The sequence below is a fragment of the Lampetra fluviatilis genome, chromosome 40 (genome assembly GCF_964198595.1).
Source record: "Lampetra fluviatilis chromosome 40, kcLamFluv1.1, whole genome shotgun sequence".
Classification (NCBI taxonomy): Eukaryota; Metazoa; Chordata; class Hyperoartia; order Petromyzontiformes; family Petromyzontidae; genus Lampetra; species Lampetra fluviatilis.
In genome coordinates, this window is record NC_136314.1 from 3,650,054 (window position 1) to 3,771,949 (window position 121,896).

At 49.0% G+C, this 121,896-nt stretch overlaps 1 protein-coding gene across 1 annotated transcript; it reads left to right on the plus strand.

The window, feature by feature from the left end:
* Positions 1-41,082: 41,082 nt before the first annotated feature.
* Positions 41,083-121,647, plus strand: LOC144946124 (uncharacterized). Its single transcript, XM_078874885.1, has 15 exons — positions 41,083-42,741; positions 66,399-66,479; positions 74,888-74,950; positions 87,699-88,176; positions 91,722-93,361; positions 101,880-102,041; positions 103,672-103,794; positions 105,970-106,136; positions 107,462-107,601; positions 110,526-110,651; positions 111,633-111,732; positions 113,045-113,206; positions 117,991-118,188; positions 119,763-119,803; positions 121,400-121,647. Exons 1-15 carry the CDS (start codon positions 42,359-42,361, stop codon positions 121,577-121,579), a joined length of 4,044 nt encoding a protein of 1,347 aa, XP_078731011.1. The 5' UTR covers positions 41,083-42,358; the 3' UTR covers positions 121,580-121,647.
* Positions 121,648-121,896: the final 249 nt, after the last annotated feature.

Below are 121,896 nucleotides of genomic sequence, written 5' to 3' on the forward strand. Positions count from 1 at the left end.
CGCACGTAATTGTGGCAAAACATACAAACAAACATGCTCTGATAATATTGGGTCTTTCGGTAAAGTCACGTAGATAGGTTCAAAGAAAATAACAAAAATTCAGAAAAACATCGACTTTTTTATTTCCTGAAGACGACCGCTTGTGTTGCGATCGAAACGTCGTAGTTATGTTTTTGTTATTTTCTTTGAACCTATCTATGCGACTTTACCGAAAGACCCAAGATTATGCATTTCTGCAGTCACGAAAGCTTTAAGTCAAGATGCTCTGAAAGACATACGCATTCTCTTCGAACTGATGGCCTACAGATATAACTGCTCAACTGGAATTTTTCATACCTTGATGCTTGCATTGCCTTTGTACTGTCCGCCTTTCGGCGTTCTCTGATTTGTCATTGGTGCCATAAGGAGGGTTTTCTCTGGTGTAGGCCAATCAGTTTCAAAGGCGATGCGCACATTAATTATTGCACTGGTCAACACACTTTTTCTGGCATAAGGTATTCCAACGGTTTTAAGGTAATTTTGGGGTGCTGATTCCAAATATGGCATCAGTTTTTGTCTATCACATCAGGTTTTTGAGATATCAAATATTGCATTTTCAATAAAAACTGCAGAAGAAAAATATTAAATAAATGTGGATATCTACATAAAATGATATTATAAACACACTATCCTAAAAATACAGCACCATATTTTAACACTAAAGCAGTCACTGGCTCGCAACAACTTGCAAACATAAGTGACAGAGTTAATTTCGGGTAAAATCAATGAAAATGGGGTATGCCGATAGCATAAAAATGAGATGTGATAGAGCAAATCTGAGATCAGATTTGGAATCAGCACCCTGAAATTAGTCTAAAACAGCTGCAAAAGTCCAGGCCAGAAAAGAAAGTTTTTTTTTGTTGACCAGTGAATTATCAGAGCCCGTTTGTCTGCATGTTTCGCGACAGCTTTGTGTGGTTAATTCAGAATTGATGCCTTGCAATAGATGCGTCGTCTATTAGGATGTTTGAACATCGTAACGCTTCCTGTTTTGTTTTCAGAATGGGTAAAGCCTCCTCCATTCTTACTTTGTCATCACTCAGCGTGGGGTGATTAAACAGGTCGTACGCCCATCGTAGACGGGAGTAAATTGGGAGGACTTGAAGCACGGTCCTGCGAGCACAGCATGCTGCAACCACTCACTTGCGAAAGTCTCCAAACGCATGTTTCCTCGTCTCATTAACGCAACACCTGCAGCACCATTGGAACTTAATTTAAATGTAGCAAGCCAATACAGTAAGAATCCGAGGCGTGCGTTAAGTTTTTGTTTGATTTTCAGAAATGTTTGACTCGTGAGGCAAGCTAGCTCAAAAATGGGAAGAGTTAGAATCTAGTTTTCTTAAAAAAATAATGTTTCGTTATTCGGATATGTTGAATGTATGTACTAGGTTCACGTGTTCGCCTGCAGCCACTCGAGGTGCCACCCTCGACTTAAGTTCTGGAGCAGCGAACCGCCCCGTACTTCATCAGGCGAGTGAATCGTTTTGTGTTTTTACACTGCTGCCCAACACTGGAGCCATATTCTCCAAGCTACCATGAACGTCTTGGCTCGAGATCGATTATCCCAGCAGTGGAACCACTGCTCGCAGTCGGGGAGAGGGGAGGAAATGGTGGTGGTGGTGGTGGTGGCGGTGGTGGTGGCGAAATAAATAAATACATATTCGAGTGTGACAAAACAGTTTGACGACGCGTGGGTATGCGTGCCCACGTCTGCGACCGATTCCGCCGACTCTGCTCTCAACGCATTGATCCGCTGCTCATTAGCATATAGACAACTTGCTCAGTGCATTTGCAGACTGTCACACGCAAATGATCGCGCGCAAATCCCGGCTACCTTGAAGCCCAAAGAGCGTCCCTGAATGTCCACGTGCGCCATTCCTCGTTGGCATCTTCCTGAGGACATTCCAATTGGCGTCTTAATTGGACTTTTTTGGACATCTTGTTAGGGGATTTTCCTCCATTTCACGGGATTATTGTGTTGCACTAATATCGCTCTCGTCCCATCATTTTTTTTCCTGTCTTAAAAAAAAATGTTCAACTGTCTGTCCATTATCTTCTCCCGGACAATTGACCAGTGACGTGAAGTATGCATGAATATCCATCGTGACTGACATTTCGTGGAGAGGCCTTCATCCGATAGTGGACAGACGGAGGGTTGGTTATTACCATTATTATCATTACTACTGTCAATATTGCACGGTGGTTTTTCTACAGGGAGGTGAAAGGCAGTTCTACGGCTATTCAATATACATGTTTGTTTGTTTGTTTTCCAATTATATTTTAATTATGCAATCGGTGTCATGTCAATTGGTATTCTGTAACTCGCAGTGCATCTCACTTGCGTCAAAGAAGTGCTCCAGAAGAGGACGTCACAGAACTAATTCTGAAGTAATTATGAAGAAGAAGAAAAACACCTCTTTAGCTACACTGTGTGCAAGACAGCTCTCTCCCGCACGCCCTTGCACAAGGCACTCATTGAACGTCAATCAAATTGAAGCGTTTAATTTTCAGGGCTCAAATGTTACCAGTTTAAGACGAGATTTATTCCATCCAGTCGTCAACTCAGCACACGAGGTGAATATGGCTTCATCACATGAGGGTGAAACACAGACTCTTGCCCCAGGATCTCACCTACCTACGCTGGCTGGTTCAGTACTCTGACTTCTGAGCCATTTGGCCACCCCCCATCTCAAAAGTCCAAATAGTGAGGTGACGTTGATTGCTTACCGCACCGAAATTTCACCCGAAGTCAAATGGATTTTAGTGCTCATATCACGGTGCTCATCTCCTGATTTGCAGCCTTAAGCCAACAGTGGAAATTCCAAATTCCTATGATGAGGCGCATGGCATTACATACTGCATTCTTCACCAATGTGTGTAGATTCTCGCGATTGAGCCGCATAGCTCTCCGATGTGCTTCCGGCGTGGCACAGCGTGCCATTCGGGCACGGTCTCCGACGCTTCCCTGACGAAGCTCCCGGCGCGTGGGGCGAAACGTCGGACATCACGCCGAATGACGCGCGGTACGACCGCGGGGGGGAAAAAAAAACCCCCGCATCGGAGAGCTGCTGTTGATGATCGATTGTTTTTTTTTTACGAGCCGCGAGCATTGACATTTTTTTTGACGACTTCAGATTCGAGAGATACAAGAGGTGGCAGGGGTGGCCCCGGGGGAGGCTTATATTCTGTCAGAGCGCTGAGGCAGCACCGCTGAGATCCTTGGCTCTAATCTTGGCAGACATCCATGATTAACCAGGTTTTCAAGTGCAGTGAGTTGGCGTTCTCGCCCCGGTTGTCAAATGACTCCGCGCGCATTTTTTTGTTTTGTTATATATATAAATGGGAGGTTTTCATGTCATGCAGCCTATTCCATCTCTGAGAACTAAACAAATAAAATTGGATTGCAATGCGAGAAGTATGTTGAGAGTAGAGCACATCAAAAGGTGCACTGCATAGGCTGAATAAGAGGCTATTGAAGGGCCCTTATAAGTAGTTTTGCGAGGCCCCTTGCACCAAATAAACCTACATGTGTTCGATATCAGATATCGAATGCCGATGCAGAAATGAGCCTGGTTAGTGCTTGGACGGAGGACTGCCGTGGAAGACCAGCTGTTGTAGGTTCGTACTGTGAGCTGCCAGGGAGGTGAACACACAGCAATGGATTCTTTAATCCATCTGTGCAGATCTTCGATCATTATTCTCTCCTACGAGTGGACTTTCTCCTGGATGATGCCAAACACTCATTTTCCGGTCATCCTCGCAGCAGCGGCGGCATTTGGCTGGCCATCGAACCAAGATGATCACCGCAATCGTGCACTTTCAGATGCGCGCTTCTGCGGCCGTCTGGAACGCTCTTCCTTCCGATACTAGGAAGGCAATGGAGCTATGCACCTTTAAATCATCTAGATTGCAAGCACATTGCTTTAGAACTGCTTTTTGTGTTGAGTTTGTTGTCCTTCCCACGCACCTCCGATTAGCGCAGTCGGCTACGTCCGATGCGAAAGAATGTCAACACAGGAATTGAACAACAATCCCAATGCAATATCCTCATTAAAAACGTGTAGAGACTCAGTGAGGCTTTTTCAGGATTCGATCTCTCATTGCCACCATCATGAGCGACTGTCCTCGAACACGGACTGATATACAACACCTTTTTTTCTTCTTCTTAAAAAATTACTAAATGAAATGTCCTTTCACCTCGTGAGACACTCGGAAAGCTGCCACTGGGTGTTGCGACGGCCATCGCGTTGGACTCGCAATCCAGAGGTGCGCCAGTTCAATCTCACGGCGTGCCACTTGAAGCGACGGTGAAAGTTTGTCTTGAATTTCCCCCAGCGCTGCCCACCAGCGCCCGCCTCTGCCCACCGAGCGGCGTGTCGATCTTCAAACCTGCGCACGATGGCGTAAAAGTGTGGGTGTTTCGTCCCACCTCTTCCGTAAAAAATAATAATCTGCCCAGCGTGTAAAGAGTAGGCCAAAGCACCCTCCAGCGAGGCTCTCCAAAGCTCGCTCTAGTCGGAGGCCCTTCCGGCAGCAGGGGCGAGCAATTCGCAGGGGCTGCGCGCCATGAAGTGACACCGATTAGCAACGTTCGCAATTTAAATCGACCGGGGGTTGAGTACCTGGCGAGACACTGACATGTTCTTTGCGTTGATGGGAAGAGGGCAGCATTCTTAACATCGCCGGGACAGGACGAGGCCAGTTGCCGCTCACTTCAATCAGCATCCATCATCCTTCAGCAGCAGCAGCAGCAGAGCCACGCTAGCGGTGCCCATACAGGCCCGACGCATGAATTCGTAAATGAGAATGGGGAAAGGAGCGGGGGAGGGGGGGGCGTCTGAGGTTATAAATATATAAATGAGACCCATGTAAAGCACAAGAGTAATTTGAAAGATTAATTACTGCTCCAGTGCTGTATTTTTTTTCGCATTCAGAGTATGCGATTATATCCACGGTGGACCATCAAAAGTGTTAATAGATACGCGTGTATGTTTGATAGTCCACCTGTTCACCGAGCATGGTAAGATCACTGCAACACATGCTTCAAAATGCCCCCCCCCCCAATATGTGTTCAGTGTTCAGTCATTGTTTAAATATTTTATACCGAAGAGACAAAATACTATACAAATCTTATGGCCCATGTTTAAAGCACAGAATGCTCCCGATCTCATCACATATCGAAGGCTATGCAGGTGTTATAACACGGTGCATATAACAGGTGTTTATAGGTTGCTAAGGCGCTAAGGACCGTTCAGCAAAATCCACTGTTGTACTGCACTATGCGCTCGCGTATTGCCCCGCGTAAACGAGCGTCCTTACTCGTCGCCTTCACCAATCCGAATTGACCAGCGTGGTGAAGTATGGTCGAATCACCCCCATGGCCAACAATGGGGTGGCTGACACAAGAGGCTACTCTATCCAACATTGACAATTAAGATTCGTTCATGAAGCCATCCATTTATATAGACACAGACACAATTTCAACCGAGAAGATGGGTACAAACTGAGCAATCCTTGGAAGGACGTTATCAACCAGTTTAAGTCATAATTGGCTGTGATGATCCCATCCTACCACCTTCCGATGTTAGTTGTGCTTTACGCCCATTTCAAACTTGCGCTTTCACATTCACTTCGCGCGCAGACTCTTTGGATGCGGCTCTTCGATCTTCCATTAACTTGCTAATCTCTCTTTAACACGCTAATTTTTACCTGGCAGACCTTTGATTGGTGGAAAACGAACCACCGCCGAGCTCGCTGACGAACACTTACATTATCATTGGCTGCTGACATTTGGGCTTCGCCCATTTCAAACCCCTTTATAAACAGTTTCCCTTGGAAGCTCACCCCCCCCCTCTTCCTGAAGACGACCGCTTGCGTTGCGATCGAAACGTCGTAGTTTTCTGTTATTTTTTTTATTTTCTTTGAACCTATCTACGTGACTTTACCGAGAGACCCAAGAATATGAATTCCTGCAGTCACGAAAGCTTTACGTCAAGAATTACATATTTCTCGATACAATACCGATGCAACGTTTAAGATTTTGCATTCATTTCTCAAAATTCCAGGGGCAATTTATTGTTTGGTTCATCAAAGTCCGGAATTTAATTTCACGCTTGCAGTTTATTTTATATAAAAAAAAATATCTACAGTTCGTAAATGTTATAGAGCACGTACGAGTGATTATATATACATCGTTCAAAATAACCTATCCCACTCACACGCAGGATGAAAATACGCAAGATCTTCGTATGATGATGAATAAATTCATTCATCATGTAGGGAAATGCTTAGTCCGTAAAAGCCATTGTAAAATTAGCTCGTAAATCACGTTGCACGATGCCAGTAGTGTCCGATCGAGAAACAATTTTGTTTCGGAAAACCTTAATACAAATAACTTTGACTTGAATAAGCTGGGCTATTTCTTATACTTGCCAATGCAAATTGTTGTGATGTCGTCTTCATTATGCACGCATTTCTACGCGGATGCAGGCCAAGCCTTCCATCACGATTTGAGGATGCCTCTGCCATCATGCATTACTTTCTCCGAATAATGACGGACGTTTCCTTGTGCCCTGCGCTTTAAAGTTAAAAGTATCATCCCGGAGAGCACGTGGTCCCCAACAGTTTCACGCACAGTTGGCTGTCATCGCCGACGTGTTATCCAAGTAGACCATCCGTCAAAGGGCTCGGCAGATAAAACTGAGGGTGCCAGGTCTGGGCTGTATGAGTGAATGGGGGCAGCTGAATCCACGCAAACCGTGCAATAGACCCTGAGGTTCTCCGATTCGTGAGCGGTCTGCATGCATGTATGTTGAACTTCTATCGCGCCGTACGTAGCCAATGTTTGCGAATCGCAGGCATCGTCAGATGAAAAATGCGAGGGTGCCAGGCCTGTGCTGTACAGTGGACGGGACGGAACAATCCATAATGTAATTCAGTAATTTTAGAATAAAAGAGCGTACACGAATGCAACGTGCATCTGTCAAGCACAGCATTGCCGTCTCGTCAAGGCGTTTTCAGAGTGTCGAGGTCTCGCTTGCAATGGATGCACTCGAGCTATTTTGTTGTTCCTTGAGTTTGTCCGACTCGGTGTAGCAACAAGATCACTTCCACCACAATCACAGCCATCACCACCATCACCATGATCAGTACCATCACAACCACCACGATCACTACCAGCACCATCACAACTATCACGATCACTACCACCACGATTTACAGGCATCACCACCACCAACACAACCACGACGATCACAACCACCACGATCACTACCACCACGTTCACGATATTATCACCATGATCACTACCACCACGATCACCACCACTACGATCACTACCATCGCCACCAAAATCACAACCACCGCGATTACTACCATCACGATCATATCACCACGATCACTACCACCATCATTACCACCAGGATCACCACCAACCATGATCACTACCACCACCTATTCTTAGGTTTTTTCGGTAAAGTCACGTAGGTAAAAAAAACCCTAAGAATATGATTCCTTGCAGTCACGAAAGCTTCAAATCTAGAACTACCACCACCATTACGATCACTTCCACCACCATGATCAGTATCACGATCATTGCCGGGACAACTACCACCACGGTCACTACCACCGACCATCACGATCACCACTACCATCACGATCACCACGATCACCACCACCATGATCACTACCGCCACGAGTAGCAGTCGATGGCAGATGTTGTTGATTTGGGTCACTAGCAGCGGGCGTGCCCAGAAAACATCGCGCCGTGCCTCGCTGCGCAAAGAACTTTGCATCAGATGCTCCTCCCAGTTGGATGCATGTTTTTTTTAACAATTGTTTATGTAACCTACTTTTCTGTCTTCTCTGGCTTATTGGAGCGCTAATTGTCCCGGTAAAACATATTTGTATTCAGTCTCTTCTATTCTCATCACGTGTCCAAAAAAATCCAACATGCCTTTCGCTAATTACGATTTTTAATTGTGATATTTGTACCTGCCGCTAATACATGCATGTCACTCGTCTTGTCCGCCCATGACATTTGAACATCCATTCCCTTTCTTACAAACTTGCGTGTACAGTCCAGCCAGGCTGCGCGATGGCTTTCCGCCTTCTCAGACTCCGTGTGTTTGCGTGTGGTCAGGCCACGGTGGGTTCCGGGGGGGACTTCTGCTGCCATCAGAATTTCTGGACGCGTTCGCCGCACGCGGAATCGCAATTTCATTAGAGTCTCAATTTTTTTTTTATCAGTGTAACATTTCAGGGGAAGGGATAAAAAGTGATTGTACACATATACAGTATAATGATGATAACGTTCTTTTACACAAGGCATCTTCACAAAACCCTCATTTCAAATTGTGGTCAGTCTTTAAAGCAAGATGATCAGTGATGATGTATCACAGAATGAGACAAGTGAAGGATGAGAGTGGTTATATACACAGGCAAAGACAAAGATCCCCCATGAAGCCTTAAAAGACTGTAGGGGCAAGTTATGTTAGCGAGCACCTATAAAGGCCGGAAAGGTACACGAGGGGATGGGTGGCCAGCACCTCGCCCGACCACCTTTGTCTCCCCAGTGGCGATGTTTACACACTGCACCAGGTACCCATTTGCGGCTGAGTCGACCTAGGCTAGGCCCAGGACCAGTTCAGATAATCGTCACTGGTGTTGGTGGCCGTGAACGGGAATCGAACCCGGATCGCCGGGTTCATAGCGCAGCGCGCTAACCGCTACACTACCGCTACACAGGCACACACACGGTAATGAGTGCATCTGCTTCAACATCACATCAACATTTCGTCTGACGCCTGTCCCCACAAACAAAATGTGAGGTTGGCACAGCGTGCCTCGCGATCTGGAGGTTGTGAGTTCGAATCCTGCTTGGGGGGGGTTAACTCAGCCCATCATCCCTTCGATTGTCGATAAGAACATCTGTATCACTTGATAGAGAAGTAAATAGTGTCTTCTTGTTTTTTTCGGTAAAGTCACGTAGAAGGGAAGTAATAAAATAATAAAAATAAAACATAATAAAACAATTCTCACGACGTTTCGGCCACAACGCAAGCAGCCAGGTAAGACGGCTGCTTGCGTTGTGGCCGAAACGTCGTGAGAATTGTTTTATTATGTTTTATTTTTATTATTTTATTACTTCCCTTCTACGTGACTTTACCGAAAAAACCAAGAAGATGAATTACTGCAGTCACGAAAGCTTTAAATCGAAAAGTAAGTAGTGGTTCGTTCAATGGATCATTTTGACCCCACCGTAGGAATGTTGATTTTGTTGTCACTGCCTCGGGAAATCCAACAGGGGATGCGCAGCTCTTCAGTACTCGTTGGGCCAAACATAATCACTTTGACTTTGTGGTAGAGAATACGGTGATACGTTTTTAGTAAATAAATCATACGTACAGTACAAGTGCATTGGTAAAACAAATATAATCCATTCATTAATATATATGATTCAATTATCATCACCTGCGATTTTCCGAGACTGCATGATTTTATTTTATTACCAAATCACCACTCGACGACAAAACGATCATCACAATTTATCAGCACCATCGTAAATGAATGATGTCCGTTTGCTGAAAGTTTTACAATGCGAGGATCGTGCTGGAGCTGCCCAAGGGACATGCCAACATGAGTTCAATTTTCGGCAATGGCTAAAATCTAAAATGATCATGGGCCCTCCCTTCGCTTCGCCAACGTGCACAGACTGGCGTGGTGAGGCATGGTCAAACTATAACCACAAGGCGCAGCGAAGCTTTCATCCAGTCGTAGTTTTGACAGTGGTCTATATATAATCTTTCTTCCGATGTTAGGAAGCCACTGGAGCGATAAACTCTGAAATCGAGATTGAAAACTCTTTTTATTAGAACTGCTTTTTGTGTTTAGTTTGTTGTCCTTCACCCCGCATCTACGATTCGCACGGTTGGCTACGTACGGTGCGAAATAAATTTAACATACATAATATTGGGATTATAGATTGCAGCAGGCACACGTATTTGCATGCATACATTTATTCAAATAAATCACCCCGGCAATCATTAAACTCTGACGTTCAGGCTATGGCCATTCCTTAGGACTTCAGTACAAAGGCAGCAGAGGTGATACGTTACATATGTTCGTATGTTGAATTTATTCCTCACCGTACGTAGCAAACCGTGGTAGTCGGAGGTGCCGCGAACGACAAATTAAACATTTTAAGGACGTTGATTTTAATTTTGGTTTGTGCACGTGCACCACTGCATAAAGGCTCCCATGTATCATTTTTTGTTTATTCCAATGCAGACACACGTCAAAGAATAAAGATACTCTTTGGTTCTTTCGGTAAAGTCACGTAGGTATAAAAAATAAAATAATTTTAATCACGACGTTTCGGGCACAACACAAGCGTCCGTCATCAGGTGGGACAACCACAGCAAGAAACATAATACAGGTACTCATTTAATGCTGAGGCGACCCAGGGGAGGCCACGATCAGCTTCAGATACCAATTACCGCAGGTGTTTTGTCACCGCGACCGGGATTCAATCTCATCTCAGGTCACGGAGTTCGTGGCGTGGTGCGTGAACCGCTGTGTCACTGCTTCCCACACACGGTCACACACACGGACACACACACGGACACACACGTGGATATATAGCCTTGAACGGACTGTTCGGGTAAGTGCTGTTTTTAACGAGCACCTTTGATGATCGGAATAATACACGAGGGGGTAGGTGGCCAGCACACTCTCGACCGCCTTTGTCTCCCCAGAGGAGATGATTTTACACACCGCACCAGGTACTCATGTGAGGCTGAGTCGACCTAGGGGAGGCCCAGGACGGATTTAGATAATCGTCACCGGGGTTGGCCGTGAGCAGGAATCTAAATCGGGTCGCCGAGTTCGTAGCGCAGCGCGTTCACCACCGCTCTCCACACACGTACCCAGCATGCGTGGACACACACGTGGACACACAGGGACACACGGACACACACACGTGGACACTCAAGGACACACGGACACACACACGTGGACACACGCAGTGGCATTTCTGTGACGCTTTGTAAATTGTGTCTCGAATGTGGCTTTCAGACCTCTAATAAAATTCGTATTATGAAGATAATTGCCAAGATAAGACCGTTAACAAGGGCGATATTATAAATGTGTATCTGCGATGGATGGAAATTGATAACAAATAATAAATAAATAATCTGGAAGGCCCGCTAAATGCATTTCCATGACTATGACGATAATTCCGCGGGCATTCAGTGAATTTGCTAAAGATGTGGGATACTGCTACACATTGTCCCGGCAATATTTGTGCGTGTGTGTGCAATTAATGTGTGTGCATGTACATTTGGAATGGTGGCGCAGTACTCTGCGCCGTGAGTCTAAGTTCTACACAGCTCTTTGGATCCAGTGTAAATGTACAGTTTCAATGTCCGTATTTGGGTTGTATGTAAGTCGATATATCTGAGGTTAGTCTTTGAGTGAGTTGTATGTAAGTCTATAGATCCGATGAAAGTCTGTCGGTTCTATGAAAGTCACGCGTATTTGTCCTATGCAAGTCAGGAGAGCCTATCTGTATTTACCCTATTTAAGACTACGGGTCTATGAAAGCATGCATATGCCTTGTTAATTTACGGTTCTACGTAAGCAGGTGTGTACGTGTGTGTACGGGACCTGTGAGGTTCTGTATAGGTACGTCTATGGGTCCACTGTAAATATTTGATTCAATGCGATAACGGAGTTCGTGTGAAAATCTACGTTCCCAGTGTCAACCTTTGGGCCCACCGTGAGTCACTGGACCCGGCCGAGTGGGGCCAGGGATGGGGGGGGGGCGATGCTGTTGGGCGGTTTTGGGTACACATTTGCATTTAATGAGTCAGTGAGGTGCAATTGCATGCATCCTGGCTTGTGCCATGCGCCTTAATGCGTGGCAGCCTTCTGTTGGCGTGACAGCAATGAAATTGCCTGTGACACACACACACACACAATGCCTGAGACGTCACAGCCCTGTAGGTCTATGCATCTAATGCAAGTCTTATTGGTGAGAGTGTAAGTCGATTGTTGACAATGGAAGTCTTTGGCTCAAACGTAAGTCTTTGGATCCGGTGTAATACGTCTCCGTGTCGATTGTGAGTCTATGGGCCCCGATGTAAGCCCATGTATCCAATGTCACTCTCATAGATCCAGTGTAAGGATATAGGATAAAATGTGCGCGTGCAATTTAAGTCGATGGGTCCAGTGTGAGTGTATTTGTTGAATGGTAAATGTATGAGTCAGTTGTGAGTCTGCTGAATGTGGGTGTGAGGGAGGTGGGGAAGGAAGGCCTTGAATTATTTAATAGTTTCATGCGGAACTAGAATGACATCAGAAGGTTAAAGGATAGTGGCATTGGGTTGAATAACATCAGGCAAATAAAAATGATTGAGAACGTATTGAGTTAACCTCTCAACGGTCGCTACAAAGCCATTCGCAACATCCTTGTCAATTAATTATAGCTGGCTTTTACAGTCCCTGGGTGAACGCCTTGGCAGTGGTAAATAACTTCAAATAACTTCATTATTTATGATGAAATGATGACCAAAATACAGTCACCTTGTGTCTGTAATTTTTAATTCACAGTCATGTATCTTTTACATTGTATTGCAAATTACTTGTTCAGTTCATTTGCCGAGAGGTGATGGATACAGAGAAAAGGTCAATATGAATAGAACCTCATTTTCCCATCTATTCAAATGTTTTAAAACATGTTCGGCTGCATTGTATTCGTAGAACAAGCATTTTCAACCGTATTGAATTACACAAAAATCCAAGGAAATGAGATGTGTGCGCATTAAAATTTCTTTGGCTGACTGACATGGGTATGAACACAAAGACAACGATCCCCCGTACAGCCTTTAACAGACTCATGGGCCAAGTGCTGGTAGCGAGCGCTTGTGAAAGGCCTGTACGGCACAGAAGGGGGTTTGCTGGTTGGCCAGCACTACGCCCGACAGCCTTTGTCTCCCCAGTGGCGATGTTTACACACCGCTGAGACGACCTAGGGGAGGGCACAGGACCGGTTCAGATAATCGTCACTGGTGTTGGCCGTGAGTGGGAATCGAACACCGGATCGGCGGGTTCATAGCGCAGCGCGCCAGCCGCTAAACCACCGCTCCCCACATGAACACACACTGACACGTGCACGATTGCACAGATGCTATACACATACAAGGCTAGTGATCAGCTTCCCGTCATACACTACATATGTATGAAAAGGAAATTCCACTTGTACAGCCATTGAAGGCGTTTCCATTTACATGGTCGAAATTAATGTTAAATAGTGTAGGAGTCGAGGACATCCCTATCTCACACCAAGGTGAACAGTGAATGGCTCTGATTTTTTGGCCACGCAGCTTTATCTGGACCTGCCCACCATCGTGAAGGTCCTTAATGACTGTGAGCAGAGGGTCAGGGACCTCGAAAGCATGAAGAACAACCCAATGCCCTGGCACTTGATGGTATCATGGGCTTTAACAGGTCCATAAATTCAAAAGATACATATAAATAAGCACTCGATCATACACAGCGCACACGCAAGCGTGCACGCAGACACCATACACACAAAGATACCCAGTGCAGCAGCTATGAAGACCGGCACGGCCCACGACGGGGTGGGTGGACAACCCCACACCCGGCTGCCTTTGTCTCCCCAGGACTGATGTTTAAACACCGAAGCAGGTACTCATTTAATGCTGAGTTGATCCAGGCGAGGCTCGGGACCAGTTCAGATATTCGCCACTGTTGTTGGTCGTGTGCGGAAATCAACTCGGGTTGCATGGTTTGTTTCGCAGCGCGCTAACCACTGCACCACCGCTCCCCGCACATACGAAAAATAAAGATCACCCATACAGCCTGTTACAGACTGTTGGGGCAAGTGATGTTAGCGAGCCCCTATGAAGGGCGGCACAGCACACGAGATGGTGGGTGGCCGTCACCACGCCCGGCCGCCTTTGTCTCTCTAACGACGATGTTTGCACACGGTACCAGGATACTCATCTGAGGCTCAGTCGACCTAGGGGAGGCCCAGGACCGGTTCAAAAAATTGTCATTGGTGTTGGCCATGAGCGAGATTCGATCTCGGATCGCCGGGTTCGTAGCGCAGATCGTGAAACCGCTGCACCGCCGCTTCCCCACACAATACGAACACACACACACACGAACACGCCAGGCTTAATGCCCTATCAGATTGCGATAAGTTACACACATTTCACGCACACTACCACACATTTAGCCTTGGAACATTAACTCTTGCTTGATATTTTCCCCTACCCCCACCCTTTGCAATTTAAAGCGGATTCCTCTGCACGCCTATCATGCACACGTGGGTGCACTCGATGCAGTGGCAGTGGGAAGGAGAGTTGGGAGGGGGTGGTGGTGGTGGCTTATGATAAATGAGTCATATTTTTTGCGTAAGTGTGTCATTAATGCCCTACGTTTGTCGGGCAAATGGAAAAAGGAGTTCCTTAAATTGTCGATGGGAAAACGTTTTTACGCATTCGCTATATTACTTTACATCGGTGCATAGGCCGAGGTCCCGCGCGATTTATGGCTCTTCTGTACAAGGTGTTCGCTCTTATTTTGCTGTTTGGAAGGAATGGACTTAAAGAGGTCGTAAGGATAGACAATCTGTGCGCGGGTGCGTGGGTGTGTGTGTGTGGGAGCGTGCGTGGGTAGGTGCGTGGGTGCGTGGGTGGGTGCGTGTGTGGGTTGGTGCGTGGATGGTTGCGTGTGTGGGTGGGTGCATGGGTGTGTGGGAGCGTGCGTGGGTGGGTGCTTGGGTGCGTGTGTGGGGCATGTGTGGGTGCGTCTGTGGGTTGGTGCGTGTGGATGCGAGTGAGAGTGCGTGGGTGGGTGGGTGCGTGTGTGGATGCGTGTGTGGGTTGGTGCCTGGGTGGGTGCGTGTGTGGGTGGGTGGCTGCGTGGTGGGTGGGTGCGTGGTGGGTTCGTGGGTGCGTGTGTGCGTGTGTGGGTTGGTGCGTGTGGGTGGGTGCGTGTGTGGGTTGGTCCGTGGGTGGGTGCGTGGGTGGATGCGTGTGTGTGTGGGCGCGTGGGTGGGTGCATTCGAGGAAAGGCCGGCCATGGCATCATAGCGGTTGGTTTCGTCACGGCAGCCTGCGTACGGAACCAGTGAGTTTGACTCCCGAAGATGGCAAACGTCAGCTAAACGTGAGCTCAACGTCAGTGGGCGCGTGACAACGGAAGCCACTCGGTGCGACTCCCATCGTGGCCTCATTCGGGAAGCCCGGTGCAGCGTGAAAGAAGCCCCGGGCGTGGTGCTGACAACAGCATCCCGGCACCTCCGATTATCACGGTTGGCTACGTACGGTGCGAAAGAAGTTCAACGTACATGCACGAAGACCTCCACCCAGCCCGTATAGCCTGTAGCACACTGTTGGGGCAAGTACTGTTAGCAAGGGCCGGATAGGCACTAGAGGAGGTGGGTGGCGAACACCACGCCCGGTCGCCTTTGTCTCCCTCATGGCGATGTTTACACACCCTGCACCAGGTGCTTATTTGAGGGCTGAGTCGACCTATGGGAGGCCCAGAACCGGTTTAGATAATCGTCACTGGTGTCGCCTGTGAGCGGGAGTCGAACCCTGGTTGCCGGCTTTTGTAGCGCAGTGCGCTAACCGCCACGCCACCGCTCCCCGCTACATACATACAACGTCACCAACCTCACAACCAAGCCAGCACCATCGTATCGCCATGGTCGGCTACACGAGTACCACTTCGTAGAAAGTCACCACTTGGTTGTGCTATGCGCACACTTCGATCCTGCCATGGTAATGTGGAATTTCCAGCACCGGCTTAAGGCCACCAAAAGGCACTTTTTTGGTTTTCTTCGTGAGGGTTTTCAATTGCATAAAAAAAAATTCTTTACACCAGACACCAGCAGGCAGACGCGAAATTGTGCAAACGGCATACAGTGAGGGAAAAAAAGTATTTGATCCCCTGCTGATTTTGTACGTTTGCCCACTGACAAAAAAATGATCAGTCTATAATTTGAACGGTAGGTTTATTTGAACAGTGAGAGACAGAATAACAACAACAAAAATCCAGAAAAACGCATGTCAAAAATGTTATAAATTGATTTGCATTTTAATGAGGGAAATAAGTATGTGACCCCGTCTCAATCAGAAATATTTATGGCTCCCAGGTGTCTTTTATACAGGTGTAATGCGGGCGTAAATGGCCTCGCGGATATGACGTCACGGGGGGAGGGGTTAGGTCACGTGAGAGAGAGGGGTGAGGTCTTCAGGGAGAGATACCGGAAGAGACGGGAGAGAGTTGGGAATAGAGACAGAGAGAGGCCACGCAGGGCGGAGGTTGGAGAGTGGCGAGATCGCCACACACAGTAAGACTCGGCACCGTCGGCCAGCGGTGACCGAGCACGGAGGAACGGGGAGCAGCGGTGGAGCTGCAGTGAGAGCAGCCGGAGGACTGCACAAGGGGAACCTGCAGCGGAGCTGCATCGGAGCGAGAAAGGCTACGGGAGCGAAGGCAGCTGTCGAGCTGCCAAGCGGGGAGGCTCTGAGCGAGGGCCGTGTGGGACAAGTGTAAAGAACCCAAATAAAGGACAACGGAGCTCAGAAGAAAGAATATTCCTGCGCCATCATCTGCTACATCATCCGACGACGACGACCTTCCTCAGGCGGTGGACCTGCCTGCGATGGAGGAGGAGATCCGTGCAGGAACGAGTACGGGTCCGGGAGTCCAAGATGTCGCCGCGTCGGTGGACCCGTCTGCGCCGGAGGACGCGGACTTACGATGGAGACAGATGGCGGCGCAGCTCGAGGACGGCGTTGGGGAGAGCCGATGGTGGTCTGCAGGCCGCCGCCTTGCCTGCGCTGTTGGCGCCATCTGCCACGCGGCACGAAGATGCCATCTTGGGCGTGGCAGGAGAAGAACAGCGGGAAGTCGCCATCTTCAGCTCTCCGCGGCGGGAGGCCGCCATCTTGAACACGTTGCGATGCGACGCCATTTTGAATATGCCGCGTGATGAGTCATCGGCTGAGGACGGTGCAACAAGGAGTCGCAGTCGTCATCTCACAACCGTTAAAGAATTCTCCATCGGTGGCGATTGGAGTGCTTTCGCCTGCAGATTTTTGGCGGCGGTACGCTCTGCAAGGTGGACTGACGCTGAGGCATTGGAGGTTCAACCGACTCTTCTCGACGACGAGTCGGTGAGATTCGTCCGGTCTATAAAGGCCGAGAAGAATAAAACATTGAGAGGAGTTTTCGACGAGATGGCAGATGCATACGAGCCACCGGATGATGCTCATCGCCGGTTTGTTCAACGTCAGCAAGCACCCGAGGAGTCGCCGGTGGCATACAGGGGTGCTGTATTGGAGTTGGCCATGGCCGCATACCCGGAGACGAAGCCTGACCTACTCGAACCTCTCATTTTGGGAAAGATGCTCGAGCTGTCCCGGGATTTGGGGATCCCTATGCCGGTGTGTGGCCACGAAAAGCTGACATCCCGGGCGGCCGCTAAATGTCTGGATGCCCAGTTCAACCTGCGCCGTTGGAAGCAAGTCACGGCGTGGAAGGGGGGGCCCATCGTCGAAGGAGGTGCCGTGGGTTGGGATCCCAAGAAGGCGGTGTACGTTCCTGATGGGGGGGGCTCGCAGGAGCTGACAGCCGCCTCTGCTCAGTGGTCGGCCCGCAGTAGGCCGGGGCCGCGATCTGCGCCGCCGACACGGGAGCGTCGGGACGGGGGGCCTGCGGCGCGCCGCAACGACATCGACTGCTTCTGCTGCGGTCATAAGGGCCATTACGCCAGAGACTGCTGGGCCCGTGTCCCAGGTCCGCCCCAGCAGGAGGCCTCGACAGCGGACGCGCCGCGGAAGGATCCTCCGGGACAGGCAAGTCGGTGCGCATCAGACACCCGGCAAGGCTTGACACCTCACTCATCACCGTTGTCGTGCGATTCGGGTGTTGTTAATAACGGGAGGACATCGACTGGACCATGTCGCTCGGTAATGCAGTGGCGTAAATTGGCACGGCGGGTTGTCGCGGCCGCTACTGGTTCGTCCACTGTACCTGGTTCTATACAAGGGGTGGACGTGCGTATTTTAGTGGATTCCGGAGCGTCCGCGACCATAATATCGGATGTAATTTTCCATCTGTTGGGCATCCCACCAGAGGCCGTGCGTCCGGTTTACGATTCCTGCGTCGCTGCGAACGGGGGTAGCATTGGCATTGTGGGCCAGGTGGACGCTAATATATCTATCGGGGGAGTGTCGGCCTCGGGAATTGTGTTAATTTCGAGGTCCCTTGCAGTTCCTTGTTTGTTGGGAACTGATTTTCTGGCCAAGATGCCCATTCTAATTAGAATTAATGAAAACTGCATTGAATTACCGGGTGGTCGTAAAATTACATTTCTGCCGTCGCCCTGGGGGAGACCTGCTCCGGTCGCCCAGGTGCAGGCGCTGTCCGAGGTATCTGTTGACATTCCACCTGGCTCACAGATGCTTATCCCCTTGCGATATCGGAAGCCTGTGCCTGGTCGTCAAGGTGCAATTGGGGTTTTGTTGTCGCCGTGCGCCACCATAACGGGGGGATCGGCGCTCGTCGGGGCGCAAACTATTGTCCAGCCGGACCAGCAGCCATTTCTGCAGGTGCTTAATGCAAGTACCAAAAATGTGTGTGTGCCGGCTGGTACGGTTGTGGCAAATGCCACTACGGCGTTCATGGCACAGGATTATCTGGGCAGCCAGGTCATGGTTGGTGGTGTTTCGGGCCCTGGGGCCACAGATAATCGCTGGATTGCCGAATTGTGTGGGAAAATCCTTCCCTTTCCAGGGAACAACGTTGCGCGCTTGGTAAATTATTATTGAGTTATTCTGACGTGTTTAGCTCCGACGATTTGGACTTGGGACGCACCTCGTTGCTTTGCCATCATATTGACACAGGGGACGCTGCCCCTATTCGGTTAAACTCGCATCGGATGAGTCCGGCGGAGCGAGATCAGGTTCGAGGGGCAGTGGATGACATGTTGGCTGCGGACATAATATCTCCATCTAACAGCCCATGGGGCGCGCCTGTTCTTTTGGTTAAAAAAAAAGACGGCAAATTGCGATTTTGTGTAGATTTTCGGAAATTAAATAAAGTATCTGTGGCAGATGCGTACCCCCTGCCGCGTATGGACGACTCCCTCGATGCCTTGTCGGGGGCGAAGTTCTTTTCAATGCTAGATCTCTCTGCGGGATTCTGGCAGCTTCCCCTTGACGAGCCCTCGCGGGAGAAGACTGCTTTCCGTACGCCGCAGGGGTTATTTCAATTTAATTGTCTTCCGATGGGGTTGAATGCTGCCCCTGCCACATTTCAAAGGTTGATGGAGCTGGTATTAATGGGGTTGTAGTGGGAGACATGTCTGATATATTTAGACGATATTATCGTCTTCAGCCGCACATTTGACGAGCATTTACTGAGGTTGGAGGCTGTGTTCGCCAGGATGCGTTCCGCTAATTTGAAATTTAATCCTAACAAATGTGACCTACTGCAACAGTCAGTGCGCTATTTGGGGCATATCGTTAGTGCGGACGGGGTGGCCACGGATCCGGACAAGACAGCGTGCATCCGTGACTGGCCAACCTCGGCCACGGTGGGGGATGTGCATCGGTTTTTGGGATTTGCCTCATATTATCGGAGATTTGTTCCGAATTTTGCGACGATCGCGAGGCCCTTGCACCTCCTTACGGGTAAAGGACAGAAAATTTGCTTGGGGACCGCCAGAAGAGGTGGTGTTTCAAGGCCTGCGCGATCGGTTGGCTACGGCGCCGACGTTGGATTATCCAGATTTTGATCACCCCTTCATTCTGGATACGGACGCGAGTGACACGGGCATTGGGGCCGTGTTGTCTCAGTCCAAAGGTGGTGTGGAGCGCGTGGTGGCGTACGGTAGCCGGGTTTTGTCTCCCGCAGAAACCCGCTACTGCATCACTCGCAGGGAACTTTTGGCTATTGTTTTCTTTCTCCGCCAATTTCGACCGTATCTCTACGGTCGTTCGTTTATTGTACGCACGGATCATGCGGCCTTGCAGTATGCTCTCAAGATGGACCAACCATCCGGCCAGTTGGCGCGGTGGTTGGACACGCTGCAAGAATTTTCCTTTCAAATTCACCATCGGAAGGGGGTGCGTCACGCGAATGCGGACCCGCTTTCTAGGTTGCCGCAGTGATCCCCTTGCGCGTGCGCGTCTGGGACGCATAGATGTGCGCCGATCCAGCATCCCCCTCAGCCTGTTGCGTTGGCGGTCGAGGTGCCTGAAGCTCCAATGAAGCCGGGACCGGCTGATGGGATTTTGAATCTTCCAAGGGCTGTGTGGATTCGGGAACAAATATTGGACGATTCATTGGTGACCTTACGGAATCGGCCTGCGAAGGAGAGTGGGGGACCGGGTACGGGGGGTATGCCGGAAACCGCTCTCCATGATGGTCTGCTGATGTGGAGGGAAGGGTTACAGGAACGCTGGCGTCTGGTTGTACCGGCATCCTTGCGGTACGAATTGATTAGGACTCTGCATTGCGACACGCTCTTACATCTGGGGGTGCAGAAGACCCTATTGACGTTGCAGCGTCATTACTTTTGGCACGGCATGACAACAGATGTCGTCGGTCACGTTCGCACGTGTCCTGATTGTGCCCAGCGAAAGCCGCCTAAACACCCATATCTGCCGCCGATACAGTCTATTCAGGTGTCTCGCGTTAATGAATTGGTGGCGTTAGATATTTTGGGACCCTTCCCGCCGTCCGCTAAAGGTAATAAATACTTGCTGGTTGGGGTGGAGTACCTCTCCCGCTGGCCGATGGCCTGGCCGTTGCCCGACCAGTCGGCGGCATCTATTACAGACGCCTTCCTATTTGGGTATGTTATGGACAAGGGGGCGCCGGAGAGGCTCCTCACAGACCAAGGCCGGAATTTTTCTTCTAAATTGTTGGGGGAAGTGTGTGCGGCTCTTGGAACTAAAAAGATACAGACATCTCCCTACCACCCACAAACGGATGGTATGGTCGAACGGCTAAATCGGACTTTGTCGCCATGTTGTGTCACACGGTGAGTGAAAAACAATCAGATTTGGATTTGCATATCCCTGGGGTACTTTCGGCATACCGGATGACGCCGCATGCGGCTACAGGATATTCGCCGTTTTTCCTTATGTACGGTCGCGAAAACGTGCCGCCGATGGATGTGCAGTTGGGAACTGGAGTGAGGGGACCTGCTAAGCCTCTTCCTGATTACATTCAGGACACCGTTCGCCGTGTTACTGAGGCGCGGGAAGGGGCCCGCATGGCTACGGCCAAAGCCCAGGCCCGGAACGAGCGGTGTGCTCGACGCTCTAAGGGGGAGTGCCCCTGGAAGGTGGGGGACATGGCCTGGCTCCATTGCCCACAGGTGCGGCCAGGTACCTCTCCTAAATTACATAAACCATGGCAAGGGCCGGTTCGCCTCATCGAGGTTCCCAACCCACAGTCTGCGCGTGTTCGGTTTGGATCTCGGCGTTGGTTTGCTCACACGTCTCGCTTGAAACCATATGTGGCCCCTCGAATTGATGCGTCATCTCCTGATGTTGCCTTGCCGGGGTCTGTTGCTGCCGACTCACCCTTGCCTGTGCCTGTAGACCTTGCAAGAGCGCCTGTCGTGCCTTTTACAGACAAGCCGGCCGTGACACTGCAGGAGACAGGGGACTCTGCTCGGGGTGTGCCTACCACGGCTGCGGGGACTCCGAGCCCCGCCGCCCTTCCGACCCCGCCGCAGACACGATTGCGGGACACCCCCGACGCTGGGCCTTCAGGGATATGGGACCGGGACGTTGGCGGGCCTCCAATAACGACAGGAGGACTTCATCCTGTCGCTCCTAAAACCCCGTCACGTTCCCGGTCTGCAGGAGGGCCGCCGCCCGTCCGGGACGGACCGGCGACCCGCACGCGGTCGAATTCCCTTACATTTCGTTGAATTTTACTTTTGTGTTCTTGTTGTTATTGTTATATTTATTGTATGCTTCGTTGTCCTTGCATGTGTGATGGTTGTGTTCGCTCGCATTACTTGTTGTTGTTATTGTTCAGCCGAGGTCGGCTGGAATTTTCTCTACGGGGGAGGGTGGTGTAATGCGGGCGTAAACGGCCTCGCGGATATGACGTCACGGGGGGAGGGGTTAGGTCACGTGAGAGAGAGGGGTGAGGTCTTAAGGGAGAGATACCGGAAGAGAAGGGAGAGAGTTGGGAATAGAGACAGAGAGAGGCCACGCAGGGCGGAGGTTGGAGAGTGGCGAGATCGCCACACACAGTAAGACTCGGCACCGTCGGCCAGCGGTGACCGAGCACGGAGGAACGGGGAGCAGCGGTGGAGCTGCGGTGAGGGCAGCCGGAGGACTGCACAAGGGGAACCTGCAGCGGAGCTGCATCGGAGCGAGAAAGGCTACGGGAGCGAAGGCAGCTGTGGAGCTGCCAAGCGTGGAGGCTCTGAGCGAGGGCCGTGTGGGACAAGTGTAAAGAACCCAAATAAAGGACAACGGAGACAGACCCAGTGAACGAGTCCTTTATTACACAGGTAACGAGCTGAGATTAGGAGCACACTCTTAAAGGGAGTGCTCCTAATCTCAGCTTGTTACCTGCATAAAAGACACATGTTCACAAAAAGCATTTTTGGTAAAAAAAAAATCCATCCGTAACAGCAACAAAGAGTAATAATTCAAGGCAATAATGTGCTTCTCAGTTAGACACGTGGCTCTTACGAGCTGGGAAAGGAGATGGTTTTAATAATCGGCTCGTGCAGTATTAAAACCCTCCTTTAAAAGGGTATATAAAAAGTGCATTTCGTTGTTACCATGAGTGTCAGTGATGACCACTTCTGTCGGAACCCCAATTCTGAATCCGACGGTGTTAAATGTCCTCCCACGCCACAAACCGTTTTTTGCAAATCAAATCAAATTGTGCAAATCGTGCGCAGAGTTTTCCATCGGATTACCAATGTCAATGTCAACAGGTCATTTTGCCACCAATGCCGCTGATGCTGCCACGCGTTGCTACCGCTCCGTTCCTTTCGCTGAATGCTGCGGCAGGCTGCTCTGTTAGGTCAGCGGCTCACCCCCGAAGATCTGCTCTTCGAGTCGCGTAATTATAACCAGCCAGATTGAGGCCTATCCCCCCCGTGGTTGCGCAGTTGACGCCTCTCGCAAGCACCGTCGTCAAAACGGGCTCGTGATCACCACCTTCTGCCCTGGTTACGTGTCGCTCCTTCCAAATCCTGCACACGCGAGCCACCTGTCACACCCTCCTTCTCTTTCCGATCACCACTGTAATGACTCTTTGCCGCGTTGTACTGTTAAAATAAGAATGGGCTTTAACCTTTCCGACGATAAAACAGGTGTGAAGATGCTCAAACACCAAATAGATACCTATTACAAGCCATCAAATCATCATTAATCAGACATACTTGTGGCAAAACATGCCAACATTAGGATTGTCTTCGAAACGGTTTGACCTACACCATTGACAGCCTTTTTCGTGGTCATGTCTCTCCAGCAGTGTCAGACCAGGGAACGCCCAAAGGCGAACAGGACAAAGGGAATGCAAGTAGCAACGTATTAACAGCTCTGCCGAGCAGTTATATATGTGTGTCCCTTTTGCCAGGTTCAAAACGATGAAGAAGAATAGGCTTGACCATTTCTGGCAATAAACAGGTGTTAAGATACTCTGTGGTTCTTTCGGTAAAGTCACGTAGGTATAAAATAAATTAAATCACGACGTTTCGGGCGCAACACAAGCGTCCGTCATCAGGTGGGACAACCACAGCAAGAAACAATAATTGTTACCGAAAGAACCAAAGAGTATGGATCCCTGCAGTCACGAAAACTTCAAATCTAGATTCGGTGCTAAGATGTTAAGATTTTCCTTATAACCTACCAAATGTTGTCATCACATCTATGCCTCTACTTAAGGAACAAAACGGGAGGATTTCTCCACAAATCTGGCTGCCGCCTGATGAAGCTAGTTGTAATTAATGGTGAAACGTCGTACTCAGATTGTAAATGTTCTTGCTTGGCTCTCCAACACACCGGTGTGCTGCACTAGTGACGAATTGGCCACGTGTTCTGTTCACGTGACAATCCTTACTAGTTGGCTGCGTCAGGTGGTGGCGGTGTTTAACGTCACATTTATATATTTACGCGATCTAACCCCCCCAAAAAGAAACTCTATTATGAACCTACCAAGTTGCTTACCATATTCTACCATTAAAATCCGAAGCAAGGACACTGCAAATGATAACAATCGTGCACATCGTTTTGGAGCAGCACAGTGTCTCACCCGTGGGTTCGTTGTAAATGTATGTTTTGTATTGTACGTTGATCTTATTTTCGCACCGTTACGTAGGCCAACCGTGCTAATCGGAGGTGCGAATGTGTGTCGTTCTCCGTCTGTCTCTGGCCTCCGTTTAGAAAGAGATAATGTTGTGCGTGTGTGTGCGCATGTGTGCGCGTGTGTGTGTGTGCGTGTGTGCGCGCGTGTGTGCGCGTGCGTGTGTGTGCGTGTGTGTGCGCGTGTGTGTGCGCATGTGTGCGCGTGTGTGTGTGTGCGTGCGTGTGTGTGCGTGTGTGTGCGTGTGTGTGCGCGTGTTGTGCATCGTTGCAGCTCAGCAGCGGGATGAACTATTTGCATTGCGTGCATGCAAAGGAGAGAATGCATTTAAGAAAAAATAGGAACCATTAGTGCTCAATTTGGTTATTACAGTGCTCTGAATTCAGGTTTTTTTCGGGAAAGTCACGTATGTCGAAATAAAATACATCACGACGTTTTGAATGCAACACAAGCACTCATCATGAGGTGGAAATGGGGTAAACACATAGCGAGGGAACACACAGAGGGACACCACGTACATAGCACATAGAGAACGGTAAACTGCATGGATGCAAATACAACGTTCGAAACGTCGTGATTTATTTTATTTTTATTTTATTTATTTAAATTTTATTTTATTTCTACATAAAGTGACTTTACCGAAAAAACCAATGAGTATAATTTATGGAGTCACGAAAGCTTCAATTCTAGATGAATTCAGGTTGTCATATGTTTAGAAGACAAGCGTGTAACATTAACAGTATTTCTTAAAATTTGTCAAAGTTTATAGATTTCTCATGACTTGTACTGGATTGTTAATGTTGTTCGCATGTAATGTGCAAATAGCATATACTGTATGCGTCTAATGTACTGAAGTTGGTCGTTAGTGAGTTGAGCGGATCATGTGAAGTCTAATTATTTTTTGGAAGAGCTCAAAAGCTGACATTTGGCACTACTATAGATGACCCTGTACTTAAAACTAGACATGAAAACCAAAATGTGACTGCAGGATTTACTATTTGGTTCTTTCTGTAAAGTCACGTAGAAAGAAAATAAATTAAATAATAATAGAATACGACGTTTCGATTGCAACACAAGCAGTCGTCATCAGGTCGAACTAAATTTGAGAGAGAGACGAAACACAGACACGGAGACACACAGACAGACACACAAGCAGAGAGAGACAACACAGAGACACACAAAATGTTATACTTTTGGCTCTCCCAAAATTGTGGTGGGAGGAGGGGAGACAATAATATTGATCTCTTTTTAGTTCTTGAAACAAGGCTTTTACGAACTTTAGTATCTGCAGATAATGATGTGGATTCAAATATGATATCACATTTGAGATTCAACACCATTTTTTTCATTCTGGGTCCCTTCCTAAAACTGTGGTGGCCAAGGTGTCGATTTAATTTTTGTTTGTATTTTAACACGGCGGGCGTGTAATGTACAGCCCCCCTTGGCTGTACACCCCACCGGTAGTCTGGATCACCGGCTATTATCCCTCCTAGCGATGTGTCCTGCCGGCAGAGCCTGTCGCTCGGGTTAACAGCGAATCGGGCGACCGTCCCGGGCCCCGCGATTCGTGGGCACACTTCGACATCACGGTGTCAGATGTGACGCTTCCGATTTAGTGTGAAGGTGTCGCGGGGGGGGAGGGGGGGCACGTGGTGTGTGGTTTGCCCTGGGCCCCGCCTATCGGGGGGCCCACTCATGTTTCTCAAGAGACCGATATGATGTTGACAATTTTCATCTGTTCTCCGATTCCATGTGTTCTGCCATCTGTCTCTCGGTATAATTCCAAAGCACGCATCACTCCACGCTTCTTTGCACAATGTTCATCTTTGTGCATACATACGCATATATAAAAGGGAAATTTGTGAATATGTGTGTCTGTTCTAAATGTTTAGCATACTTCCCGACATGCAACAAAATTGAAATTTGGCATGTGGGTAGCTTCCAGACTGTACACAATGCAAAAAGTACAAAAATAGACTTTTGTATTTTTTTTTTGGGGGGGGGGGGCGCAATAATGGATTTATTTTTCACGGCAAGTGAGCGGTGACGTCCATCTGTGATGTCACCCGCATGCGGCAGCGTCACGCAGTGTAACTGCTGACGTCACGCACCCCACAAACCCTCCACGTAGGCCGTGTATTCATCCAAGACAACAATTCAAGTCCCGGGCGAAGCCGGGTAGTTAAGCTGGTACACATATATAACGTAGACAACGAGTTTAAAGGAGAGTGAACACGTAGGCAACCATGCATGCACTATTGGCATGCATTTTATGCAAACTTTCACCTTATTAAAACAGGACGTGCTTGGGATGGCACCGAGACAAAGAAGAACAGGTGGATTAATTACATAATGTAAACGAATTAGTCAATCTTGATTGGAAGCTTTCGTGACTGCAGGAATCCATACTCTTTGGTTCTTTCGGTAAAGTCACGTGACTTTACCGAAATGACCAAAGAGCAGAGGTGTGGACTCGAGTCATGTGACTTGGACTCGAGTCAGACTCGAGTCATGAATTTGATGACTTGCGACTCGACTTGGACTTGCATAACAATGACTTTGTCCCACCTATGAGATGTGGACTCGAGTCATGTGACTTGGACTCGAGTCAGACTCGAGTCATGAATTTGATGACTTGCGACTCGACTTGGACTTGCATAACAATGACTTTGTCCCACCTCTGCCAAAGAGTAACTAATTAGTGGTTAAGAATAATTACGGAGCGGTAGCCAAGGAATGGAACACGTCTGAAATGTCTTCCCCCTTGGAGATGGAACGATGAAATCAGCTCGTGTGAAGGTTCTAGGCCTTCACCCAGCAGTGGATAGACCATGGCTGCTGAATGATGACGATGATGACGATGGTGGTGACTAAAACAGGATGAAACTTTAACAGCCCGCGGAATTAAAGTTTCATTGAAATCTTTGAACATTGATTTCATGTTCGTCGCCGTGAACGTAACAACGCGTTGATTAAAAAAGAATTCCTAGCCTCTGAGTGCAGTGCAATGCCTTGTAGTAGGAATATTTGTAGTATTATTATTGTTCGTTGTTATACGAGGCCACTAAATTTCCAGCCGTGAGGGTGCAAATTGCCTCCGCCGCTTTCTCCGGCATGTCTCCCCCCCCCCCCCAAACTCGCACGCTCTGTCATTCATTCACGTGCCATTAATTCGTTCGCATCACGCAGGCCTTCTTAGGGGCCAGCCACTGAGTGCGTTCGCATGGAGGGGGGAGGGTGGGTAACCTAAACGCGTACGCTTGCGTATGGGGGGGGTCTACCGACAATGTAGGCATAGAAAACAGGAGGGGGGGGGGGAGGAGGGTAAAGCCTCGATAATAATTACACTGTGTAACAAAAACATTGTTCCTGGGTAGTGTTATTTTATAATTGCTTATGCCTCAAAAGTAAATAAAATGGCTGTTATTCCCCACAAACTTTGCTTGTGTGACCACGACAGTGATATTTATAAATTTACCTGTTTTCAATGAGAAAACGTGTGCATTTGTGTCTTTCGTTCACATAAAGTCCTGGCCACAAAAGTAAAGTTTGTGGGCAATAATATAAATGTTTTATACTTTTTAGGCACAAGCCATTAAAAAATAACACTTAGTACCCAGGAACAATAACTGTGTTACATAGTGTATAATTTGTCTACATTGGCCTTCAAATGAGTTAAATAGTCCGGCGGTGGACTATCTGTTTGCTTAAACACGTTAATATTATTAATCCTTGGTCGTTTCTGCGTGGATTAAATATCGACCGTTCTATAGGATTCGGGGGAGGGGGGGGGGGTGCGTCAAGCGTACATACGCAAGGTGGGGGGGGGGTGTAAAAAGTCCGCGTGCGTGACAGATTGTTGCGTGCCGACTCAATGGATGGCCCCTTACGCCGATGAGCTCCGCAGCAGTCGCCGCACACGGGCGTGCTCGACGCGTTCGCGCTGCACCCAGAACGCAGCACGTGACCTCGTGCTGCTGCTTGACCACGTGATTAGTGACCACGTGGTGCTGCTGCTTGACCACGTGCTGCTTGCTTGACCACGTGGTGCTGAGTGACCTCGTGCTGCTGATGTCGTCGAGGAACAGAAAGCACCAAAGCGCGCTCCGGTCATCATCATCGCAGCAGCAGCAGCAGTGGCGGATTTTGGGCTCGACGTCGGAACAAAGACGGTTACCGGCAACGCCGCGCGGCGCTTTCAGATGCTGCTTCTGCGGCCGTCTGGAACGCTCGCTCTTCCTTCAAATAGTTTACGAAGCCACTGGAGCTGTGCACTTTTACATCCAGATCGAAAACGAATGCATTTAGAACTGCTTTTTCGTGCGAAAGGAGACAGAGAGCTTTGTCGCGGGAATCGTCGATGCCACGGCCCAACTTTCTCACGAGCACCTGCAAACAATATCTCACCACTCCCGTGCTCAAATTAAATCATGAGTACATTTCGCATTCGCGTCGATTTTTAAAACGCGAGGCTTAACCGCATTACGCCCGGCCGCCTCTGTCTCCCGAGTGGCGGTGTCCTGGACGCCACACCGGATACGCATTTCGAGGCTGAGTCGACCTAGGGCAGGCCCGGAAACGTTTCCGATCATTATCGCACCGAACATATCCGACCGTGCTAATCGGATGTGCGGGGAAGGACAACACATCCTCGACTGAGCGAATGTCGAGGATTCTAGATTTGAAGTTTTGGTGACTGCAAGGATCCATACTCTTTGGTAAAGTCACGTAGGTGAAAAACAAAGTAAAATAAAAAATAAAACAACTAAATTAAATCACGACGTTGCTTCTGAAACGTCGTGATTTAATTTAGTTGTTTTATTTTTATTTTATTTCGTTTTTCACCTACGTGACTTTACCGAAAAAAACAAAGAGTTGGAGTGTCGAGAATTTGCGTCTCTGCCAAGTTGGTAGCGTGGCATCGCGCGCTAACCGCTGCTCCACCGCTCCCCCCAAACGACGTGGACGCACAGTGTCACGTCTCACAGGGACGCGCTTTTAAAGACGTACAAAAAAACACAGCATCGGCCACGTACCCTGTATAATTTATATCCTCATTCAATCTCCCAACAACAACAAAACCACGCATGTTATTTCAATGGTCTCTTACACGCTTGTAAGTACAGGTAATGGCGGTGATTGCGACGACGATGATGATGCCCATTACAGCGAGCATCACGCAACGCGTAATGAAGAGCTACACACATGCCCACACTAAACACCAACATCGGCAATTACACACCTCCCCCTTAATTGCCAAGCGTGCGTTTGAATGCTTGTAATTGCTCATTAAAGAACCAAGGAGCCCTATTTTGTGTTCTGTGAAGAGTAAGCGTTTTAAGGCATTTATTTTCGAGAGTAGCGTAATTTTTCCTTGTTGTTTTGAATGTTTTGTTGTTGTTGATGCTGCTGCCCGATCATATTCCATCTGTGGTTATGGGTCTCACGTCATGCCACAGAGATGGTGTCAGTGTGGAACTCTTGCATTGATTACACTAGCGGCACATTTTATTTTATTATTCAGAGAACAGCTCCAATAGATGGTTGTCACGTACCTGCAGTCGGAGTCCATTCACGCTTAAAGGTCTCTGATCCATATTGAGCTGCACGCCTTCATATCGTCCGACTGGTTTAATTGAACCAAACGAGGATCCATCATCAGCCCTCCTTTAGGCTATATAAAAAAAAACACGTAACGTTTACTAAGAACGCAATACTGAAGAGATGGCAAATGAACGGGTTCCTATGATGGAACGGATAAAGGTGCAGTCCTGCAATTGCTTATTCACACCACTGATGGCACAAAAGCTCTCGGCGGCCCCTCTAGAAAGTCTCTTGGTCTACTCTTCCACGCTGGCCGGACTTCTTGGAAGAGGTTGGGAGTACGAATACTTTACCCCTTGGCACGCGATCCGCAGATCTCATTAACTCCTGTCATAGGAGCGTGGAATTTCCACCACGGAGTCCGTCGCCAGTGGAGATGAAAACTGTCCTGTGCGTAATAGTAGGTTTTTACCCTTTTAACTGGTACAAAACTGACACCTTTATTCAAGGCATCATGTTTGCAATGACCACAACACAAGTAGTCAAAAAAGCAAACAAAAAGAAGCAACTCTGATAAAGATGATAATATGCACTGTCCTTGAAGTTGATTGGCCCACACCCGAGACGGCTTTTTGTTTGCTTTTTTGACTACTTGTGTTGTGGTCATTGCAAACATGATGCCTTGAATAAAGGTGTCAGTTTTGTACCAGTTAAAAGGGTAAAAACCTACTATTATATTTTGCCACTGGTAAAAGAGATCTCATAGTGTCCTGTGCGTATTTGAGCGGCGGAGCCACTTTGATGTTTGTTTAGTTTAATGTTGGTAAACATTTGCCCTGCGTGTGCCATGAAAGCGCACGTGCCGGCTGGAATTTAGAAGGGACGAGTGTTTTGGATTTGCGTACGGATGATGGACTTCATTTCCCCAGGTGAGAACCCTTTGAGGGGTAACAAGTGACTTTGTAAGTGTGCCCTGCAACAGAATCACAGACAGCCAAGAGGCCGGCAAGAGAGGTGGCGGTACCAGCCCATTGATGGCCCGAAGCAGAAGGAAAACAAAACGATGCTACAACTAAATTATTCTTGTATAAAGGTGTCAGTTTTTGTACCAGTTTAAAGGGTAAAAACCTACTACTATATTTTGCCACTGGTAAAGGAGGTCTCATAGTGTAAATGCTTCCCCCGAGCTCTCAATACTCTGATAGTGCGCTGTTTTTGAGTTATACGCCTTTTGACGTCATCTGATCCAACACCAATGGAGACTAGGCTCTAAGAAAAGCTGTCTCGGGTGTGGACCAATCAACTTCAAGGACAGTGCATATCATTATCAGAGTTGTTTCTTTTTGTTTGCATTTTGACTGCTTGTGTTGTGGTTATTGAAAACATGATGCCTTGTATAAAGGTGTCAGTTTTTGTACCAGTTGAAAGGGTAAAAACCTAATACTATAACAAAAGCATTATTTATTTATTTATTCCCAGGTAAGGCCCACTGCGCTATGTGAATATTTTTCAGAAGCGACCGGGCCACAAATGATAGCTCAACGAAGTGGCTTATCACGTGGACATTTCTAGCGGCAAACATACTCTAGATGCACGTTGCTTCTAAATGTGGAGAGAAAAACAGGAGGACCCGGAGAATAATCCACACGACCACGGGGAGAAGATGCAAACTCCAAATATACAGCAGCAGGCGTCAGGGTCGAGATCGAACCCACGACCTACTGTATACCGGGCCAGGTAGTTAACATCTGGCAATCGCATCACGTCACCACAGATGTTATACGTTAGACAAGCTACACATTTTTGTAAAATAATTCAGATGTTTACTGTTTTAATTCACCCTTGTTTACCCAGAAAAGCCTCACTGAGTCTCAAGACTTTTTTCAGGAGGGTCCTGCCATGTTTGTCGATGTTGCTGTCGCGTGTAACCCCCATTTAGTAAATCGTCGGTAAATGTCAATCATTGGGACGTTTTGCCCAATAACCTGTCACTTTGTGGTGGTATATTTGCTGTGGGAGGAAACCAATGAACCCAGAGGAAACCTGTGCAGAACAGGGGAGAGCTTGCAGACTCCACACAGAGAAGTGCCCGAGTTGGGAATCGAAACGAGCAGGGCCGGATTAAGACGTGGGGGCTTTAGGGGCTGCAACCCAGGGGCCTCCACCAGCTGGAGGGCCTCCAGAGATTAAGTGAAAAGGAATTTCAATTGTGAATGCTGAATTTTATATTCTATGGTTTTTTCAGTAAAGTCACGTAGGTAAAAAATAAAAATAAAAATTTATAAAAGTAAAATTAAAATAAAATAAAAATCACGACGTTTCGGAGGATTTTAATTTTATTTTAATTTTACTTTTATTAATTTTAATTTTTTACCTACGTGACTTTACCGAAAACATCTAAGAGTATGGATCCTTGAAGTCACGAAAGCTTCAAATCTAGAATTGCTGATTTTTATTTGTTGTTAGCCTTGTAAAAAAAATGTTTTATTTAACTTTGTTTTCCTTTTGACAATATCACCGGGGGCCTCACAGTGCCTGCATCCCAGGGGGCTACAAAATCGTAATCCGACCCTGTGGACGAGCTTGCTCTCAGGCGCAAGTGTTACCACTGCAGGCACCTGCGGAGTTTGACTTCTATATTGGGGGGAGGGAGGGGGGGGGGATCCCTCACATTAGGAATCGCTGGTGCATATAATTATTTTTTATTTCGAAATGTTTTTATTTTAATTGTATACTACTGAGAATACATTAATGAAGGTGTCCAGTTGGACTTCCAATATAGCGGCCAGGAAAACCACATTGAGTGCTTGGATGAATCACGAACCCCCCATCCCATACTCAATGGCTGTATTAATAAGGGCCCAATCTCAGCACTGGAGCATCTGATCTATGAGCTCAAAGACAAGGAAGAAGAACACAGCACGTGCATGGGGTCCATTCCTAAACCTTAGAACAATCTTAAACACCCGAGCCCAGATCAGCGATAACTTGGCCAATCCCCCACCCAAAGAAAATCCCTTCCTCCCCCTGCTCTGATAAGAGTCCGCTGTGCCTGATACTGTCGATGCCCCTGGCAAATGCCGTCCAGAATGTCAGGACGTTGCAACGTATGAGGATGTGGAATAAAAAAATATATATTTCAAAAAGGTGTTCTGTCTGGGAGGGGCATTGCCCTCCACCCCGTGCCCCCCTCATGCCACTGCACCATCCTGCAGCCAGAGTGAAGAGACCGCATTTCAATAATTGTAACGGAACTAGATATTGTGAGCTGATATGGAGGTGATAGAGTGTATGGCGCACACCCCCTTATTCTTTATTTTGTTGTAGCTCATGAATCCTGATCTGCTTAGGAGGGGGGAGGGGTGGCTACGGGTTTTGTTTTGGCTTCGTTCGCTCGTGCCCAGCAGCGCGCGCTGCACCTCAACAATAAAGGCCGTCAATCAAACCCGAGCGAGACAATCACTGAAGTAGCGCTCTCGAATAGAGGGTGCAACAATTGTATCGAATGAGAGAGAGATAGATTTGTGTATCAATGTACAGTAGATCGTCGATTATCCGGCGGCTTCGGGGACGCCGGTTTTCAAAAACGCCTGATAATCAATCACTACATTTATCCCCTTATTTAAGACCGAAACAGGAGGGTGTTTTCGCAACTCAGGCTGTCGCCTGATGATGCTGGTTGTAATTACTGGCGAAACGCCGTACATGAATTGTAAATGTTGTGAGTTTACTCTCCAACACACCGGTGTGTTGTACTAGTGACGAATTGGCCACGTTCTGTTTACGTGACAGCCCTTACTAATTGGCTGTGTTGGGTGGTGGCGGGTTAAACGAGTGTTTTAAATGTGTTTACTATTGCAAATTGGCATCAATAATCATACAAATAGACACAACATAAATATCTTACTTTAAAAAGTTGCTTTATTTCCTGTACCCTACTTACCGCTCAAATCTCGAATACGCTGCGTGGGGAGATGTATATCCGTGCAGTATATATTTGTTTAAGTTGTATGTAGTGTACGATGTAGTGTATATATAAAATTTAACACTGAAATCAAGCGTAGCTACTTTTGTTTTGTCACGCACGTGGTGTCGATCGCCTTTGAAGCAGTTTTGCCGGTTTCACCGGATCGGGCCCGGGACGGCCGGAAAATGTTGGATCCGGACAACGAATGATCAACTGGGCATGTATTCCGATCAGAGTGTGGATCACACAGAAAACAATCTAAAATGTTTAGTTGTCAACCCTAAAATATGAAACAAATTAAGTGACAACCCCGAATTTAATACGATGTGGGCTTCATTGCAGAGTCAGAGGTGACTGTGCTGAGACCATCATGAAGCTCGCTACATTTGAGAACCCAGACCTGGGACCCAAGATCTCAGCTGTGCCGGCTCAAGTCTCCGACACAGAATAAACTCCCCTGAGCCTGCCAAGTTGCCTTTATTTAAGAGCCTTGCAAATACATTAATATATAAGAGCACTAATGTGGAAATACGTGATTCACGTCTTATGGTTAGAGCATGCAGAGTCAAAAGTATTAAACTACAAAAAAAAGATGAGATTTGTTGTTATTTAATAGGAAATTTATTACATATTTACTGTCGTGCGAATATAAAAAATATTTTAAAACTTGGAGCATATGCATTTGTTTTGCCTCGAATTTTTCAAAAGCGTTTTTTTACAAATGTAAACCATGATTAGTTAACGTTAAATATATGCTCTTGTTGAATGGACAGTTATTATTTGACAACAGGTACAGATTCGCTGATCAAGATGACCATGCATTACAGTAAGTAGGTTGGTGACCTGAATAATATTCTTGTCACCATCACATTAACCTTAGCAACAGCAGCAGCATCAATTGCGGCATCACTAGCAACAACATAATCATCCTCATTACGCATAGTAGCAATGGTATCATCAGCAGTACCAGTAGCAGCAGTGGCATCATCATCAGTAGCATGATCATAATCATCAGTAGCATGATCATAATCATCAACAGCATCAGTATCTTCATCAGTATCACCATAATAATGTTTGGGGTGAATATGTACTCTTAGTTCTTTCGGTAAAGTCACGTAGGTAAAAAATGAAATTAAAATTAATAAAAAAAATAATTTTAATTTCATTTTTTACCTACGTGACTTTACCGAAAGAACTAACAGTATGAATCATTGCAGTCACGAAAGCTTCAAATCTAGAATGGGGTGAATATAATAACAACAAAAAACACGTGGCAAGACAATACCACTTGGTGATTGTTTGTTGGACGGACTGCTCCCTGCCGCAGGAATGTAGAATTCCCACCACCGGCTCAACACTGGCACTGGACATAAGCATGGCGAATCTGCGAGCGTCACAACACTTTGAACGCAGCGCATCAAGGACTCTTCGAGATGGTTGATGAGAGGAGAAAACCGAGACCATAGTAGAACCGAGCATCACAGACGTTTCTGCTCAGAGCTCCGACACTGTCTTCAGTCACCCACAGCCACCGAAGCGAACATCATCTTAATTACAAATGAAGTCTCGGAGGGGGGGGGGAGGATGCCAACAGGCGTCGCTATGATTCGGCGTGCTGTTTTAACTGCGCGCGTGTAATTTTCACAAGCCAGAACAAAAGGCAAGGACACAACCAACCGGTTATATTGAAGTGGGGATATGCAGGTGCTGCATTTCTTTTTGTTCCTTTATTACAATGAGGCAGTGAACAGTTACTGGCACCGCCGCGTCTAATATTAGATTGGGCAACGCCTATAGTGATGTGATACCCGTATTACAACCAGCATCTGTGTGTGCGTGCGACCCCATGCGATATATGTATATGGAGAGAGAGACCGGATTTAATATTTCAGTTGTTTGAGCAACAGCGCTCTTGTGAGGTCTGAGTTCAAATCCTGGCCGGAGTTGACTCATCATCATCATCTCTTTGCAGGTAAGCTAACAAATGCCTGGTAAGGCTTGTGCCACGTGGTACAAGGAAGTCAAAAGTTGCTGTCTCACGGAGTGACCGCTATTGGCCATAGGAAACCCTTCAGCAAATGTACCATTGCTCAAGAGAAAGGAGGCACTTTGGACTTTAGTGACGGTGAATTCATGCAGGTTATACAGGGTGGTCCAGATATCGTGTGGCCACCATTTAATTCTCTAAAACTTAATAATGTTTAAGTAAGGTTTATTTAAGACAGAAATTAATGTGAAAAGGAGCAAAACATGCTCGGGGTCAATTAATTTGGGGTCACGAGACATCTGAACCACCCTGCGCAGTGCGGCAGGGAATCCCAAACTCCAGTCCTCCAGACGCACCGATTCACACCCCGTTCAAATACAAATTAACTCGTTCCACGCTGCACGCGCCGGATGATTGTCAATCACGTCCCACGCGACGCACTAAGCAATCGACGCTGTCCGTGTCACGTGTACACAGAGACACTGAGATGTCAGTCTTAATTAAACTCGGCTCCGTCTTAATGCAGACAGCTCTAATTGCTTAACACGTCACGTGGTACGTGTTTAATGGTAATCGGGTGGATCGAGTTAAGTTGAACATGAGGTAAATTGGTGAACGTGGAAAGTGGTGAGCCTGACGGGTCTTGAGGGCCGGAGTTTGGGAAACCCTATACTGTAGAATGCCATTGACATGCTGGGAATACACAGACAGTACTCGTGTAATGACGACTTGGACGCACTTGTCTTGAGATGGTTTATTTTATTAAGGAGCCACGTGCTCACACCGACCCCCACTGCAACAGCCCCGAGTCTCCCGCGCATCTCCCTTTTATACGGTCCTAGGCCACGCCCCAATTCCCGAACCTTCTCGCTGGTTCTAGACCGCTCGCTCTACCAGCAGACTCCACTGTCCTCTTCCGTCACCTGGCCACGCTTCTATTATCAATCATTCCCGTAGCCACTAGTCCGTTCGTACTGCAAGCTGACTCCCCTCTCATTACCTCCCGTAGCCAATAGTCCATTCTGACTGCAAGCTGACTCCCCTCTCATTACCTGCCGTAGCCACCAGTCCATTCGCACTGCAAGCTGACTCCCCTCTCATTACCTCCCATAGCCAATAGTCCATTCGCACTGCAAGCTGACTCCCCTATCATTACCTCCCGTAGCCACCAGTCCATTCGCACTGAAAGCCGACTCCCCTGTCATTAAATCCCGTGACCACTAGTCCATTCACACTGCAGGCTGACTCCCCTATCATTACCTCCCGTAGCCACTAGTCCATTCGCACTGCAGGCTGACTTGTCATTACACTAATATAGGAGAACGCATATAAATGAACATGTGGAAGATTAATATTTTGGATGCTGTTGTCTGTGGGATTATCGGTGGATGTACTCCACTTATCCACATTAAAGAAATACAGATATTAGGAAGACTAGGGCTGCGTATAGAGAAGAGTTTTCCCCTCCTGCAGATATTGGGAGTTTAGGGCTAGACGATCTTATAGGCTCATGGATAGAGATTTGATAACTTGTAGCGAGCTATGCCCACGACTTCAGCTTCAAGCCTTTAAAAAAAGGGTGGAAATTAATGATACAATTGGAATGTTCTAGTTGTAAGCGTTCTATTCATTCCACAGTATCATGAGAATGTGCATCGGTCAGCTAACTCATGACAACATTAATAAGTACGTATTAGTTGCTTTGTATGCAAATGCATGGTGCTTAAAATTAATATACCAATTGATTGGAATTGTTTGGATGAAATCATGTGTGTCCTGCACACTGTTGGCATTCCATTAATGAGATTAGGGTTAATATATAGTTTACATGATTTACCTATCAGATAGTGCTGTATTCAAGAGCCCTTGTCTCATTGAAGTATTGTGCATGAATAATTTCCTGTTGTGGAGGGCTAACAAAGGGGTTAAATGGTGTTGCTCCTGAGTATGAAATCAGGTCGAGCTAAAAATCCGCATTGCACGCAGTGTCAACACACAATCACGTCTACACTCACGCACGCTGAAGTATGACTGAGATAATCCATATCGCCTGCATAGGCTCTCGGGGAAATGCTATTAGCTAGCACCTATTAAAGCCGGCACAACGCACACAGAGGGTGGTATGGCCGGCACGGCATCCCTCTGCTCTCGTCTGCCCACCGCAGATATATTCTTACACGCCATAGCAGGTGCTCGTTTAAGGCTGAGCCGACCTAGGCGAGGCTCAGGACCAGTTCTGCTAACGCTCGCCACTGATGTCAGCGCAAGGTGTGAAACACAGTTTCCCACAAATGCACCGATGCACATAGATACGTGAATTCATTAACCGACACATATCGCCGGAAATAGACACGCATTTACACACAGGGATATAAAAAAAACTGGGACAGACACATTCACATCGGGACATGCCCATTACACGGACACACGTAATTAGGTATTGACACACAAATAATCTCCATGCAGTATTTGTAACCGTATTGGCTGTTGGGGCAAATGCCGTGATAGTGGGCATCTATTTCGGCCGACACAGCCAATGAAGGGGTTTGCGTGGCGAGAATGCTTTGGCTCCTCGGTGCTGGTGTTCATGTATAATGCAGCTCTCAGAGACACCGTCTTGTCCAGTTATATATATTGTGAATAAAGTCTGCCGACTCACTGCTAATTAAATGAGTAACCGCGAGTTGACTATATACACAGCTGGGTAACTTCTGTGACTCTACGCTACGCTCCCCACGTCGTTGGCTGGCTACACAGGAGCGGATGCGTAGTAGTCACGGAGACAATATTAACTCTCGCCTTGCAAGACTACAAGGTGGCCGATCCAAGACGATGAAGACGACCCGCTCCAAGATGACGACGACGGCGACGACAGTTTCCTGGTTCCTCCACAGCAGCCCAGAGCCCCGTTCCACGCCAGCTTTTATCCACTCCTCGACCCGGCAACTCCCATTTTCCCCGAACACTGTCTCACCTCATCTGGGTCTGTCTGTCCCTGTCTCAGTTGTTATTTACAACCACTTAGGTCCCGTGCTATCCTTACGCGACCCTGTCAGTGCCCACGTTTGCATCCTTATTTACTTAATCTCTTGTAATTAATCTCCATTGGTTCGTCTCCGGCAAAATCTGGGTTAATTAATCTTTGCACCATTGCTGTTCATGCTTATTTCCGATCCAACTTCCCAAAAAAATAAAAAAATTGGGTCGATCCATTACACATTTTCTGACTCCTCGTCATATCTATCTTGTTACTTTCTCAGTGCAATCTTGGTGCAGCTGTTTCAACACTTGTAAATTGTGTTTTAATCATGCCTAAATGTTTAATTTAGGCTGAATGTAATTACTAATAGCCAAACCATGAATGAAATTAACATTCCTGTTAAAAAATGATGAATAACTGTAATAATGAGTCGAGTGAGCCGGGACACATCGCTCGAAGGCATGACGACTCAATGACCATGAAGCGCCTCCGGTTTGCACGGTTGGCTACGTAGGGTGCGAAAGAAGTTCACCTTACGTGCGTGCGTACGTACATAGCGGAGAGGCATCCAAGGAATTGAATGCTTTTTTGAGAGGACACCTCCCCAGTCTCGGATGAAGCTAGAGCGGGGCCTGTACCATGATTTTATAAAGGGGTCCTAAATAAAATAAAAACACACAAATATTAAAACACTACATTTTTTACTTGCACAGTAAAGTAAATGTATGTTTTCCATTTTCTATACAGTCAGATATTACGACAAATCGCTAACCTTAAACACCCAGTCGTTCATAAAAGTTGAAGGCAGTATAGTACTATGGTAATAGAGCAAGTGCAGAATCACTGAACCGGAATTGACAGCTTGAAAGCATTCCGGCACTGCACTTCCCTGATGAGGTGGAGCGATTAACATCGTGTTGTGTGCAGGTGCTACGTAGATTATTACATCACAGAATCGTAAGAGATTGGCAGTGGCATGCAGAAGCCTTCATTTGGCAATGGAATGCCCATGCCATTGATGATGATGATGATTATTAGTATGATGGTAATGAATCCACGTTTTTCTCCCTTTAATTCACATTATCCGCAGTATCAATGTGAGCACTGAATGCGTTTTGCGAGTGTCATTGCAGCATTATTGATGGGCACTTGCGGTGTGTTGAATCTAAGGAGTATGTGTTCATTCATTTTCCGTCACTATTTTTTTTATATCGTCGATGGGGATAATCCATAGCGGTGGAGTGCATATTGCTCGCCAGGCACATTAGCAAACGAACCCCAGACATTATTCACACGTACTGTACGCATTGCATACACACACAAACACACTCAAATACTGACGCGCATGCACACACGCATTCATAAAGCTCACGTACAAAGACAACGATCCCCCGTATCGCCATAACGGACTGTTGGGGCAAGTGCTGTTAGCGAGCACCTATTAAGGCCAACACGGCAAACGAACGGATGGGTGCAACCAACACCACGCCCGACCGCCTTTGTCTCTCTGAGCTCGGATGTTTACACACTGCACCGGGTATACTCATTTAAGGCTGAGTCGACCTAGGTGCGGCCAAGGTATTCGTTCGTGAGCGATGTTGGTTGCGAGCAGGAATCGAACTCGGGTTGTCGTGGTTCGTAGCGCAGTGCGCCAACCACTTCACTACACCTCCCAAGAGGCACACACATAGCCAAAGACGCCCCGTATAGCCTTAACATCGTGCTGGGGCAAGTGCTGTTGGAGCGCACCTAAACCAGACCACACAAACACACAGGCGGCTGCTGCCTGCTGTGATAATTCGTGTGTCTCGCACACACACACACAGACACATACACACACAGCCACATACACACACAGACACATACACACACACAGACACATACACACACACAGACACATACACACACAGACACATACACACACACACAGACACATACACAGACAAACACACACATACACATACATACACAGACATACACACACACAGACACACACAGACACACACACAGACACACACACACGCAGCCACACACACAGACACATACACACACACAGACACATACACACACAGACACACACACACATACACACACACAGACACATACACACATACACACACAAACACATACACACACAGACACAAACACACACACACACATACACACACACAGACACGCAGCCACAGGCAGCCACACACGGAGAGCCACCGCGCAGGGCAGAGCAAGAAAGAAGCACCTGAAGGAAGGAATCCCCCCCACCCCTACCAACCTCATCATCATCCATGCATCTCTCCTCCTCCTCCTCTCGGGGCACAAGCGGACAACACGATCAGCTGAGCGACCATTCTGTCTAAAGCCAAGCGACGTCGCGTAGCAATTATTCGAGATACTTTACGATTGCATTGCGTGCGATATAGCAAAACCCCCCCTCCTCCCGCCCCATCAGCAATCCCCTGCTACCGCCTGGTATTTGTGGAGCGATGCGATACAAATCGTCTTCTGCAGCAGCGTGTGCCGTACGACGATGATGATTATGAGAGCATCCGTCCGCGAGACGGGGAGAAGAGAGACGTGATTCCTGTTGTTAATCGCCGCGGTCGTTAGCCATCGTTTCGGGGGGTGGGGGGGGGTGCGCGCGCTGCTGAGGCTCTTACCGGTCGTGTTCGGTGCCTGTGTCTCGTGTAAGCGATGCTGTGATTAATATTACTGCTACTACTGCCGCTACTGTTGGGATCGCAGCGTTCCGGCGCGTTGGTCATACGCTGACGTCGGGTGGTCTTAATAGGCGTTCGCTAACATCGCTTGCCACCGCCTCGATACGGTGTGGAACGGCTGGCGTGGCCGGTCTAGGATCATGTCTTTATAGCTGGATCTAGGCGTGCGCTGATGCATGTGCGTTCGTGTGGTCACGGAGGAGTGAGGTTTAATAGACGCTCGCTGATATTGACTCACCGCCGGCATAGCGAGGGGCTTTTTACGCGGGGCATCGCCGTGGGTGTTTCCTTTTTGCTTCGCTGTCGCTCGGACTGGATGGGTCGCCAGGGCCGTCTGACATAGGCGCTCGCGAACACCGCCTTGCGCATGGACAGCCCCCCGTAGGCGCGCGCGAGAGAGAGAGGGAGAGAGGCCACCGTGCGCTTTTGTGTGACGGTGCAGGGGTGGACGTGGTGTGCGGTTTGTTGGGTGGGCGAGAGTTTTTTTTTCTTGTTGTTGATAAGAGGTGCTCGCCAACAGCACTTTTGCCAACAGTCAACACTGTGTTAGGCTGTACGGGTGGGGTGGGGGGACAATCGTCTTTGTATATAGCTGTACATATATGTTACACGTGTGTGTGTGCGCGCGCGCGCGTGTGTTCTGCACGCCGTTGTAGATAGACAGATATAAGACATCTATAGAGAGAGAGACATCTGTAATGCAGGCACCGCGTGGATCGTTGGAAGAGATCAGCAGGATGGTGGAAGCCCAGGCGAACGTTATTGAGCAACAGCAGCATCGCCTGCAACATCTGGAACGAATCGTTTCTGAATTTCGCATCGCTTGTTCGGCTGGAGACAACAACAGCAGCCCTGCTGATGACGATGATAATGATGGTGACGGTGGTGATGATTGTGCCGCCGCCGCTGCTGCTGCTGATCATGATGAGACTCATGGTGGTGGTGGTGCTGCTGCTACTGATGGAGGAGGTGGTGGTGGTGATAATAACAATGATGATGGCAATGATGATGATGGCGGTGAAAATTCAAGCTGTGCCTTGGTTCACGACGGAGTCGCCCGGAACAGTGCAACCACAGAAAACGCCGCGTTGCCCTCCTTCCAGCGACTTAAACCCGAAAGGTAGGCACGCACAAGTTGGATTACAGCACCGGGTTCATCGTTGCCATTTATTGTGTCGTTATTGTCGGTGCGAAAAGTGCAAATTGAAGGGATCCCATTGTTACCACTCGCTGCATCAGTCTTGAGTGGTCGATACAATCAAGTGCCGCTGTGGGAAGTCGGTCGTAGAAGTATGGATGGTCTGACTCCGGCCACTGTAATGTGTAATGTCCACCACTGCCATGGTATACGGGGGGCGTTTGAAACGGCGAGGTTGTTGCGATATCACTTTAATATCAACACATCGGCAGCGGCTTTGTGAGCGTCTAACCATGGACAATTCAGTCCCCAGGAGCAGCGGAAAAGTACAATCGTAGGAATCTTAAACGTCCCTTATAGTGGTGACCTTCTCAAGCAAAGCGGTGTTGTATGACACCTGTTTGCGGTGCTGTGTAAACACGACATCTTGTGTTTATATAGAGCACAGTCGTGAGCATTTCTCCAGGATAAATAAGGATTCTGATTCTGCTTTGTATGTGTGCGTGTCTTTGTGCCTGTGTGTGTGCATAAGCGGGGAGCGGTAGTGTAGCGGTTAGCGCGCTGTAGCGGTTCGCGCAGCCGTCACAGGGGATCTTTGTATCTATCTATCTTTGCTTTGTATTAGCAATTGATGTCTATAAAGCGAGTCCCACTTGAGTAATCGAGCAGTAGGCTCCGCACCTGCCCATAGGAATGTGGAATTTCCACCGCTGGCTCAGATCTGTAAATGGACACGTTCTCGTTTCGGGAGGGCGGTTTTTCTGAGTGCTGCAGTTTCCTCTCAAACGTTGGCGAATGGAATTGGCTAAACTTGCAAATTACAGAAACCCTCCTTGGAGAGTGTCTTGAACACCGTCAGAGGGCTTCGCTGGATAGATAATTAATATGAATAATATAAGTCAAAGTAACTGCAGTTATTATAAAATGATAGAAAACTTTTTTTTTTAATACCATAAGATAATTTCTCTGTAAATAAAAATGAAGCAATAAAACTGAAAACTGATTAAATTAAACTTTTAAAGCAATGATGGCCTTAATTCTCGTAAAGTGACTTTAGTCAGGGCTCAAATTCAGCTGTAGCTGCTCAGCCATTAGCTCTGCAAAATATTATAATTTGAAAATAAGCTGAGCGTTTATTTTAGCGTGCATGGCTATTAGGCCTCACTTTTTCACACCCCAAACTCTTACAAAAAAACAGAGATGATGCTCATTCAGCAATAATGCTTTTTTTTGTTCTTTATCCAAGACGGCCTCACCGGGAAGTTGTTTCATGAAGGTCTTGGCATTGTAATGTCTGACCAATTTATCCTTGAGCATTTACTCTGCATGCTTCGCGGGAAATTACCTGAACAATTTGGGTCATACCAAGGAACCTGTGATGCACTTTTGCTATCCGCGGCTTTGTCTGCAGTTGTCCTTCGATTACTGCAGTTTACGGATTGTGAATGGCATCGCAATCCCCACACTTTCTCTCTCTGTTCGCCTTGTCCACAAGTGTGTTTTTGTGCACTCGCAAGGAATTTTCTAAAACGGCTTGCTTTGTGACTCGCAGATGGCAGTGAGGTGGTGTTTGTTGCTAGGTATCTCCTTTAAGCGCCCTCCCCCACTCTCCAGGCCAGATCACATTACAAAAAAACATTAAAATATGTACGTAGGAATTGTTTTCCATAATAGAGGTGTTTTGGTTTAGGTCACGTGGATATAAATGTGTCGTTAAACCCGCCACCACCCGACATAGCCAACTAATAAGGTTTGGCACGTCAACAAAGCATACCAATTCGTTACACGTTTAGAACACTCCGGCGCGTTGGTGAGTAAACCTATAACATTTATTATTCGATTACGACGTTTAGCCCGCAATTGCAACCAAGCCTCGACACATTTATGGGATCTAACACAAAAACCCTCTTATGGATAATATTGGTCACGAAAGCCTCGGATTTGTTTGCTGATTTTTTTGGTACGTTGAACTACTTTTGGTTTTATAATTATTCGTTGAATGATCGACAAACGTTTTCAAATGAATCAATATCCTGAGAAGTGCCACGCTCCACAATTTCTACACAATTCACCAACCGCGCTCCTGCGTTATGCGGGGTGGGAAGGTGAACATTAACAAAGGAAAGTTTGTGCTGCAGAGCCGATATAGGTTTTTTTTAAGATTGACAAATCAGTTTAGTATTTAATCTTTGCTATACATTACATTCCAATGTTGCCATCGTTTGTCGTGGTAGGGGACAAAGAAAGCATTCTGAGTCTCGGTTTCGGCGTTGTTTCCACCTCGTGTCAGAGCGGCCCCCCGACAGAGGATTACGAACCAACACTTGGTTTAATACAGCACCAATCTTATTAGACCTCGCAGCGCTTTGCGTACATGTACCCAACCCTTAACAAATAACATTGAATAACACCTTTAACAACAACAAAAATCCCTAAACAAACAGTACTGGACGGAATAAAAACTATTTAAAAGACATAAGATGTGCACGGAGCAGTATGCAAAGTGAAGACAGATGCGATTTAGAGAAGAGACGTCAAAGACTCAGTCGTCACTTCCGCTGGTTGGGATCGCACTCTTTTACATTGCCTGCACACAGTGTTTCTTTGCATGTCAAATCAATCACAGCGAGCATTTCACTTCCCAGAAATGGCATACGCAGAAATTTTTCAACCCAAATTGAATCTAATAGTGCATCTTCTCATTCTTGCGATATTCTTTGGCACGTGTGGTGACGGGTACTGCAAGATCGGACAACGTCCGTCCGGTGTTCGCCGATCTGCATTGGCTTCCGTTTCGCCGAACGGACACATTGATGAGGTTGCACTCGTCAGCACACGACGATCTTGCCACAAAAGAACCAAAATACATCGCTGATCTCGGCAAAGAGCATAAACCATCACGCGAACTCCCACCATCCTTGCAGCGGCTTTTGGCTGGCTATCGAACAAAGACAGCCACTGCTTCACTCGCTTTCGGATGCGCTTCTGCGGCCGTCTGGAATGTTCTCTCGCGATATTAGGAATCCACTGGAGCTATGCACTTTTTAAACCAAGATTGAAAAGTAATTTAGTCATAGTTTTTTTTATTTAGTTTGTTGTCCTTTCGCCACACCTGCGATTTAGCACGGTTGGCTACGTACGGTGCGAAAGAAGTTAAGCATACATACGCACTTGATTGTGGAGTGCTCATGAAAACAGCTCCAGCTGAGAACATCAACTCACTACAGTTAAGAACCCGGTTAAATCATGGGGGAGGATGGTCGGATTTGAAAGCAGGATCTCGGAGGTGCGCTTTCGGTGCTCCGCCACGCACGATATCACCCATCTCCCACTTCACTATTCGGAGTGCACGTGAATGGGGAGCGCAACTGAAGGGTCGTTCAGATGAATTACGTAGAACAAATACATCGCAAAAAAAAAACACAAACTCGAGCTCAAGAACTCCAAGTAGCCACTCATCCCTTTCGGGAAGGCCGCACGCGTAACGAGGAATTATCACTGCGATTATCGCGAGGACGAACCCATATTACTCTTATATGCCGGTAGGAGAATGAGCGATGACTTTACTTAAACGGTTCACAATGGGCTGTACATTAGTGGCATTTGTTCAATCCATTCTCACCCACTGCAGTAAATGGATGCACGGTCCCGTCTCGTTTGGAACACGCATTAATAAAAAAAACTAACAACTTAAAAAAATTCTCACAATCGAAAGCACAGGTAAAACATCGTACAAATGCCATAGCAAGCGTCGAATGATGAAAATGAAAGGCATTTCTGTTCGTTAATTAAGGCTATGGAGTGCCTTGCAGATGGCAGCACAGCAGGTTGCCTGCTTCCCACTGAGTATGGACGTTGATTGTGTTAGCCTCGCCACACGTCGTGGGTGTTCACCAGGCACCCTGGTTTCCTCCCACGTGCTATGGCACTCGGACACGGCGTCACGGTTTGCGCACCAGACTTGCAATCCAGGGGTCGCCGGTTTGGTTCGATCTCCCGGCGCAGCAGTTTGAAAGGGCGGTGCAGGTCTCTTAAAATTCCCACGCATCTGCCCCACCCAGCAGCGATATAAAAAAACGGGTTCGACGCAGTTTGTCGATCAGCAGCTTGTGTGTGGTGGGGTAAAGTGTGGGTACTCGTAACTCTTCCGAGACATTTGACCAACGTGGAAGAGTAGACCAAATGCCGTCTAGAGGGGCTCTCTAAGATCTCCCGCTGGTGGAGGTCCTTCTGCCAGTCGTGCCACAAGTAAGCAATTGCAGGGCTGCACCTTTGCCTCTTACCTTTACACTCAATGATGGAAATGGACAAATAAATCCTGTAGAGTATTTCAGAGTAGAGTATGTTAGGCTTTTCGAGGTAAGTAAAGAGCTGTTTCATTTGGATCTTGCATTCTCCTGCTAGGGTATGCTGAATGGACAGAAACTCGTAAATGTCTGGCTGGATTAGTTAGCAATTGTTGAAAGATGTGGCCAAGATTTTTTGCGTTTGCAAGTATTTTTTAATCGCTAGACTGTTTCCTATTATCGTATTGTATTTGTTCAAATATTTTTGCATGATGCATTACAACAAAACTGTTTAAACACGCGAGTTTTGAAAAGGAATGTAAAAAAATCCTGTACATATAATTTGGACCACAGGTTACATGAATGGGATCTAGGAGGTGCAGCTCTTTGATATCCACTTCCGTGGGTCATAAAACGATTGCGTCTCCTGACCCGATGCCGTGACAAAATCAGGATGATATTTGGGTGAGATTAACAGAAAAAAAATGTGGCGCGTTAATTTTGCCTCTTCAATTTTCAATATGCTCTCGGTGCCCGTATTCCTTCGGTGCAATTATTTAGTGTTGATTTTCTTAAATACCAACATGACGTCTTTACATTCTGCAAGGTTATATCTATCTATTTATTTACTCTCCAATCACACTTGAACGTAGCTTCATATGAGCTTCAAAGGGCAACAATAACACCAATCGCTGGTCATTACCGAGCAAAGCTTTGCCCCCTTTTCAGGTTGGCAGTTAAAATGCGAGAGTCGCACCTGGCAGAGAACACACACATGAAGGGTGTAACACTGAAATCGCAGTACAGATGAATTCAAGAACCCATGTGCTGTGCTACGATCTCCTGCGCACCTCAGTCCCACAGCACCTGGTAATTCCAAAGCAGTCACCCATCCTGAGTACTCGCCACGCTCAACTCTGCTTCACTGACAGAATGAGGACTGGGGTGGCAGCAAGCACACACACTGCCCACACACCGAAGGGACATTTACAGCTGACGAAGAAACACTGCCCAAGATGTCACATTGGCTCTGTTTGCGTTTCCATGTTGTGCTGATGTAGATTTTTTTGTTGTTGTTGTATCGAGTTTGCATTTTACGTCCTTGAAGCCACTTTAGTTGTATTTCTTTAACCAAAGGGGCCAGATTAAAGTGGTGCTTTCAAAATATGACAATGCAAGATAATATTTGACGGCATGATAGCAATTTATCAATTACTGTCTTGCTGATTCGTGCGTTCGTTTCTCAGTCCGCTTGTGCTGGCGAGAGTCGCGGCGGTAGCAGCAGCAGCAGCGTGCTGAGTAGGTTGGTACACTATACACTACTATACACTACTACACTATACACTACTACACTATACACTACTATACACTACACTATACACTACACTATACATTACTACACTATACACTACTACACTCTAGCAGCGTGTTGAGTAGTGGCGGTCCGGACCTCCCTTTCCCTGGCGACAGACTCCAGCACTACTACACTATACACTACACTATACACTACACTATACACTACTGCACACTACTATACACAACACTATACACTACTACACTATAGCAGCGTGTTGAGTAGTGGCGGTCCGGACCTCCCTTTCCCTGGCGACAGACTCCAGCACTACTACACTATGCACTACTATACACTACTATACACTATACACTACTATACACAGACTCGAGCTCTCCCTGGGGTAATTCCCAGGCGTTCCGAGGCCAGCCAAGCGACACCGTCCCGCCAGCAGCAGCGTGGTCCTGGGCTGGCCCCGGGGTCTTGGCCCAGTGGGACGTGCTGCTGCTGCTGCTGCCGGTAGAGTTCCAGGGGGAGGCTACCAGGGGGCATCCTTACCCAGGTGCCCGAACCACCTCAACTGACTCCTCTTAATCCGGAGGAGCAGCGGCTCGACTCTGAGGTTCTCCCAGATTATGGAGCTCATCACCCGATCACGGAGAGTGAGCCCGGAAAACCTGTGGATGAACCTCGTTTCGGCCCCATGCACCCGCGGTCTCATCCTGTCGGTCATCTTGCTGATTTGCCACATTCTTTTTCTGCCGAATAATCACCTCCGTAAAGCCAGCACGAGGCGGAACCCTGCGTCGTCCATTAGGTGGCTCTGAGTCGGCCATCAAAATTCCACATTCCTATGGCGGGTGGGATTGCTTCAATATGGCCAGACCGTGTTGCCCGTTGATATGGCGGTACTCGATTATAATAATATCCACGCTTCATCCGGGCTCAATGGCACTCAAGACAATGTTTTTTTTCTGGTTTCGGTGGGGGGGGGATTCTGCTGTACTGGGGATGTTTGACCAATTCCATTGTGGGTGAGAGTTTATTGTGTGGCAGGAAACCGGTGAAACTTGAGAACCCACCACACATACGAGGGGGTGGTGATACTCCAAATTTCCAACTCCTGGCATCACCTTAGAGCCCCACGCCTCCAAGATCCGACCATGTCCGTCCAGTGCTCGTCGAGCCGCACTCATTGTCCAATACAACATCGCAGTCGTTACACACAAATTGCTTGCCGCAAATGAACCACGACAATACCTTTCTGATCTCGTCCAGGTGACGACGTTAACCATCACGCGAGTCTCGTGGCCAGATCGGATTTGGCCACTTAGATTAGGATGATGTTGATGTTGAGCTCTTGCAGACTTTAGCTCTCAGTCACTGCATTTGCAGCTCCTGCACGATGGAAACTCTCCTCCGGATGCAAATGCCAGCCTAATGTTCCGCAGGCGGTTTGAAGCAGTGGAGGTGTTTGCATAGCAGGATAACCACGTATTGATTCGTCAGGTGTAATTGGTTCTTGGCCAGTCCAAACTTGTTGTTGGTATAGGGAGGTGTGTGCCATGCCTTCTGAAAGATGTCAACACAACCAAGACATATGTCCTCCTACCCCGTACACCCCCCCCCCCCCCGAGCACTATTATAAGGAATGCAATTTCACGGGAAATAGCCACTTGTTATTGACTTTTTCCTGTTGGCTGCATGACATTATCACAGCACAGGCATTATTGCCTTGAGATCATATTTTCCATATTGACTCGTGTGCTTTTACAAGACAATGCTGTCGCGTGCATTGTATCTATAGGCGCACGCGAATGAATATATATTTAAAAAATGTGCCCATTTTCCCTTTAAATACCGAAATATCAAAGGATAACAATGCTTTTGTTTGTAAGTCAATTTGCAATTGCGCGGAAGTAAATTTTAAAAAAAATCGCTATCTTTCAATACAAACCGTCGTCGTTTGGCACTCCACAGGAGCAGTCAGTGGAAATTCCACATTTCTATGACGGGTGGGGGCAGTATCTATAATTTTATCATCTCCGAGTTCCGACCCGGGTTTGAACTCGTGGCCTTTCTGATTGTGAGTCGAGCCCCATCTGGGCGAGGCAGTGAGGCGAGGTGCTATACTCTTAGGTTTTTTCGGTAAAGTCACGTAGGTAAAAAATTTAAATTAATAAAAGTAAAATAAAAAAAAGTGTGCCGTTCCTGGCCCTTCCCCCCTCAACCATTATATATACGGGCTAGTATTTCTTGTGATCTCTCATTTACTTGATACAGCTGTCGTGGCTGTGACGGTTCCACCTGAAGACGGAGGCTTGTGTTGCTTCTGAAACGTCGTGAATTTTTTAATTTGTTTAATTTTTAATTTGTTTAATTTTACTTTTATTAATTTAAATTTTTTTTACCTACGTGACTTTACCGAAATAAAAACCTAAGAGTATGAATCCTTGCAGTCACGAAAGCTTCAAATCTAGGCGAGGTGCTGTTGACGTACGCAGCTCATGGAGAAAGGCTCTTAATATTGCGAGAATCTGTCTTAGTTCTTTGCTGGGTACACTCCGACTTGGTATTCATTGCACACTTAATCACAAACAATCCCTCTTAAAGCCCTCTTGTGGAACCAGAGCCGAAGAACATTGAACAACGTCACACAGCAGTGATCTCGAGTTCTATGCAGACTCGTCCTTAAATGATTGCAACACGACTCCTCCTTTGTCGCCAGTTTTGTCATATTATAAATTTGGGATGTGTGCTATGATGCCACCACACACAGAGGTCTAACCTGTCCCATATTTTGATGTTTTGTACGATCTTGGACATCCGTTGTACAGTGCGGGAAATGTCGGTAATTCTGTGGAGAAATTAGCGGGCAGCTGTGGCAATTGATTCCCGAAATTAATATAAAAAAAACTGGATCATTAGCGCGCCCTCTTTACATTTTCACATGTCTTAGGCTATGCGGAGAACTTGAGAGAAGCTGCTTAATATAACACAAACGGGTTTTGAACCCAATCAGGAGCTCAATATAGTAGCGAACTTTGGCAAACTCACATCTTACATGGGTAGATTCCGCCTATGTCATCTGGCATCACGACAGCCAATTCTTTTAACAGACCACGCACTCTGCTGACGGAGACCCAGAAGGTGGAAACCGGTCCAAGGGTTGCTTGCTTCATAAGCATGCGTGTGTGAAAGGGTCGTTTCACAAGGGACTCACTCGATTGCAAGTAACATGGCAGACCCCAGCTTATTTAATTATAAAGACACAGTGCGGTAATGACATTTATGCACAGAATGCTCACCGAGTCTTAAGACTGCCTGGGATTTTTGACCAATTCCACATTGTAAAATCTTTTCTCGAGTCGTTTAATGCCATGAGCGTATTGGTAAACAAAAACGAATTAGGTCCCTTTTTTAAAGCACGGTAATCATGATATGAATTCATATACAGTACATTATATCTATATATATAAAAAAAATCATAAATAAATCTAACACCAATCCAAAAATCCGGTGCATGATCATTTGCAAACAACTTTCAGCAATTCACGTGGCAATTCTCATCATCGGCCAGGATCGGATCCACTGCTGAAGGCCTCAGCCAAGCGCGGGCGTGAGCTCTCTCCATCCTGCGATGCAACAAATCCATCGCAGGGCACCTGCACACGAACCCATCTCATCGCTCCATCTCATCGCTCGCCGTACACCCCTTCCGCCGCGTTCCTAATTGACACTCGGAGCAACAACAACAACAACAATGACGGCATTGACAACGGCTGATTTTTTTTCTTTTTCCCGGTAGCGTGCTGTGTGCATGTGTCCGTATAACCCCTTCGACGCCCTGTCTGGAGCTATATACAGCACCGGCGGCGTTGCAGTCAATGAAAGGTTGAGGTGAGCCTGTGGTTAGTATGCATGGCCTGTGTTCGGAGATGCTGTTTGCAAGCTGTCTAGAAAATGTTTGAGGTTTCGGTGGCTGCGACACTATGACTTGAGGCTTTAATTTGGCATTCTCAGCTAAGTGCCCGGATACACTTTACTATTTAAGGGATTTCGCTGCCCTTTTTTTCACCCAATTATGCGATTGGTCTCGGGCCACAAGAGCGAATGAAGGGACTCGCTCATTTGCCGAGTGGCCCAGTGACCGTAATGACCGAGCCGGATCGACCGAGCCACCGCCAACGGGGGGTGACTCTGCTGCTTGGTTGAAATCTCCGGCTCCAGCCGCCCGTGACCTAAAAACCGGCTTCTCTTAAGCACGGTCGGGTTTGAAGGTCCTCAGCTCCGGTGTCCAATAACCCCCATAAAAAAATGTTCTATATCATTTAAAATTCGTGGGGTTGTTTTTAACCCGATTTAGTCTGGCCCAGCTCTTGATCGATCAATTTGGTAGAATGCACCGAAACTTAATTCACGTTGCTGTGAGAGATGTGGGCGGGGGTGGGGTGGGGTGGGGGCACTGCCAGCATTTCCCACGATCAATGATTTTGATTCATGCCACCACTTTTGAGTGGCGCGGCGACTCTCGTCTGCAAACAAAAATATAATACCGGTGAATAAAATGTATCCGAAAATGTTTAATCTGTCGGAGTTGTTTGACCATACTTCACCACATTTGGTAGTGGTGATGTTAGCCGTGGCCAGGAATAAAACTTGGGTGACCGGCTTCGTAGTGCAGCTAGCTAAGGACGGTGATTATCGGGGCTTATTCCGCGCAGGATTCACACTCCCCAGGATCTCGGCGGTGATGGGTTCGTAGTGATGGCTCCTGATGGCCATGTACGGGCACAGTGCTGGAGGCTATTGGGGGGGGGGGGTCCTAAGATCCTGTCACTTTTGTTAAATGTTGAACCAAGGTCCTATCTGCACTGCAGACATTAATGATCCTGTGACGGTCTTTGATAAAAGCTGCAAGGGCTTATATGCTTTATTCATCTGGCAAAAAAAATATTCCTTATTCTGGCTCCATAATGAGATCTTTGTCCAGGGCAAATTCCTAGACATTTAATTATTTCTGCAGTCATGGGTAGACATATCAATTTGTTTGCATTGCTACCGTTCTGTTTCGTGTGATTGTTCGCTAAGTTGCTGTCCTACCTTCTTATCCACGTCGTGTTAGTCCTGAAAGTTTGTTTTCTTACCATACTTCAATGCGATGTGGAAACAGAGCCAAAGAACATTGAAAAACGTCACGGTGCAGTGAATCCCAGTTCTTTGCAAACTCGTCGTTAGATTTTTTTTGTAAGACCCGTCATGTTTTGCCACCTTTGCCACGGGACCATATTACAGATTTGGGATATTGTGCTATGACGCCACCCACACAAAGGTTCTACCCTATCCCACGTTCGATATTTCGTACCGTCTTGGACATCCGTCATACGACGCGGGAAGTATGTCGGCAATTCTGCGTGGAAAATTACGGGCCGTTTGTTTGTGACAATAGGATCCAAAATTAATATTTAAAAACATGACTCATTAGTGTGCGCTTTTAACATTGTCACGTGTAAATTTTCCATGTAAAGCTTTCGTGAGTGCAGGGATTCATATTCTTGGTCCTTTCGGTAAAGTCACGTAGATGGGAAATAATAAAATAATGCTACTGCTTTACTTATTTTATTATTTCCCTTCTACGTGACTTTACCGAAGGAACCAAGAACATTTTCACGTGTGTTACGCTGTGTGGATGGATGACTTGTGAGCAATTGCTTAATATCATGTAAATGTTTCGTGGCTTGGTGAAGGGAGGTTGGGGTGGGGGTGGTGAGGAGGTGGCGAAGGGGGTGGCGCAATAGATGGTGAGGAGGTGGTGAGGGGCATGCTCAGTAATGGCTCAGACATCGCTCACACTAACTTCGTCTTTGTCCAAATGAGGTTCATATCAATGCATGCCGGTGCCGCGGGCAGTCAACGGCGTGTGCTCGCTGGATGGACTCGTCCCCGTCATGTAAATGTGGAAATTGCACCACTGGCTCAACACTTCCAACAGACGTGAACAGCAGTCCCCCCGTGTTCCTTTTGAGCAGTGAGATGCTTTGATTTCATTTTTGGCACATGCTCAATACGGTAGAATGACCCCAAATGTAATGTCTCGTTTTAGATACGTGAGAAATAAGAGCACCGTTAGCTTTGTTCGCTGTCAATGTGTCCTCCTCGCTCCAACAACCATGGGAAAGAGCTCATCTTCTTCTCTACAGCCCCGAGCCAGCGGTGGGAATTCCACATTTCTCTGGCGGGGTGCAGTCTTTTCCTTAAATAAAAAAAATCACTGTTGATTTCCCGAAAAGTGGTGTGTGCGCGCACGGGCTTGTGTGTGTGTGTACTGTATGCGACGTAAACGAATGTAGAACGCAGGCAGTGTGGGCATTAAATTAAACGTGAAGTTTTGCTTGGAGCCAGAAACATCTGCATTACACGAGGAGAAACACGGGATTTGTGGGAGCAAATCCGACGCGATTGAGATTTAATGTCGAATTGGAAATGCTTAGAAGACGTCGGCTGATGAGCCGTTTGCGTGGCCTAACTCCGTCCACATCTGTCGAAATAAATGCCCCTAGATCTGCCCGGCATGAAATAAGTAACCCCCCCCCCCCACCACCAATCTACCATACCGCCATCGTCCGCACGTTCGCACTTTCGCTTGCCGATGCCAAACTTGGTAGCCGTCCTCGCGTCTCTGTTCGTCTTTGCCTACCCGGCAGCCGAAATCTCGCCACAACACTGCGGTGTGTCGTGTGTAGTTTTGCTCATGTGTGGAAGTTTGGTTCATCTCTCTCGTTGGGAAGTTTGATTCATCTCCCATTGGGAAGTTGGTTCATCTCTCTCGTTGGGAAGTTTGATTCATCTCCCATTGGGAAGTTGATTCATCTCTCGTTGGGAAATTTTATTAATCTCTTGTTTGGAAATTTGATTTATCTCTCGTTTGGAAGTTGGTTCATCTGTTCATGCACGTGTGTTCTCAAGCCGTGTTCACAGCAGGTCGGTCGGTTGCATGACGCAAATCTCATTCAATATCGCGCAACTGAATCATTGCCTGCAACTGCTTTGTCCACTTCTGAGCAAGTGGTTGCACGACGACGAGGACATTCAATTCATCATCGCAAATGTACGCCACGTGATAGGGGAAAAAATGGTCGCTGTGAATCTCTGAGCGGATCGACTGGAAGTACAATAATCCTCTGCTGTGAGAACATGGTTGTGCAACTGATTACAATTGGTTGCTCCAGAGATATGTACGCACATAAATATGATTTGGTTGCATGCAACCAAGTTGTGCGACTATTTATTCACAGGTGTGGACCTGGCTTAGGGACTACATCCTGGTCGAGGAATATTCAACTCGTCCACTCCCACTAAGATGGCCATTGCACTATGGGCATTGCGAGCATTCGTGCAACATCAGAGCTGGCATAAGAGTGATACTATTATATTAGCGAGCAGTCGTTGGCTTTGTCTGATTTCATATTGGCTTTATCATCGTACTCGACAGGAGGGGATTTACTTGCTGCACTGATGGTGATGAACATATATTTGCAATTGTTTAGCCCGGGACTTAATCAACGTAGAACTTCAGGCTCTTTCCCCGGTGACTAAAATCAATCAACCTCTGGCTTGTACGGTTTTTTGCGTGCCAAGATAAATTTTTTTTTTAAAAGATAGGTTTTCTTCAGGTTTTGAGATGCTGTTTCTGGTTATGAGAAAGACTGAAGTTTAGCCAGATCTACCCAGGTTGGCGAGCAGTGAACTAATTCCACACCCGGCACAGGCCACATTCAGTCTACCTTGTGGGGTTGTCGTTGCCCCGACTGCTCCAGTCTACCAGCGATCTGGACGATAGTCGGTGAGAACATCAAGTTTAAGTTAATTTATTAGGTGTATCCCTGTGAGCCATTCCGCACTTGAATCGGGTGCAACCGCAACAAACAAAAAACAAAAACATGAACAAAAAACATCTTAAAGTGACTATGTGACTGAGTGCAAACAGAAAATACAAGAAAAGACAGCAAAATATTGCAGAAAAAGCACCGTACACAAAAATGTGCAAAATCCCAGTGGGATACAAGTCAAACAACAACAACAACCACAAGACAACTTAGATTAAGGCCATCAGTCTAACTCTGTACTACAACAAACAAACATGGCCAAACCAAAAAACGTGTCGAAAATCACCAAAATAAATCCATTAGAGCAATGAAACAGTGATCATAGGAACTGTGACCGAATTTTCACAATGAACGACATAAACAACATGTACCACCAAACTCTGCAGCCATAGCTGGCTGCATGAGTCACTCCACAACAGCAGGAGCATCAGTCGGAGTATCAATATTTTTCAATGCACCTTTAACATCAGCGCACTAAATCAAAACACAGATCATCATACTTTGCAGCGATCATCCGGAGCGAAACATTTGTATTTTAGGCCACTAAATTGCGGTGGCAGCTAGGGGTGGACAACTCCTCTAGAGAAGTTTTGAGTGAAGATCTCATAGGTAGCGATTCAAGAACATGACGCCCTAGTAAAAAGTACGTTGCATTACACTGTATATTCGATTTCTAGATTGACTGTATTGAAAGATAATCTTTGATACTTTTCTATAACCTTCGTTGCAAGATATTAGTGTTCAACTAAGGCAATAGATTAGCATAGCGAAATACCAAATATTAAATACCGCCATGGTCATCGCATCATAAAGTGTTGCCCAATAAAGGCATCGGTTCAACACACATTCCGTACATTATTAATACCCACGTAACATATTGCTCTATCGTACAATATAGGCATGCTGCCTATTTGTCTAATATCACAGCACGCGGTATTTTTCAACATAGCCAAAAGCCTGATGCTGCTTCTATGACAAAGCAGTGCTTAATATAACCCATGCATTACAGTTGTCTGGCTGATAAATCTGTTGCTCGATATAGCAACATCTTGCCACGGTCTGCATCTGAGTGCATTGCTCAATATAACCAATGCATTACCGTCGCCTGCTTCACAATACATTCGGCAAAACATCCGTATTCGTTTATTGTCGCATTGCATTTAATTAAGATGCGTCACCGATGCCCTGCCATTTGTTTATTATATCCCACTGTTCATTTCACTTGTTCGGTTCAGTCCGTCGAGAAACGACGCCGTCTCTGTTGCACGAAGGGATGCCCAGCATCGGGCAGTATCTGAGCGGTGCTGATAGGTGTCCGTATGGTGTCACGGTTATCGTGGCAAGTATCACGAGAACAGATCAGGAATGCCTCCGATCTGCCAGGGATTTGTTCAATGTGGCTCGGACACGGTTATGTGGTTCTTAATAGAATAATGCGTCTGGTTTCGTGCAATATATACACACCATGAGTTGTGTTTTATTGTTATTATTATGATGACGATGATTGTTACAGATGAGTGTGGGATGCTGTTTACGATTAAAAGAGTAATAATTATATCGTTCTCATTTTGCTTTTCATTCCCATGCCCTCTGCTCGCAACTGACACATCTGTTACTGCTGATGGATCATCCCTTTATACGTCCTTTGGATTTAATTGCGTGCACAGATGCATGATAAAGCAGGATATATGTGGCATGGGATGGAGAGCAGAATACATGGGCAATGGGAGAGAGAGGTGGCTTGTAGATTAACCATTGCATCCATCCTGAGGTGTGAGTTTGCGTTTCTGTGCATGGGTGGGGAGCGGTGGCGTAGTGGGTAGCGCGCTGCGAACCCGGCCACCCGAGTTCGATTCCCGCTCACGACCAACGCTGGTGACGATTATCTGAACCGGTCCTGGGCTTCCCCTAGGTCTACTCAGCCTTAAATGAGTACCTGGAGCAGTGTGTAAACAACGGCACAAAGGCGGCTGGGCGTGGTGTTGGCTACCCACCCCCTCGTGTGCCATACCGGCCTTCATCGGTGCTACTCGCTAACAGCACTTTCCCCAACAGTCTCTTTAAAGCTGTACCGGAGATCTTCATGTTTTTTGTGTCTGTGTGTCAGTGTATCTGTACCAGCGGTGTCAAGATCGGCGTCTGTGGGGAAGGCTCGTGTAGGACGCTATTTGGCAGTTGGATGCAGTCACCCTCCAAAAACAATGGAGGGCGGAAGAGCAACGCTCACAACAACGAGTCGAGCGGCAGGCGGCTAAGATGCGGCAACTTGGCGCAGTAGGGGGTTCAGCTGGTGCATCGACAGGTCATCTCAGTCGGCCAACCCATGGCACCCGGGTCTGTCCCGAGACCTCCTGTCAGCGAGCCTTTGACCCTTCATGTGGCCTCAAAGTGCACCTGGCCTGGCACAGGTGACGTCACCGCCACTTAGTGGCGAAAGGTGGATATTGTTATTGTATTGTGTATCTTTGTATATGCATGTGGTTGTGTTATCTTCCTGGATGTTTGTGTAAATCTGTGTTTGTGTAAATCTGTGTTTGTGTGTCCATGTTTTGTTGGCATATTTGCATCAACCCTCATGTGGTGTCAGCGATTGGGGCATTGCATCACAATCACTGCAGCTAGGTTCAATTCTTGACCGTGGCTGAAGAAGTAATTGATCTAGCTTGAGTCCGGCCTTAAATTACTACCTTGATGCAGTATGTGACAACCCCCAACACTGGGGAGATGAAGGCAGTCAGGCATGAGGTTGGCCTTGCCATCCTACCACGTGCCACATCGGCCTTAACAAGTGCTCGCTGGCAGCACCTTCCATAGCAATTCCTCTGTGGCTTCTCGCACGATAAAGCTTTGAAGGGAACCTTGGTCATATAAATTAATTCTGTAATATGCCAGTGCATCCGTGTGTACGTGTGGTATGTATCTTTTTGTGCGTGTGGGGAGCTCGCTGACAGCACTTGCCTCGACATTCTTTCAAGGCTATATGTAGGGGGGATCTTTTTCTTTGTTTGTCTGGGGGGGGGGGGGGGGGGCTGCGATGTAATGGTGAAGTGTTATGAAGCGAGCAACCCGAGTTCGATTCCAAGCCAAGGAAAATACCAAATGTTGTGCAATATCTGACCTTCTCCTGGGCCTCTCCTTATTCGACTCGGATTGAAATGAGTACCTGGCACAGCCTGAAAATATTCATACCTGGTAGACAAAGCCGGCTAGGGTGTGGTGCTGGCCAAATCGCGTCCCTCCTTAATAAGAGCCCAAGCCTACTCGGTGCATCCTTTGTCTGTACGTTGAATTTCTTTCGCACCGTACGTAGGCAACCTTGCTAATCCGAGGTGCGGGAAAGGACCACGAACTAAGGAACTCTAGGCGATATTAATGGCATTTACGTGAGAAAGTTTTAGCTTCATGTAATTAGCAAACTCATTACGTTTAGGGCTGTGACATGGGGAACGGGGTTTCTCACCCTCGCAGGCAACGCCTCGCGGGGCGTTTAACATTCGCGCGACGAAGTAAGTCTCGGTGGTGTTAAGCTGGGGGTCGGTAGCATGAAATGCCCCACAATCTCCCGCCTCCACAGCTACCGTGGTCATGAACCCCCCCCCCCCACCCCCGACCATTCCAGCCGCGTTCATCACCGCAGCGAACACTCGCGGTGAGCGTTTTTCTCTTCCCCGCGACGTGGCGATTGCCGCTGCCCGTACATCTCGCGCGGGTCCAGATTTTACTTTGAAACGACAAACGAATCGCGGGAGCGGGCCGGATCGCCGCCGATCGTTTGCGCGCCGACGCGCGTATAGCATAGTAGCAATAATAATAATAATGCCTTCGGGGGGAAAACAAGTGCACTCGCTCATGTTGCGTTGTCTTGGCAGGAGTAGATGGGGGGCGGGAGGATGGGGAAGGGGGGGGGGCGGTGGGCGAGGGGGGGGGTGTGGGGGCCTTGATCGTCTGCGGTGCTGTGTGACCACCGTCATTGGAAGCTGCCGGAGAAAACCGCAGAGAAGCGACTCCGATCTCACCACGCGACACGCCAGTCCCGGGCGTGCGGGCGTGCGTGGTGCCGTTACGCTTGCGCAGCGGTCATCGATAAGTGCCAGGGCTCGCTCGTTGATGCAGTGAAGCCGCGTCCTCATCGCGAACTGATGACGCTGGCGTTGTGGTCCTCTCTGGTGGCCACCTTCGTCGATTCCTGATTGTCCCCACACCCCCCCCCACACCCCCCCCACATCCTCAGGGCCCGTTAGGCATTGAGCACAAGTCAACAAGTCAGCCGCGGGTTTTTGTGTTCTATGGTGAAACTGCTTCCCGTCATAGGAATGCGGAGTTGGCATTCATGGCTCGGGTGCGACCAACAGAGAAGAGGGTTTCAGCTGTGTTTGTTTGGTCAGGGATCTACTTTGTTGTTGTTTACATCCGTCCGTCTGTAGCATAACTCTTGTAGCGATAATGAAGTGTTTACTGAAATCTCGGACAGAGTTTCACTGCGCTTAGGGACTTACCGAAGAGAAAACTGGCCACATTGATCGGTAGTTTGGCCAAAAAATTTAAACCATGAAAAAAGCACGGCCTCATTTAAATTCAAATCTTGCCATTTGGTGTGTCATCTTGCAAGAGAGTGCATCACCCCGTGTGTTGGTGGAAAAGCAAAGCGACATCGCAGAACCACCGAAGTCCCTTCAAGTGACCTCATCCCCACGTGCCCTGCTTGAAAGATTTCCGCCGCATGTCTGTCGGCACCGAACGTTTGAAATTCTTCGAGCTGCAATGTAGCGTCTTTTGGGTGAAAAGTCACATTTTTTTTCACGATCGAGTGTTTACTTATTTTTTGTTGTTGCTGCTCTGTCATCGGCGTGACGGCACCCCCGGAACCTTTGGCACGCTTCACTCGAGAACCCAGTTTCGTTCACGGGCGGCTGAACCCCGACTCGAACACAGGTTCCCAGCGATGCTGGCCCAGTGCTTGGACCCCTCCCCCCACTCCCAACCCCCCCACCACCATACCCCCTCCACCCCCCCCCGCCAAGCCTCCTCTGAAATTCTAATTCCTCCTTCCCTCCGTGTCTCTGAATCCCGACGAAAGTAATTTGCGAAAGGTCCGTGGCAAATGCGCCAAAAGCCACAGATGGGAAGCGTGTTGGGGGGGGGGCTGTAATCTTTCCGCAAAGCCCTCCTTGGAGAAGAGCCAGTATTTGGGGGGGGGGGGGGCATAACCCTTAGGCATCTGGGGGAAGAGCAAGCAGTGGTCCGGACAGCCGTGCGTTTGTTTTGGCAGAAGGAGTTGACGTTTTCTCCACATGACGCTGACCTTCGCGTGCGGGCTGCGTAATAAGAGTGACTTCGGTGTGCGCGTGTGAAGGATCGAGGTGGTGCCTGCCGATTAGGTGTGTGCATGGGTAGGTGCGTGGGTACGTCCGCGTGTGTGTGTGCGCGCGTGTGGTTGTGTGTGTGTGTGTGAAAGTCGTGGGGAGCGGGTGTGTGGCGGTTAGCGCTACGCTGCGCTATGAACCAGGCGACCCCGAATTCGATTCCTGCTCATGGCCAACGCCAGTGACGGTTACCTGAACCGGTGCTGGGGCTCCCCTAGGTCGACTCGGCCTCAAATGAGTACCTGGCGTGGTGTGTATACATCGCCAGTAGGGAGACAAAGGCGGCCGGTCATAGTGCAGGCCACCCTCCCCCTCGTGTGCCGTGCCGGCCTTTATAGGTTCTCGCTGACAGCACTTGCTCCAACAGTCTGTTAAGGCTACACGGGGGGATCTTTGTCTTTGCTTCGTGGGTGAAAGCAACAGGAAAGATTTGGTTTGGTGCATATTCTACAGTGCTTTTAGACAGCACCGCGAGTATTCTGCTATACAAACAAATACTCTGGCCACGTGACGCAGTGGCTCGGGTAAAGGGCTGCCCGGTTAGTATTTGTTAGTGGTGTATTAATATTAATACGGCACTCAATTCATTGCGTTTTGTGTGTAGTTCTCCCCTTGTCTGACATTGTGAGATGGTCCTCTTCCCATGATAGGTCTTGTTTGTTATTTTTTTTATAGCTCAGAGATGGCGACGCTATGAGAGTGCTCGGCTCGCGAGCGGAAGGTCCGCGAGTCCAAATCCATGTCCTGCGAGGGACCGACTCTCGCCCCATTATCTCCACCCCCTGGTGAGGTCGATATAAAGGGGGTTCCGGACCATTCGTGTGGGGCAGTCCAACAGTGGTCTGTCTGAAAAGAAACGAACGACTCAACATTTGTGTCTGTTTTACCAGGTAAGGCTCACCGAGTTTTATATACAGCTGTTTTTTTTTCAGAAGTCACCGAGCCACAAATTACATTTGAACAAGTGGCTTATCATCACGTGGGAAGTTACAGCAGCCAAACGCACTTAATGTGGATGGGAAAACCCGGAGGAGCTGGAGTAAAATCCACGCGACCGCTTTGAGAGCGAGAAAGAGAAATGCAAGCTCCAAATATACAGCAGCAGGCGTCAGAGTTGGGATCGAACCCACGGCCTCCTGTATACCAGGCGAGGCAGTTAACATCTCACCACCATGGAAATGTGGAATTTTTACCACTGTTTCCGAGATACTGATGGTGAAAATAATCACCGCTCCAATATTTGTTTGAACAGGAAGACGCTTTTACACTTTGAATAGTTGTATTTTTTTTTTATGCGTGACCGTTTGCAACAATCGAGCGAGGTTCGAAACCCTCCCCACCTTCCATCGCCTCTATCCGCCCAGCAGCTCGCATGGATGCAGGTCCGGTGTGGTGGTGGGGTCAAGTGTGGGTATTCCCCCCTTCTTCCAAGTCATCTGGCCAGGATGAGAGAGCAGGCCAGACAGAGAACCCCTTTATAGTGGGAGGCCTTTCTGCCAGCAGTGAAATGAGAAAGAAATTGCAGGGCTGCACCTTTTACCCCCTTCGGTGCATTGGCGCTGTTCACAATAGCGATATAATGATTAAGAATTGAAGACATTTTTATCTCGTATTTTACCTAAGCGTTTGCACAGTTTTGCTATTTCAGTACCCCAAGTGTAACATGAGCATATAATTTGCACTCGTTATAAGTAAATCGATTCTCATACACAATCTCTACGCACGTATTGTGAGTGGTAAGGGTCCATTGAAAAAATCTGCATAGTTAGCACGTCCTGCTAAATGATATGGTATTCCAAGCATAGTACGGTAAAGTTCAAAAACGTGAAAAGTGTTAAACACGTAAGTTCGATAGGAGTTGTGGAGAAAAACTAAATAAAATTAAAAGTAAACACATTCAATGGCATGATCAGTGTGCTGAAAACGTAAAAAAAAATACTCCCTTGCATGGACATGGGAATGAGGTATTAGCATGCTAACAAGAAGAAATCCCCCAGTTGTAGATATTCAAAACATAACTCACGAACACCTTCAATCATATCCCATTTAGAGGCTCTAAGAACCAGTGCTTCTGAATGTATGTTAACTGTAAATCAGAAAATATTTGTTAAGCAATTTAATTCTTTGCAGGACCCATGGTATGTAAAGTGCTCTCTCCAACTCATTTCCACTCTCTCTGGCCTCTCTGTGTGCGCTGAAGAAGGGTCATTGCCCGAAACGTTGCCTATTTACTGTATATATATTTGAATTCCTTTACATGCCACACACGGTGCTATTGACGAGTGTGTTGGGTTGTTATTTTGTTCGCCATGCTTTGTGCACCACTGCCAACACACCATCACCACCAAATATTTTTGCTTCTGTTTGGTAAGGTGCCCCCCCCCCTCCCAATTCGTGATGGGACCTCCCCCCGCCCCCGCCCACCCTCCACCATCCTGGTGTCGTTTAAAACCATCGCTTTGTTGGCGGCACCAAAGCGATCCACCGGCTTAGAAACACCGGTGCCGTCACGGGACTGGCTGGAAGAACGACCCAGGCGTCAGTTTTCAAAACATTTGTTGCCGTTCCGAAAACCCAGTTGGAGTCTCTGTGGCGGCACGGCTGTCGAGAGGAGGAGCCGGTCAATGGCGAAAAAGCCTTGGGGACAATTGTGTTTTGCGTCCGTGTTGTTCGTGACGACGACGGTGAGCGAGTTTCCCGGTTCGGGGGTCGACTCGCCCCATTATCTTCATCCCTTTGGCGGGGTCGATAAAAGGCGGGGACTGGTACCATTGGGTGTGGGGCAGTCAACAACAGTGGGTCAGCCTGTGGAGAAATTGAAGGCCTGCCATGGGAAAACAGTGCCATTGCATTGCGGAAGAACCCAGGCATCTGGGCGTGACATTTATTCCCTTTCTCAAAAGCAGTTGAAGTCTTTACAGCACGGCTGTGAGAGGAGGTGGTGTACAATTTTTAAAAATCTAGATTGAACACTCATTTCTTGAGAACTGCTTTACGTGTTTCGTTTGTTGTCCTTCCCCTGCACCTCCGATTAAGCACGGTTGGCTATGTACGGTACTTGCATAGAGCAAGGAGAAAAGCCTGGGGGACCATCTTTTGATCCGTGTATTGGTGACGACGACGTCGTGAGTCGACCCGTGAGTGGGGCTTAAAGCCCTGCGTCCACCCGACCGCGCGCTGTACGTACGTACGTACGTTGAGCTTCTATCGCACCATGTGGAGCCAACCGTGCTGATCGGAGGTGCGAGGAAAGGCCAACAAACTTAACTCAAAAATCAGTTCGAAAGAAATTAGTATTCATCTAGATTTTGAAAGTGCATGGTTCAAGTGGCTTCCTAATATCGGAAGGACGAGCGTTGCAGACGGCCGCAGAAGTGCATTTCAAAGCGTGCGATGACCGTCTCTGTTCGATGGTTAGCCAAAAGCCTCTGCGAGGATGACTGGAGTCTGCATGATGGTTCACGCTCCTTGACGTGATCAGCAAGGTATTGAGGTTTACTTGTGGCGGGTACTTTGTGTGTAATGAGTGCAACCTTATAACGTATTCGTTCGGCAACTGGAAGCCAATGTAGCTCGGTGAGCACTGGACGGACATAGTCTGATCCTGCAGTACCCATCGCGATGCGTGCCAGGGAATGTTGTACATGCTGTGGCTTGGAAATGTTTTTGCCAGGAGTCCCGTAGGGTAGCGAGTTGCAATAACCAAGCCCTCTCGATACTTAGCTGTACGCACAACCGTCTTGGCTATGACATGACTCGATAGTGGTGAAATGTGCCGCAGAGCCCTGATATGAAAATTGCAGGACCTGACTATAAACTCAACAAAAATTTGTTTTTTATTTTACCAGGTAAGGCCCACTGAGCTTTATAACTCTTTTTTTTCAGAAGTGGACCTTGCCACAAATTATATCAGAACAAAGTAGCTTATCAGGTGTACATTCACAGCGGCCAAATACTCTTGAACGCGTGACGTTGATTTTGAATGTGGAGGGCAAAATCGGAGGACTCCAGAGAAAAATCCACACGACCACGGGGAGAATAGGCAAACCCCAAATATACAGGTGTCTGGGTCGGCGAGGGCTTTAGCCGAAATGTGTGCGCGGAGAAGGGCGTCAGCTGTGAGCCAAGCCGGTGTCCGTTTTGTGTGCGGTGCGACATCGTGCGTCGCTCCGTGCCCTGCCAAATGGTCAGCTGGCAAAAAAAAAAAATTGCGTGTACAGTGCGTGGCAATCTGGTGTGCAGAATGCGTGGCTTAGAGAGGCTTTGCATTAATAAGGGGCACACGCGCATGATGTGGACACTGTGTGCTGTGCTGCGGCAACGTGTACTCGCGTTAACGCGAAATATAAAATCCGAATAATTGCATTTGCTTCTCTGAATATACTCGCGGAGTCACAGACGGGGGCTGATATGTCTGTACGATTTTTTTCTGCGCAACTGTGCGTGTGTGTGTGTTCATGACAGCGGTAGTGTAGTGGTTGGCATACCACGCTACAAACCCGGCGATCCAAGTTCGATTCCCGCTCACGACCAATAACGGTGGCGAATATTTGATCGGGTCCTGTGCCTCCTCTAGGTCGACTCGGCCTCAAATGAGCACCTGGTGCGGTGTGTAAAACATCAGCATTTATCCGGGTGCTCCGATTTTGTTGGAACCAGATCATGGCTGGTCACCACTGACTCGTTCATTCTCTCTACGAGAGCGAGTGAATGCTGTGCCATGGTTGAGATTACGTTATTATTACTGCTACTACTACTGCCGCTAACGGGGACACATTGATCTTGGTGTGTGTGTGTGTGTGCGCATCCACAGATCTCTGGGCACCTTGCACCAGTTTTGCTGCCCGGTGCCACCCAAAGCTGCCGTCCTCACAAACTCTCCCATGCGTTGCAGGTAAAGCAAACACGCGCACGCACGCACGGACACACCTGCATGCATGCACATACGTACGTATGCATATCATGCACACAGAAACAACGACGCGCGCGCATAAAATACACACAAGCACACAAACGCACCGTAGACGCACGGAGACAACCACGACAACAATAGCTGCCATTCGCCGATAAGTTGCGGTGATATCACGACCGCGATCGTGCCAGGCTAGCTGCACCTTGAGGCCACTGGACGTGTGGAAGGCACGACAGCACCACGTCCCGGGACAGACCCCGGCCGTCGTGGGTCACTCGCCCCCGAGAGGACGCAACGAGTTTGTCGCGGTGCGGAGCACAGGGTCGACAGCCGGTGCCGGTCGTAGCAATTCCACATTGCTGTCGTGGGGGGGGGGAGGGGGGGAAGTCAGTCCATCTGCGTGAATCGTTGTTGATTTTCGACAAAGTCGGTGCTAATTTTAGCCGCCCTTGAGTGATTACGCTGATGGGCTGAGTCGAGCCCGACATCTAAACTCACAACTTCTTGATTGTGAGCTGAGCACTCGCACAGCAGGCAGCAATGCCCTAGTCTTTGCATACCTCTTTATATTACACGCAAGCCCGGAGCAGTGGCGCAAGTTGTGGTTAATGTCATGGTGCTGTGACACCACCTAACCAGCAAGTGGAGTTCAATTTCTCTGTCACAGCTAACATCGGTGACGCGTCATGAACCCGAACCTGTTACCATCCAGCGTTGTGAAGCACACAACAACCTCCACTCCGACTCCCAACTTCCACATCCATCTCCATCCACGCCCCACCACCTCCCCCCCACCACCACCTCCCCCCACCACCACCTCCCCCCACCACCACCTCCCCCCACCACCACCTCCCCCCACCACCACCTCCCCCCACCACCACCTCCCCCCACCACCACCTCCCCCCACCACCACCTCCCCCCACCACCACCTCCCCCCACCACCACCTCCCCCCACCACCACCTCTTCGACGTCCCCAAACATCAACGCCCCCGTGACTAACGCGCACCGCCAAGGTCTCCTGCAGTGCGTGGGTTGATTGACAGATGGGTTTCAAAAGTTGCCGTGATGATGGCGGCGCGTCGGCGTACTCGGCCGCCGAGATCGCTCGCGTCGCATTGGAGGGGACGAAATAGATTTTGTCAACTGTGTGGATTTGGGCGCCGTGATACCTGGGGTTTCTTTCACGGATGGCGCCTGCGATTTAAGACCTTGTCGCATGGATGGCTGGCCAGAGGGCTTGCGGAATAAAAGGGCTTCTTGCGTATAAAGATTTTATTTTTTTATTTCCCCCAACGCCTCGAAACTTTCCCCCCGTATTTTTTGCAAACCCCGAAGGGCAAACGTGTGTTGGCGCGCACCGATTCCGTGTTGGTCGTGTCACGAGGGTGGGACATTGTGTTATCGGAGCGGTAGTGGTGAGCGCGCCGCGCTAGGAACCCCGTGAACCGAGCACGATTCCCGCTCGCCGCCAACATCAGTGACGATTATCTGAACCAGTTCTGAGCCTCCCCTAGGTCGACTCAGCCTCACATGAGTACCTGGTGCGGTGTGTAAAAACATCGCCACTGGGGAGACAAAGGTGGCCGGGCGTGGAACTGGCCACCCCCACCCCCTTGTTTGCCGTTCGGGCCTTCATAGGCGCTTGCTCGCTAATAGCTCTTGCCCAAACAGCCTGTTCAGGCTATGCGGGAGATTCTTGTTTTTGTGCAATAAAAGGTTGATTGTGAGGCCCAGCAATATTTCTCCACGCGTTGTGAATTCTGCTCGTTACTGAGAATCCGTGACCTTCCTCGTGATGCCACCGCACTGTCCGTGGCGCGGCTGGCTTTCCCGTTCACGCACCGCTCACTCTTGCGGTCTCGTCACCGCCGTTTCTGGCTTCAGGTCTTTCCCTTCTCCTTGGTCGTCACTGAACTCTGGGTGCCACTCCAGTGCCTGTCTCCGTAACCTTCCCTCACTCCTCCTTCTCACTCATCACTCCTCCCTCTCCAGCCTGCGCACACGTGTCCAACCCGCAGCGAACTACTCTGCCCGATTTGCATCGACAGCGCTTTCCTGCCACGTGGTGGCAATGCTCCCCTGGAGTCCAGCATATTGTGGAGCACAAATGATGAACCCACGACATCTCGTATGAGCCATCATCGCGCAAACGTCGCTCCTTCTCGCAGTAGCAGCAGTAGCAGCAGCAGTAGCAGCAGCAGTAGTAGCAGTAGCAGCAGCAGCAGCAGCAGTGGCTCTTGGGGCTCACCATCGAACAAAGACAGGCTCACTGGTTGTACTTCTGCAGCTGTCTGGAACGTTCTTCCTTCCAATGTTAGGAAGCCACTGGAGCTATGTGCTTTCAAAATCTCGGTTGACAACTAATTTTTTGGAACTGCTTTTTGCGTTCAGTTCGTCCTTCCCCTGTACCTCACGGTTGGCTATGTATGGTACAAAAGAAGTTCAAAATGCATGCATACTTTTTAACCCGTAGGCTTTCGCGACCAATATTATTCATATTAGAGGTTTTTGGGTTAGATCGCGTAAGTACGAATGTGTCCAAACCCTCCACCACCCGACACGGCCAATCGGTAAGGGATTTGTCACGTGAACTAAACACCAAATAGTTTACTACTTCAGCCCACCGGTGTGTTGGAGAGTAAATCCACAACATTTACAATCTGAGTAGTAGAGCGACGTTTCGCTGGTAATTACATCAACCAGCATCATCGGGCGATTTGCCAGAATAATGAAGCAATCCACCTGCTTCTGGTCTTAAATCGTGGTGGGGTCGGTGGATCGTGCTTGGTTGGTAAACTGAGTTAGGCAGTACAGCAACTAGGTTAGGATTCTTTGAGCGTTATCCCTCTTGATTGCGACGGGCGTTTTCCCCTCCGGGCGCCCCCACAGCAAAAAAGAAAAAACCTACCGAACGAGAACTTGGCCAAACAACCTCAAGCCCGTCGTTTGTATCACTGATACGAACGACTTTTGTATATTTGTATATCTTTTTCACCAGGTGGGTCCTGCAATTGCCAATGAACAATCTCACGAAACGCACATCGAACAGCACGTTTTAGGAATCGATACACTCCGATTCATGAGGGCGTCGCTCGACCCCTGACCCCGTGATCACTGGCGGCTGCTACGATTGCCACATTGTGAAGAAGGAAATGCTTCTTTGAACAGAAATCGCGGCCATCGGTGGTCAAAATTCGTCGATCCACTGGGAGAGAGCGGTCGTGAATTATCACAGTTTTTTTTTGCCATCTCGTGTGCATCGTTTATTTTCATTTGACAACGCTTTGTTCCGTTGGCATTCGCGTAGCATTAACACGGATGTACATTGAACTTCTTTCGCACCGTACGTGGTGAACAGCGCTAATGGAAGGTACTAATTTGCGTGCAATTTGCATATGTCGTTGTAAACGGTTCTTACAACTCGCGATCTGATTCGTGTAATGGGAGGCATAAAAGAAATACATTTTAATGGACAAATTGACTTTCAGCGCATGACTGTTGACTTGCCTGTGGAATGGCACTAATTTTTCACTCGCCCTCCCCGGGATGATGGCCTAAAATGTGCCTGTGACCTTACATCTTTTTTTCTCTCTCTCTCCCAAATGCATGGGGAGTAAATTCATGGATTTATAGAGGTGGAATGTAACTGTGGAACAATGCTAATGACACCGTGAAACGTTATTTATAGCTCCGTTGCTCATGCGAAATTTCCCGTAAAACCATGCGGGGAGGTGGTAGGGGGTGGGGGTGGAGGTGGAGGCACATCTCCTCTCCCTCTAAGAGATGCAGACACCCACGCAGTCAAGCAAAGAGCGGCATCCTTGTAACCAAACGTATGAGACATTAATAGAATGTGCCCACCAATAAAGGTATTCGACGCGGCGTTAACCGTGCATCTGCCGAAGGCGGTCGCGCGTTTTTGAGTAGTGGAGCATTTTATGCACGGTGATGCCAGATAAAAAGATAGATTGCCTCATAATTGCAGCCGACGTGAGTGTTCCGAGCGAGATTTTGTTAAGTCTTGCGCCTGCCAGGTGGTGGTGGCCAAAGTGGCTGAGAGGTCAGAGACGTTGAGCTTTGGCAATTGGTGAGAGGCTGGGTTCAAATCCAGGTTTCAGCCGGTTGTGATTGAAACGGGTTCTCGGAAGTGGAGGGAGTTGATCGTCCTCGGCTCGGTCATCAATGACGCACTGCGTTTTGGTCCCACACTAAATTTTGACTAAATTTCAGCACTGACAATTCATGCATTTGTTGTACTGTCGTACTACAAGCAAATAGTATTTTTGTGTGCGTACAATATGGGAAAGTGCTGCCCTCTACTGTGTCAACCGGAGGTCACTTGAAGGGATATCTGGTGGCAGCTCTGTGATATCAACTTCCGTGGGCCGATCTCGAACAGAAAGCGTTGCAACTGTTCTTCGAGCAATCAGAATGGTTACTCCGTCTCCGAACACGATGCCGACAGTGGAAGGGGGGTAAAATTGTTGCGGAATTACAGGATGAAAGTGAAACCGGTTGATTTAATTGTTGAGCCAGGCTGGGCAAGGACATAATCCACGTTACACCCGGGCAACCAGAGAACACAGACCAGATATTTCTTGACTTATCACTATAACAACAGCATCACGAATTCAAACAAAGAGCAAATATGCGATTGAAATTATCCCAGGTGGCTTGGTGTGCAGGGTTTCACAGGCTCCCATCCTTGCAGCCCATCGTGGTCCACTTTTCCATCGTTCACCAAATCTTCTCAATCATACTGCTATTAAAAAATAATTCACACATGCCTCGAGCTTCCTGGCTAGCTGCCCCAACAGTGATTCTGTAGTTAGTGGTTGCGGGCAAGTTCCCACCAAAACTAGCTGGGTAACTGGCTAAATGTGTAGCAAATAAACGTTCATTGAACTTGAAACGGCGGGAGAAATATGGAAGACTTGATACGAATAGACAGCGAAGAGGTGGGAATGACGAATGCAGAAGACTTCACGGTGCATTTATAATTGCTTTAGCTTTTTAATGTGTGCTCCTAGTCATGTAATTATTTCGCTGGACTATTCCTTAATTCCTAAAGAATATAAAAAAACCTCACAGTAAAGATTTTCTTGCCGTTTCATTATTACATAAATAAAGATACATTTTAGGGCTCGAAGTACAGGAGGCGGATTGTGTGAAGAGCATGAACATGATGACAGCTGTCCCTTATTTCCGTTGCAGACCGACGGCTTCTCTACTCGTGATGTGTATATATATAATCACGTGGTTACGAACTGCATGCGCCTGGTGATTGTGAAATACGTGACAAGCCCACCAGTGGCTGTCATTTGGAGAGATGTCAAATTTCCTCTCCCGACTCTCATGTGAACAGTTAACCCACGACCGCACGCTCATTAAACAAAAGAAATAGTATAAACTATTTTCATTTAACCAGGTGAGGCCCTCCTGAGCTATAGAGCTCTATTTCAGAAGCGACCTAGCCAATGATAGCTCAACAAAGTGGCTTGTCATGTGGAAGTTAATAGCAGCCAAATACTCTAAACGTGTGTTGATTCTAAATGTGGAGGGAAAAACTGGAGAATCCGGAGAAAAGTCCACGTGACCACAGGGAGAGAGACATGCAAACTCCAAAATAACACTACAGGCGTCGGGGTCGGGATTGAACTCACGACCTTCTACGTACCAGGCGAGGTAGTTGATATCTCGCCACTGTGACACGGGCTAACCCACGTGACATTTGTTCCTCATCGATGGCAAGAATGGAAATGTTTTTTGTGGTCTGTTGCTGTGCGTCACACTCGTACTATATTAGAAAAAAAAGTTTTCTGGCTGGATGACCTGGGTGGATTCCTGTCTGGCTGCGTGCCGTGCCGCCAGGTGCCCGTGCATGTGGGTGACATCGCCCGCGTCCCACAGTGTTGAACCGCGTCTCCCGTGGCATAGTTAGAGAAGGCCCTTCATCCAGCAGTGAATTGACACTGTTCTCTCAATTATTGTCGTTTTTTTTTCGAAAAACTTTGGCTGGCTGGCTGCAGGGATTGATGGACCTCATGTCCAAAGGGCGTGCGGTCCGCGAGCACTAAAATTAGTTGTCTACGTTCTCAGAGAATCGGGCGTCCAATCACGGGTGGAGAGCAATGTCTGGTCCAAGCGCGTGTTGCACGGACCAATGGGACGAGCCGTGGACACGCAGCAAGCCGAACGGAGCACTCCGATTGACCGAGAAGATTCCCGTCCGCTCTTCTGCACCGCTCCCCACAGGTCCTCGGGGAGGCCTGTGGTTGATGGTTATGCAACAGACTACAGATTGCCTCGCGCTCTGATAACGATGGGAAAATGTAATAAGCAAACAATGAAGGTGATCGTCTCGGGAATTTCCCTGTCTCGGCGCACATTCTGAATTCAGTCCCTCTGTTTTCTTCATCATCATCATCATCCTGTTCAATTCAGCTCCGCCAGCGCCGTCATTTGAAAAAAAGAAAAAGTCTCCGAACCATTTGTAAATATATATCTGTGTGTGTGTGTATTTGCATTCGCGTATTCCAGCCGGCGTGGATCTCAGTGCTTCTAGAGATTGACTTGCACTCGGCTGGGGGTCGACTCAGCCTGCCATTGTCTCTCACAGGTGTTGGTGAAATCGGTACCTCTTCTTCGTAGGAAGCCGATGAAAACGCATTACTTTTTTTAGGACTGCTTTTGTGTTTAGTTCGTTGTTGTCCCCCACCCACCCACCCCCCACACTTACAATTAGCACAGTTGGCTACGTGCGGTGCGAAAGAAGTCCAACATGCATGCATGTGAAACAGTCCTCCGGATTGCAACCGACATCGGAAGCTCAGCAGGTTATGAGCCTGGTCAGGGAACCGCCACGCACGGATATGTTGTCAGGCGGCTGTTGAGCTATGTGCTGTTGAACTTCGTGCAAATAAATGCATCAAGTGCTGTACTCTACTCCTACGCTGCACACAGATATGCTCCTCCCGCTCCTTCGCCAACCTGCGCCGACCAGCGGGGTGAAGTATGGTCTAAACAACTCCCCCGTCAGTCGCACGGTGTGTGGGGAAGCGACGCCCCCTCGCTCAGTGCTGGATTAACAAAAGGGCTGGACGTGCACATGTGGGAATATCAAAAGTGTAAATTTCTGGGATTAACTGGCGGCCCAGCCTTAGGAATGTGCAATTGCCACCACTCTGCACATGGAGATGAGTTTCACCTGAATGCTATTTTAAACCTTGGAATTGTTTTTCAAATAAGAACGGACGATAGTAACTATAAACATAAAAAAATAACATTTCCCCCAGAGCAGGACAAAGCTGTGTTGGTTCCACCTGCTAGAACGAAGCATCACAGTTCTTACTTTAGCCAGGCAAGGATTAAGATCCGTTGAGACAGCGTCTCTTTATTAGAGGCAAAGGATTGGTTTTCCATGTGTTGCATGATTTAATGTCGTGTTCAAAATGATGATCAGTTTTACTTCCTGAGATGTTCAGTACACATGAAAATGATTCTGTTTGCATGAGACACGGATGTCTCTTGAACAGATACTAAATTAGAAAAAAAAACATGTATTAATAATCTTGGAAGAAACACTATTTATATAAAACAATTACATATGAAGGTTGCCTATGTAGCCATATAGACCAGTGGAGCAAGTGCCTTAGCAGGCACCTCATCAAGACAAGTCCACATTGGAGTGGTGTGGCCAGCACCACGCCTGGCCACTTTCATCTCCTGGCTGCTGATGTTAGCACATTGCACCAGGTACCCATTTAAGGCCGAGTCAACCTCGGGGCTGCCTCAGACTGGTTCAGATATCACTCACAACTGATATTGGCCTCGGCCAGCAATCAAACTCTGGTGACCATGCTTTGTAGCACTGTGCGCTATCCACCGTACCACCATTCCCCAAATACTTGCCGTGTAGCCATTAACAAAGTGCAGGGGTGAGTGCCGTTAGCGAGCACCTATCAAGGCCGGCATGGCGCGAGAGGCTGTGGTGTGGCTAACACCGTGCCCTGCTGGCTTTGTCCCACTGGTGCTGATGTCAACCTCGATGAGGCCCGGCCAGGAGCCGTCCCGACATCACTTGCCACCTACATTGGCCATGGCTGGGAATCGAACCCTGTGTCGCCAGGTTCATTCATGCATTCATTTGCTCTGTGATCACACACACACACGCGCACAAAATGTTGGAAATCTCTGCTGCATTGGAGCCTTAATCTGGCACTGCAAATCAGGGGTAAATAAATGAAGCTACATGCCGGAGGAGATGGGCAGGAAGGATAAGGAGCAAGCGGTTTACAACGTGCGCCTAATGAGAGGCTGGATTGAATTGTACAGTGCTCTTGTAAACACTAATTACGCCTTCTCTTGCCGCCCACCCAAACACCCACAGAGACTCCGACTCCATGCATCAGTTCTGCTGCGCAAAGCCAAGCGCTTCGGACGCCTTAAACAGGTGAACACCCCCCCCCCCCCCACTTTGCCCCCCGCATTCTCCGCCATCTGCCTCCCCTGCTCCTGTGACCTGTACGAACACCACCTATCCGCCGCCAAGTGGCAGGGATGCCACCACGGCGCCCGTGCCAGGCCAGGTGCACTTTGAGGCCACGTCTAGTGCCGAAGGCTCCGCTGACCGGGGAGGGTCATCGTGGGAGAGACCGATCCCGGCAGGTGTCACGGGTTGACCGACCGTGATGGCTGGCAGATGCACCACCCGTGCCCCCCCCCCCACCCACTACCGTGCCAAAACTCGCTGCGTTGTAGCCGCCAAGCGCCTGTGACACCGCCGTCGTCACCGCCGGCAAACACGGAGAGCCACCGGCCGCCAATCTCTCCCTTAATTTCCGGCGACGTTTCGGCCGCACGTTCATCGGGGTGGAGGGGGGGGGGTGCCCCCGGGAGTGGGGGAGCAGCCGGGCCAGCTCTGCCTGCCTCTGCGTTGCCGCAGCGCTGCCGGAGCGCTGCTGGTAACGTTCCGTGTGCCGGAGCCTGACCTGTGCGCAGTTGCACGCGCACGCCTTTGATCTGGCGTTTTGGGGGGTGGGTGGAATAAAAAAGCGTTTCGTGCTCCTCTGACGAGAGACACCTCCATTCGCCGCTCCTTTCCAAAAGCTCGCCTCATTATCCTCCACAGAATTGTCCAGGGCCTCGTTTGTGCAGTGCCCCCCTCCCCCCTTTCATTTGTGATCACACGGAATACATCCAATTCATGTCAAGGAAACGGCCTATTCACACACCATCTTGAGAGGGATTAACTATTTCCACTCTACCCCTACACTCATCATCATCATCATACCACCTACAAGGTCTACAAAGTTACCGGCTAGCCATCGCCCACGCACAGAGACGGAGTGCCGCTCGACTTTGGGTGGGTGTGTGGAGGGGAGGGGAGGCGGGAGGGGGACGACGACACGGTTTTTGTATTATGTCATTTCAACGAAAAATTTAATTTCCGCCTCCTGCAATTCGCACCGTTCGTGAGCGTTATCACGAACGGAACGGCATAGAAAACCACACGAGCAGGTGGCCGGGCCCAGTATCGGCACAAATACCAATGGGCCCCCCCCCCCGCTGCCCGCTTACCCCCCCCCTACCCTGCACTTACTTCCTCTCGGGGTAAAACCATCAACGCCATCGCACATTCACTTCCCTGTTCCTACGCGGCGGAAACTGCACCCCTCGGTGTTGCCGCTGCCACCGCGTCCACCCCCCCCCCTCGTGGTAAACTCACTCGGCGACGCCGCTGCTGCTGCCACGTGGGCAAGCGGGGAGGGGGGGGCCCTTTGTGAGCCGATGGGACTTTCAGGGAACTCAATTTGCCGCTGGATCCTTGTTCGCTCTGCACTTCTCGGTTGTACTTCCCCACCCACCACCCCCACAACTCCGATTTAGCGCGGTTGGCCATGTACGGTGCGAAAGATGATCAGCGTACTGTACATAGTGCATTGTGTCCCTCCTTGTCTGCACGAATCCCCGAAATGGCTCTCGGGACTCGCCTGTTTTTTCAGCTCGAAGCGTGCGGTTGGAGCGTCTCGCCTCAATAAGTGGAAGGTTGCAGTTTAAAACATTGGCTGGGGTCGCGGGGGTGGACTCTGCCCATCATCATCATTGGTGATGATCATCACTCCGTCCATCATCAATCATCATCCGTCTGAGGTTGATAATTAAGTGCCACGAAGTGGGGAAATCGGCATTGAGATTGTCTGTGGCGTCTTCCCAGCGTGGAGTCGGTGAAGCAATGCCTGAATAGATTTTTTTATTTTTTCCTAAACTCCCTGTACGTGCAATCTATACTCTTTGGTTCTTTCGGTAAAGTCACTGTAGGTATAACATAATTTGAATTAACGTGCAATATAATTGTGCGTATAAGAATTGAGCAATAGTGGCTATGACCGCCCCGGTTGGTGGATTGCAGAAATGTCGTGAAACTCGTCCCATGGGTGTAGACGTTCCGATCATACCGTGGATTGCTAGGGTATGGGAGTTCAATAAGTGGATTAATCTCCATCTGTTTCCATTCGCACGGGGGATTGAATGTTGCCCCCTCACGCGTGCGCGCGTAAGTTTTCTCCAGGTTTCTCCCACATGCATAAAAACTCGTGGATTGATTGAAAAAAAAATTATTGTTAAAATATTAAATGTGCAATTAGCACCAAGCACATATCATTTGTGCATTGATTTAATAAATTAAGTCAATGCTTCTTTATTATCCAGCAAGTGTTGGACATTCCTCATCTCTGTTATGGGCCCCGAGTCTGTAGTGGCAGCAATTCAACATTCCTATGATGGGGAACAGAATTTCCAGAATATTGGCTTCAATTTCCAAATCAACTTTACGATTGATTATAATTATAGTGCTGCAGTGTTGCGTTTTAATAATTTATAATGTAGTGTGTACTGTACAGCAGTCCCTCTGTTAACTTCTTTAATCTGTTCCACGAAAACAACTGTGAAACGAAATAACTGTCAATCGAATATCGGAATTACATGCATCACGTAAACATTACCGTTAATCAACATTGTAACGTCAGTCGAAGCCATGGGGTCCTATGGGAGGCGAAACGCTCACTGAAAACCCGTTAATCGATCTCACTGTTAACCGAGAAACTGCTGTAGATATGTTTTTGCAGGGAGGGGTGAAGATTTAGTGTCCATAGCCGATAGGAAAACATGCAATTAGCACCAAGCACCTATGATTTGTGCAAATTAATTCTGAGCTTTCTCCTGCGGGGCATATTAATCGTAAGTGCGCACCTTCTGCGTCAGAGTGTACGTTAAAGAGATCCTGTTGCGTTATTCAAAAAAGGAAGGAGTGGGCCAATGTCTGCTGCCATCGCTGGGCAAATTTGCCAAATTAGGAACATTCAATTATTTTTGGGTAAAAATCACAAAGCAAACTATTAAACTTAATAGGACCCTCCCTGGAAAATCCTTGGGGTTCAGTGAGGCCTTCCTGGGAAAGTAAATGTTATTTTGATGACAGTCGTATTAAATAAATAACGCCACACATTAGTCCTCTATTGCACCGCACTGCCGTTACAAATCCCACGAATTTTAATTCTCGTTGTTGCTTTAGACGGTGGCATGCGGTGTCTACCAACCTGCATCGTACAGAGAAACGCTCGCATGGATCTAAACTATCGGCCTGAAATAATTAAAATAGACCCCACTTTCCACCCCTCATCCTCTCTTGGCCCCCCCCTCCACCCCCCTCCCCCCGCCCGACCTCCCGTTATCCACTGCACCATGCCTGTCCTCAGATCTTGGGCTGGAGATTTCCTCCCGGCCGCCGACAAACCACACGGTGCGGTGCGGGCCTGGTCTGTGCCACGCTTTATCCAGCGGGGCCCCCACGTTGCGATTGTGCGCAGCCACGACTCCGGAGGTCGTGCTCTCACCTGAGGCACGCGCTTGTGTCCGACCCCCTCCTCAAACACGCGGCCGTCAAAAATTGTGCTGCTTTATCACCATGCCGTGTGTGTGTGTGTGCGTGCGCGTTGAGCCTCTTTCGCACCGTACGTAGCCAAGCGTTGCTAACCGGAGGTGCGGGGGAAGGACAACAAACTAAACTCTGAAAAATAAGTCCGAGATAAATGGGGTTTCACTCTAGAGTTCAAAGTGCATATCTCCAGCACCACTCGCATCAGCCCCAGGACGAGCGGCTAGAAATTCTACTTTCCCGTGACAGGGGTCCAGTTAATCCGTGGCACGAACATTTTATTTTTGTTCGCAAAGCGGTTCTGATTTTATAGACCTCTGATGGTAGCGGATGCTGATGGGCTGAGTTGCCAACCCACTGGGATTTTCAACTCGGACCAGATTGTGTATTGAGCGATCTAAGCACAGCGCCACACAGCCACTTACGTGCAAGCGAATCGTGGCTGGCGCATCGACACGGGTCTGCCAGATCTGAGTTTTTGACTAATTAGGTGGCGATGACTAGATTGCGTCATACAGGCACTCCTTGACGTACGCGATTGATGCGTTCGTGGAAAAGCACTCGTATCTCAACATTGCGGTACGTCAAAAGCAATTTCTCCATAAGAAATAATGGTAAAGGGGAGGGGGTTAGGGGATTTCGCTGCACTCGCAGACATAATCGCCTATATTATCCCCGCCTAAATCAACACGATACATGTACACACAATATAATACTTTAAATTTAAAAGAAAATCACGTGAACACGAATATACTTTCTTTGAAATAAAAACGAAACTCAAGAAATACAATATTACTAGTAAGTAGATATACAAGGAAACTTGACAGCGTACGATCACAACAAGAGACGCGAGACAACGGGAAGAGAGCCGCTGCACGCTAAAGCGCGCGCTAGTTATCATACCGCACTGGCTGCCGGCAACGCCGTTGGGTCGCGGTGCCAGGCTATGGTGGCGTGCGTCGCGTCGCGGGTCACCTTATTCCGAAAATTGCCTCGCGCGTGTCAATAAAAGGGGTCTAAAATACAAAGCGCGCAGCGTTATTCCAAAATGGCGCACCGCAAAGGCGCGTAAACCGAGGATTGCCTGTACTCGTAAACTGCGCCCCTCAAGAGTGCAAGCGCCCATTGGCAATTTACAACGGCGCCTGATTGCAATTGCGTCTGAAGACGCTGCACAGAAACGCTGTGCGCGTGGTTGTTTTTTTTTCTTTGGAAGAGAGAGAGAAAGCCAGACGGTTTTTCGCCAGTGGGGGCAGAGTTAATGAAGAAGCCTTGAGCCGGGGCTTGAGCAGAGCCAGATAATGAGAATGGCACGGATGGCCGGGGGCGTGTGATTTTTACACAACTGTGGGTGGAAGCATAAGTAGGCACATCGAGCTTCTAAAAAAAGAAAATGGCTGTTTACTTTGTTTTTAATGATGGATAATTGGGCTGCATCTTTGCTGCATGAAAAGCCACGGAATATACAGTGGATGCACTCTCTAGCATTGCATTTTGGTAGTAAATGGCTTACAGAGGTGCTCGTTGTAGTTCATACAGACACACAATAGCCGTTCCACGTTATCCGTAGCCATCATTCTTAAAATACTTGTGCCGAAGCGTCGCATTTGGTTTTTCGTGGATGTTTTACGCGCGGCTAAAATCGTTTTTCTTTTTCATTTTGCACTTGAGTTTTTTTTTTCTGTTAATTATTGTCGGCCGTGATTTCTTAATGTGCCCTTGTATGGAAATCAACACCACTCGTCAACTTGAATATATTGCCGGGAGCAAACGGATGATTATATTTAATATTTTCTGTAAAAGCACAGGGCAATGCCACATTTTCTCACCGTAATATTCCCTTAAGGACCACGTACTTATTCTCTGCAACATCCGATGCCTTTTGTGTTGGCTTTGTTGCTGCTTTTCTGCTCACGAACCGCGGATCTCCCATGCAAAAAATAGCCGGGCCAATGCCTAAACAGGAATCATGCGTGTGCCGAAAAAAAAAACTCGATTTAAACGTCTCTCTCGCTCTGTGGGCACGAGGGAGGAAATGACTGGTGGCTTATTTTATACTGAGAGTGTAGCAACTGGCAGTTAAAAATTGGGGGGGGGGGGGGGAGCTTGTAGTTTCCTGTGGTAGGCGCAGCATGCGTGCGTGCGTTCGTGGGGTTTCAGTCCAGAGAGAGGTGGCCCCTCCAGCACCACATCTTCTAAACCGTGCCCTCGCCCTCTGCGATGAATCCAAGGTCTGTATGAATTTTTATGGTTGGATCTTAACGAATACGCGCTGTGCTGTGCCCCGTTCGCAGCACCGTGTGTGTCTTTGTGTGTGGGGGGGAGGCAGCCGTGGGCGGGTGCGGTGGTGTGCGTGCTGGGCTATTAACCCAGTCGGCTCGGTTCAATTCCTGGATGGAGCCTGCGTCGGTGGCGAGTCAAATCTGAACCGCTCTTAGCCCTCTCGTCGCTTGACTAAGCCTTAAAATGAGGTAAGTACATGCCGTACGCGTGTAAACACGACCCCTGGAGAGACAATGGTGGCCGGGCGTGTTCCTGGTCCACTCCATGCAGTCGTCCGGTTCGATTCCGGACCACGACTAAGTTGAGCGACGAGTGATATTTGAACCAAATCAACCTTAAGATGAGCACACGTTGTGGTGTGCAAACATCAGCCCTCGGGAGGCAATGGAGTGCTGGTATCCTGCTGGCAATGTCATAGGCGTCTTGCTCGCAGAACTCTGTCTGTGGTTATAGTTTATGCGATGTGGGGGGGGGGGTCTGCTTCTTTGGTACATAGGCGGTGCGTACCAGTCAAGAGTCTTTGCTGTGCCAGTATTGGTCACGCAATAGGTGGTGAATGAGGAGTGTGGCTCGTGGATTTTTTTGGTATGAACCTCTCATTTAATCGCAATATATATAATATATTTCTATTCGCTCAAAGGCGCTCGACATAGTTTGAAAATACGGTGACGGAATGGAATGATTTGGATGGCAGGGGCGTGCAAGGGTTGAGGAATGAGTGACAGCGATAAAGGAGTACTTGGGGGGATCGTGAAAGGTTGGGGGAGGGATGGGAATGAGTGGAGGGGCGAGGGGAGGGAAGAGTAGAGGCAGTGGAGAAGAGAGCTGAGGCTTCAAGAGAGGAACGGCACGAGGTTAAGGTGGGGGACTGATCTTTTTTCTGATATAGTATCAGTGGCAGGCTTCGGCCTGGGCGTAGCGGTCCTCATGAGACGTCGCCAGGCAACCACGTCAATAGTATAGTGGCAAAATACTCTAAACGCATGTTTCTAAATGTGGAGGCGAAAAACTGGAGGACCCGGAGAAAAATCCACACGACCGCGGGAAGAACACGCACACTCCAAATATACAGTAGGCGTCGGGGTCGAGAATCGAACCTTTAACTTCCTGTATACCAGGCGAGGAAGTTAACATCTCACCGCTGCGGCACCCCAAGAGCGGGAGTCTACTGGCTCTTGTCTACTTGAGACACAGGCTGACGTGATGCGCTTGCTGTTCAACAGCAGAGTTCGCCATATGTGAGAACGCTCGCTGAGGTTCAAGTTCAAGTTCATTTATTAGGTAGAGCCCCGTGAGCCATTCGGCTCTTGAATCGGGTGCAATCGCACGTCTCTGTTGCAAGCACTGCTGGTCAAAGGCGTCCAGTTTTTGTACTATGGTAGAAAGAAGTTTTGCTGGCTGGGTGGAGGGAGCGAGGGACGGACTGTCACGCCCAAAAGACGTACGGACTGCTAGTTCGAATGAAGTTTTTTTTTTCATGACGTATTATTGCAGCTCTAAAAGTAATTAAAAATTGCGATTATAAAAGCATCTCGTTTGGTGCATATGTAGTTTGCAACCTTCCAATTTATTATATATATAAAAAGCCAGATGGCATGTGTGATTCGTAAAATTGCTAAATTACAAACCACAAAACTTTTTGACTTATAGCTTTCGTGATTACAGGAATTCATATTCTTTGGGTCTTTCGGTAAAGTCACGTAGATAGAACAATACAATAATAGAAAAAAAGTGAATGAAAAATAATTAAAATATCACGACGTTTCGATCGCAACACAAGCAATCGTCATCGGGTGAAAAGCAATGACGATTGCTTGTGTTGCGACCGAAACGTCGTGATATTTTTATATTTTATTTTATTGTTTATTATTGTATTGTTGTACCTACATGACTGTACCGAAAAACCCAATGAACATAACACATTATCGTGGCTGGCTTTTTATAATGAACTGGTGCATTGTAAACCGCACATCCACCAAACCGCAGAGTTCCCTTCTGCCAGCGGTGGTGTGAGCAAGGGAATTGCAGGGCTGTATGTGTGCTTGTGGGAAGCTGTAGTGTAACGGTTAGTGCATTGTGCTACGAACCTGGCCACCCGAGTTCGATTCCCGCTCAGGGCCAAAATCAGTGACGATTATCTGAACCGGTCCTGGGCCTCCCCTAGGTCGACTCCGTCTCAAATGAGTATCTGGTGCGATGTGTAAACATCGCCACTGGCGAGACAAAGACGGCCGGGCGTGGTGCTGGCCACCCACCTCCTCGTGTGCCGTTCTGGCGTTCATAGGTGCTCGCTAACAGCACTTGCCCCAACAGTATGTTAGCGGCTATATGGTCGATCATGGTAGTAATCGCCATCGTCATCACAGCTCCTCCGCCACGGCTATACCATGCAACACGCGCTGTGCCACCACTCTATGGTGACGTGAGTCGGCTGACACCTGCCACGTTAATGTGGAATTTCCGTTGGTGGCTCAGAGCCCCCCCCCCCCGCAAACAGTTATAATGAGCACAGTGGAATTGCCGCGCGAGCTTTGGGACTTAAACCCTTTAAAATAACGTGCACCCTGAAGCCATGAATCTTGCATTGTGTTCGCTAATTGCGTGTGAAATTTCCGCGACCGTGAAGCATAATTAGCAAGGGTGGTGGGATAAGTTTGGATTTAGAAGTCGTTTTTTTTTAAATTCATGAATATAAACGTTTCGGCAATACAAATGAAGTCGGTGGACTCGGTGGCATGAACATTGGCGGAGTTAAGTTTGATTGGAGGGGCCAGGGGCTCGTAGTTTTGGGGGGGCCCTCTGTACATTCACCTCCTTCCCTTGACTATTTCACTGCCATCCGTACTCAATGCCAAACTCTTCATTGCTATCCCCTGTTATCTTTTTAATTTAAATTTGTCATGCGAGTCACGAAGATAAATCTAAGTTAACACGGACAAAGAAGCACCATTAATCCCGGCGCATAACGGAAGCTCTTGCTTTAATGATCAGATTACCTATTGGATTTATCATAGTGCTTTCTAAATTGTGTTTTAAACTGATATAAAGCAGTCGATATATTTTTTGGGGGTGGAGGGGGGCGGCTGGTGGGTGGAGGGCTCTCAATCCCAGGCCCTGTGCTGCTGCAGCACCTAAAAGCCCCCTGCGTTAAGCCGCGCGGTGGTGGCGGCGGCGGTGGTTACGCTCCACGTGGCTGCCTGTAATCCAGCGCTGTGGAGGCAGCAGCGAAGGGTGTGGATGTGCCGTGTACCCAGACTTGCCAGGAGAAGGTGGCACAGAAAAGTCGTGGATTAATGCAATATGTCCCCTTCTTTATGGGACAGAGTGGTGTTCGCGCGCCCTTGCACGCGTGGGTTTTCTCCGGCTGTGGATAAACATCTGAATATGTAGAGGACTACGGAGCTTGGGAAATTGTTGGTGCCAGCTCACCACTGCATGACTGTTGTCCTCCAGCTTATCTGGTTCCTCTGCGATAGTGAAATGCAATCTGCATGAACAACGGCGCTATATAAAACAAAAACATTATTACGATGACTCCCGGGTGAAAGGAATCCAATGCCCCCTCCCCTCTCTTCTTTGTGGCCCAGCAACTGGGTCCCTCCAGGCCCTGAGCCCCCAGACCAGTTGCACCACCTGCGCACCCGTTGGCTACGGCCGCCGAGTTGCCTGAGGATCTTTGCTCCCTGGCTTTGCTAATTGCAAGGCTGCATTTTCAGGAAATTGGTATCCTACACAAATCCGAACGCAGACACAGCGTTCGTTAATTAGGTGACTTAATGCAGCCTTGGTGCAACACACCCGCACAGATGATCCAAAGAATCCACCCCCGCACCAACCCCCCCCCTTCCCCCCCATAAAGCCTTAACAGACTTTAAGGGCAAGTGCTGTTAGCGAGCACCTATGAAAGCCGGCATTGCACACGAGGGGGTGGATGGTCAGCACCACGCCTGACAGGCCTGTCTCCAAAGTGGCGATGTTTACACTCCGCAGCAGATACTCATTTGAGGCTGAGTCAGCCTCGGCAAGGCCCAGGATCGGTTCAGATGATCGCCACCGGTTTTGGTGGCCGTGAGCGGGGAATCGTACTCGGGTCGCCGGGTCCGTAGCGCGGCGCGCTAACCTCTGCGCCGCCGCTTCATGCACACACGACACACAAACCATTACCGCACGGTTGTAATGAAGGGATTCGGGGAGGAAAAAATATATAATTGCATCTCCGTTTAGTTGATGGAGTTGTAATGTCGCCGTGTGATGATGTTTTGCTGTGGTCCCCGCCATGCGTAATAAACTCGGGGATGAATAATTTCCGTGGCGCAGGTATACCGACTGCCTCCTTTCATGGCAGGGGAAATAATTGAATGGAAAAATGACGAACTTAATGCCCACATTCTGGTGACAGATACACACACCTCTGTGTAATAATAAAATCCCACACGCGGCGCGTGTATAAATCGTGCACGCGCGTGCGTACACCTGTGCAGAAGAGTACTTGCGGTCGGGGATAATGAGATTCCTACCAGCTGGACGTCTCTGGGGGGAGAATACCAAAAGAGGGGATCACAACATGCACCTGTGACTACATTTTCTTGAGTGGTGTATGATTATTATCATTATGCAACTGACAAAAAACCTGGACTTTTAATGTTTCCGGATGATTTGCAGATTTGCCAGTACAGCAGCTATCTCAAAGAGCGGGGACGATCCTTCGGAAAATTCTGGAGAGTTGACAGCGCTATACGTGGCCTTGATGAGCCAATGCTTCCAATTTTGTATTCACTAGAGGATGACCAATTTTGACTTTCTTATGGGGTGGTTACTCACTCAATTTGTCTCGGAGGAATAAAGGTACTGATTGCATCGCCGACTGGGATTTTAAATTGCAAGATTTGTAATGAAGTTCTAACCACGGTGACATCCGAGTGGGTTCTACTGCACCGTATATACAAATTTATTCTAGCTATTCTGAATACACCAATGAAGGAAGGCCAAAATGGTCATGGGTTCGAAGCGCAGCGTCCTAACCAAGGTGCCAACACTGCGACCCGTTACCATGTACGTAGCATGTGATTAAATCATGAAGTTTAATGTTAATTTATGATTGTGTATATTGCACCTTTTTAACACATAGGCTTTCGCAACCAATATCATCCATAAATACAAGTTTTTTTGGGTTAGATCGCGTAAATATATAAATGTGTCGTTAAACCCCCCACCACCCAACATAGCCAATTAGTAAGGTTTGTCATGCAAAGCCACAATATTTGCATGTTGCGGCTTCGCTTTCCAACCAGAGGTCACAATCGGGTACCCGATACCCGATACCCGGCTACCCGTACCCGGCCGGGTACGGGTACCCGTTTGCGACCCTGGTGCGGCCGGGTACAGGTACGGGTAGGCCGTGAGTCACTGGTGAGTAACTGTTTGTCACTCATTTCCCAACGTCTTGTCTCTTCTCACAATTCAAGTTCCTAGAATCAACCCACCCGCGCCTGCAACATGGCTTCATCCCAGAGGTCGCAATCGGGTATCCGATACCCGTACCCTACCTGATACCCGGCTACCTGTACCCGGCCGGGTATCGGGTAGGGTACGGGTACCCGTTTGCGACCCTGGTGCGGCCAGGTACGGGTACGGGTAATGAATCAAAACCCGTTTGCGACCTCTGTTTCCAACACACCGGTGTGCTGTACTAGTAATGAATTGGCATGATCTGTTTACCTGACAAACCTTACTAATTTGCTGTGTCGGGTGGTGGCGGGTTTAACGACACATATCTACGTGATCAAACCCAAAAAACCTGTATTACGGAATATATTGCACCTATTCGTACGTTTCATACACTCTACCGTATACTCTATGTGCAGTGCATTCAATGTATTAATTGGTGCAAATGGACACTGAAAACTATTGCTATGTTTTGCAAAAAAAACAATGAGGAAAGTTTCCGAAACCAACTTCCTCTTTTCACTGAAAAGGGAACCTCTGTTGCATGCACTGCACCTTGCTTCAGCTCTGAAGCCTACAACAGGCCCTAGGTTAGGCCTCACCCCATTTCCTAATCCACCGTCACTTCCCGGTTCTTAAAGAAATAGCCTCGGCGGCAGTTATAAAATTAAAACCAATCTTAGATTGTTGTGATCGGGCAAACATCGCTGCCGTGAGTAGCAACCGTGCTGTGGTTAATATCCTGGTGTGGCTGGGGTTTAGATGGCTTTAGCTTGAGTGTCGTGTGGATGTTTGGGCAAGGTTGCCAGCACATGATCGCTCTGTGCCTATGAAATCTACACAAAACAGATCTTAGTGCCTGGTACAGTCTGGACTTTTTATTTTTATGCGATGGCAATGTTGACCATAACGAAACGAAATACGGAGATATTCCTTGTAAATAATTATTGCATGTACATACACGATTGATAATTCATACGTTTAATGTGTCGTCAGTCAGTTCATTTGATAGCATTAAACTTAAATTATTTTAGCAGCTTGTCAAAGTCAAAAGCGATTTCCTCGCTCAGGCGAGCATTGAGCGATGCTCGTTTTACGTTTACAGCCCTGAGCCAGTGATACAATTTCAGATTCTTATAGCGGTGGTTCAGTCTCTCCATAAGACAACGACTGTTGACTACCCTGCAGTGGTCCTCATCAACTTTGGATTTGAAATTAATAAGCCAAAGTGTAAAAATTCAAGGGGTCTATCCTGCATAAATGAGGTGTAAGGGAAAGTTTTCATTGCTGTTGTTGGTGTTTGGAGCCAGTGGTGATCATTCCACATTTCTATGGCAGTGTCCACACAATGAGGCGGTAACTGTTTGATATCCACAAAGCAGGGTGTAGTGAATGTTATCGACCCGAAGCAGTTGACGACTGGGTGGATTTTCAAATGAGATTTTCATCGCGACCTTCCGATTTGTGAGTCGTCTGATCGGTGTTAAATAGTAAATCTTCACAATTCATCATTTGCCTTCCTTTTTGGAATCCGCAGCATTAGCCCGGACTCGGAATTCGCCAGTGGAAATGCCACGGACGCCTGTCCCGAGGATCCGATCGAGTCCCCCAGCGAGGCCCCGTCGAGCCTCCACCCATTGTCGACCGATCTGCAGTCTGCCGCCCCTAAGACGACGGCGTCCGACCGCTGCCCCCGGACGGTCACATCACACCTCGCCTGCCCCTTCACCCTGACCCCCAAATCAACCTCGTCGAACACTTCTTCGTCATCGTCGTCATCGTCGTCGTCCTCATCCACGCCCTCCTCAACGTTTTTTGCGCTGTCGCCCGCGACGTCGTACCGCCTGGTGGAACCGGAGCACCGCCCCGCGGGAACGCAGCGGCGCCTCAGCCTGCAGCAGCCAAGGAGGCCGCTGTGGTTCGACGAGCCGGGGGTCAGCGGGGTTACCGTGCGACGCAAACACTCGCTCGCGGGCATCCCCTACGAGCTGTCGATGGACCTCCAGGCCAAGCAGGTAAGCCGGCTCTGCCTTCACTCGATGGCTCTGCCACCAAGCAGTCAGTCAGCCGATCAAACGATCAGTGAAGTGGTTATTAACCCATGGTTGTGAAAAGTCATGACGCATCATTGTTGTTGTTTTTGTGGATTATTGTGTGTTTTTGTACCTCAATTAGTCCAGAACATGTGTCCACAAGGCCATCAGGCTGGTAAACAAACATATATCTTTTCATGAATACTGACGAAGTGAAGGCTGAAAAAAATATAAGAATAGGTTTTACCCTTTCTGGCAATAAAACAGGTGGTAAGATGTTCAAAGACCAAATATAAACCTTTGACAAGGAATCTAGTCTGCATTAACCACATGCACTTGTGCTGAACATACAAAGGAACATGTTCTGGTAATATATGCTTTGTCTTTAAAACTGATTGGCCTACACCAGAGATGGCCTTCTTTAGGGCCTACTCACCAATGTCAGGCCAGAGAACGCCAAAGACGAACAGTGCAAAGACCAGAGGTGTGGACTCGAGTCATGTGACTTGGACTCGAGTCAGACTCGAGTCATGAATTTGATGACTTGCGACTCGACTTGGACTTGCATAACAATGACTTTGTCCCACCTATGAGATGTGGACTCGAGTCATGTGACTTGGACTCGAGTCAGACTCGAGTCATGAATTTGATGACTTGCGACTCGACTTGGACTTGCATAACAATGACTTTGTCCCACCTCTGAGATGTGGACTCGAGTCATGTGACTTGGACTCGAGTCAGACTCGAGTCATGAATTTGATGACTTGCGACTCGACTTGGACTTGCATAACAATGACTTTGTCCCACCTCTGAGATGTGGACTCGAGTCATGTGACTTGGACTCGAGTCAGACTCGAGTCATGAATTTGATGACTTGCGACTCGACTTGGACTTGCATAACAATGACTTTGTCCCACCTCTGAGATGTGGACTCGAGTCATGTGACTTGGACTCGAGTCAGACTCGAGTCATGAATTTGATGACTTGCGACTCGACTTGGACTTGCATAACAATGACTTTGTCCCACCTATGAGATGTGGACTCGAGTCATGTGACTTGGACTCGAGTCAGACTCGAGTCATGAATTTGATGACTTGCGACTCGACTTGGACTTGCATAACAATGACTTTGTCCCACCTATGAGATGTGGACTCGAGTCATGTGACTTGGACTCGAGTCAGACTCGAGTCATGAATTTGATGACTTGCGACTCGACTTGGACTTGCATAACAATGACTTTGTCCCACCTCTGAGATGTGGACTCGAGTCATGTGACTTGGACTCGAGTCAGACTCGAGTCATGAATTTGATGACTTGCGACTCGACTTGGACTTGCATAACAATGACTTTGTCCCACCTATGAGATGTGGACTCGAGTCATGTGACTTGGACTCGAGTCAGACTCGAGTCATGAATTTGATGACTTGCGACTCGACTTGGACTTGCATAACAATGACTTTGTCCCACCTATGAGATGTGGACTCGAGTCATGTGACTTGGACTCGAGTCAGACTCGAGTCATGAATTTGATGACTTGCGACTCGACTTGGACTTGCATAACAATGACTTTATCCCACCTATGAGATGTGGACTCGAGTCATGTGACTTGGACTCGAGTCAGACTCGAGTCATGAATTTGATGACTTGCGACTCGACTTGGACTTGCATAACAATGACTTTGTCCCACCTCTGAGATGTGGACTCGAGTCATGTGACTTGGACTCGAGTCAGACTCGAGTCATGAATTTGATGACTTGCGACTCGACTTGGACTTGCATAACAATGACTTTGTCCCACCTCTGAGATGTGGACTCGAGTCATGTGACTTGGACTCGAGTCAGACTCGAGTCATGAATTTGATGACTTGCGACTCGACTTGGACTTGCATAACAATGACTTTGTCCCACCTCTGAGATGTGGACTCGAGTCATGTGACTTGGACTCGAGTCAGACTCGAGTCATGAATTTGATGACTTGCGACTCGACTTGGACTTGCATAACAATGACTTTGTCCCACCTATGAGATGTGGACTCGAGTCATGTGACTTGGACTCGAGTCAGACTCGAGTCATGAATTTGATGACTTGCGACTCGACTTGGACTTGCATAACAATGACTTTGTCCCACCTCTGAGATGTGGACTCGAGTCATGTGACTTGGACTCGAGTCAGACTCGAGTCATGAATTTGATGACTTGCGACTCGACTTGGACTTGCATAACAATGACTTTGTCCCACCTATGAGATGTGGACTCGAGTCATGTGACTTGGACTCGAGTCAGACTCGAGTCATGAATTTGATGACTTGCGACTCGACTTGGACTTGCATAACAATGACTTTGTCCCACCTATGAGATGTGGACTCGAGTCATGTGACTTGGACTCGAGTCAGACTCGAGTCATGAATTTGATGACTTGCGACTCGACTTGGACTTGCATAACAATGACTTTGTCCCACCTCTTTGCCAAAGACAAAGCACTGTCAGAGCATTCATTGCTCGGTGTGAGTAGCTACAAACTCATATTTTTTTCTTACTTTGATACTGGCAAAAATGTAAAAAAAAAAAATTTAAGTTAAGGCAATTAATTTCTTCTAGCAAATTTCGCAGCATGGAAGTGTATTTCAAATACCCTCTCGAACTATCTCAAGTAGAGGCTGTTACTCCAAGAGTGGTGTGAGTGAGATTGCAAGGCTGCAACCATCTCATTGGCAAAGAGAGGAGTTCGTTTTTTTGACGGAAGCCAAAACCCCACTCCCCCCCCCCCGCTCAAAAAGAGCACGTGAAGTCAAAGTGCTGTCTCCAGTGATTTTGGCCAGTGCTCGTGCCTCCCGTTCGCAGGGATGTCGTACAAAGTCCACATTCTCATGGCAGGGATGAATATATAGCCAGCAGAGAGAACTCCTGTTCATTTCCCACAAAGTGATACTCATTTTTAGTGAGCTGGGATTGATGAAGGCTTGAGCTGACCCCCAACTGTTGAAATAATTTTTACGTTTGTCACAGATGTATCTTTGTGAACACCTTAGTTTGTTGGCCTTCCCCTGCACGTCCGATTAGAACGGTTGGCTACATATGGTGTGAAAGATGTTAACTCCCCTGCCTGATATGCAGGAGGTCGTGGCTTCGATCCCGACCCTGATATCCTGTATATTTGTAGTTTGCGTGTTCTCCCCGTGGTCACGTGCGTTTTTCTGCAGGTCCTCCGGGTTTGTAACTTCACATTTAGAATCGACGTGCATTTCGAGTATTTGACTGCTTGAAATGTCGACGTAATAAGCCACTTCGTTGAGCTAACATCTGCGGCCAGGTCGCTTCTGAAGGAGCTGTAAAACTCAGTGGGCCTTCCCTGGTAAAATAAAATATATATCTTCTTTAATGGTTTAGTTTACATAATTAACGACCTTTCACCTTCATTGTCACAGCACCAGGCAGACATTCTGATGCACTCTCTCTCCATCTCTCTCCATTTCTCTCCATCTCTGCGCTGCCTCCGTTCCGGTGCCTTCGTCTGGCTCCAACGCCACAGACCGAGGTGCTGGAGAGACGCTACGGGGGCTACGCGGAGAGCCGGCGTGCTGCTCGCACCATCCAGGCCGCCTTCCGGCAGCACCAGATGCGCAAGCAGTTCGAGCGAATCCGCATGTCGTCGAAGGGGGGCGGCAGCTCGAGTACCCCCTCCCCATCCCCCACGGCTCGCACAGCCAATCAGCGCGGTGCCCGCGACACTCCCGGCGGTGGTGGTGGTGGCGGTGGTGGTGGTGGTGGTAGTGGCGGCGGTGCAACGGAAGGTGGTGGCGGAGACGTGGCTGATATTGGAGGTGGCGGCGGCGGTGGTGGCGGTGGTGGTGGCGGTGGTATTGATTTTGGCGCTGACAGTGGCAGAGGTGGCGGTAGTGGCGATGTAGGTGGTGCTGATGGTAGTGGCAATGATTGCAACAGTGGAGATGGTGGTGACATTGACAGAGGTGGTGGTGTAGATGGTGATGGTGACCATCACGCTACGACTGTTCCAGCTGAAACAAGGACATCGCCGGCAGCTGTGGAAGATCTCTGCTTAGGTCAAAATTCCCTGCATTCCAATGAACATGCGAGCGGCAAAGATTTGGAAAACCTCGATGGAACAGTCAACAGGCCAGGCGATGTCTGCCACGCCAGCGTCGTCAGTAACTTGAAAGCAGATGAACAGAGCGGCAATCACGTGGAAGGCAATGATCATGACGACGAAGACGACGATGACACGGAAGGTGACAGAGGAGAGAGCAATGGAGTGGCAGACTCCTTCATCAAGGTGACCCTGTTTATCGATGAGGACACGCTGGTCCCACCGGGCCGCGACGAGGTTTGTGTGACCCGTCCCGACGATGGACCGGAGAGCGGCGATGGGTTGCAAGCGAGCGAGGAGGAGTGCGTCATCGGAGGAAGCTGCGCGATTCCCAGTGACAAGCCGGAGCCCTCCATGAACGTTGTGGATCAGAGGAACCGCGAGCGCCGCACTCCGAAAACGAGCAGCAGGGATTTCGGCGTTGTCACGGACAAAGTGCCAATGCACTGCTTGCTAAGCCGCGAAGGAGAGGAGTTGTTGGCGGCGGTGAAGGAAGTTGACGAGACCGCCGCAGGCGATGCCGACAAAGGTACAGAAGCTGAAGAACCAGCAGGTCGAGCGGGTGAAAGGGATGACAACGCGGGCAGCGGGACGACGCAGGAATGTAACGCCCGGCAATGTGTCGCCGTGAACCAGAGCCTTTACAATGGCAAGTCGCCGAGTGGGAACATCCAAGACTTTACCGGCGTCAACGGGAGCGACGGAGGCAATGACGATGAGCGAGATGACGGAGACGATGGCGATGGTGAGGATGATGACGGTGACCTGTGCGCAGAGGGCAACACGGGCTCGTCGGCCGTGCGACGAGATGACGAAGACGAGGGGAGCACATGTCGAACCGAGGAGGGCTCCTCGCTGTGTTCGTCGGTGGCTGCGGCACCGGCGACAACGACGACGGGAGGAGGAGGAGGGATGGCGGTCGTGGACCAGGGAGTGGAGTCGCTGGATTTCCTGGACGAGGTGGAGACGATACCGCGGGACGGGGGCCTCCAGGGGTGGGACACGAGCAGCGTCGCGGCGCAGCGCAAGCGTCAATACCGCGTGGGCCTCAACCTCTTCAACAAGTGGGTGCCGCAGTGACGAGATGTTAACTACCTCGCCTGGTATACAGGACGCGACCTGGGTTCGATCCCGACATTGACGATCCCTGATATATTTGGGATTTGCATGTTCTGCCCGTGGTCGCTTGGATTTTTCTCTTGGTCCTCCGGTTTCCCCCTCCACATGTAGAAACACGCGTTCAAGAGTATTTGGCTGCTCTAAATTCCCACGTGAATCAGCCACTTCGTTGAGCTTTAAATTGTGGCCAGGTTACTTTGATAAATAAGTATATAGCTCAGTGGGCCTTACACCTGATAAAATAAGAAAAGGTCACACCGTTCCCAGAATGTAGAGCGTGCTAAAAATTGAATAAAATATGAAGTTCTTGAATCGAATTGTTGCCCAGGTTCGTGACAATTCATTTGTCACCAAGTGCCGATCGATGGGCTTGTAATAGGATATACCAAATGCGGCAATAATAAGATGAGTGCTTGCCTTCATGCGAGATCAAATCGGAGTTGTCTGGGAAAAAAACGCGTGTACGCGAAGAGGCTGAACACTCAAAAGCTCCACACAGATTGGTTCAGTCGTCATCTCCTGGGCATTCTGCAACTCACTTGGTATTTCCAGGGAGTGTCTCGTCCAAGTAACTAACCCGGCGAAATCCTTCGCGTCTTCAGAGTTGATTCGATCGTGGAAGGTATTTTGCATACACAGCTAAACAAACTTGAACCGCTTTGTAGGCCTCGCTCGATACTGGACGCCACCAAAGGAATGTGGAACTTCCACCATGTTGCATATTGCAATGGTTGTGTTTATAGCGGCGGCGGGAAGATGGATCATGTTTAATATCTAGATCGTGAATCACGTCACGAGATGCAATGTTGTGTGTCTGTGTATTTTGTGTAAGATGTGTGTTTCGTGCTGTGTATCTGTATGTTTTGTGTAAGATGTGTGTTTCGTGCTGTGTATCTGTGTGTTTTGTGTAAGATGTGTGTTTCGTGCTGTGTATCTGTATGTTTTGTGTAAGATGTGTGTTTCGTGCGGTGTATCTGTGTGTTTTGTGTAAGATGTGTGTTTCGTGCTGTGTATCTGTATGTTTTGTGTAAGATGTGTGTTTCGTGCGGTGTATCTGTGTGTTTTGTGTAAGATGTGTGTTTCGTGCGGTGTATCTGTGTGTTTTGTGTAAGATGTGTGTTTCGTGCTGTGTATCTGTATGTTTTGTGTAAGATGTGTGTTTCGTGCGGTGTATCTGTGTGTTTTGTGTAAGATGTGTGTTTCGTGCTGTGTATCTGTGTGTTTTGTGTAAGATGTGTGTTTCGTGCTGTGTATCCGCGTGTCAGTCAGGAATTCGTTCCTTGGTGCATCTTGGTGTTTTGTCACCCAAAACATGGTGCTGGCACTCCCCGCACATATTCAAAGTTTCTCCTGTTCAACATGCATGCTGCAGTCTGCCCCCCCCCCCCATCCACACCACCCCCAAAAATCTTTCATACCCCTCTTGGGGCGTTGCGCGACCCATGGCTCACGCTAGAGTTTGTTTTCACGCTTTTTCAGAATTTAGGCATTGGCCGGAAATTCCTCTTCGTTTGTGGGTGCGGAGGGGGGGGGAAATGGTTCACCATCGTTAGCTGGTTCCGTAGCACCACCCTATAACCCCACCCTGACTCCACTCAATCATCAACCCCGGACCCATTTCACAATCGCAGAACGAGAAGTGGAGGAACGGGGGCGATGTGCGATCTTGCACGGAAGCATGCCGCGACGAGGTTTTTGCCACATGCGTAACTGGTCTGATGTTGTTCTCGAAAAGAAATGCTGTCATTCTGCCAAAAATTTCGACTGCGAATCGGAATATATATTCACGCCGGAGGAATCCGATGAGCTTCATCGCAGCTCTTCGTCAGACAGATGTCCGGTAGTTTCTCCTGATGTCCAGTCGTCGAGTGATGGACGATGCAACTCCAAAGCAAGTTGACGGTGAGGAGCATCCTCCCCTTTGCAATTTGGCACGGACTGGCAGTGGCATTGAGGAGCTGTCGTGGCGTTTAAACGTATTGGCGGCACACCGGTGGTGCGGGATAAAAAATGAAAGCAGAAAATCTTGCGGGGTGCATCAAAATCAGTTCCCGTCATGTCAGAGCGGTCGGAAGACGAATGTTCACATCTGAACACGGAAACTTCAGTCTGTTGCCGTATAGCAGCACCCAGCCTGGTGGCAATTGGCTGGCTCCATGTTCCAAAGGGGCAGATTTGGCTCATGCCCTACACTGGGTCGGACAGTTCCTCGATTCAAAGGGACCAAAATCTACGATCAATGTTGCCATTTTTTTTAGCAAGTCTCGGTAGACTGAATAAAACCTTCGAATAATATCAAACTTGGGGACAGCCAATTTTAGACTGATGAACAGATTTGCTTATTCACCTTTTCATATCATGGAAACCTTTTTTGCCAGTATCAAAGTATGAGAAACATAAGAATAGGTATTTACACTATGAGACCTCCTTTACCAGCGGCAAAATATAGTGATAGGTTTTTACCCTTTCAACTGGTACAAAAACTGACACCTTTATACAAGGCATCATGTTTGCAATAACCACAACACAATCAGTCAAAATGCAAACAAAAAGAAACAACTCCAATAATGATATGTTTTTTGAGTTGTACGCCTTTTGGCGTCATCTGGTCCAACACCAATGGAGACTAGGCTCTAAGAAAAGCTGTCTCGGGTGTAGACCAATCAACTTCAAGGACAGTGCATATCATTATCAGAGTTGTTTCTTTTTGTTTGCATTTTGACTGTTTCTGTTGTGGTTATTGCAAACATGATGCCTTGTATAAAGGTGTCAGTTTTTGTACCAGTTGAAAGGGTAAAAACCTATCACTATAAGAATAGGTTTTACCCTTTCTGGCAACAAAACAGGCGTTAAGATGTTGAAACACCAAATAGATACATTTTTCGAGGAATCCAGTCCACATTAACCACACCTACTTGTGATGAACATGCAACCAAACGTGCTCTGGTAATAATATATGCATTGTCTGTGAAACTGATTGGCCCACAACAGAGACAGCCTTCTTCATGGGCTCGTCTAATCAGTGTCAGACCAGAGAACGCCAAAAGGCGAACAGCACAAGGACAATACCACTACCGGGGCATTTTTACCTCGGGGGGAGCAGCCACATATCTAGTGCAGGCCAATCGGTTTCGATAAACTGCTTCAGCAGTGCTTTATTGCCGTGGTTGACCCACCTGATGACGATTGCTTGTGTTTGCGAACGAAACGTCGTGATCTATTATGTTTCTACCTACGTGACTTTACCGAAAGAACCAAAGAGTATGGATTCCTGCAGTCACGAAAGCTTCAAATCAAAATCCACGTATTATTATCAGAGCACGTGTGTTTGCATGTCCACCACAAGCACTGCGTGTGATTAATGCGGCGACTTGATTTCTTCGCAACAGCTATCAATTTGGTGTTTGAACATCTTAACAACCCCCTGTTTTATTGCCAGAAAGGGTACAACCTCTTCTTATTTTTCATACGTTCCTCTTGTGTGTCAAAAAGGTACGTTAGCCAGGCATTAACAATGACAGCACACTTCCTCAATAGTCAACATTATTCAAATGTCCCCCATTGTCCGACGAAGGTAAATCTGTGTGTAAATCGCTCACCTGAGTGGTGAGAATTCCACATTCCTATGGCAGGGACCGGTGTAATCCATAGGACATCCACTATTGGCTTCGCAGTAGTGTACACATCATTAAATGACAGCCCCTATTGTTATTTCTCACGTTTTAGACTGTTTTATGAGGATCGATCGGTGTGTTCCGCTGCACCGGCGTAACGCCAACGATGCGTCCTTTTGCCATTCATTGCCGAGGTTCGTGGCTCGGGGGGGGGGGGGCTAAACCAAAAAATGATATCCACCCACATGCCACCACATGGGACATTAAAGATCGCTTGACGGAGACTGAAATGAGAGTCGGCGGCCACACGTGTCTCGGCTTCAATGTCCGAAATGGAAATGAATTGCACGTTCAGTTCTTTAATTGGAAAAAAAAAACTCTGTAGCAATATCGCCCACTGCCAGCAGGCTAATGTCCACGTGCGGGTCGGTGCCACGTACACCGAATGCCACTGCCGCATCGGGAGAGCTGCCACTGTGGGGGGGGGAGGGGTCCCTTGGCTAGAATTCAGCAAGGCATTGGGATGGTTGAAATTATGAGATGTGATGCTACTCGCTACAGTAATTTTGCTGTGGCTGTTCCACCTGATGACGGAAGCTTGTGTTGCCTCCGAATTTAATTTAGTTATTTTCATTTTATTATTATTATTATTTTTCTTTTCATCTACGTGCCTTTACCGAAAGAACCAAAGAGTATGGATCCTTGCAGTCACGAAAACGTCAAATCTAGAAGATGTGATGTTCTTTGACTTGCCGAGGAATTGATATGCCCTGTGCACGCAAATCTTTCAGTCCACGTCCCCACTTGCAACGCCGAGCTAGTGGCAGGAAGTTAAACATTTCCTTGGTGGTGGGAGCCAGTTTCTCTTTGGGACTGTGTCATTGATATCCCAAAAATGTAATCGGCCTCAGAGGGATGATGATTATGACGGTGACGACTATGATGATGACGACTATGATGATGATGATGGGCTGAGTCACCCTCTGACTGGGATTTAAACTGGCGACTTTCCGATTGTGAGTCAAGCACTCTAACCACAACATCACCCGGTCAGATGAAGAAGCGTGTGGTCAAATTCTGTGCCAAAATGTGCTTTTGGCTAACCATCGAACACAGATGGTCACTGCATCGCGCACTTTCAAACGCGCTTCTGTGGCCGTCTGGAACGCTCTTCCTTCCGATATTAGGAAGCCACTGAAGACATGTACTTTACAATCTAGATCTGAAAAGTAATTTGTCGATAACTTTTTTTACGTGGTTTTATTTGTTATCCTTCTTTCGCACCTCCAATTATGCCGGTTGGCTACGTACATCCACAGCATTCTACATAAGTGACACTGACACGTTTGCGTTGCCTCTCACACTGCGTGTTTCTCGCGCTGGGCTCGAGTTCCAAATCCTGTTTGGGGAAAGAACTCATGCCTTCAGAATCAATGTACCTTCTCTATCCAGGGACAATAACACGAGTACCACTTTGCGGGCAAGTGTGAAGCACTTGCCAAATGGCAAGACGAGTCAATTGCCATTCTTAAAATGATTATTGAATCCATCTGTGCGGAGCCTGGAGTTGTGTGTACCCCTTTGTATGCCGTGGCTTTTTTTTTGTCCTTCAAGCCCCCACACACCTGACAATGGAATTGGCCTAACATCCCAAAGCAAGAACCTCCTGACAAACATTATTGTGACTCGGTGAGGCCTTTCCTAGGTGAAGCGCATCATTTACAACCATACGGTTTGCCATATTGTTGTGCAGGGAAATTGAGTTTTCAGGTCCATACGGCGTACAGCCGTTTCAATACGGGCAACAACATTTTTGTTGTCTATTTGTTTGTGTTTCTCCCTTGTGATGGGGCTTTGTAGGATGAACGTTGAGACTTATAAGGGGCACGGGGTGACCAATAAGGTCTGAATTGGTCTGTAATAAGGTGGGCACTGATAAGGGGTTGACAGGTATGTTATTATTATTACTATGATAAGTAATTACAATTAAGCGACTTAAAGGCATTTAATACGGTTTTATAAATGAATATTGTATTACTATATTTTTTTGTAATTGACTGTGAAAGGATTAGGGTTAAACAACTCGTTAAATATTTCATTTGGCTTTCTTATTCAAATGCAAATATTAAAATGGAGATATTGAATTCTTGCTTTTTGAGAGTTAAATATTTTTTTAATCGTTTCTATTAACAGGCTGCGATGGTTAATTAAAAACGTAATTGAGAGGCAATGAATGCTTAATAACTTGTAACTAATTTTTTAATGTCCTTAAACACATGAAATCATCCCCAACACATCTTAATGAACCGTGGGTTTACATTATTGACATGGTATTGTTGTTTTCATTCAGAAGTGGACTTAATTTTTTAGCAGGTTCAATAAATACACACATTTTTTTTACATTGCAATTTGCTCCACTATACTTTTCCGGACCTTTTTATTTGTGTATTATCAGCAAGTGCTGTACAGAAAAGCTCAAAACATGGGAAGAACAACTTCAAATTGACTGGCACAAACAAACAGAACAGGTAGTAGTCATCCTCCTGCCATGAGCTCAGAGACAATATTACTCGACAATACACCACCTTCTCACGCCCGTAGCTCCGGATAAATTCAGTGACTGAACCGAATCGTTATTGGCGACCGAACTACGGCCAACGAACGCGATGCGCAGTTACTTGAGAACTCGGTTTAGCAATGCCCTAGGCCTCGGCCCGTTTCCAAGCTTCTCAATGTTTCCTCATTGCCTAGCCACAGTTGATTACGATCCTGTGGAGCCACCCACCCACACATTCACCTACCCACCCACCCACCTCTTAAAAGTTGCATCTCTGTGAGCAAAAACAAAAAACCGCATTGCTTCGTTTTCGAAGTGCCACTCACGAATGAAGGGGAAACGTGCGGCCTGCACTACGGCAACAACAACAACAACTGCGCTCATCAGGGAGTGCAAAACAGCCAAGAATAAGCGTGATCGTCCCCGCGGCAAATTGGTTGGTTCAAGGAAACGGAAAAGATAGCATCGTTAAACGACCCTGGGCCCATTAAATGTTCCTTTCTGGGTATACATGTAAATATATTCTCTTGGCCCCCTCCTCCCCGGAGGAATGATGCTAATTCGTGGCACAGCGTTGTGTGTTTACTTAAGGGCAGAAAAAGACACAACTTTGGTTTATTTTTGCAGTTCATTGCCACCAATTAATGAGCTGATGTGAAAAACAAAGCATCGGCTGTTGGGCAGAATAGGAGTGCACGCCTTGCTTTCCGTTTATTATTCTTGTTATTAGTCTTCTGTTGCGATGCTTGGTATCCGCCAGAAAGCCTCGCCGAGTCTCAAGCCTCGTTTTTCACGAGGGTCCTGCCAAGTTTTCGACAGTATGGGGGTGGCAGCGTTTGCTGCTGCTGCTGCTGCTGTGTAATTCCAATTAGAAAAATATGAAGGTAATCGCTCACCCGCGGGATGTTTGGTTTGTATAATTTGCATTGCACGTTTCATTTTCCCGCGGCAGAAGACCGGGGCAGAACATACAAACTCGACGCGGAAAGGTCGGGACCCCCACCCCCTCGCAGACCCTTGTTAGCACGAGGCACAGAAGAGTTACCACTGCTCACCGCATTGCTGCCTGGTTAAGGCACAGCGTTGTAGGATGCTATCTCAGTCGGTGATGGGGTGGGGGCTAGAGCGAATGGGCCCCTCACTCAATCCATTGCAGGGGGGGCGGGTGGGGGCTTTTTTGCAAAACCTTACGCGACCGGCTCCCCCCCCCCTACGGAAACCACATGGGGGGCGGGCGGGGGGGGGTGTGATAAACACGCCGCTCGCCCGGGCCGGCGATCGTTGTCGCGAGCGAGGTGGAGGGTGGTGGGGGTGGCAAAAACATTTATCGAGCCCTTCCCTCGGGCCAGGCTGGGAAACAAACGATAATACGGTGCACAAGCACAAGGGGTCATCCCAGCGTGGCTTCTGTGTTCACCGACGATATCGCCTTTCTTGTGCGCATTCACCGTTCAAGAATCTGCTGTCTCGTAACAAGGATGAGGCCGCTGTGCAGTTGCCTTTGTTGGCCTTCTGCTGACTAAATTAATGCCACAATCTCGCCTCTTTTGAGCTCGTGGCTGTGAAATGGCTGTGTACAGAAAATGCACCAGAATTGTGATGTCCTCTTCACATGCAAAGCATTCTTTAGATTCCTGTTATGTTTTTGTTGTTTGAATTGTGTTTTTGCATGCATATTGTGTCGTTTATGCACCCAGGAGGCTCGGCGAAGTTTTCACGAGTTCACATCCTGTCCGGGGCTTGACTCGCCCATCATTTCGCCGGGATCGCTCAAACGCTCTTCCGATATTTAGAAGCCACTGGAGCTATGCACTTTCAAACGCAGATTAAATATTCGTTTCTTTAGAACCTCATTTTGTGTTTAGCTTGTTGTCCTTCACCCGCACTTCCGATTAGCACAGTGACGCACAGATATTTTGCTGTGACAGTTTCACCTGAAGACAGAAGCTTGTGTTGCCTCCGAAACGTCGTGATTTTATTGTTTTTATTTTTTTATTTTTTTATTATTTTTTATTTCATTTTTTACCTACGTGACTTTACCGAAAGAACTAAGAGTATGAATCCTTGCAGTCACGAGAGCTTCAAACCTAGAATTAGCACAGTTGGCTACTTACGGTGCGAAAGACGCTCAACGTACATTGTAGCATGCGCGAATAACGGCACGCCGTGGACAAATACAAAAGTGGTCATGTCGGGCCTTCATAACTTGCTCGCTTCACCGCACTTGCCCCGGACAGTCTGCGTAGGCTACATGGGTGACGCTTTCCATTTGTGCGCTTGTGTGTGCAACAGGAAGCCTGAGAAGGGCCTCGCATTCCTCGTGTCGCGGGGCTTCGTGGGCGCCACTGCGTCGGCGGCCGCTCACTTCCTGCTTCAGCGCAAGGGCCTCAGTCGCCAGATGATCGGCGAGTTCCTGGGCAACCGGCAGCGGCCGTTCAACCGCGACGTCCTCGAGTGAGTGCCGCCGCACGCGGAAAACCAGGCCGGCCGTAACCGCGGGTTGGTTACAACCCCCCCCACACCCCCTTTCCACCTCGTAGCCGGAGGTGCTCGGAGGCAAATCTGCAAAGCAGCTGGAGTCAAAAGTTCTGAAGTGTCTTCCTGTTTGAAAGGGCGCGGGGTTGGCGATCGTTTTTCCATCGAAGGCTCGGAGCCGACGATGCAAGTCAAATTTCGAGGGTACGATAAAGATAAGGGTTGGAGCCTACTGCACTGTTGAAACCTGGCTTACCTGAGGTTGGCTAGTGTGCTGCGCTCTATGAACCCCCCACGACTCAAGTTCGATTCCCGCTAATGGCTAACACCGGTGACAATTATCTGAACTAATCCTGGGCATCCCCTTGGTCGCACCTGGTGCGGTGTGTAAACATCGTCACTTGGGAGAAAAAGGTTGTCTGGCGTGGTGTTGGCCGCCCACCCCCTCGTGCACCGTGACGGCCTCAATAGATACCACTCGCCAACAGCTCTTGCCCCAAAAGTCTTTTGAAGCTGTAAGGGGGATCTTTGTCTGTGCGTGTTTGTATATGTTATTGCTAAATATTCGTGTATTTCTACATATGTCTACCTTGACAAAATCACCCAGAATGCTACTCCCCTCATTATATCTCAGAAGCTAAAGCAGCATTGAGCCTGGATGGTACCTGGTATGGGCGACCACGCTGCGTGCATAACCAGGCGCTAGAGGCCGCTTTGGAAGGGATACTTTGTCCGGAGAGGGCAGTGCAGCAGAATGCATCGTTGTACTGTACCATGCGCCCAACGCCGATGCCCCCTGCACTGACTGGCGCGGTGAGGTGTGCTGAACAACCATCGCGGCTCGCACCTATAGCACCCGGTATGCACCGGTGCTCAGCCAGCCCTGCGCGCTCACACGACTGGGCCTCGGAGATCCAAGCCACTGTGGTGGACGGCACCTTGTGTGGATGCCTTGGGTGGGGACGCGTCTGCCTGTGTTTTGTACCCCACGGCATCTTGGATCGAGATGGCATCTGGAGCTGCGTTTATAAATAGCGGACGTGCGTCTTGTGTGCACAATATATTCATCACTGTCATCATAGACGCGCATTATATATTTATTATTATTTTTTAAAATACGTCACCTTGGAAAAAAATCCACAAGAGACGGAACATCTCGCTTTTGTAAGGCTTGTCCACGGGGTGGAAGTGGCAGTGGGAAGTGGCAGTGGGAAGTGGTGGCGCAGTGGTCAAGCACCCCGCGCTATGAAGCCGGCGACCTCATCCGTCCTGGACCTCAAAAGGATCGTCCACTCGACCTGAGATTGTTACAATCGATCAGCGATGATCCGGCGGCTTGGGGGGAAGGGGGGAAGGGGATAATGTTGGAAGCAGCTGGATAAATCGCTCGCCGGATAATCGATGAGCAACCTGTAGCTTGTGCGGTGTGGAAACACATCAGCACTGGGGCGACAAAGGTGGGCCAGGCGAGGTGCTGGTCACCCACCACCACCCCCTCATGTGCAGTGCCGGCCTTCGTAGGTGCTACTCGCCAACAGCACTTGCCCCAAACAGGCTGTTAAGGCTATACGGGGTGGGGGTGTCTTTGTCTTTGGTTCTGTGCGAGCAGGTGCTTTGTGGACGAGATGGACTTCTCAGGCCTGGAGCTGGACGAGGCTCTGCGACTGTTCCAGACACATGTGCGACTGCAGGGAGAGGCCCAGAAGGTGGAGCGGCTTGTGGAGGTCTTCAGGTGAATTGCGCACTTCGGGCCGAGTCGACCTAGGGGGGGCCCGTGCGGGTGTCAAAATGCTGAATGTCTACGGCGTTGTGCTCGTAATGTTGCCTAGCCATCCAAGCGTGATTCTTCGGGACTGTGGTGCGTTTACGTGCACGCGTGAACGTGCACGCGCACGAAACCGCACGCGTGAAAGAGACAAAAAAATATCTTCCGTTACAGCCTAAAATGAGTCCCTCTATTTGAGATGTAAACGCCAGTCGTCCATTGGAGGGACTGGCCACTGTCATGGGAATGTGGAACTTCCACCGGAAGCTAGGGGCTGCCAGTGCTTGCTTGTTGAGGGACACATTGCGTAGACATTTGTGACTGGGCTGTGACCGGTCAGCACTCGCACGTGGTAGCCTCGTTGAATCAATGGTGGCCTGAACCTGGATTGGAACTCCGAATGGTCAGGATTTCTGGTCCAGTGTCTCTGACTCAGCCATTGAGTCCGCCGAGGCAATGAGCCCCATCGAGCTGACTTAATTTGAAGCCGAAGTTTTGCACACGTTCCACAACGCTGCTGATAAATTGCTCGTATTTTTTTTTGCAAAGTTTACTTTTTAAGTAAGGTGTACGGTACAAGGTGTAATGAGTCTTTAAAATCCTATTGAGACCCTATTTTTAATCTACTGTTCATTAAATGCGTGACCTATAAGTGGGTTCCTTTTAATTATCATAAATTGGCATGCAAGAATTAGCCACGCATCAATCACTCATCAATTACCTTGCAACGATTATGGAATTAATCTTGGGGACTTGCGCATAGTTTATCTATCCATCATTTGTCCTTATATTATACAGCAATTAGCTTGCAATTATAAAATGTGCATCGATCAATCCTTGTTCTGAAATCTTAAATAACGGCATAAGCGCCCGCCTTGGGGTAAACAAATTTCAGTGCTGACCAAGGCCACAGTTTCCGTATGTTTGTGTTTAGGAAATGCTGCGTGATGTAGGAATCTGTAAAAAAAAAATCCATCTACTGCATTACAATTTGGAATTTGTAAAGCACGTTAATGGGACCGTGCCTCGATATTCTGTACAATGCATAAATGCTCAAGTAATTGGCTGCAAACATCTTAACATATAGAGGACCACAGAGCTTTGAATATTGTTAGCACCAGCGCGTACCGCCGGGCTTGCCTTCCAACTCGCCCATGGTTCCTCGGCGATTGTGAGATACAAATGGCGTGAACGACGCCCCGACTGGACATCTATGAAAAAGAGCTTTAAAGCTCATCGGATTCCTCCAGTACAGAAATATTCTGATTCCGACCTAAAACGTGACCCTCACTATAATGAAAGTTTCCATTTGAACAGAGGTCACCTGAGGATTGTTTCTGCAGAGCGGGAAATGTTAGGTTGCGAAACGCTCGAGGCCGCTAAAGGTGAAATCGAGACAACGTTGCGGTGGAAGTGGCAATGGAAGATGCCTGTGAGGCACAGAGATGGGTCGGTCTCGTGGAGACCGCTGGGCTGCAGCCACGGGCTCGTGACTGATGGTGACTGTTTCCTGGAGAGCCGTCACTAGGGGTAACCGGCGAATGGGGGGCGACCGCCCCGGGCACCGCGCTTTGAGGGTGCCCACGCGCTTCCGATGTCACGGGGTCAGACGGAACGCTTTCGGTTTAGTTTGAAGGCGTCGGGGTGAGGGGGCCCACGTGGTGCGTAGTTTGCCACTGACCCCGCAACCCCCCGTGGATGACCCTGGCTGTACCTACTCTCTCGCGTGATCTACGCTCCCCTGCCGTCACCAGCCCACATTGACCAGTTTGGTCGGGTTTGGTCAAATAACAACCACTTATGTATATGTGGCGGTCAGTGCGGGCTGGTAAAGACAGGGGAGCTCAGAACCACGTGGGAGAGTATAAGTATGTATGTTGAACTTTTTGAGCACCGTACGTGACCAACCGTGATAATCGGAGGTGCCGGGGAAGGACATCAAGCACTTGGTGCTGATCACCCCACCCCTTCCTCGTGCGCCGTGCGTGCTGGCCTTCACAGGTGCTGCTCGCCACTCAACAGCACCAGCCATAACAGTCTGTGCAGACCACCGCTCGGCGGGGGGGGGGGCGTATGGGCGTTGTGAGTGAACCTTTGCGTTGCTTTTGTCTCCCCTGCGTGCGTCGCGCGTCGCGCCCCAAGCCGGCGCTACTGCGCGTGCAACCCGGCGGTGGTGTCGTCGCTGTGCAGCGAGGACACGGTGTTCGTGCTCGCCTTCGCCATCGTGCTGCTCAACACCGACATGTACAGCCCCAGCGTGCGGCACGACCGCAAGATGCGCCTCGACGACTTCATCAAGAACCTGCGCGGTCAGCGGCGGTGGTAGCGGTGATGGCACCAAGTAGCAAGTCGCAGCAGCAGCAGCGAGTATATGTGACTTGAGTGACAGCAGTAGCAATAACAGCAGCAGCAGCAGCGAGTGTATGTGACTTGAGTGACAGCAGTAGCAATAACAGCAGCAGCAGCAGCAGCGAGTATATGTGCCTTGAGTGACAGCAGTAGCAATAACAGCAGCAGCAGCAGCGAGTATATGTGACTTGAGTAACAGCAGTAGCAATAACAGCAGCAGCAGCAGCAGCAGCAGAGTGTATGTGACTTGAGTGACAGCAGTAGCAATAACAGCAGCAGCAGCAGCAGCGAGTATATGTGACTTGGGTAACAGCAATAGCGGTGCTGACAGCAGTCGCAATAACAGCAGCAGCAACAGTAACAGCTGCAATAGCCATAGCGGCAGCAGCGTCAGCAGCGATTGTAGCATGAACGGCAGCAGCGGGAACATCATCACTAGGAACAGCAGCAATAGCAGCGACTCTATCGGCAATAGCACCAGCAACAGTATCAATAGCACTCGCGTTGACGACAGCTGTGAGAGGAGCGGCAGCAGCACTATCAGTTGTGACAGCAATATCAGTGGCAATAACAGCAGCAGCAGCAGCAGGGGCAGTGATAGCGGTGGCAGGAGCAGGAGTGACAGCAGCATTGTCGCCGCCACTACGATCGGTGCAATCATTGTCATCGCCACCACCAAAACGGTTGCAACACAGCAGGTTACTCTTGGGCTCAAAGACTACATTTACATGTTATTGGCATACCTCCTATAATTTGGGAATGTGGAGTTTCCACTGCTAGCTCCGGAGCCGTCACTAAAGCCAATCGCTGGCCCAGGGGAGACGTGGTGGGTGAACCGTACCACTGAGTTACCCGATCGTCATTGGCCATGATCAATCCAATACTTGGATGAAGTCCTCCCCAAGCCGTCGCCATATCTCACGGCCCTGCAGTGTAACGATGCCCCCAGTTTGTTGTGCTTCCCCACACTTCCGATTCGCACAATTGGCTACGTACTGTGCGGAAGAAGTTCAACACGCACGCACGCAGCTCGAGCACCCTGCGCACGAGCTGATGTCACCTCTCCATCTCCGCTGCAGCAGCCCCCCACAGTCTTGCCGCGTCCGCAGTGGAGCAATGTCTAGCCGCTGCTGTGCACACGCGCGCATTACAGACGAATTGGCACAACACCTGTAAGTCCAGCGCTGCGGAGGCGCGGCGGGGGTTGGCGGGTCGCGCGCGGACGCCCCGAAGGTCACAGCGTGCTCGCCCGCGTCTCTCCCCCCGCGGCCCCGTCCGTGCGCAGGCGTGGACGACGGGGAGGACATCCCGCGAGACTTCCTCGTCGGGATCTACGAACGGATCCGCAAGCAGGAGCTGGCCACCGACCCGGATCACGTGACCCAGGTGGTGGCGGTGGAGGCCACCATCGTGGGGCGCCGGCCGGTACGATCCGGCGAGCATATAGGGCCCCCCCCCCGCCCCCCCCCCCCCACGGTTACGGTTCGCCCCCTTTGTCCATCGGCGCTCCGGTGAAGTTTGCGTTGGCTCAGCCGGGTTCGCGTTAGTTTGAATCCCATGTCAGCCGTCGAAAAAAAATAAAAGTATGGATTTGGGTTGCTTAGTTTACACTGTTGGGCTGGCTTTCCGTTTTCTTCACATTGAGTCAGTCTGGTCCGGTTTACATGTACAGTTAGTCGTCTACTTTGCATTAGGTGAGTATTCTAGACCACCTCGGGTCAGCCTTGTTTAAATGGGATTACTTGTTTAAGTTGGACACGTGTTTAGTCTTACGGTGAGTTTTCATACCTGATCAGTTTACTTTACATTCTGCCGGGTCTGGTTTACATTGGATCGAGTCTGCTTGGCTCCGTTCGGCTTGCAAAGTGGTTCTCGTGGCTCACTTTGTTTCAGTCTCTGTGGCAATGTGGTCCACCTTGTCGCTCCATGGAGTCGGTCTGGTTGACGTGGGACCGGCCACGTCGGCGTTGAGGTTACTGTGGCCACGTTGATGTGGATAAGGGAGGCTCGATGTGGATAAGGGAGGCTCACCGTGGGCCCACGCTCATGAGTCTGCGCGCCGCGGTGTTTGAAGGTCCGCGGACGCTCTCGGGCGCTACGTCCACGCACAACAACAAACAAAGTTCCCCCCTCCCACATAGCCTTAACAGACTGTAGGGGCAAGTGCTGTTAGCGAGCACGCACCTATGAAGGCCGGCACGGCACACGAAGGGGTGGGTAGCCGGCACCACGCCTGGCCGCCTTTGTCTCCCCAGTCCACACAGGTGCAGCTCCAGTCACCTCACGTCCAGTCACATTATCTGCCTTGACCGCCCCCCTACTCCCTCCTGCCCCCCCCCCAATCCGAATGCTGAATATTAATGGCATCGGCACCCTACCACGACGTGTGGCTTTCCCGCCCCCCCCCCCCCCACACACAATTTAGTAGGAGGCTAAAAAAAAAAATTACCGGGGTCTCTGAAACGGGCCTATTATGTGCATTTGTAACCCATTATCCGAGGCCTCTCCCGGCCAATTACTCGCGACATGCGCAGAGCGTTTGCTGCTGTCAGGCGGCGCTGCCAGACGGCGCTGCCAGACGGCTAAAGTGGCGCCCTTCCGAGGCTCGGGCGAACGGGCAGAGGCTGCAAAGAAAGCACGGCGTATTCCCAGAGCGCGGAAAGTAAGCCGGAATAAAGCCAAGATCACTCCCGGCGGCGGGAGCTCTCCCTTCCCGCAGCACCGACTCTGCGTGAACATTAAATCTGAACCTTTATTTTTTATTTTTACCAGGTAAGGCCCACCAACTTGGCTAAATGGCGCTTTTTCAGAAGGGCCCTGGCCACAAATGATCGCCCAACGAGAAGTGGCTTGTCATCACGTGGAAATTTCTCGTGGCCAAATACGCCGAACCCACGTTGATTCTAAATGGTGGAGGTGGGGGGGGGAAGAACAACGGAGGACGCGGAGAAAGAGCCGCGCGGCCACGGGGCGAGAGAGAGGGTGAGAGACCATGCAAACTCCCAAATATACAGGTGCCAGGGTCGGGATCGAACCCACGACATGCTGAATACCAGGTGGGGTAGTTAACATCTCGCCACGTTGTTCCCAACTCTATTTGTTTATTCGCCAAGGTGGGGGGGAGGGCACAGTAGGTGAATTGTTGCTCCGCTTGAGAGGGATTCTATTGTAATGCTGAGCCTCCTTCCGTCCGCCACGAACCCCCACGACCACTGCCTGCCCAGTCTCAAAATCGCCACTTTTGATGTAAGCGCACTTGGAGCTGTTATTGACGATGCGTCGTCCGTCCCTGGCTTAGCGCCAGAGGTCACAACCGGGTACCCGATACCCGTACGCTACCCGATACCCGGCTACCCGTACCCGGCCAGGTATGGGTACGGGTACCCGTTTGCGACCCTGGTGCGGCCGGGTACGGGTACGAGTAGGCCGTGAGTCACCGGTGAGTAATCGTTTGTCACTCATTTCGGGTAAGGTACGGGTAGCGTACGGGTACCCATACCCGGCCGGGTACGGGTACCCGTTTGCGACCCTGGTGTGGCCGGGTACGGGTAAGGAATCAAAACCCGTTTGAGACCTCTGCTTACCGCCCAGCCAGCGTCCACTTGAGTCAACGTTGTGTGCATGTCGATGTTGCAATTCACAGCAGCGGTGGTGGGGGCGGAGGCTGCTGTGCTCATGCCGTTCATTTGTGAAACCGTTTTTCTAATTATTATTCTTGATAGTGTGATCGCGTGGCGCAACTTGGTCGCGCGTGATAACGGTGGAGTTGATAGGCAACAAGGCTATGGGGGAATGAGCAGGGAGAGGATGTCTGCGGCGCAGAGAGCGTTCCTAGGATGGTGACAGCACGATGCGCAGGAAGGGGGATCGGGACTCAAATGTGCAACGTAGTGACATTGTTGCTGTTTCGCTTCATGGGTAGGTGGTTGTTGTTGTTGTTGTTGAAAATGTAAACGGGCGCCGCGGTGACGAGATGTTATCTCCCTCGCCTGGTTTACAGGAGGTTGTGGATTCGATCCCGACCCTGAACGCCTGTATAATTGGAGTTTGCGTGTTCTCTCTCCCCGTGTACGCATTAATTTTCTTCCGGTTTTCTCTCTCCACATTTAGAAACGACATGCGCTCAGAGTATTTGGCTGCTATAAATTTCCACGTGATGATAAGCCACTTGGTCGAGCTATCATTTGTGGCCAGGTGGCTTCTGAAAAACAGCTTTACTAGCTCAGTGGGCCTTGCTTGGTACCGATAAAAAAAACTTGTTTGGTGTATCATTCAACGACTTGAATTATAGTAATTTTCCTCTCCCTGTCCTTCCTTGACGTTGACGTTGACGTCCGTCCACCCGCCAGGTGCTGTCGCTGCCCCACCGGCGCCTGGTGTGCCTGTGCCGGCTGTTCGAGGTGCCCGACGTGACGCGAGCACAGAGGGCCGGGCTGCATCAGCGTGAGGTCTTCCTCTTCAACGACCTCCTCGTGGTAACTGCGGGGGAGCCCCCCCCCCCACTCAGCCCCCTACACCCCGCCCCACCCTCCCCCCACTCCACCTGGCCACACAGCTGCTGCGGGCACGACGGGCCCGATGGTCGCGTGCCACGAGTTGGAATAAAAAAAAATGTCTTCATAATAATGATGACGGAATGTTTTAGCCTTTTCTGTGCATACGGCTCGTCGTGGTTCGCGCGAATTGCATCTCTCGATCGCGGAGGAACCGCAGACGCAAGCTGGGAGGCGGCAGTTTGTTTGACCTGACAACCAAAGAGTGTCCGGCGATAAGCAACGCACCACAAAGCTGTGAAATTAAAGTAACTTTTACCCTTAATCGTTTTGCCGGTTTGACGTTCAAATGCGATTTTTAAAACAGCGTGAGGTCTCGAAGCCAGGACTTGGCAGCAGAACGTTCAGCGGATCCCGATCGGTGACCCCGAGATCTCGGACCTGTCACTCTCCAACATGCTGTCCTCTTTCCTGGATGTTCATTGTCAAGAAAATGTATTTAAAATACAATTCTATTTCATTCATAAAGAGATAGATGCCAGTCCTCGGCTCCCCTGAATGTTTTATTTTTCATCATTTATGATACTGGATGATGCACAAATGGAATATTTGAGCATCATCAAGTAAAATAAAAAACGTTGTCGGTACTGAGGCTCCCACAAGGCCATGCGGGAGGGTGTGTGGCACAATTTTGGTGCCAGTAATCATCGAGTAGTGCGGTCGTGTCGCTACGGTTCTCTGCGGTGAGTGCAATGTCTTTAAAAACAATGGCGCTACTACGCCTCTCTACATCAAATTAAACCGCTCGTCCGTTCCGAGATTCTGTGGCGAACGGGACACCACCCACCCTGCTACTTGCAGACGTCTCGGAACGGGAAATGGTTAATAAGATTTCGCCGAACTCCGTTACAGATTCGTGTTTTGTTTAATTCTCTCCGGGGGCCGCCCTCCTCTTCCAATCAGGTGACCAAGATTTTGCAGCGGCGAAAGCAGGGCAGCACGTACAGTTTCCGGCAGGCGTTCAGCCTCTATGGGATGCAAGTGCTGCACTTTGAAAATCAATGTGAGTGAGCGGCAATGCTGAACGGGCGCAGCGCAGACAGAGAGCCATGTTTGAGTGCTTTTGCTTATCTCAGTTGCGATGCAACACAAAAGGATTTGGATTTATATATATATAATGTCGAAATGTCACTGCATCTCAAGATGCCGAACTCAAATCACGATGTGCAGGAACAAAAACGAATGTGTGTGTGTACGTATACACGTGTGGGGAGCGGTGGTGTAGTGGTTAGCGCGCTGCGCTACAAACCTGGGGACCCGAGTTCGATTCCCGCTCACGGCCAACACCAGTGACGATTATCCGAACCGGTTCTAGTGCTCCCCTAGATCAACTCGGCCTCAAATGTGTACCTGGTGCGGTGTGTAAACGTCGCCACTAGGGAGACAAAGGCGGCCGGGCGTGGTACTGGCCACCCACTTCCTCGTGTGCCCTGCCAGCCTTCATAGGTGCTCGCTAACAGCACTTGCTCCTACAGTCTGTTAAGGCTATATGGGTGATCCTTGTCTTTGTATTTGTATATTTATATTTACCGTACATATTTTAAAGGTGCATTTGAATGCAATTGAATGCAATTCATACATACGAATAGAGTATATCCTAAAATGTGTCCCGCACCTTGGATTATCATGGTTGACAACGAAGGAAGTTAAAAATGCGCCAGAAGTGCCTTGCCTCGGCCATAGTAATGTGGAATTTGTATCGCCTTCTGAATCAGATATACTTAATTAATCACTCACCCACCCACCCTCCGATACATTCGGGCACTGCAAGCACCTATTTACCACCCACTCACCCAACTCACCTACTCACCCATTTGTCCACTCCACTGTCCCTGTCACTCATCCACTCACCCACTCATCCGCACACCCACTCACCCACTCACCCACTCACCCACTCACCCAACTCACCTACTCACCCATTTGCCCACTCCACTGTCCCTGTCACTCATCCACTCACCCACTCATCCACTCACCCACTCACCTACTCACTAATGCAGCAGAGGCCCCCATTGTGGGCTTGGCCTGTTAAAATAAAAAAAAGGTTTGTTTTGAGTCAAACATTTTTTCATTATCATAATTTTTTTAGTGATTTGCTTAGATTGCCTACACTTTGCACTCCCATCGTGTTTTACGTATTGTTTGTTGTTGTAACTTTCTGACCCGCGTGCCTCCTGGGCACGTGTGCAAAAGAACTTGTCGCATTCCCCCCGGATATCAATCAATATTCTGATTACACTATTACCCGACAGCGCTACGTAATGTTCAGTTCATTTATCTGCTTGCGCTTGAACACCTTCCGCCCTCTCCCGCGCCAGACTACTCGTACGGCCTGTCGCTGGTGTCGGCCGCCCCCGGGCTCGACGTGAGTACGCTGGGCAACTTCGCCGTGCCGAGCCTGGAGGACCGCTGGCGCTTCTCGCGCGAGCTCCAGGAGTGCATCTCCGAGGTGCACGAGATGGACCGCGTGCGCATCGAAGGTAACCCCCCGCTGCGGCGTGTCGGAAGAGGGGGGGCCGAGCAGGGGGGGGGGGGGTTCGCTTTCGCCGGCAGTGACCGCGAGCAAGCAATTGCGAGGTGGGGGGGGGGGGGTGCGTCTTTGCCCGCAAGTCGACGCTCCATTTTTCCAGGGTAATCTAATTGTCCGTGTGTTTGGTATTTGCGCCATTCTCGTAGCGCGGGGTCATCGCGAAGGTGCGACCCTTCCCAGACATGGCAGCGCCCCCAATTAGCACGGTTGGCTACGTACGGTGCGAAATAAGTTCGACATGCAATAAGTAAAAAAACACTTTTTTTTTGTAATGTTTGCCTTTTTTCATATATATACAACAAGTGGAAGGTTGGGACCCGGCCGTCATTGTTGACCATTAAGGAGAGTAAGTGGGCTGGGGGACTGGACGCGTCGCTGGAAGGGACGATACCCACTGGTCGAGACAAGCGATGGAGCTGCAGCCAAATGAGGGGTGGCTCTCGAGTGGACGTCCACGTGACCCTGCGCGCCAAGGGGATCACGGTGGCTAATGAGATGTTAGCTACCTCGCCTGGAATGCACGAGGTCGTGGGTTCGATCCCGATCCTGACGCCTGCTTTATATTTGGTGGTTGCGTGTTCTCCCCGTGGCAAATTATATGCTCGTGTTACATTTCAAGCTGGTGAAGCGACTTGAGCTCGACTTGCGTGAATGGAGGATTCTGGGAGAGAGAAAAAAAACGAACAATAATGACACAAAAACGAGAGAAAAAAAAATACATGTTTGATTCAGAAAAAGATTGCCGGGTGGGTGAATCGTTCTAACCCTATCACACAGCTGAACGCGATAGATCATGACATCAACAACATCCCTCCATCAGCTTTCACGTCCTCTTAACTGCCACTTGTGTCCATCAGATTGACGTTTGTCGTGAATCGGCTTTAAAATGTTGCAAAGCGGCCGCCCGGGTTTATTGCAGAACCCACGGCGCAGGGGCACCGGGTGAGATTCCCACCCAAGGTGTGTTGGGTTAATCAGAGTATCATCACGTCGATCATGTCAAGTGATGCGAATGAATTGCAGGAAACGATCAGAGTGAAGATCATCAGAGTGAAGGCCGCACTTGAGATACGCGAGGGCAAAAACAAATACAATCAAACGCAGGAAAGTTTCTAAGCGAATTAAAATCGTCGTCGGGAGTGGCACGACTGGAAAATAACACGTAACATTTGTACCGAGAGAAGTTATTGAAGGTGGATCGGAATCACAATGATGGAATTAAGGGACGGACAAAGGCAGGCCGGAGCGCTTCTGGAAAATGTAATTTAGTAACGTGGCATCACAATGCGCGTAGAGAAGAAACTTCTTGATCACCGTTCCAGCTCAAACCAAATACTAAACAAGGTCAACTCGCCTCCGCTTCCAAGATGAGGTGATTTCAGGGTTTGGATATGTTTGTTGAACTTCTTTCGCACCGCACGTAGCCAACCACTCTAACTTCATTTTCAGAGCTGGAATACACTGAATGCAGTGACAAGCTACATTTACAGCAAATAATAAGCAAATGTGTTTATTCATCATAATAGTAATCATAGCGTGCGCCATTCGAATACTGCAACAGCTCCCGCGAAGGTGCCGTGGTTTGCGCTTCGCGAGCTTCACATAATACCTCCTACGCTTCTCTGCCGATCTTGCCGATGGTGGCATTGTTCATATCACCGGGAGCGGTGTGTGGGGGGGGGTAGAGAGTTGGCAGTCACCGTGGTCATTGGGTGACCGGGCCGAGACCACCAACTGGCCATACACAAGGAAACCCCGTGAACATTTCGGGGCGGCTGTACCGTGGATGTGAAACCCCTCGGGGGATGGGATCTGTCACCGGGTGGCGTGCTCGTGACCTGACGAGGTTTTTCGCCACCGTGCTAACTCCGCTAAAACCGCGACCTTTAAAAATGAAGGTTATCTCTTGCCTCTGCCCAGTCCTTCCAGCGGCGCCTGCGGTGTAGGTGGTATCGCGAGCTTTCGACGCGGAGTCTGGCATTTCTTTGGACACGTATTGTGTTCTAAAATAACCACTTTACCTGAGGCTTGAAAGGGTTTTTGTTGTTGTTGTTGTTGTTGTGTTTTGTTGCGAGGTTGTAATCCGACGTGAAAAGGCGTCCCACGCGCTCTACCACACTCAAAGCCCGAATCTGTCAAAGTAGCGTTTCGCTCTCGCGCTGTCGCGTGCGATTTTTTTTACTTGAACACTGACGCGCGTGTGTGTTAGTGAGAGCCTGTTAAAGCCAATTCCAGTGGATGTACACCACGTAAGCCACGTTGCCTTTGTTTCCACGACGACTGATGTTCAATGATCACACTCTGATCCTGCTGCGGCTTTAGGCCGAGTGAACCTAAGGGAGGTGAGGTTCAGGTTCATGTTGCAGCAAGCGCTGTGCATCGCAGTCACAAATTCAACTTTGGTAACTGTGCTGTTCGTGTTTTATACGGATTGCTGTGGGGCCAATAAAAGACAGATCTCCCGTATAGCCTGTAACAGACCGTTAGGGCAAGTGCTGTTAGCGAGCATCAATGAAGGCCAGCACTACATACGAGAGGCGGTAGGTGGACAGTACAACGCCCAGCCGCCTTTGTCTCCCCAGTGGTGATGTTTACACACTATACCAGGTAGTAATTTGAGGCTGAGTCGACCTAGAGGAGGCCCAGGATCGGCTCAGATAATCGTCACCGGGTGTCGGCCGTGAGCGGGAAGTGAACGCAGCACACCGACCACGATGGGAACCGCTGCCACGCTCGCTCACACACACGCTGTGTTCCGTGGGAGTGTGCGTGCGTGTGCACACTCGTCCACACGCACACGAGCACAAATGCCTGCGTCCCCCACGTTGTTACGCAAGTGGATTACAGAGGCCGCCCAGTGCCGCCGCCACCGCCGTCGCATTCGCAAAAACCGAATTTGTTCTCTGGTTGGATTCAGGGGGCACGTGGGGGGCGCGGGGAGGGGGCTGTGTGTCAGGGGCTTGTATAATGTAGTACTTTTTTTTGCAAGCAATCAATTCGGCAATAAGCACACGGTCCTGTGGTGAACGCACAAACAAACTCTGATAATGTAGTGCCTTGTCTTCGAAACTGATTGGCCTTTCGGCGTTCTCTGGTCTGACACTGGTGAGACTGGGCCATGAAGAAGGCCGTCTCGGGTGTAGGCCACTACGTTTCTAAGACAATGCACACACACAGAGATTGTTTGCATATTCAGCACAGGTACGTGCGGTTAATGCACTACTTGATTCGTTGTCAAAGGTTTCTATTTGGTGTTTGAACATCTTAACACCTGTTTTATTGCCAGAACGAGTAAACACATATTCTTACTCCTCATACTTTGATCGCGGCAAAGAGGGTCCCATGATTAGAATGTAGAACTGGATAGCGATTTCCCTCCTGCCTAACTCCCACCACCAATCCCCCCTTTTTCTCGGGAAAATAAAAGTTTTGAGGGATGAAGGCAATGGGATTTTCGCACTTTCAAAGAACCCCAATCAATTCAGCCCCCGAACTGCTGCAGAGAGATTGGAATCTGACAGGCGACTGGGTGGTCACTCCAGAGGAGGCACGGAATGGCCGCGTCGCGCAATGCGGTGCGCAGTTCCATGAGCCCAGTCGCTCCCACCTCCTCCTCCCCCCTCCCTCTCCCCCCCTCCCCTCTCCCCCTCCTCGCCCCCCTCTCCCCCCCACACCTCTCCCTCCTCTCCCCCTCCCCCTCCTCTCCTCCCTCCTCCTCCCCCCCTCCTCTGCCCCGTCTCCCCCCCACTCTCCCCCTCCTCTCCCCTCCCTCCCCCTCCTCTCCCCCCCTCCTCTCCCTCCCCCTCCTCCCCCCCCCACTCTCCTCCTCCTCTCCCCTCCCTCCCCCTCCTCTCCCCCCCTCCTCTCCCTCCCCCTCCTCCCCCCCCCACTCTCCCCCTCCTCTCCCCTCCCTCCCCCTCCTCTCCCCCCCCTCCTCTCCCTCCCCCTCCTCCCCCCCCCCACTCTCCTCCTCCTCTCCCCTCCCTCTCCCTCCCCTTCCTCTCCATACCCCTCTCCCCCCTCTCCACCTCCTCTCCCCCCCTTCTCCACCTCCTCTCCCCCCTCTCCACCTCCTCTCCCCCCCCCTCCTCTCCGTGAAGTACACGGTGGACACGCTCTCTCAAGCACGCTCTGTCCTCCGGCTGTCGTTCTGTCGTTGCGATCGCCCCGCCAGCGATCGTTCCCTCCGGCGACGTTGCCCCGACGATCCCACTGAACGTTTCTTAACCCTCGCGAGGTGGCCGTGGTGCTGCTGGTGCTGGTGGGGTCTCACATGAACGCAATCTCAATCGTCACGTTTTGTTCACGCGGCTGCTCGACTTGTTCGGCCGTGTCGGGTGTAGGAGGGGCGTGCCGATTGTCCAATCGTGAACGTAGGTAACGTGTTGCTTGAATGGAGCAGGGCTCGTAAGAACCTGGACAAAGAGGTACCTATGTATATATGTTGAACTTCTTTCGCACCGTATGTAGCAACTGCGCGAATCGGAGGTGCGGGAGAAGGACAACAACCTAAAGACAAAAAGAAGTTCAAAATAAATGAGTTTGCAATCTAGATGGTGATTTAAAAGTGCTTAGCTCCAGTGGCTTCCTAATATCGGAAAGAAGAGCGTTCCGGACGGCCGCAGGAGCGCGTGTGAAAGTGCCACGCGACGCGGTGAGAGCCGCGCGCGACGTGAAGCAGCAGGAGTCGCCGCGCCTGTGTCCCATCGGCGCGTGCCCCTCTCACCCCGCCAGCCGAGCTGGAGAAGCAGAACATGGTGGTCCGGCCGCCTCCTTCCCCGGGCCGCGATGGCAAAGGGGGGCAGCACCAGGGCAGCCTGGGCAGCGTCCCGCGGGGCAGCCTCGACGATAGCTGCATCCCGGCGGCGGAGGAGCGGCCGTCCATGAGGAGGGGCAACCTCAGCGGCTCCCTGCGGGACCTCGCCGATGGAGGTGAGGGTGTCATCCCGTGACGAGTGGGCCTCGTCCGGTGGTTGAATGAGCGAGTCTGTTAGTGAATCGGCAGGTTCGTGAGGTGAATGAATGGTTGGTTGGGTGGGTGAGTGAGTGAGTGAGATCATGGGTGGGTGGGTGAGTGAGTGAGTGAATGGGCAGGTTAGTGAGGTGAATGGTTGGTTGGGTGGGTGGGTGAGTGAGTGAGATCATGGGTGGGTGGGTGGGTTTGTGAGTGAATGCGCAGGTTAGTGAGGTGAATGGTTGGGTGGGTGGGTGGGTGAGTGAGTGAGATCATGGGTGGGTGGGTGGGTTTGTGAGTGAATGGGCAGGTTAGTGAGGTGAATGGTTGGGTGGGTGGGTGGGTGAGTGAGTGAGATCATGGGTGGGTGGGTGGGTGAGTGAGTGAATGGGCAGGTTAGTGAGGTGAATGGTTGGTTGGGTGGGTGGGTGAGTGAGTGAGATCATGGGTGGGTGGGTGGGTTTGTGAGTGAATGGGCAGGTTAGTGAGGTGAATGAATGGTTGGTTGGGTGGGTGGGTGGGTGAGTGAGCGAGTGAGATATTGGGTGGGTGGGTTTGTGAGTGAATGGGTGTGTGGGTTTGTGAGTGAATGAGTGAGTTAGTGAATGGACACATGAGTGAGTGGGTGGGGTTGTAAGTGGGTGGATCTTGTGGATTGTGTGAATAGGTGGGTAAGTTAGTCGCATTATGGATGAGGTGAGTGTCGGTGTGTGGATTGGTAGTTGAGTGAGTGAGTGGGTAGGTGAGTGAGGGGGCAGGTAGGTGAGTCGGTGGGTGAGTGAATGAGTTAAGTGGGTTGATCTGCAGGCTGTGTGAGTAGATGGGTGAGTTTTCGGTTTAGTGGATGAGGTCACTTGGTGGGTGGACAGGGTGAATAATGGGTGGACGAGTGGTTGTGAGTGAGCGATCAAGCAAGTAGGATCTGTGGGTTGGTATGTAAGGAGGTGGGCAACTCATTGGTGGAGCAGGTGAGTCAGATGGATCAATGGTTGATTGAGTGAGCGAGTAGACAATAGGGGTACTGGTGACGAGGTGACTACCTCACCTGTTATGCAGGACATTGTGGCTTCGATCACAACCCTGGCGTCTGTATATTTGGAGTTTGCGTGTCTCTCTCCCCGTGGTCTCATGGGTATGTGTCTGGTATACATTTCCACGCGATAAGCCACTTCGTTGAGTGATCACTTGTGGCCAGGTCGCTTCTGAAAAAAAATCTACATAGCTCAGTGAGCCTTGGTAAAATAAAAATAGGCAAAATAAAAATAGGAAATAGGGAGGAGGGATTTAGTAATTTAGTAACATACGAAATAATTTCTAGCCCAAAAGGAAAAAAAAACCGCTGTAATATTTGCCGTCTTGTCCCATCGGGACGATGTTTCTGGAGTTAACGAACGACGCCAAGCGCTTGGTGAGAGGCGTCTAACCAGGTCGGTGGACGTGTCGGTGTGCTGACGGTGTTTTACCTCCCGCCCTCAATCTCAATGCTGCGTGCGTTTTTCTTTTTGTCGAGCGATGCAACGATAAAAAACCCGCTCTGTGCTTTGTGCTACAGACTCGTGCGAAAGCATCATCACCATGGACTGCACCGACAAGGTGAGCCGCGTGAATGCACATGCCTGGCGTATTATTGCCGATTATTCCGCAAGGATATCCAAGATAATTAAATCCAAAAAAATACTGAACAAAAAATACAAGTTTACGTTACAAGTATGTGATGATGCGCCCCCATGGTGTGATGGTAACCAAAGCTAGGCTTGCAAGCCAGAGGTCGCAGGTTAAAACTAAAATAATGGGCCCACTTCATAAAGTTCTCCCCCTCCCGTCGCCTCTCTCCACGCGGCGTCGGTCGGCAGGCCACGTGTGGTTGGGTCGGTTGCGTTGTCGCTCGCACCCCTTTCTTGACGCGTCACGCCAGCCTAAAAGAGTAGGCCAAAGTGTACGCTAGCGGAGGGCCCTTCCAGTAAGTGTGCCGGTGTGTGTGTCCCGTGTGCACGTTGCACTTCTTTCGCACCGTACGTAGCTAACCGTGCTAAATCGGAGCTGTGCGAGTGGGTGGGCGAGTGGGCGAGCGTGAGTCGGATCCAGCCAGTGGGACTTGCTACGTATTTTCAATTTATTTTTCATTTCGGCCAATGTATTTTTCATTTTGGCAGTGGCACAATGAAAACATTGCAGGGCTGCACAATCAGAGCCGTTAGAGCTGTTTAAGGCCTGTCTTGAAAACTCGCCTCTGTAAACGGGTCTCTACCCCCTAGTTCTGGCGGTTTACCCTGTGCAGGTTCTGTTTGTTTACTGGCTTTCCATACACGGTGGTTGCGTTAGGAATCTAAGGATGAAATGCACCACTTTACAAATGTGAGTTATTATTAATATTAAAATCCGGGTGAAGTGGCTCAAGGGAGCCCAAGTGAGCCTGACTGTCAGGCAGGTCACAACCTCCAAAGCCTGGCAGCGTCAACTCAGGAGCCAATCGTCAACACCACCATCAACATCTTCCCGATTCGGTGTACAAAATTCGTACCGCTGAGTCAACAAGGCAAAAGTGAGTGTCCTTTGAACGGGCCAGCTTCTGCCATAGCAATGTGGAATTTCCACCTCGGCTTCTTTGACCGTTCGTGGACACGATCGCTGCCATGGCATTCTCATCTTGTACACTGAACAAAGACGGTCACCGCATCGCGCACTTTCGGATGCGCTTCTGCGGCCGTCTGGAACGTTCTACCGATAATAGGAAGTGACTTGGAGCTACGCACCTTTAAATATCGGTTGAAACTCGTGTTTTTTAAAAAGTACTTTTTGCGTTTAGTTTGTTGCCCTTACTCGGCACCTCCTATTAGCACGTACGAGCCAAAGAAGTTCAACATACATACAGTACATACATTATCACGCCCAGTTCAACCTTGTTAAATACTTGTTTTTGTGTTCCTACGACAGGAAAACAAGTCTTCACATATACACGATCACTCGTGTGACAGAGATCACGGTTGCCAGTTAGGTTCCCTTGAGCTGTGCGTTGGGATATTATTTTGTTGGCTCCGCACGGTTCAACATACACGCATGCCCCAAGTCTCGTGTGCGAGCAACGAGAGACCTCCCGCCCGGCGTCTGCGCGGTAGAACCGACGCGCGTGACGACTTCTCCTTGCGCTCTGTGTCTGTCCCTCCCTCCCCGGATCGCGGCCGCTCGCAGGACTCGCAGTTTTCTCAAAGCAAGAAACTCCCTCGGAGCGCCGGGACGACCTCGCGGTCTCGCCTCACCCACTCCTCCTCCTTCCGCCTCGGCAACATCTTCGGCTCGCTCCGAGGGAAGCCCACGCTGAGACAGGCCCGGCAGCCGCTGCCCCAGGCATTCCATGCGGCCGACGCGTGATCGCTTCCCCCCCCCTTCCCCCTCCTCTCGTGCGCTGCCACTCAGTGGGTGTGTTGGTTGGTGGGTTTTGGTGGGTGGGTTGGTGGGTGTGTTGGTGGATGGGTTGGTGGGTGTGTTGGTGGATGGGTTGGTGGGTGGCTTGTTGGGTGGGTTGGTGAGTGGGTTGGTGGCTGGCACCAATACCTGGGTTCAAATCCGTGTTTCAGCCTCGTCCTGCCTGCGAACTGGGAGTTTCACGTTGCACGTCGACTGTCAATGCTCTCAGCCCAGTCTCCCAATGGCTGCACGAAGAAAAACACACTTTTGTTGTTGCGTTT

Coding starts and splice junctions, on each gene's coding strand:
- LOC144946124 (XM_078874885.1), top strand. CDS start 42,359: ATGGTGGAAGCCCAGGCGAACGTTATTGAGCAACAGCAGCATCGCCTG. Junction 93,362..101,879: donor GGCCTCAACCTCTTCAACAA/GTGGGTGCCGCA, acceptor TGTGTGCAACAG/GAAGCCTGAGAAGGGCCTCG. Junction 118,189..119,762: donor GCGGGACCTCGCCGATGGAG/GTGAGGGTGTCA, acceptor TTTGTGCTACAG/ACTCGTGCGAAAGCATCATC.